This window comes from Callionymus lyra, chromosome 5 (assembly GCF_982586985.1).
Source record: "Callionymus lyra chromosome 5, fCalLyr1.hap1.1, whole genome shotgun sequence".
Taxonomy (NCBI): Eukaryota; Metazoa; Chordata; class Actinopteri; order Syngnathiformes; family Callionymidae; genus Callionymus; species Callionymus lyra.
Genome location: NC_141822.1, coordinates 28233579 through 28377757, shown reverse-complemented (window position 1 = coordinate 28377757; position 144179 = coordinate 28233579). Strand labels below are relative to the sequence as shown.

The window sequence follows — 144179 nt, the reverse complement described above, 5'->3', positions numbered from 1 at the left end:
GACAGCGAATGCCGATGTTGCTGCATCATGGTTGATAACTGACCCAGAGTCTCCACCCGTCTAGTTTCACATGCTCTCCATTGTTACTCCTCCTGTGCGCTCCTGTCATGTGCAGCTACATATGTGGAGCAGTGAGCGGGTCAGGGTGACTCTGGGTAGGCTTTGTTATTGCATGAAGGTGAGCATGTCACAACAGGATTGAATACTTCCCCTGGTCCTTGACACTTCAGAGGGCCCCCCTGTTTCCCTCCAGCGCTCTGTTTAGATAAGGGGCCCCCTGCTCCCAAGCATTGAGATGCAGACTGGAGTGATTATTTGGATGGGGAGACGTGCACGTGCAGAACTTTCTCTCCCCTTCACCTCCCAAGTTTTTATGCCTTCAAACCCAACGGCTCAGCAGCGAGAAGCCTTGGCCGTCCTGTAGCGAACCTTTTAGGAGTTTATACCCTACAAACAAGTTGTCGTTTATTTACCGCAAGATTTATTGCTACGTATAGAACTAATGAAGCTGTTTGTGAACTTGCAGATGTTTGTGAGTTCACCTAAATGGGTTGTAAAACTCATGTAATCCTACAACTCACTTCATTATCAAGTTTATCTTACAATGCCCCAGAGCTGTGGATGGTTTTATATCCCAGGTGTAAACGTTAAGACCCTTTAACAATAAAAACATTATGAAAATCCTTTTTAAATCCCAATCTTTTTGATCATACATATTTTGGCAGATTGGTGAAGCAGGTTTTTGGTTCTATGGACCCAGCATGTCTGGTAGTGTTTTTTTGGGGGGGATGAGGTTGTATGAAAGTTGCAGGGCCCTTTTTTATTCAGGTCACTGCCATTTTTGATATTGAAAATACATTTTAAATCCTCTCCTGCATAAGAGGAGAGGGACTTCTTCATTTACATGGTATGTATGGTGGCCTCAATACTGATCTTTTTTGATATCTATCTTGTATTAAACCCTTAACATGAGGAATTGTTCCGAAAAAAGTATATATTTGAAGTTTGTTTGTAACAGAAATTTAAAGAACAACAAGCGATATTGATAGGAAGTACTAAACATCGCGAGTGATTCCAGAGCGCATACAGTCTGATGTCTACACTGGAGGCACTTGTTGTACTTCCTGTCTGTATCACTTTAAATACATTAAAACACTGAAATAAATCTATAATTTTTCTCGTCCTTTTCATGTAGTTATTTTAAATACTGGTAAATGTCTTTTACATTTTCCAGCCAATATAGTAAAGACTAAAATTTACATTTTCTTAAATGTTATGGATTCAAATGTGTTTTTAAACTCTTAAAAATATACTGTTATATATATATATACTAATTTAAATCAAACACTTTTTTTTTTTTTGTGAATTAGCTTGACTGTTAATAAACCTTTTCTCCCCTGATTGATGAGACACTCGTCATTGCTAACCTACATTTTTATGAGATTAAAAAATAAAAGTTTGATTGTTTTAACTTTTTTACCCCATGTTTTGATACCACAGAATGTTTCCTAATTTGATTTCTACTTTTGTGCTACCTGTGTTGTATATGCATTTTCCAAATAACAACTGTTGCTTTTTAGTCAAAGAATTCTACCAGCTAAAAAACAAAGTTTTAGTTTTTCCAGGTGATCCTAATTCTGCTCTGTCACATGATCAACTTTGTGTAACCAGTTAAAGAGTTAAACAATAGTGATGATGTTTAGCAAACCTTTCTTAATCGCTCATTACCAATGTTGACGATTTATGTGATTAAAAAGAACCACAAAGCCAAACTATGTGTTTATTTACTTTGAACGCACACGTGGGAATCTTGACACGTGGACCCAATAAGAGAAACTAATCAGCCGCTGACTTTTCCAATCGTGCGAAATAAAAAGAGAACACCAGTGCTTTTATTATAAACCTCTCTGTTGTCCAATACTTACCTCCGTCCAGGTGCAGGCAAGTCTTTGGTATTTAGAGTAAAAAGTCTTCACAGGTCTACTGGAGAGAAGTCAAATTTAAAAAGGGTTAAAATATATTAGCTATAGATTAAATATAATTATATTGCAATATTGAAATCTGTTTGCCTTTTCATTTTCATCCGAGGGGACCAGTGTAAAAGTCTGATTGTAAAAGCAATATTAGCATAGCAAGATGACCTTGAGAAGAGATTTGGTTATGAACTGTCAAACGTCCCAATTTCTACCAGGAACGACCCTCTTCCCGGCAGAGCGAAGACTTTCAAAGGAACTCATAGATCTGCCGGTGTTCCCAGCTATGGCCCATTTACATGTCGTCGAGAAAGGCATTCATCCATCGAAGCCTCTTTCATAACTCAACTGTCACTCCCGACTCACTGCTCGTTTTTGTTTCATTCACTTCCTTTTCTTCGGTTCCACATTCCTTCAAATACTGACCTAAATATCACTATTCTACATTTGTATTCTTCCCTTACGTTCACCTCAGTGTCCATTTGTCATTAACTTTAATTAAAGTTTGAAGTTTACTCAACGCCAAGAAAACATTCTTCTGGAATATATTTCCTGAAAAGAGATTCTACAGCAATGATGAGCTGTTGGTGGAGATGCAATAAGTGCAATAATGTACCATTACTCATGTATTGTGAGTAAATCAACCGTTGATAAGCCAACATCAATAAGTTACTTCAATGACGGTTGAATGTGTTGAAAAAGTATCTTGATGTCCATATCCATAACTGCCTCTTGATTCATATGAACCTGTCATGACACTGTTTTACACAGAGCTCTTCTTGTTCCAGTAAATTCAGGCATCAGCTCTTTTTTTTTCAAACTCATATTACTGTCAGGGGCCTCCCCTATGTGCTGTGCAATGTGTACGTTGTCAAGGAGAAGAAGGGGGAAAAAAAGGAAGGTTCAATCTCTCTCTCTTTCTCCTTTCACTCCACCACCTCCTGTTTTGCTGACGGTGGAATATTTGCCTCTGCTGATGAGAGAAGACAGACGCCCAGAGCTGAGTTATCAGTGACAGACTAGAACATGTTCGGGTTTTCTCCAGGAGGCTAGACAAAATAGAGACAAGTGTATCAATGGGACAGTTCAAGTTTGGAGGCAAATTCAGGGAGGCCAGTCTCAGTGGAGAGAAGATACAGACGACATGTTAGGAATGAAAATACAGGGGAGAAGATTAAGATGACAACTAATAAAGTTCATGGCTGAGGGAAATCAAGACAGCAGTATATGACCATGCCCTGGCAACCCTTAATGGGAAATGACTACATATACGTATATATAAAACAAACTGAAATATTTAGCTGCTCTTTGTATTTCATATGGTATGAAGATTCACGACCAACGAAGAAGCGTCCAAGATGGCAAGTGTCCATATCTCAGTCCAAAAGGTAAACTCAAAACACACCACTGGCGGGTGAAGAACAAACTCAGTTCGACTTTAAAATAAAGAAAGAGACCGTTGGTCAGAAAACAATCACAAACCAAACGGCTAAAAGGTAATCCACAATAGATCAGGAGATTAAAGCATGACGAACCGTACAATGAAGGTTAACCTCTAGCGCCTGTTGCTGGGGAAGTGGTGGCCTGTTGCTTTGCATCAACACATCAGCTTTAAGCCAACACTTCCCCAGCAACAGGCGCAAGAGGGTAACCTTCATTGTATGGTACGTCATGCTTTAATTTGTCTCCTGTTCTATTGTGGATTACCTTTTAGCAGTTTGGTTTGTGATTGTTTTCTGACCACCGCTCTTTTTCTTTATTTTGAAGTCGAACTGAAGCTGATGTGTTGATGCAAAGCAACAGGCGCAGTGGTCCTTATCAAACTCAAAGGAAAGTTGGACAAACAGGAAGTGACCGCAAGTAAAACAAGACATAACCCATTGGGTGGATATTCCTCGCGCTGCATATCCTCACAAATTGATGAAAGTATGTAAATATTCATTACTGGAGCGTGGCATATGTTTCTATGGCAGCTTCCACTTGAAGCTGCATTCCATCAGTGAGCGATATAAGCTTTTCCTTATTGTCTGGACAGTCGATCCCTTTTAAAGCAACACAGATCAATTTTGGTGTCAATCCAGTAAATAGTGGCAGCAACGCTGTGATGCACAAAATAATAAAAAAGAATATCTTCTTGATCTGTGATGCTGAACTTTTTGAGTTTTCTTTTGTTAAATGGACCAGAGACGTTTTTATTCCATCAGGGTCAGAGGAACATCGGTGAATATGAGTTTGGGCGTTTCTTGGCAGGTCAGCCTCCGGAAAGTGTGAAACAATGAGTGGAAGAGGAGGACCGCCAACGTTTGGTGGACAGGGAGCTGATTCACAGAATGAGCCCTCGTTGCCTCATCTTTTGTTTCCTTCACTCATGCATCCTTGTTAACAAGCCACAGGTGGTAGCAGCTCCGCGCTGTCGTCACCGGTCACACGTAGGAGGAAGTTGCGGTCGGATGGTCATGCCACTTCCCCTGGAGGCCTCCCACTGAGGTGCCAGGCTATGAAATCATTGTGACATTTATGGACACAAGAGGCGTATTGAGGGATTCCCATATTTTTGCCTATTATAGGGGATTTTTACTAATTTCTCTCGGTTCCTTCTCCCTTAAAGTTTAGCTGATGAGTCATGGAATGGCTTAAATCCTGTATGGAAAGAGTCGTATAATAGAAATCAATGATGTGAAAACGTATAATTAGGCTTTTGCAGTGACATAAAGTTAAGTAAATCTCAAATATAAGGTGAGTTGGACCAGCCCATGAAACTGTTTATCTTTGCACGTTCTTAAAAATTAAAACCCAGAATCTTTAAACTTAAGAAAAACCTATAATTTCTAATTGAACAGAGGACATTTTCAGGACAATAATAATACATTCTCTGCTCAAATGAAGCACATTTTGTCTGTACTGGTATACAATATAAAAAGTGAATATAAATGGTGATTTATGAGATGGAAAAAAACTTGCATATGTTCTTACATAATATGAATATGGGTGTCAAACCTGCGCCGCTATCCCTAGCTGACCATTAAACACCACCTAGCTTACTTACTTAGCCTTGTGTACATATAAGGCCTTTGTCTCGCTTTTGGTCATCACATACTTACTCCAACAGCTGAAGACACAAGTCTTTTTGGAGGTGTATCAGGCATGTACTGTTAAGAGCAATGCCTTTTTTTTTCGCTGGCATTCCAGCGCCTACACACACCTGCAGCGTAGAAAAGCCAAAGTTCTGCTACTCACCAGCCTGCATCTGTGACGCAGGTGGACCGGAAGCACATGGAATACAGACAACCTCACAAGAACCTTGGTATGTCCATAGTCTGTCCGTCTGATGGAATTTAAACCTTGTTTTGTGGAAATTCTGCAAGACTAAAGAGTGTTTTACAAACAGCAGAGCATCAAAAAAATGAATAACTATGGTATAACTGTACACATCCAAATTCATGTTAAAGATGTTCAGAAACTAATCTGAAAAGACGTTTTATAATAATAAAGTCCCTTTAAAAACCTCTGCCACAGCAGATAAGCTCAACACTTTGGGGCAGATACCGGCGTAAATGTCTAAAACACTCATTTTACCACAAAACAACACAACAACAATATTAAAAACAATTAAACACAACTTAACAACTTGTTTCAATTGGCGAAAATCGCTGTCAAGTGTCAAGTGATAGAGTTCCAACTTCCGGTTGCGATCCTGTTAAAAAGTAGTAGAAGAAGAAGCTGTCGAATCATTTCTGGTAAGTGTAGCGACATTGTTTGATGTGAAACAGTACTATCAGTCGGAACAAAAGCAGAATAAATCAAAAAGATTTAATACAAATAAATTCATTAAAAAAAAAATCTTAAGTGTCCATTTCACTTTCCAAAGGAAAGTCAAAGTGCACGATAAGTCAGGACTCTGCCAAAAGTCAAACAAACAGGAACTCAAGGAGAATGAAAAGAACAAAAAGAACTCACATACCAGGGAGTGACGACTATAATCTGGCGCCTGTTGCTGCAGGAAGGGCAGCTTTAAAATCTGCTGCTGCTGTGTTGATTGTTGGACCAGCTTAATTGCTGTCAGAGCTTCATTCCCAATGACTGTTCATTTGCAACGCTCGCTTTTTATTTCATTGAATCATCATTTTTGTGGGTTTGAGTCAAACTCTGAGGTTGTCCGAGGCCACACTAACAGTGTCATTAACCGCAAGACAACAGAATCTGACGAATCTAATCCCTTGCTTCACATGCCATCACAAGCCATTAACTTTTCACTGTCTCACACAACAATACACCCACGTCACAACCATTCCAGAAAATAACCAGGTCACCAATTTGCTACCATTACTGGTGGTTTATTACAAAGCACCCAGAGGTGCACAGCGGGACCATCAACCCCGCTTAGCTCAACCTGGCGTTGTTGGATCTGGCTGCTTCTGAATCACAAAGAAAGAGAAACCCACCGGGACAGTTCCCCTGTGGATCGCCCGCATCACCACACAATAAAGTTGTCATTAAACTGTTTAACTGTTCTCTGCCAAGATGCAGGAAAATACTTGTTAGGAACATGGAAAGTTGTTCAAGGGGTCGAGTGAAAAACACTGTGACTGAGAAAGTGTCATAAAGGTCACGTTTGATGATGAATTTCATTGGCATTTCTGCTTTTCCTCTTCCTTGTGGTTTAAGTGATGAGGTGTTAACTAGCACTTTTCAGTACTTCATTCACACACGTCTCTCTTGTACAAACTTATTCAATATCAAATATCAGGAGGCTTCCCTTTAGTTACATCATGAGATTATATCTTTGATGAATTACATGTGCAACAACAAACTTCACCATCTAGAATCAAACTCCAGTCAGAAATCACTAAATTTGGTTAAAAAATATAACTGAAAAGTAAAAACCCAACCTATTATGCAGAGGGAGTAAATTCAGGCGGATAATGAGCCTTACCAAAAGGTTACATTTGTAATACATATGGTTTTACTTTCATCCAAATTAGACATAGTTACAATTTGATGGGGGTCTTCTGTCAGCCTCTGGTCTTCCCTGTGTGCCCCATTTCCCTTGACCTGAGTTGCCTTATTGAGGAGTTACATCCACCTGATGAAATCAGAAAAGGGTCAGATTTTATGATATTGACACAAAAATGAGGCATGAATTACTTTAGTGGCAACTCTGCCAACAGTTTCTTGTAAAGTGTATTTCACTCAGGTATAACTTTTGTCTTTCAATATCTTGAAATAAGACATGTTGCTGGACTTGTGCGGTGACTGTGACTCACATTAAATCAAATCAGACATTTTTAACTTGAAACACGACTTAAACGCCTGCTTAGATTTCAGTTTTTGGAACGTAAATTATCTAGTTTCCACTCACAAACACAGATGTCGTCTGTGTGTGTGTTTTTGTGTGTGTGAGTCTTTCTACCAGCATCTAGAACAAGCAATAGAAAATCAATCTATTTTATATTAAAATACCATCACTTTAATCACTTCTTTAATCGAAATGAAACAGAACCCTAGAACCTTCTTTAACTTCAAGCAAATTCAATGGTCCATGCTTCAGTCGTGTGATTTGACCTCAGTTCACTGCAGGTGTTTAACAGGGATCACTTAAACAAACATCAAGCGTATAATTTGGTAATGACCAGTTAATATTTGATATCATGTTTCCTTAATGGCAGGAGAAGTGCACAAATTGGGGTTGGACGGATATTAAATCCCTAAAAAAAAAGGCAAGCGATCATCCAAACAATGATTTCGTGAATGTAGGTGGACGTGGTGACAGCTCTCCCCCGGACTTGGCCTCTTTGCAATACGACTTCTTTTTTTTCTGCCAGGTTAAACAGCAAACACTCCTGCTGGCCAGATGATACACGGGTCTCGTTGCGTAACAGGCTGTTTTCAAGGAAGCGACTCCTGTTTAGCCAAATGGCATGAAGACAGCAGATCTTCCCTCTGATTAAATAAAAATGAGGAAAAGGATGACTTTGTAGAGCTACCTCAGATTATATAATCCAACCGGTCAACAGTGAAGAGTCTGTTTCATGGTGTCACTGATGGATGATACGCTTACTGTGTTTGAATTTACAAAACTGGACGGAACTGACTAAGCCATTGTGAGAAGTTACCTTACAATGCACCAATTTATCAATACATATAATGCTTTCATTTATTGATACATATAATTAAGAATAAAGTATTATTGTTTTTAAAAAAAACAATATATATATATAATATATGTATATATATATATAAATACGAGGTATTTATCAAATATGTTTTAATAAGATTTTCATAGTAATTGTGTGGTAGCAGAAAAAATGTGCAAACTCAAAGTATATCAGTTTGACCAACGGTGGCGGTTTGTCAGTACAGTATCTAAGTCAATCATGCCACTGATATTGCAAATTCAGTGAAAAACAGTAATATAATCAAGTGGTAAGGAATAAAAAGATATTCATCCCTGTACAGTGTGTGCCAAAAGTGACATTACAAAGCCATTCTTTAAACCAGGCTGTTGTAAAAGTATGTTTTTAGCCTGGTGTGAGCATGACTTCAGGCCTTTCCGCTGCCAGCCTCAAGTGGACACTCAATGAACTGCAGCTTCTTTCGTGTCCTCATTGGCTTCATATTTTAAAACCAGCTGTTGCAAGTTGGTACCCCCTACCTCTACTTGACAAACAGGCAAGCATGTGTCCTATTTTGTTGGTGTTGCTTAAAGTTTGTTTCATAAGTAAGTTATTCTCATTGGCAGAAAAAACCTTTTGAATAAAACAGATTTGATAAATATTCACAAGCCAAACATTTTTGGGCTTGTTGACCTGGGCCACTCACCAAATTTGAAGCCATTTTAAAGCCAAATCTCTGTCCAGATGATCATTTTTACATATTACCTCACATTTATTAACATATTTATACATTTGCTTTATGCAGACTTCGTCAATTGAACGCTAGACAAGACACATGAGAGTTCCTTGGCTCAACTTCTGACACGTGAAGATTCAATTTTCAAATGTCTGATGGTCTCAGTGCACGCTTCGAATTCCTCTCTTTCTCTCCCTCCCTAAAGTGGCTGTTGCCTCGAGGGCAGAGCCCAGTTTGGTTACATAACCAGTGTTCAAGCTGTTTATCGCTAACATATTTACCTGAACAGCCTGACCTCAGCCTTAGCTGACGTCTGGCTTTTCTATTCTATTCTATTCTATAACTATCTTAACGTCTGTGCCTACTGCTCTTATCCAATTGACGAACCGAAACTTGCTTTTTCACAGTATTCTTTGACTCATAAGTGTCATGGAAATCTCTTACCGTTTTTATTTTCCCAAGCAAAATGTTCAAGAGAGTCTGGGATAGTTAGGATTTGGATTTTTACCAATTAATAATATCAAATTTAACCATCTCAGAGAGATGTTTTTCATACTGTTTTGGGTAAATAAGTTTGAGAAGTGATCCGAGAGAGATGTGAAGTCCTAAATAATTGAATATTAATGCAACATCTAAGATTGACAATTCAACTTTTAAAAGGAAGCGGACGGTGATTTATCAGAGATCATTCAAAGTTATTCCAACAGGTTAAAATCACACGTGTTCCTCCAATTTCCCAGCTAATGGACGTCTTCTACCGTCAGCAGTCCTCACTGTCGTCAGCGAACCACACATTAGTGTCAGACAAGGCGTGCTCGGATAATTACTGAGTAAATCATCCCAATCAATTACCTCGAAAAAAAAAAAGCGTGGTAATGAAAACATTCTGGAAAAAGTCTTCTGAGGCTCCTGGGGGAAAAAAACAAGTCTGGGGGCACGAGCACAGAGATTTCATCCTGGCACACACATGTAAAAATACGACGTGAGGAGCCGCTCGTCGAGACGCATGTGTTAGCTTACCAGAGTCCACGTGAAGACGCGAGACTCAAACATTGATCGTCAGCAGAGTTTGTCAAGAGATGTTCCTGCACATTAAAACGTCTGATTTTACAGCTTAATTAATGGAGGTTAAACCTCACAGTCACAGGCACATGGTGTCAGCTGTGTTTCCAATCCTTTGAGGAGCATTTTTTGTGATTCATATGCTTTTCAAGTCCTATGATCACTCTGTGTTCAGCCTACGTTAGTGTGTGAGAACATGACGTCACTGCGTCCCCGAATTTTCGCTCTCGGTGTTCCAGACCGATACTTTGGAGTGGGTCTGGTCCCTGCTGGGTAAACAGTGTTACGCAATTGTCTCACAGCAGATGATAAATGTGGTATCAACAGATATCTTGAAGATTTTGACGTCATCGAAGGCTGCTGAGAGAAAAAGAGGGAACAGTCAGTAGTGAATCAGAAAGGACAATAAAACATATCAACCCCAGACGTGGGAGAACAACAGTAATGAAGCAAAGAAAAGGGTTGACGCTCGACTGACCCGGTACTTGACGTCAGCAACCAAAAGGTCTCTGAAGAAGACAGATTTTCCACCTTTCAACAGTCAGTGATTAATATTCCTCCCTTTTTCCAGTTGTAGTTGTGGTGTACCTTGCTCGTCTGTAAATTCTGGAGTGACCACAGACACTTGGCTTTAATTTTGACAATTTAACACACAAGCATAGCACATCCTCGAACAGCCATCCAAGTCTGTTCATGGATGAAACTGACAATTTTAAGTGGACATCTGTGGATTCATCTGGATCTAAGAAGGTTAACTTCAATGGCCTCTAACTGACGCTGCTCGTGCCCAAGCTCAGTCTAGAAAACATGACTTGATAAAACTAACGTACAACCAATCAATAACATAAATGACAAAATACAATGGTTTTTTTTTCCTTTGATATTTTTGTATTTCTAGTGTTTTAATTCCCTTGTCCAGATCAGTCTTGAAATCTCTTTTCATGGTTCCGATCTTGTTCTCAATGGTCTATGGTATTGGTCTATGGTCTTGCTTTTTGGTTCTTTCTATCATGGCCAACCTCGGCTCATAACAGTGGTATAATGGGCCGTGATCATGTTTTCGCTCTTTTGATCAATTGACCCTGAAGAATGTCGTCAGAAATCTCTAATATGTTGCTCAATTTCATTAACTCAAGCAAGCTACTGTCTATTTTATGTGTGTCCTATTTATTGCGTTGTTTTGTTTCTGTACCTTGGCCTTAATCTGCAAATGTCATATTCTTTACTTGACCTGTTTTACTCTTGCTCTAGTCTTGAGTACTACTACTGATTGCGACCAGCCGTTGGAACCATATGGCCGACACTTGACAGCACTTTTGCAGCAATTGAAACAAGTTATTAAGTTGTTTTTCATGGTGTTATTACTGTTGTATTGCTTTGTGGTAAAATAAGTGCTTTCTTGCGACATTTACGCAGGTATCTGCTCGAAGATGCGTTGTCAGTGACGTCTCTTCCGTTTAGCGTCCGCTACGTCACTAAGATGGCGGCCGTTAAGGGAAGGGAGTGTCCATCGATCCACACTCAATTTCCTGGCCATTTGAGTGCTCATTGCGCACTACATATTCGCACATTGCTCATCAGGATGCACTTGTGCACTATAATAGCAATGTTAAGTGTAAGTGCAGAATTACACGATTTGGGACACACCCTTGGTCCCAACACTCTTAAATCTTGGAAGTCTCTGTAGTGTTGACTGCAACCTAAGTGTCAAGTATTGTAGAGTCAAGTGTAACAAGTGTTTAAAAGAGGTCCAGACTTATGTACTGTTTTATCTACAACAAACAACACTAGACTACACGATAAATGATACTTCAAAACAGGAGGCATTTGTCCTTATCATGGTTGTCATTGAATAAATACCTTCACCAAGTTTATCTGTCTTCGTTAATAATGTCTGATTCCTATAAGACTAAAGAACATTTGAATAATATAACAAGAAACAGATGATTGAATATTGGGGGTTATCTGGATTACCAGTCTTTTGAAGATTCATAATTTTTTGCAAATCACATTTAAGTCATTGCAATAAAGAATATTTTAAATGCCAAAAAAGGTTTGAGATTCTTTAACATACAGTATATTAAAAATGTCCAGATATTTAGATCAATTCTGGGAAGCCGTAGACTCATGGCCTCCATATATCCACCAGAATAAATAGTCGTTTTTTTAACCACACTTCAGTACCGGGAATAAGGCAGGAGTTGATGATATCTAGAGGTCAAAGTACAGTTATACTTCAGTATGTTGTGCAGTTGAAGCATGGACAGTAACAGGAATGAACATTTTAACTGTCCCGTTTTGATAGAAAAAACACACGATTGATTCTTGAAGCTACAATTCTCGGATTTCAACAACTTCCCACATTTCTGGAGCGAAATCCTCAATCGACTAAATCCTTCTTCCAGTTAGATGATTTTTCACTTATCCCATTTTAGCCCACTGACTTTGCACCGAAGGATTCTCTTCTTACAGAATAATACATCCCATACCTGGCAGCCGGGCCGGCTTAAGATGTAAGTGCGGTGTCAAGAAATTGAACATCCAGTGCAGGTATGTAAGGTGCAAGAGCAGCAATTATGCTCAGCCACAGCTGTCTTAACACGCCACACATGGAGGCCATCATTATGGCAGCACATTCTTTAGGTAGAGGACTTCAAGTTCCAGGTATGGGGGCAGAATGTAGAGGGGAAAGTGGAAATCAAAATATTTGGTGGGGGGATCGCCTAATCGAATTTGTATTGTGCAAAAGAAAAACTTGCAAAAAAAAACACTCTGGAATGTATTTCCTATGATTTAGGTCCCTCCTTGTTGTGTTTGTCCAGGTGTTTAGCAGCAGTCCGCTCGGCTTTAGATGGAAGTTGAAATAGTTTATGTGGAGTTCAGTTTCTAAGATAACACCAAAATACAATTAACCCCCTGCGACACATGAGAAGAACTTCCTGAGCGTCTACAGCAGCAGTCGACCCTGCCGGCCTGTAAGTGAGTCTATTGTAAAAATGTGTGTTTGCTTTGGCCTCTGATCACTTCTTTACTTTGACTGAGACTTCTCCCTGAATGCACATATGTGAGAAATTACCAGCTAACACCGGGTGGTACATTAAATTGAATTATTCCAAATAAACTTGTTTTACAGCAAAAAAAAAAACAAATACATCAAGTACAGCTTTCTTTACCAGCTTCTCTCTTAGTGCAGAAGAATGCACATGAACATTTGTTAACAACTAACTAAAAATGTATATTTAACTTTCATAACTGTAAAAGAAAGAAGGATCAGATTTGTTGTCAAGCCCTGATGCCTCCTAAAGAGATGATGATACAGAGTAAAAATAAAAAAAAATAAAAAAAATAAAAAAATAAATAAAATAATAATAATAATCAAACAGGGACTGCTAAAATAGGATAGAGCTGAGCAGGAATATATAAATGTATCTGGACAATTGACTGAATAAAACAGTATTTGCAAATGTTAAATCACTTTGAAGTGATAACATTACTTAGTAACTGGCCAAATAAAAGACAAAGAAAGTTTCATGTTGGTTTATTTTCTCTAACTAGTAGACCTCATTTCCAGACACACATGAAGTTATTATGACCACACATGAGTCATCTGCACACACTTCAAGGATTGTGTAGGGTCAATAAGGTTTTAAATGTACTTATATTGACATAATATGAATGTTTCAAGTGAAACAGCCACTATAATTGGATTAACTGAACGTACCAGCCTCATCACTCTCTGGACAGAAAAGCATTTTTGGTGTGACGTGTCATAATTCACACAGAGATCCATCACTGCAGCAAAGTGATTCCTGAGATTGAGGGCAGATTAAGTGAGTAACTTGTCAATGGCAAATCGAGTCTAAACTGACACTAGCAATTTATAAAGATGGTAAGAAATTGTATTGCTTTTTTGCTGCTCTGGATATAGAACCTTAAAGTAATTGATCAAAAACCTTAAAACTAGCACATCTTAATGTGTAATTGTGAATAAATGGCTGCAGATATTGGATCAGTGATTCCCTTTGTTACGACAAATCATCTTTCCTGAAACGTCATTTAAAAATCATTTTGGTTGAATCCCTTTTTTTAACATCTGTCAAGAGATGCTGAAGAGGAAACAGTTTGCTCTCCTTCCTGTCATCTGAACAAGATTGTTGTGACGGGCGGCACGCATCAAGGCGTGAGTTTCAAAAGCGGGACCCTGCAAGTTTACCTTGAAGAAAGTGATGATCCATTCAATTCCTGCACTGTCATTACATGCGGTTGAACCTTGTCTTTTACTCCCAACCAAGGTTTAAATACAATAATGATAATATTTTGTGGTCTTGCTGACACACAAAAACCCTCAATTTGTGTAGTTCAGTCTGTAATCAAACATTTGTACCGAGGAAGTCATAAATGTTCACAAGCGTTCATTTATGCACGTGTGTATCAATCCAGAGTGAGTCTACACATGTGTATGTTTGTCTATCCACATCTGTGTTTATGGATCCAAAAGGGAGGACCGGTAACAGCTGGACCTTCACACTCGCCGACAGCGGCATCAGTGTTCCACTGCAGCATCTCAGCAAAAACAGCTGCGATCTAACAGTTGAGAGAAGTATCAGAGGAGGAGTGGAACTGCAGATACGAACAGTATTTGGAGGAAAAATATGTTTTAATAACAAAAGATGAGAGGTGGAGAGGGGGGGAAGGAAAAAAGGTTCAGGAAATCCTCAGGTTTCAGGAAAAAAAGGGGGGGGGGGGGTGTTGGCAGAGGGGTCCAGGCAGACAGAGCATCAGAAGGCAAGAGACGTTTTTAGAAGGAAGCAGGTCAAAGGGAGACTACAGTGACAAGATACATATGATCAAGTGAGGGAACCCATCAGGCTTCAAACGCCGACGTAGACTCGAAGGTATGCTGGGTCAAGGATGTCTGTCTTGAGCAAGATGTTATGGCCGATATAGGTCAAGAAATGTTCTTGATATCCAGATGGAAATTGATGTAGCTTAGTAGCTGTCAGAAAATAATAAGTAAGGATGTACTCCAGGTAACTTGATGTGGCTTCACACAATCCTTCTGACAACTGGTCTGAAGTTGGCAATTTCACAAAGTCTGGACTTTTAAGTCACACTTCCATAGGTTTGACCAGATATAAATGTTTGCAGAGTACATTGAAAATGCTCAGGCCGTCATTGTGGAAATACATTTGCTATCTTGGCACAGAATGTAATGGAAACAATTTGATGCGAATTGGACGCGCTAGGAAAGAGGAGTTGGGGTATTGATAGGGTTCCACCACACAGGAAATTGCGGATAAAGCTTTTGCAAGATTCGTCAAATCTAGAATATCTTTCTGATGCTTTTGTGGTTGAGGCCTTGTCAAAACGACATCAAGAATGCAGAGTGGTGTAGAGGAATGCAAATGCTATCTTCCATGAATCTGCTTCACGTGTCAAATGATACCACTACTTCACAAATGAAATAATAAAATGAACGAAAACAGCTATTTGCTTTTTGGGTAAATTGTTGGGGCATGTAGGGGCACAAACGTCGAGTGTATACCTAATGCAAGGAGTCATTGAACCGTACAAGCAGGTCAATAAAGATAGATAGATAGAACTTTATTATATTAATATATTAATATACCATATATGCAGAGCATGGGAGGTGGAGAAGAGATTCCTGGTGGTTCACAGGTCAAACAGTTTAAAGCAAGGCTGAGTATAATTAACAGGTCATAATTTACTTTGGGATGAGAACTAGAAAGTAAAGCTGTGGTATATATCCCCACCATGCCACATACTGGAAGATCAGGAAAAATATTGAAGAGAAACTGGTGCAGACGTCATAAGGAAGATGCTAGCTGGACCTCCAAGAGTCCATAACCAGTGTCTTATGTTGTGGTCACAGAAGATGACTCACTGAGTCCGTGGAGGGATTTAGACACATGCCACCGAAAGTGTCATCTTGCAGACTTTCCTAAAAAGTCTTGGTAAAGTATTAAATGGGTGGGTAGTGCTTTACCAATTTCTCTCCATGTACATCTTTTTTAAGGTGAGGTCATGTCAATGACATTTTTCTAAGCAGGATCCATGAATTCTATAACAAATTAAGAAGCATTTTCAGAAAGAAAAACTTGTCTAAGTACAGAACTAGATTAGCCATTGGTCTCAGGATTGTAGGGTTCAGATAACAACCATGGGTCGCACGGCTCAGGCCAGCCAAGGTGAGTCCTAATTTGGTGATGTGATTTCTGGTCCTTTCAAGGGAAAAAAGTGAGGGAGCTTAAGCTCCTCTTTGTCTTCTTCTTACTCTGTGGTTGCAATTTATCCGTCTTTACAGTAACTGAAGTCCAGATGGCTCGTATGAAAACACACTATCTGTGGGCTTGAAACCGACTCTGACGTCAAAAGAGTTTTCCCATGAGGCCACGGGAACCCTTCTAAACAGTCCCTGCCCACGTCAGCAGAGGTTTGATTGCCAAACTGCTCTTTTCCAGTTACTGGATTGGTCTTCACCACTGCAGCCTTCTTCAAGTAACCCCTCAGAATGTGAGATACGCTCGACTGAGATGAAGTTATTACGACCACACGTGAGTCATCTGCTCTCGTCGTTTGTTCATGTTGCTTCAGATTAAACCCAACTCTGTTTTGGTCAAAACACCAGAGTTAACAGTTTCAGGTTAACTTCTATTTATCAACTTTAAATACATTATCTGGTTGAATTTTTCTACTGGGCAGATGTGCCAGAACTTTTCTCAAGCAAGGAAGGAAGACCTTTTCAGTACTGGCATTGCTAGAAGAGCTGAGAGTAATGTAAAAGACACTTTCCATCCCATTCACTCCTTGTTTGAACTGTTGCCATCACGCAGACGATACAGGACAATTAAATCAAGAATAAACAGACTTCAAAACGGTTTCTATCCGACATCAATAATCATCCAAATGCCATAAAACAAAACCTGACGTTGACCTTGTGATGGGTTGATGAAGCCTCAAGCTGCTGATGCTGTATCATGAGGCCTCTTCAACCAAAGTTCTTTTTCCATAATAATAAGTGGATTTTATATCCCTCGGTCAAATAATACATTTTAGGAGACCATGGACAACAAGAAATCTACTCCAGGGCTCCAAATGGTTCCCAAGGCTAATCTTTGGGCATGCCACAGGTTCATGTGGTTATTACCCCTTAAAAATATAGTGTTCCAGAAAATGTAATAATAATGTATTTTTGGACAATTTTCTTACAATAATAGAGATTTTGCCAAGATTATGAACAGATTAACCATTTCAAACTGTACAATAATAAACGAGAACATGCAAAGTTGTTCCTCCAAGAACAACATCTTGTTTTCAGTCAACTTATTTTGACCCGACTGCGCTTTGACCTCAGCAATGTTCTAGTTTTGAAATTACCTGAAGAACGAAAGGTCAAGTGATGCCGGCGTTTTAGGGAATCGACTGCGAACTTGAGAGGAGCAACATGCCCAGACAGCATCTGATGAAACACCTGAGGTTCAAGTGCAGCACTGATTGATAACGCCGAGGCCTTCAGACTCGTAACACCTGTTGACCAAGAAGTCACATCAGCAATGCAAACAACAACAACTGAGGCGAGGTGGACCCTCTCATTGGAACTTCATTCAGCCTCTATGAATAGCATGTTGCCCCACGCAAGCGTAGGTTTCAGGGGGGTTGCGGCGGCGAGGGTCTGCTCTGTGATCATGTCCGCTGCCTCCTCACTGACAGCTGTGTAACCAGGTGAGTCGTCCAGCTTTCATCCTAATGACAACCTCTGGCTGGCTGCTGTCAACGAGGCTAGAAGGGCTTAAGGCCGACTGCAGGGGGGGATTAGAACACGACTGGAGACATCAATACATTTTCCATCCATTTCTTGAATTACATAACAAAAATCAGGACGATTGCTGAAGCCGCTGCGGCTAGAACAAACATAAATGGATCGGAATAATAATATTTTTGCTAGTGTTTGGCTGGAGAAACAGATAAAAGTGCCACATGTGCGTCGTGAAAACAGAACATCAACAAATTATCCATAATGTGATAAATGCGCTTGACATTTCTTGGCATCCAGGATGAGTTCTCCCATCTGTCCAAACCAGTTTTCTGCTGATACAATCCACTTCTTAATGTGACATCAAGTAAAAGTGTATTTACGCTGCCGCTGAACCATGTTGTCGTTCCTCTCCCTGATTTCTGTTTCTAGCATATAAAAGACTTTCCAGCTATTTCTTATTTGTCTTGGGCTGGAGAACTTGTAATTTGAAAAACATTTTTGTGACTGCCGAACATAGTTTAGTTTTATTTCGTAATGGACACTTTGCTTGTTGAAAAGAACTGTGTCCATGTGGAACTTCAGGCAAGCATGTCACCTGTGGCTTCTCTCTCTTTGGTTTCTTCCAGTTTTTTTCTATCCAGTCTGATTTTTTTTTCCTAACATTTTGATTATATAAATGAGAGAATTGGCCATCTTCTATTTGTCTGTGCATATCAGTCTTTAGAAAAGTAATTTGAATTCAGGACGAGGTCATGGACTTTAATTTAATCATTTATACTGGATTTATTAATTTATTTTTAACTGATTTAACCCCAACTAAACAGCTCTCTCACTTAATTAAAAATAAGCTTGACATGGAGAGAAAAGTGATTGTTTCGATGGATTACATGTGAGTGACATTTCAGCCAAAATACACCGTGGCTTCCATTCTTGTGCCCAAGGGGAAAGACAGAAACGACTGGAAGTGTGCAAGTATCTAATCCACTCTGGCTCGCTCTCACAAACATGAGATGAAAACAGGAAAGGATGGTTTGGTGGCGATGATTGGTTGTTTTTCTTTTGGGGGGGGGGGATTTTTTTTCAACCACTTGGGCTGATACTCAAAAATAAAATCTGAATTGTGATCTAGAAGTGAGAAGCCTAATACTTGCATTTGGAATTGAGTGACTGTAATTTGAGAGGCGTTGGAAGCGGGAAAGATGGGCCCACACTGCCCCCTAGAGGTAGACAGTAAATCTGAATTCATATAAGAGTATTTAAAATGTGTATTCTTAAAAAAATGATAGGAAAATATGGCTCACTTTAAAAATGCCTCGTTGATGCAACATATATTGATTGATTACGCTCCAGAGTTTTTCTCCAAAAGTATTTTTACATTCATCACCTCACTGGGAATGAAGCGTGATTGTGCTCATTTTTCATTTATTTTCTGTTGAAACAGATGTTTGCCATTAGATTTTAGCTGGACTGGATTATTTAAGGTATTTATAGAGTATCTTTTTTTCTTCATCTCTCGAGGATGTGGTGGCTTTTCCAGTTTCAAGTTGTCGACAAAGCAACCACCAGACCAAGTTTATGATGCTCGGAATTGGTAATTAAATACGTGTTTTGCACAAACATCTCGGTATCAGCTGAGTGTGGTTCTGAATCCATATGTTTATTACAGTTTTTTCAACTTTCAGCAGGATATTGGAATTGTAAATGCTACAACTGTTAAAAACTTATTTACATTTGAAAAAACAACTACAGGAGCCTCAGCGAACAAAACAAAAGTTTACTCTTCCAATAAACGCTTATACAAGCACGAAATTAGCTACATAAAATGCTCTCGATGCAACATTTGACGCCAAAAGACAATAAAAACACAAAGCTGGATTATAACTTGAAAAGGTTTTACTGCTGGTCATTAGCCAGACATGAGCTGATGCTAGAACAGTGTATTAAAGGATTTCGACTCGACTTTGTATGGTTGGGCTCCATTGTTTCGAGACGCTCGTGTTCGCTTTGTTTTTCCACTCAAATAAATCTGTTGTGCTGGAATTTACTGTGCAGTGTTCGTGTTGTGCGAGAGTGTCACTGAAGCCACCCTTTAATTAAGGGACAAACAACTTGAATACGCTGGTCATAACAAAGATGTTACATCTGACTTACACATGTTTCCATGTCTCATCTCAACTCATTTGAAGTGACCCTGGAAGAGCTTTCAAATGTATAACATATATTCACTGTTATCTAGCTTGTCTTAAATTAAACAATCAATAGAAACATAGATAATGGAAATTGGACGTCATTTGGTGCAATAGAACTGTAAGAATTATAAAATAATGGCAAAGTTTGACTGATATCTTTTCAGTTTCATTAACAGTCATGAGGGTAACACATATATTTTGTTTGGCCTGTGACCAAGATTTTGATCAATATTTTCAAATTCCAATTTTTGAACAAAACATTCGGGACACAGTTTGGAGAAACAATCAAAAGACTCGAGCGTGATCCAAACAGCTGAGAGGGGAATGAAAACATTCTGTGTCTTGAAAATAAACAATAAACTTTGTAAGAAGTAGAATCATTATGAATTAGGAATCATGACGTCTCACACCACTGCACTTAATGCAATGTGACGATGAACAGAAATTAAATTGTGGGTAAGCACTACAAATTGTTGCTTAAGACATTTCTGTTCTAACTTGAAGGCTCAGCAACAGGTTCTGAGTTAGCTGGAAGAAAAAAAAAATGGTTATCAAGAACTAAAATGACTGTCAAGAATAATTTTAACCATGCATATGCATACATCCTTGTATTTTTCCGTCTCCTTGCTTATGCACATCTTTCCTCGTGGGACAGGTGGGTCGGAAGCAACTGTTAGAGTCATAACAAGTCAGTGGAAACCAGTCAGACACGGGAGCCGCTCGAGGAGCCCTGCTGGTTCGCCTCCCACTCTGATGACTTTACAATGTGATCGCAACACTTGTACGGGCGTTACTGCAGCCGACGTTTCTGCTGACATGCTGAGTGTGAGGGAGCTAATAATTGCGCAGGAAGCTTGAAGAATAGTTTTTAGTTAAGATCTGATGAGCCTCCGTAATGGTCAGCATATTGAGCTTCCTCCCTTCGGGGGAACCTTAAAGACTCGCTGATGAGCTCAACAGCCGACAGGAACCTTCTGATTTACTCTCCAGCAATTCTGTTTATTAGGGTGTTTTCAACGTCTCTCCTACAGCTTTGTGGTCAATTTTTAATGAAACTTTTTTTTTTATTTTTTACATGTGAAGTTATTGTGCTCGACGATAGTCAAGTTAGTGAAGACATGTAGTGAGGACTATAATGTCATTTCCCGACAGCTAGGTTTGGCCTGGAAACATTCAGAAAACACTCACCTAAAGTTGTTTATTTCTTAAAATGGTATTCGTTTTTTATCGCTTATTCCTTTATCTGCGTCGCAGGGGTCAGATCCTGTCCCAGCTGCTCAGGGGAAGAGGCGAGGGACACCCAACCCACAGCCAATCATAAAGCCCACAACAAAGACCTACAGACCATTTGTTTCCGATTGACGTCTGTTGGTGTTTTGGCCTGTGAGAGTAAACCAGAGTTCTCGGGGTAAATTTTCTTGTTCTGAGTAGCACTAACCACTGTGCGACCCTTCTCATTATACACATAATTACATATTTATCTTATATCCCAAGTGTATTTGTGATGTGATTCTTGCATTTATCTGTGAAGCGCAATTACTGTTGTTACGAAAATAATAATGGAGAATTGTTTTGGCTTATTAATGCAAACTAAAGATAATCATGCTGTCCTTACCTTCAACCTAATTATCTGTCATTACAATGAATAATAAATGAATTAGCCGCCCACACACATAGACGTTTAACACAGTCAGGATTAGAAAACCTGTTTTTTTTTTACATGTCCTTAAAAAAGGTTTATGATAAACATAATGTGACTGCCTCATGAAAAACTGTCTAAAGTTGACATTTCAAAACAGTGCCATAAATCTGTGTGCTATTTTTACTTGACCCAATATTATGGAAGAAGAACTAACAGATGTTAAGATGTTGTTTTGGTCGTGTTTATGTAGTTACATCTGGATCTGTGTCAATCCGTCAAAGAGATTGACACACCGAGACACCGCTGTCTCATTTCATATACGGATCGCCAGCTCGGGATTTATTTTCCACGCAGATGAAGATCGATACGTTGTTTGATAAATGAGTCTTATTAGTCGTAGATCAAGGCCCGGTTCAGGGAAGCGTGTGAGGAGTTTTAGGAAAGTAGACTAAGATTTTCCTTCTCCTGTGTGCGTATTGAGGCCCGGAAATTGTAGTCGGGGATGAGAATAAGAAAGTGTTCTTTGTAAGCGAAGGCAAAGAGGAGCATTTGTTTGCAGGTTCAAAAAAACTTCCTTCCTTCGAACTCCCCTCAACTTTCTTTTATTCTGTTCCATCTCACATCTTGCTTCTTTCCCTGAGAACTTCTTTGTCAGAAGATTTCTTTCGTCAAGAGACCCTGATTCCTTCTTTGACTCTGATAGCAAACTCTCATATTGCTGATGCTCATTACTGGCTAAAGTAGAACCGACGAGATCAAGGGAGTTCCACAGCAGGTTAATTTCCTCCACCAACTAAATCTCCCTCATCAAATGGATCATCTTTCACCCTGCATAAGCTCTGGAGCTCTAATACTCTTGAGTGAAACTACTTTGAAGTAGGGGACTATATTCAGGAGAGCAACAATATCTTTAAAAATGTCACACAAGAACGGTAAGCTTATCAAACCGCAATTTCCAGCACTTTAATTCCTCGTGCCCCACTTTGCCAAGTCATAGTTCAGTGACCTTGTTTCCTTTCAAAAGCTATTGTGATGGGCTTCCTGGCCCACTTTGATTTTACGCAAAATGTGACTTCCCAGGTCCTCACGCACGCACGACCACTGACCGGAACACTCGTAATAATCAACCTCATCATCCCATCTGGTAACCTTTTTAATGGCGGTCACTGCCCCACCTGTGGGTGCCGGTACAACCCCACATCCTGTGCTTAAAGAACCTTTAGTCATGGATGCATTGTCAGGAACCCTGGGTGTGGGCACAGGATGTGTTACGTACAACTGCCTCATACAGTAAGGAAGCAAGTGGGAACCTTAAGCTAAAGAAGTTTCATCTCTTTTTCCAGAAAAGTGTGTAAAAATTCAACAGTTAAATTATTTAATCTAGACTTTGCATCACTAAAATAATCAAATAAACAGGATGAATTGCTTTGTAGTGATTTGAGTGTTAAGTTAAAAAAGAGAGCATAGCAAATTAACATAAAAATGATTATTTTAGTAATAAAAAATATGACGTGTTTTCTACAATAATTGATAAACGAGGTTGTCTCGTCACCAGGCTACTTCAAATATCATATTATGGACCGAAGGAGAAATTCTGCTCACTCAGTGAATAAGCATTCCACTGTAAAACCCGCAGAGAGCCAAATAATAAATGTGCAATGAAAACCAAACTTGTGCCCGTACTTCTGTTCAACGCCGAAGGCAAACTGTCAAGACCTTGGACCACAACTTTTCTAGCACTTAAGCAGCTTGGCTGGAGTGCAAGTGCAAGTCAAGAGTCAAAGACAGCCAATGTTTTTTTGTTTTTTTTTGCGCAGGAGAATGACTATTTAATGAGAACCGGTTAGACATTTTTGTCCTCTAGAAGTTTTCTATACTTCAAGTTAGTGGTTCTCCTTTTGATTCTAATGATCAAATCAAATCACTGAATCCAAAATTCAAGATTTAAGTTTATTTGCCTTGAAAAAGCTCTCTAAACAATTTATTAATTCCCACATCTTTGTTCTGATGTTATCTTTCAACTGATATTTTCATAGTCCATATAACATAGGGAAGCTTTATTAGCATTTTAGTGTTATCTATAACTCCACTCTTTCCACTTGTATCAACTAATCTTTGGGAGTTATTTTTAAGCATGTGAGATTTCCATTTTTATCCAGTCAGAGGTATTTTTACTCAGTTCTTGAAAGTTGAAATAAACAAAAGCACATTAGCTCTACACAGGGAGGACAAAGATAAATATAAAAGATTAAATACCATCATTTCTGTACAGAGTACACCTAGATACAATTCCCACCCCAAAAAGATCTACAAGCCGAAATACAGCCACTGGGTCAGGGGTCAGAGCATAAACATCATGGCATAATAAGGCAATTATAAGGCAAGCTTCATCAAAACTTTTCCTAACTTTGCGCAAAAAAATACCTCACAGTGGCTGTTGTGGATAAAAAGTAGTTTCTGCCTCAATGTGTCCCAAACAAACTCATGTTTGACAAATGTGTTTAAGACTAGTGACGCTTAAATACGCCACGCCATCAAGATGGAGGAATCATGATTGTACAGAAAATAGTTTCCACATGCTCTTATCTGAACAAGAACAACACTCACTCCATTAGATAGAGATCACAGCTGAGAATAACAAAATACGCTAGCTAGGGTATTGACGTAGAACCAAGTCGCAGATACAACTTTGATATCGTCATACTTCCAAGTAACTAAGCAATCATCAATTTGCTAATTGGGTCTTTGCTCTAAGATAGCGTGTCCAGTCCATATGTCTTGTTATTGTCTACCTAACTGGGCCTCTGGTGTGCTGCAAACTGGAATTCCACCTCATCTACAGTTATTTGCCCACCCCTGCTCGTAACAGCAGCCTCCTCGAACTGGGTGCCCGGTCCGGTAAATGATGTCAGAGAAAATGGCACAGCAGCTCTGTAACAACCAGTAAAACCAAGAGGAGTCACCTGTTGCTTTACTGACGGTAGCAACCGCAGTGACTTCAAATCAGATATTAGGCATTTAGGCTGACGTGGATGGCATTGCACAAGAAAAACCGTCTACACTGCTCTATTGAAAATGACTTTTTCCGGAGGCGGAACTGTACTTTAAAGTGATCTTCCATTCATTGTAACTTTAGACTTAAATCTGTACGAGGAATTACAGCTAAAACTCCACCAATACACTCATGCTTGTTGTAGCCCAGTCTTGTGCAAAACACAAAAACCCGGCTGGAATTGTCTAGTTCCCATCAGCTACAAAGGACTCCTTCTTGGACCGGATCACTGACCCGTCAGCTTTATGTTCATACGCAGCAGTGACACATGGGGGAAGATGGGAGACGAGAAAAAGCGATCAAGACCAGAAGATTAGAGTGGGGGTGCGCCTCTTCGTCCGTCAACAGTGATGTGATGAACATCTGTCTGAAGCTCTCTTTTGGCTTCTGTTTGCTACCCACACACACCGTTTCAACTCCTCTTTCCCCATAGGGGAAGGCGGAAAAACTAGAAGCTCCTGAATCCTCCCCAGGATCATAGGCACCTTCCAATCCCAGCGGTTCGGGGGAATTGTCTGACCTTATCCATGACCCTGGGTAGGTGCAGTGGGTGGATGCCGTAAAATCGCAGACTAAAGGGAAGGGAAAGTGGAAGCACGTTGGCAATGGAAGCCTAGCCCTTCCTCTTTATTCCACTCCTTCCTGTGGTTTTATGGCCTACTTACCAGTTTCAGACACACCAGGCACTGAGGCTCTCTGTGGAAGTTCTCGAACAAAAAGTAGGGCTCAAGTACGAAAGCGACCTCCTATTCAGAAGTGGATGCCCCCGGCCAGTCCTGGACTGATTTACTGTAGCTCTCCCGGGTGGCCTCTTTTCAGGATGGGGTACCGGGTCACCTGGTTTTGCACAACACCTGTTGAGACTTAAATATTTTAAAGCTTGTTTCAAGGAAAAATAATAAGATGCATGAACAGGAACATGACAATTTTTAGAAATCAAAATTTAAGCATCTTTTAATTCCTGGATATATATATAAACAATGAGCACAAATGTCTTACTTATGATTTTACAGCAGATTTATTTGTATTTTCTCAAGGACACAGTAAAATAACTGCAGGGAAAAATATATATATAGGATTCCTAGCTTCATGTGTTTCAAGCAGCAATATGGAAGAACAGGCACCAGCTACTTCTGTGTTTGTTGACTAGCTGATACTAGCTAGGGCTGTTTCTGTTACCTTAATATCATATTTAAATTATGTAAGATTTTAGTTAGCGCAAAGATATTTGGATGAATTAACTAAAACCCAATTGTCTGGTAAAATACACACACATACTGATTCAATCCTGGTAAAATAACAAATGTCAGAAAGGCTTTATAAATGCTTACTTAAACGATGCCACAACAAATGTTTGCTAGTTTGTTTTTCCTATGTTGTTTTTCTTGTGGCAACTATTCTTCAATGTTTGTTTTCTAAAATCATTACTTCTCTCTGGTAAACTGGTTCATGGTCATATTTTTCTACTTTGGTTAAAGCGATTCTATGCGAAGAATTCTATTGAAGTAGGAGACGAGAGACCACATTTCCCATGAGCACTCGCTAAACATCGCATAAGTTGCCATGTCCTGGTTTGCAGCAGTTGGACGAATCTTCTGCATTTTTGGGAGTTTCCAGACTTCCATTGGCTGAATGAAGGATGATACCGATGAGGTAATGAATCAGATTGTGGATAATGAAATATGATATGTGTTATGACAGCTTTGTAAATAACATAACTTTAAAATACTTTTTATACCATAATTCGCTCCTCCCCCCACCACAACCTGTGCGATATGTAGCATGCTCACACCATCCCCATGAACTTTTACAGTGAAAATAAAAATCACACAAAACACCTCAAGTCATGCTATATGAGTCATTCAACTAATTTTAAGTTTATGTGTCTTCAGAAGTTATTTTTGTACTATTAAGTATTGTAACTATTAAGGTACCCAAACTACCCAGTGCTAATTTAAGTAATGAACATGAGACAAGTTGTGGTTTTTCCTTTCAAACCAGAAGAAGTGAAGATATCACCTGGGGATTTTGTTTGCTATTTACGGAACCTTTGAGATTACATACTAATCCACCATATTGGTCGGGAACACCAAATAATCTTAATAATTGGCTCTAGTTCTTCTGAAGGCTTCGGGTTGGTTATACTGTAAGCAAAATTTTTAACAATTATTAAAAACATGAAACATTGTTGAAAACTAAAATGTAAAATTTAGATAATAATTGTTTTATAAAACATAATTCCTAGGGTTTTTCTGTGTGGAGTTTGTAAGTTTTCCATGTGCTTGTGCGGGTTTACTCCAGGCTCTCCAGTTTCCTCCCACAGTCAAGAAACTTACAGAGGTTGATCAAGAACATTTGTCATAGATATGTGTGTTTCTTTTTGTCTCTGTGTGCTCTGAGGCAAGACCTGTCTTTTCGGTAAAATATAAAGAGATTCTGTATATATACAGATTTGAAAAACAGCTTTATAAAGTACTATAATAGTACACTACTCATAATACTAATAATAGTAGAAAAATATGAATATAATGTGTTACTGTTTGCTGGGGAGGTACTGACATTTTTATTGTGCTTTTCATTTAACAGGTTTAGCACTGTGGTATAGGAAACCCTCTAGATCTTGTTGTAGCTTGAGGCAAAAGTCTTGACATTAAGTACCTTGATCTGGGTCACCTGAGAGCGAGGCTGAGCGGAACGCAGGGCACTGAGACAGAAACTAATAATAATGATAAAAAAAGACAAATCTGAAAAAGAGAACAGGTTGGATCTGTATTGTAAATATCATGCTGGGGCTGTTGTCAAAACATAACCGGGCTTGGGTTTATTTCAAAGGGTTTATGAGTGTGCATGCATGCAGGCGTTCACGTGTTTGAGGATTCTGACTGGGCTTGTGGGTCACTGTGTGGGTGGGCGAGACTCTACCGTGCAACCTCATTTTTTTGTTTCTCCCTTTACAGTCCTCGTATGTGAAAGAGTCAGCTGACTGCTCCGGGGAGAGAATATCACCAGCATTTACCTTTCCTTATCCTAATCGCTGAGGAAATAAATCAGCATTTATGGATGCAGAGCGACTCATCCAAGAACAGCCATGGAAAAATAGGGCTTAGTATCGAAACAGAAAACCAAAAGGGATTTGTTTTTACGGAGTGTAAAGGAGAGTAATTATGAGTGTTTTTATACGTGCTGGAGCTCATTATTTGGCAAGGCCGACTGGAGACCTCCAGTACGAGGTAGATACAAAGAGAAGTTTATTTTGTCAAATAATAGCCTAGCTAATATGCAACGCAAAGATAGCTGGTTCTATTTATTTTGAATTATCTCAAGACATTTAATAACAAAAGCATAATTAGAAACAGTTGTGGGGATCTATTGCCTTTAACTTGCAGAAACCTCAAGCAGAACCAGACTCACGCCATGGAGAGGATCCTGGATCCAGCAGGATGCTCCATAAGCGTTGAGAGAAAAAAGGTGGAGGACATGGGCTCCAGGAGAGAGGGCGAGTTAGAATGTATTCATTTTCCATCGCTTTATTCAGGTTGGATGGAGAAACTAAAGTTTTGTAAAGCAGTGTCCTGACTTACAGAGCACTTTCTGATCTATTGGATAGCTAGTCTTTTGAAACATCATCATTTTTAAACTCAGGACACCATCTTTTGGGCTCTGAAAAATAAGACACTGCATCACGAAACTTCATCAGCCCATCAATACGAAGAAAAATCTTTCTCTGGGGTAATAAGGATATCCAGAGTGTCTTAGGTCTGACCCTTGTTCTCCCCCCAGTTGAAAAGCCAGTTAAAAAAAAAAAAAAAAAACACACTACAAATGATATATGTATATATTTCTTTTAAAACAAACTTGATTATCTAATTATTACGGTAAGATGAAGAAATAGGAAAAGAAATCCGAATGTTCTTGTGCCCCCAAGACACCGGTATACTGGGAATATATATCAAAAAACATTTTTTAAAGTACATTGGACTTTGCTTTACATACTTATATATTTTCTTACACCTGTTTTATATTGTTCTACTGGCACTTCACTTAATATTTTTCCTATCAATTATTGAGCATTTGTTCAAATTCAGCTTTCTAAGAATTTCAACATTATTCCTCTCAAAATAAAAGCTTTTGATTATGCGTCTGCACATCTTCTTCTAGATCTGTTTATAAATTACCTCTTTGGATTCCCTGGACAATAACCAGAGATTATATTTCACTTCTTCTAATTCTTCACTTCATTTTCTCCAAGTTGCTCCACTTGCAGTTGGATTCATCCCCTGAGTTTGGGGGCAGGACTGTTTTTATGATGAGAGGGTAATTGGCTTCGCAGAAGGCCTTTCCCCAGAGTGACCCGGGCTGCTAACCCACTCATACACTGTCAACTTTACTCCGCTTAACCTGGGAAAGTCGCCTGGCCGGAAGACTGTGAGGCCGTGCACGTCAGTAAGTGTGTTGGTGTGTGTGTGTGTGGTTGTGAGTAATGCGTGTCAATGAGGAGGCAGGTAGGCGAGGAGCGTCTCAGATGAGTCACTGAATCCAAAACTTTGCAACTCTGGAAAGTGTGGGCTCACGTTCTGATGGGATGTGTTTCCAAATGAAAGCTGAAGTGGGATAAGTCAGACCAGGCGATACAACCACAATCCTCTGACATAGATTCCCCTTCTTTCATGAGTTAACCGGTTTAGCGAGGTCCACACTGCAGTTTACTTTGAAGACAGATCTGAAGGATACTCTTGTTTGTGAAGTGGTTGATTCTGACAAACAGGGTGAACCTCAACAACTTAAACACAGCAGATGTATCTTGGGTATTACTAAATCTAAGTTCACTAAGTAGCGAAGAAAACTTCAGATTTAACCGTTGTAAGGAATTTTATTTTATTTTACAAATATATTTAACCGTGACTTTTTATAGCCTGACATTGGAAAGGAAGGAAAGCATTGTGTTGGGAAAAATTCCTATGGAGTCCAGGAGTTCCTGAGTGTGAAAAGGAACTTGAACATCCACAATGGTGTCTGCTAACAAGACTTGCGAAATTAAATCTTAATCACGTTAAAAATGATGTGCCAGTCCATGCATGAGGGTTAAGGGGAAACATGTGATCAACCAACCAAAACAGTGCAAGAGGGAAAACCTGCAAAACAACTATGGTCTCTTCAAATGAGCTGTGACCTGAGACCACAGTGAGATTGGACTCCCATGGGCTGGTGTGGGCCAAATAAGAGCTGTGTGAGGGAATCTGAGAGGTTTAATTAGACTTGTGTGAGTGTGCGTCTACATGCATGTGACTTCATTCATCATTCGTCTGTCTGGAGACTCGCACGTCTTCATGATGAATCGGTGTAATAGGGGGAAAGTCTATTTACAAATGCGTGTAAATTCCTAATGATGGCTTCTCTCAAACTGTACCTCTGGTTCTTGAAATGTAGGTCACGGTTTTTGCTCCTTTAAAGAATGATTTATTAAACCCGGAGGGTTTTGATTACTTTGGGAAGATCTTGTGAATACTTGGCCTGGACTCCTCGAGCACATAGCCACAAAATTGGGATAAACAAAAATAATTGAGTGGATCGGAACTTGCAACATGTGCAACTGAAACCGCTGGCCTTGCTCTCGTGAATAAATACGACACACACTTTTTGTTCTTCTCTTTATTCATTTCCTCATGTACAAAGAGGTCTATCTGGCCACCGACATTCATATCCTTAAGCCATGAACAGAAAAAGGAAACATATAGATATGACCTTTTAAGATACCCAACGTTTTGGTTCACCCCCAAATTAAAATGTCGCTCATTTTCAACTCACTTCCCTGTCAACCAAGGTTTGGGATTATTTTAAGAGTAATCCATTACTCTTTGGAGTTATAGGACGGCTCCACTTTCTTCGCCCAAAAAGAAACACCATCCAATACCTCTATACTGCTCATTTGAAATGTCCATCTTGTTCAGAAAATGTTTTGAAAATAATTAAATAAATCTATATTTGAGCTTGTTATAGCAGAAGCTAAAAGGCTAACACGCTACACAGACAAGAAACACTGCACTGGTAAATATTGCGAAGACAGTAGAATAGAATCCCTGGCAAGGGATATTATAGACGGGCAGTATGAAGGTATTTTTTAGTGGGGGGTTTTTATAAAGAAATTTGCACCCCATTTTGCAACTTTCAAATGGACATACATTTTGCCCTATAACTTGAAAAAGAGACTTTCTCTGAAAATGAATCCCAACCCTTAGTCGACATGATTGTGAGTAGAAAATTAGTGGAATTGGAATTTTGGGTGAACTATCCCTTTAAGTACCCCAAGACCCCTTTCAATTCCCATTATCAGATATTCAGAAACTGAACGTGCACCAAACTCCACACCAATATTCCCAAAGAGGGGTTCTCTAGAGGAGGAATACTATCTATTTACATCTATACAAGTTAAATGCCGTTACAGCATCTGGTTGTATTGGCAGGTCAGAACTGTGTAACCCTACTAACCCAATGTCTAAGGATCCCACTTAAAGTGCTTGTATCTTAAAGCCATCACACAATGGTTAATAAAAACAAAAAAAAAGGGTTCATAGGGTTCAATCTGGAATCTCTATTTATTAACGAAGAAACCGTTTTCATCCGCCTCCAGGCTCACAAATCGCCTTCATTTTTTAAATGTATAAAACAACTCAGTTGACCACATGTTGACTACATTCACACCATAGATAGTGTTTTAAGCTCGAGCCAAACAAAGTATTGTCCTCTGCGATCACAAACAATATATACAGCTGTTTAGTGTTCCGATAAATGCGATCCCGCCAAAGAAGGAGCTTATTTTTTCCCTATTACCACCTTTTTCTATTGGCTTCGGTGTCCGTGTTTGACATCAGATTAGTGACTGGAAGACATCTGCTTTCCAAAATATCCCAGTTGTGTATTTTATCAGCAGATTGCTTCAATTACTTCTCTCTCTGATGGATGCGTCGTGGTTTTCGGACCTTGTTTTTACTCAAGCTACAAAAGAAACAGAACACGTAAGCAGCCAAAGGTCAATTTAAACGTGAGAACAAAGAGAGAAGTCGCCTTTTACATACAAATATTTTACTTTGAAGCGAAAACATACATCTCAGATAATTCCCAGGTTACATTTCATAACTGATTTTTCGCTTTTGTTTAATTCTGCAAAAGCTTCACAACTGAGCTTTGTCTCTGAGAAAGCTCAATGAGCCGCCACCTGGCTGTCCACTCGGCCGTGTAGCCGTCCATCCATTTAGGCTGAACCCGAAAGCTCAACAGCTGGGTGACATAGTGGGCTTCACACTATTTGCAGAACCCTGTTAGGCGATGGGTAACCTGGGGATTCTACATCATAACTGTGCTTTGTTAATGCGAAAAACCAAGGATGGACTGAAAATCTGTCCAGGTAACTCCCCCACACCCTACACCCACACCAAGTAGCTAAAGTAGGATAAGCTCTAGCCAACTCCACAAAGAACATTTATTTAATTTTCCCACGATAATCCCAAAGAAACAAACAAAGGAACCTTTGTTGTTCATATATACTGTCTTGAGGATGCTAGAATTCCATTAAAATTCATCGGCATGAGTTGCCATCATGCTTTCCTTGATCAATGGATTAGGTTCTGCAATTCCTTCTTTGGTTTCCTTCTGTACTTTCTGGTTTCCCCGAACAGTTTATCTAGAAAAATATTAACAAGAACGCAGATTAAATCCAATAATCCGACCCTCAGCGGTGAACATAGACCTCCAGTTCGATTGCCTTCTGAACTTGCCAGTTGGAGAAGATGATTATGTCATGAAAAGATATGAAGCGTTTTACTGCCGTCCTCTCATTCGTCCTGAGACCAGCTGGAAGACTCGGTTCCCTACTTATCAAGTTTCTCCTCCGTTTGAATGATTCCGACAGTTGAAGAATTTAAATCCTGACGATTTATTTTAGGCTCCCCTCGAACCAGAGGCGCTTCTGTAGATTGCATTTGACTTCACTGATGCTATCAGTCTGACACAATTGGCTGTCGATCCGCAAGTTTGAGATTCCGAACCACAGACCGGCCTTACAGGCAACTGGTGAAATCTGGAAGATTGAGCAACTGATGTGTATGTGTTTGGCTTGAGAGTCCGATAAAGCCTCAGTGTCGATCCGTATCAGGTTTGCTCGCTGCACGACTGGATCGAATCAAACAATGCTTTTGTTATTAAACACGTCCCTGTTAATGAAAAACATTAGCCAAAAAAATTAGGTCATGTTCATTTTCCAGAGATTAGTTACATTTTTTATCCCCAACTCAGTTGACACCAGCAGCGGCGCTCGAGCAGATTTTTTGTGAAATCGAGCAGGGTACACTTTTATTTATCCTTTAAATCAATCACACTTGACATTCTAAGCCGATTAATGTGGCAATCATCCACTCCGGCTGTGTTGATCCCTCGCTCTTTGACTCACACAATCCCAAAATATGTTAATGAACCACCTGAGAATGTTCACAATGCAGCAACTAAGAGAAGATATACTTTTCATGATTCAATCTGATTCAGCTCTTTTCTACTGGTCGCTATGGTAACCCAGGACCACATCATAAACTGCATTTTATCTTAGCAGGGCATGTTAAAATGTATTGTCAGGCTTAAGACATAGACCTATACTTTATATACTGATGCTTATATCGTATATCTTAACAGGCTCAAAGTTACTCTGATTAGCTGGTTGGAAATCCACATTTCACTACTAACTACAATAATGTGAGTGGTCTAAACCTGCTCATGTTTTTCGTTATAAAAAATATAAGCTTTACGTTAAAAATATTGTTGAATTAATTTTAAATTGTGTTGTTTTTTTTCCTTGAAATTTGATTTTCTAAGACAGCTAGATCATTGAACAAAAAATATTTTTATATTAATATTCTCTTTAAACAAAGTTTGGATGTTCATGAAGTATTATCCAAGATAAACAATTAAAAAAAACAAAAAATAGGTTTACTATTAAAGAATATTGTTGAAATAAGTTAGTTTCCTCCTTTTTTTTCTTGAAATAAAATTTTCTTAGACAGATAATTAAATAAAATGTATTTTTATAAGGCATGTTAGTGTTATATTTAATATTATCTTTAAAGAAAGCCCTACTGTTATTATCCAAGGAAATATTTTTAATACATTTTAACATAAATATGAAATCATAAGGAACACAACATGTTTACAAATATTAAAAATGGGAAAACCATGACTAATGCACTTTTATTAATTTACTTGGATATCTAATATGTCTGGGGCAATAAAACTCCTTTTTAAAGTTAAAAAATGATACGGAAAATAAGAATAAATACATTTTAAAAATTAAAGGGGTCCTTAAAAGGTACGTTAGCATAAGAATTCAAATTAAACAGAAATCCTTTAAAGAATACTGTCAAAAAAAGGAAAACACAATCAGTGAAGAGAACTTTATCTTTTATTCGGAAATATTATTGTTTACTGTCTGTTTCCACAGTGACTTCTGAGCTCAGGTCCACATGCTGCTGCGATGACTGAGGATTAGAATTATCATCATCATATATTTCCACTCACGTGCATTTCAGATGCTCTGGGGATTTTGTTTGTGCAGACGTGGCCCTGACCGCTTCTGAATCCCCCCAAAAACTGTCCAGCTGCTTCACACTGATCCCCATCTGGAAAGAGTCTGGCAGCGTATAACACAGGCATGTGCAGTCGCACACGTGCGGCAGTATGCACACACCCACACACACACCCACACACTCAGGGACGTATATACGCACAGAATAAATCCACTTACACATCAATACATACTGGAGACATTTCCAGTTCACAGAGAACTGCCTACCTCAGCGATTACTATTGTTTTTGTTCCGTGGCCTTGTTGTGGCCCGTGACCTCCTTTCTCAAATCTGTGAAACGTGAAGTGATTTTTCTTTCTTTTTTTTTTTGTTGGAGGAAAAGTTGGGGAATGCTCCCAGTGGAACGAGGGTGAATAAACACATCTGAAACACTCACCAGCCTCTCCTCTTCTTCCATCTGTTTTTTCCCCTTCTCCTCCTTACCCTCCTACCCTCCTACCCTCCTACCCTCCTACCCTCCTACCCTCCTACCCTCCTACTTCCTCGACAACCCTGGCCTGCTCCGGAGACACTGACCCACTTGGCTGTGAGTCAACAGTGTGGTCTTGGTAGGATAAACACCGTCCCACACACTTCACCAGCCAGCCGGAGCCACTTTTGATTGACTTCAGCATTGTTTCCTGCACAGGTCCCTTTAAAGTGGAGGGTAAATAGAAATAATGTCGACCACATGGAGACGTCCATCCTTAATATTGAGACGGTGCAGCTGCTAATAATTTCACTTCATATTTGATACTATGCCATGTTTTCGATGTATTTTTATCGTTTTTATTGTTTTAAAGGTAAAAATGTGAGGTAGAGATCAGAACTTTATAAGTTATAAATAAAAACACATATATATAATATGTTTTAGCAGCAGATTATCCAGTTATTAATTATAATGTACTGCTTTATTAAACACCCTGATTACCGATTAATATATGATCTCAAAAAAATAATATTTTTTATTGATGTTCTGTTTATTCTCAAAACAACTTTATTACACAATTCTTACTGAAAATAAATATTGCATTGGTGTACCTTATACCCACTTTTACACGGGAAAATATTACCTTATGAATTTGAGCAGATGAAACAGTTCAATAGTTTAAACTTTAAAAAAATGTAAGACGCTGTATAATGATACAGTTATTTACTAACGTCCACTAGATGTTGCAAGTTTGAAAATTAAGCCATTGCATGGAATTAGTTAGAGACTAAATTATAAAGCAGAGAGTGCCATCTTGAAGACACTGTATCATGATACAATGTTTTTACAGAACAGCTGTTTCATGAGGCTTCATAAACCCATCAATATTGTCATGTATCAGAAAATATTGTTTATTTGTAATCTAATTTAAAAGCCAACAACAGAAAAGAAAATTGCTTATAATAATCTTCCTTTTACACTAATTATTTCCCCTCATGCTAGGGATGTGTCAATGAAGCTTCATGAAACATTGTCCTTCTCTTCATAGGCCACTAGGTGGCACTCTTTATAATCAACTGCTTTGAACAGATGTTCTATTGAAACCTCATGTCATGTTCAAACTGACGCCCCTACTTGATGGCAGCGCTTCATGAAGCTTCATCACTAGTCAAACCACTTTACTCCTCCACCTTAACCTGATCATCCTCCCATCTGTCATCTTCATTTACTGCATCCCTGAAACTCGTCGTTAGTCTCTTCCTCCGCCTTCATCATCCTCGCCCGACGTGCCCACAGTCTCCCTCCTGTTTATCACTCCCTCACTGTCCAAGCGTGATTCATGGGACACCTGGCTGCACCTCTACTGTTTCAAGACATCTGCGTCAGATTTTCTCTCCACACTTACACGAGCCGCTCAACCGGCTTAAAAGTGGGTCATCGCTGCAAGCTCACGTTGTTAAATGAAGAATTTCATTATTTTTAAAAACCAATCAATTCAGGGTTTTGTCGTTCATTTGTCATGGAAATTTGTTTCAGGGTTCCATGAGACCTAGATCGTGAACCCCTTGTATGTTCTCTCAACTGTGGCACGTAAAGAACAATCACTCTTCACACAGTAAATCCTCAAAGCCAGTCTAGTCTCAGTCCTTTGTGCCACTTCAAGTGGTTTTAAAAAAAAAACCACAATGCAGACAACGTCCTCATTTACACGGTCACATCATTACGTCTAGACACACACACACGCTTGAAAAAATGCTTGTTTATGCAGACAGAGAAGTTTTAGGGTTTTTTTTAAATTTCATCCTTGATGGACAAACTCATCAGGACTGGCGTCTGTGGAGTGTCTGAAATCATTAGAAAAAAAAAGAGAAATAGTTGAATCCGTCAACATTATCCCGAGAGATCTGTCTAATCGCTGCTCAGTGACCACAGAGTGAGCTCGCCTGGCAGGAATGCCAACTTGTCAGGATTTACGAGCATAGGCACGCGTGGGCAAACTCACAGACATGAAAAATGATTCACAGCTTTTTCATCCTTGACCTCTTTTTAATTCCAGACCATTGAAGTTCACGATACACTTGTTTTTACATGATTTGAATCATGTCAATGCATTTATTATGTTAATACATTATTGAATTACTAACATCGAATGGTGTTTTTTTTCAGCATTTGTATCAAAAAGTAAAAAAAAGAATAGGGTCAACAATTCTAAAAGTAAATTAATAATAGACTCTTAATTTCTTAATTTCAGATTTATGATCATTAAAAAAATGTATCAAATTCATAACTTTCGCACAGTGTCACAGTGGTTAGCGCGAGCCTCACAACAAGAAGGTTGCCGGTCGTTCAAGGTCGGGAGGAAGCCAACTTCTTTGAGGAGTTGTATGTTCTCCCCGTGTTGCGTGGGTTTACTCCGAGCACTCCGGTTTCCTCCCACAGTCTAAAAACATACAGAGGTTGATTGAGTTTTGGGGAAATTTTCCGTTGGTATGAGTGTGTGTAAATTGTTGTGTGTCTTTGTGTGCCCTGTCCAGGGTGTCCTGTCCAGGGTGTCCCCCCGCCTCACGCCCTATGAAACAGGGATAAACTCCAGACCCCATGTGACACCTGTAAGGCAACAAGCGGTAGAAGATGACGAGTGATTGATTGAAATCCATAACATGGTCCCAGCAGTGATGCTCAAATTAAATCAGCAAAAACTTCCTTATGGTGTTGCACATACATGTTGATCAGGTGTCTCCAACTCAACTGTCCAGGGGGCACCAGAGGTCAATTCCTGTTGAAATTGGAAGGGGGGGGGGGGTCTTTAAGCTGTTTTATATATTGTTGAGTCATGTTTTGTGGATTTTGCTGTGAATTAAGGCCATTTTTCAAATCTTTTTTTTAAACTAAAAATCTGTTTGATCTCATAATCTTCTTTCACACTTGTAAACACAGGGAATATGATCTCACTGGCAAAAAAAAAAAAACCCCACAAGTTGGACTTCCTGGTGTAGGAACCTTAAATGCAGCACAGGGCAACTGGTTCTTGCATTGCTGGTTTCTATATCATATTTTAAAGCACAGTTTTCTATTATTAATGAAGTGTAAAACGTCCACCATACGTCTCCTGCACCGTTACATTTATTTTCTTTCTCGACCCGAAGCCAACTCCGTATATCACCGAGGGCCACAGAAACCCGAGGAAACATGTCTCGGTACTTTTTATATCAGGCCCTTTTTTGCCGAGTCATCAAGCTCGGCCGCTGATCCATCCTATGGTTAAAGTCAATTGACATTGAATCTCTGGAACATCAACAGTCAGAAATTCCTGAAAACAGTTAGCGAGTCTAATGTTATGCTTGAATATCGCGACGCAGGAAAGTCAAGCTGGATTTAGCTCAAAACGGACCTAAGGCATGTGAGCGTGTGTGCGAGCGAATCAATGCGGCTATTATTCGGATGATACTCTACTCGAGGAGTCGCACTCGTCCAGCTCTGTGCCCCCAACACTACTTGTGTTACACTCACACAGCAGGCCTTATTGACTTTGGTCGGGCTGACGTTGTCGCACCGCAGGAGTTCCGTGGCCCGGCTTGAGCTCTTTTTGGGTTGGAAAGTCACGGGCGGGTTCTTCTCCGAAGAGAGAGGGAAATAGAAATTGGTGACCCCGGCTTGAGTTCCCTGAGGACACTCCAGCTGGACAGTTGGACGCATTGTGTTATTTTTACCTGCTGAACATCAGATCAATTATGTTGAGCCAATGTAGGAAGAATAAATACAGGAATGATTCCAATCATTGAGAATGAGAATCTCTGTTTAACAGATTTTACTCTTTAGATCGAAAAACAGTTAGCTTCACCGACTTGCTCATGTTCTTCCATATCATCATGTCTCTTCAACATTACTGCCCTACATTACATTTGTATATTTAAGTAGAAACTTTTAAGCAATGGTTGTTTCTTATCATGCATTGAAACCATCCATTTATTTTCCTGTTCCATTGATACATGATTATATATATTTTATGTTATTTGAGGGAGATATAAATAAAATATGGCACATTATTCATTTGATAGGGAAACCTTTAACCTTAAAAGGTCAATTAAAGGCAACGTAGCGATTAATTTCGTGTTGGCAGTGAGATTTTCCGGAACAAGTTGAATCTCTAAAGACTCTAAATGATATACAAGTTCATGAATACTTTTGAAGTAATTGTCTATATATAAATGATCATCTCTATTTACTGTATATACACCATTTCTGTCGTTACGTGTTTGTCGTATAAAATAAATAAACTATGTGTGACTCTATTTAATTGTTTATATTTTGTGGGTTTAACCACAAGACATCTTGTGAATGCAAAGCAGTCCTAGTTGCTCCTCAACAGAACATGAAATTGTAAAGTATTTTCTGAGATGTATGTTAAAATGACAAGATGAAAAAAACATCTTGAAAAAATAAGACACTAAAGTGAAGGCCTGTGATATGATTTTGGTCTGTAAGTGAACTTCAATCAATCTTGGATTCCAATGTTTTATTACAGAACGCCAGAAACATTGTTTTGTTACTTTAGATTTCAGAATCAGAACCTTATCTTGCCAGTGTTGCCAATGTAATTGGAATTAAATTAAATTGAATTGTGTTTCTGGGTTGACTTTCATTCCAATGTGTAAATACATGTTGTCAAAATAAACTGTATATTGTCACAGTTGAAGTTCTGCAGAAAAAAAATGTATCAAAAAAGGTAAGAAAGTTTTTTTTTCAGAGATAACAATGGTTAAATCAAAATAGAAACAGACACCTTGTCCAGAGACTTTATATTGAATTCGAAGAGGTGCTAGTGACACTCTAAAGACGCTTCATGAACCATTGTCTCTATTTTGAGTCCACTAATGGCACTATATGCTCTAAAAACATTTGAGGTAAACAGTTTTTCTATTAAAACCTCACATCAATTGTAAAGTGATGGCGCCACCTACTGAAATCTTAAAAATACAACACTGTTTTATGAAGCTTCATCAGCCCTTAATAAATATAGAGGACACCATGAACAGATCATAATCACTCTTGCACAGAATGACCTACAGAATGGTCATGAATTCGCCTCTGTATGTTTCTAGAGGAGGGAGTATAAGCGCTCATAGAATCAACAGATGTATTATATGTTGTCCACATAACGTCACAAGAGATGGTACTCACCGATATCGTGAAACGAACCAGCTGTCAATCAAAGTAAAAGATCTGTTATATATTTCCTTCCGCATTTCCATCCCTCTCAGTGGTCACGTTAACCACGCACCTAAATTTCACACACGTTTGTAGGTCAGCTTCATGGGCATCACCGCGGTTTGAAAAAAGAAAAGAAGGGGAAACATACAGCGAGGCCACGTGCCAAGTTTTATTTGAGCTGCTTTGTCCTCATTGGAAACTCCAAAGGTTCCACACTGCAAGTGTGATTCACGTTTTTCAAGTGGAATGGGGTCACGTTTGTTGCTAGCAATAGTAGAAATGTCCAGAAATAGGTTTAATTGTAGGTAAAATGTATTTTTTAAATGAAGAAAACAATGTTTTATACTTGATTTCAACATATTATTGTTGATAATAATTAGGGATTTTATTACATTTTCTGAAAGTGATATATTCTTAAAAGCGTTGATTCAAACTGTTGCAGTGCATTATGGGATCACTGACAGAAAAGATGCTGAATCTAAAAACTGAATCATCTTCTCTGTACGGACAAGAACCGAGGGAGGAGGATGTAACGTTCTGATCGACCTCCCGTAGATGCTCTTGATCCACGTAACTACAGTATGTTGAGCCTCAGACTCCTGACATTACCTGGTCTTCTTCATGGTCAGGAAAATGTGGATTCATCAGAGTCACCTTGTAACCAGCATCTAATCGTTCCTCAGCATCAGGCTAAAGAGGCTAATCTGCTCTCGCAAAATTGCACTTGATGATGGAGGTATTTTGTTGCTGAGAACGGAACAGGACATGATGATCCGACCCACGTTTAGCTCTCCAGAACAGAACATCCTGAAGAACACCCACTGGACCTGCATTCGTTTCCATTAATGTCCATTAATCTGTTTTTAAAGTTTTTATACAATTTTACACTTCGAATCATACACGATTTATTTATACATCATACACATAAAACATTGTTATGTATGTCATGGGATCGTTATGTATGTCATGTGATTATTGTAAATGCAATGGTATTATTATTATACATCTCATCTGATTTTTATGTATGTCATGTGATCATGACGTATGCCATGTGGTTGGTATGTATGTAATGTGATTGTTATGTATCTCATGTGATTGTTATGTATGTCATGGGATTGTTATGTATGTAATGGGATTGTTATGTATGTAATGTGATTGTGATGTATGTCATTTGGTTGGTATGTATGGCATGTGATTTTTATTTATCTAATGTGATTGTTATGTATGTCACGTGATTGTTCTGTATGTCATGTGATTGTATGTATGGCGTGATTGTTATGTATGTCATGTGATTGTTCTGTATGTCATGTGATTGTTACGTATGTCATGTGGTTGTTATCTATGTCATGTGGTTGATATGTATGTCATGTGGTTGATATGTATGTCATGTGGTTGTTTGGTATGTCATGGGATTGTTATGTATGTCATGGGATTGTTATTTATCTCATGTGGTTGTTATGTATGCCATGGGATTGTTATGTATGTCATGTGGTTGGTATGTATCTCATGGGATTGTTATGTATGTCATGTGGTTGATATGTATGTCATGTGGTTGTTATGTATGTCATGGGATTGTTATGTATGTCATGGGATTGTTATTTATCTCATGTGGTTGTTATGTATGTCATGGGATTGTTATGTATGTCATGTGGTTGGTATGTATCTCATGGGATTGTTATGTATGCCATGTGGTTGATATGTATGTCATGTGATTGTTATGTATGTCCTGGATTGTTATGTATGTCATGTGGTTGTTATGAATGTCATGTGGTTGGGTGTGTATGTCATGTCTTGAAAGTAGATGCTAGCTCTGAAGAAGAGAATGTTTGGACGAGCGATTGACGCAAGAGAACATCTGAAAGAAATGGACCAAATCCGTTGTTGGCCAAAATTCCTTGAGAGTCATTTATTAGGTGAGTTGTGATCTCGGGGAGAAGACACATCAGACACGAGAGTAGCCCGACGGGGGCCGGTGTTAGCAAAGCAGAGCAGAGCCCATGTTTTCATTGGTGCCCTGTTGAATGTAGGCCACATTTTCAGGCGGTGAGACACAGGCAGTCGACCCCTCACCTCCCGACTCTCTCCTCCCACAGAGCATCTTTAAAGCAAGACTGACCCTAATAATCTACAGCTGTTTGAGCCCTGGAGCTCAACCATGTGCTCACATGACCCGTGCCTCAGTGGAAGACAGACCATAGTGGGATTCACAGACACACCGTACAGGTCGTCAACACAGTAGATCAGCATAAAACGTGACTTTTGTTTTGACATATCAACCGTTGTGAAAAAGATACTTTTGTAGCCATGCATTTGTCTTTTTTTCTTTTACGAGTGTTTTATCTATGAAGTCACTTGCAAGTATATAAAATACTGACCCTTTTTTGGATTACCACCTTGTATTATAATCACACAAACCAGATGACACCGATTTAAAATCTAAATATCTTGAGACTAATAAAGTTAACTCATCTGTCCATACTAATAAAATACAAGAAATAAACACATACCTTGTGTGTTTCCTCTTCATTTCCATATTTATTTATTTCATAATTAGTGTTATTCAGAATGGCAAGCATTAGAAAAACATCTGTGGATGTGGCCGTCTTGTTTTTTTGTAACTTGCGCAACTGGAACGCTCCAAACTCAGATGTGATGTTATTCTTATCTCTGACTTTTGACTCCTGAGGGGACCTAGAATGCACCTACGGAGCTCTTTAAATATTTGTCTTTCCTAAAGATTGATCACCTACACTGAGTAGAAGAGAGAAGCTGCACAAACGCTACTGAGAGAAACCAGAGTCAGAAAGTGGCAGAAAGAACACACTGGAAAGGTGGAGAACCAAAGGTAACATGGACTTTTTGGGGGTCATAGACTGTTCAAAGAGACAGTGAAAATTAGGGGAAAAAAATACTGAGCATATAGGAGACATGAGACTATGGTATAAAGATTACTGTGTTTAAGAAAGAATATGCTTTCTTATAAAATAGTATACATTTAAGAAAGTTATGAAAACAACTGATTGTCTTACAGTATTGTCAGTCAGTAACACTGCAATTTATCTGAATATGCGGAACTGTAAAGACACAAAAATCTGTGAAAAAAACGACAGCTGATATCAACTTGATATTAAAAGGGATCACTATATTGTTCACCCAAAAACATATTAAATAAATCTATATAAAAAGGTTTATAGGGCTCTAACTGTGAAAACTATTTTTAAAAAGATGTTAACTATTGGACATTTGTGAAGTTAATGACGTTTATGAGTTTAATCTTGCGTTGTATCAAATGAAAAAGTCAATATAAATGAAATCCCTCTGAAACAATTAACATTAAATACGTATCGCTCACTGAAATTGAAACTTGCGAAGACATTTTCAAGTTGATTTCCACACTAACAAAAGCAACGACTTGAAGTCATGTCTATATTCATCTTTAACACACATGAAGCCAGGAGGACATCATCACTGCTAGTTTATACTTTCCAAACCAAGGGTTAAAGAGCTCATCACAAGCTCATATCTGTTCAGTTCGTCCACTGATTTCCTCCCAGACCTCTTGATTAAAAGAACAAATTGCTGCGTATGAGATTGAAGGACCAAACCAGACGAACAGAGGCCTCATATCTCAGACCACATACAGAGTGAAGGGTGCAGATGAACCCGCATCAGACGTGACACTGGAGCGCAGCAGTAACAGAGAGCACGAGACTCGACATCCCTGCACCATCAGACTGCATTAACTTCAAGACTGGAGAAAAGGTCCTGGCCGGAATCCAAATAACTCCGAGTGTGAAACAATCCACACGTGAGAGCCGAGTCTGGGCCTTCAATCATCATAAAACTATAGGTGGCTTTTGTGCGTTTTATTCTTGTTTGGCTATTCACTCGTTGAAAATGTAAAAAAAAAAAAGAAAAAAAAAAAGGTATATAAGATCATATATTTAACCATAAAGTCGATGCAGGGTGAAGTTAGGAAGATGTTTACTGCCCTCCAGTGGCTGAAAAACGAGACAGCCATATATTGAGGCATGTAAAGAAACTGTGGGATCCAAAGATTGTAGTTTAAATATAAAGCAGCTGCAAATGATAGGAAAAAGAAACTGCGTTGAGTTGATTTTACTATTCTTGAATTTACTATAAGGCACCCTATAGTAACAAACATTTTTTACAAAGTAAAATGTGTTTTGTTGTTGATTAAAAAAAACTATATACGGATAATTTGATGTGCCGACATGTTTATTGACAACATCTTTAAGAAAATAAGAAACAGAAAAAAATGTAACTATATTGAGAGTTTAAACGCGCTTCGCCTTTTAACCAGTAGGGGGCGACAAACCTCCAGGTTGTAGAACATACATGAGAATCTGCTGATGATGATGATGATGTGTCCAATAAAAAGCACTTTTTATTTAAATGAAACAAACATATTTTCCAGTGGCTGCTGTTTGTGACGATTGTTACGGTAACGCAATTATAGGTGAGAATATCAGCAATTTTTATTTTTATTTTTATTTATTACAATTAAACACAAAATAAAAAGTGTCATATTCGACTATTTTAGTTTGTATTCCTTATTTCAGTCTCATCTTGAGGTTTAAATGAGTTTTAAGTGTATGTGTCTATTGTTATACACTCCTACCCTTCGATGAACACATATTTAACGTTTTGTATACAATATGCATGTACAATCCTAGATTTTTAAATGACAGTCAAACAGTTTCAGCGGGTGAGATACAATTTTCATCTGTATCTAAACATTTATTAACTTTATTAAACAATCTGTAGATACATTCAAACAATTGTCCGCTTAATTCAAACTAATTTTAACTTTATTCAAAAGTTTTTTATCTATATTCAAGTAATTTTGAACTGTTCGTGTGAGATTGTTTTTAAAGAACGGAAAGAAAACAGTATGTTTATTATTTCTGCCCGTTTAATACTTTTCTATTTACTTAATTATTGACTTTATGTTTCACTGACATGATTGTTTTTGCTTTCATCAGTGGGTTTTTTAGTACCTTTTTCTGTTCAGATTGACCAGAAAGAAAAACGTTTCAGACAATTTTCTGTCCATTTTTCAATGGTCCAGGTTAAATTCCTATGAAATATAAGTAAGTAAGTAACTTTTATTAGCAGAATATTCTGGTGCCCGAGTCCTTAACATACATATCAAAAAAATCTTACATCCTTTATTGTCTTACAACCGTCCTTTACTGTTTTTGTTGACAAATGAAATAATGTTTTCCATTTCTATTTAAAAGTAACAACCACAAATAAAAATGCTTCTTTTTTTTTTTACAAGAAAATGTACAAATTATGGCCTAACGGATACTGTACCAGGACAATGTTGCACTGTGAGAAGACCCTGCTTCACCAAACACTTGTTATGATGATCAGAGCACGCTAGATGGCACTATAGCATCTTTTACTCACGCAACACGTGGCTCTCATTATTTACTGAATACAATACTTTGTATTCTTTTTTAAAAAACGAGTGACACAAGAAACACAAGAAACGAAAACGAAAGTGGTTTTCGTAATAAATCATGGAATATGAAAGACTGCCTGAGGACCAGTGACCTTGGTACAACTGCTGTCGGGGACAAAAGTGGCCAGTAGTGGGCAGTAGAGGACCACCGCGCAGCATGGGTTAACTTCTCTTATATTGATTTTTTTTTTTCTTTTTCTTTTTTCAAAATATGATTTCGTTTATGTTTGACTATCAGTATTCATCTCAACAGCGGATACATTCACGGTCTGCACTCCATGACCACATGGGTGCGTGTGCCCGTGCTGGGATCCTTTCAATTATATGACAAATGGAATCGTTTGCTCCATAAAAGCAGCTGCTTGATTTAAATATAAATGTTACTCATTATTTAAAAAAAATATATATATATTGGGTCTAAAAGCTTAATTCTTTCTATGAAGCAATTGTTGCAGCAAAACACTTATGAGAGAGATTATAGGGATTAAGAAAGATAATGGGTTTTTGAGTGTTTTTTTTTTATTGCCTGTTGAAATTGTAAGTTGTTTTTTAGTTAAAATCAATGGATGTTCATCTTGATAAATAGTATTTACTTGCATTGCTCTCCTCCAGAGTCCTTCATCCTGGAGATGTCAGAGTGCTCAGTATCTCTGCTGATGAACACGATGATCCCCTTTCTCCACTTGTTTTGAGGTGTAAGGGGGGGGGGGGGCGTTCAACCCTTCTCTATTTGCTTTTCCCCTCAAAGGGACTATGTGAGGAATGCCAGGAATCTGACTGATCCTGGAGTGTCCCGGTTTGGCTCCCAGCTCTCCTGCCCGCTCACGTTTTGGAACCAACTGAGCTACCTGCAACTGGACACTGCTTGACCACCCCGCCGTGGGAAGCTGTGCAGAACCAAATTCCAGTTTAAAAAAAAGAAAGAAATGGTCTCAGGCGTGTGGAATGTCTGCGATGACCACCCGGAGTCATCTGATCAAATGCATATTCAATTAAAGATTTGTGTTTATTAGGAATAAATGTAATGCAGTTCGAGGTTGCATATGGAGTTTGAAACAAACCGAACCGAAAAAAAACATTTTTTATTAACAGTGACTACTTGAACCTTTGATTTGTGTGTAAACCTTTTTTTAACTACATTTTTAACAGTATCTATATTTACCACCACTGCATCAATTTTAAATTAACAATGACTTGCAAATATTGACTTGATTTCGCTTGTTATTCTTCTCTTGTGAAGTTGAAATATAGATCTCTCTGTTTTGATACCGCAAGATGATGTTAAGCATTTAACAGCCTTTTGTTTATGCTTTGGCAGTTTTTTCAGGCTATTAAACCCAATATTTCCTTGTATTGAAATATATATATATTGAACTATATCGTATCTTTTTATCTAATTGTTACTTATTGTTACTTATCATATGTCCAGATTCTTCACACTCCTTGTGACAAACCTAATGTTGTATAAAAACATATAATAAAGAAAATAGAAAACTGTAGTAACATAAATGAGTCAATTCTTGACGGGACTTACTTCTTACTTTCAATTCTTTCTGTGTAAATTTTAAGATTTTATTAATCATATTGAAACATGCAGTATTTAAAACAATTCAGTAGCATTTGAACCAAACTATTATACTAGTTAATAGATAATATAAAGGCAGTATTTTAGATAATCTTGCACACATGGATTTTAAATGATTGTTTAACAATTTACTGTAATTTCCAGACTATAAAATGCACCTTAAATTTTGAAAAGAATATGTAATGTTGCATGAATAGGCTGAAAATACAGATATAACCACATAAAGATGGAAAATAGGAACATTTTAAACATTTTAAATGAAATAAATGCTTTTTCAGAACAGTGTTTGTAACACGGCAGTAAAACGGCTAGATTAAAGACTTTTCTTTGCCTGGCAGAACAGTCATTTTCAAGTTATGTTAAAGATTTTGTTGTCTTTTTCATTCATTCATGTCTTTCCGCTGCCGTCTCCAAAGTCTCAACATTGATTAATTGACGCCAAACTTATGTGCAGCACAGTTTGATCAAATTTAATTGAAAATCTCTAGCAGATGCGTTTTCCATTATAAGAGTTTGTCCTTGATGCACAAACTGACTGTCCAAACCAAATGAAACTAAGTTTCATCCTCAGCACATTAAAACCATAAAAACCCTTACATTAGCCGTATCGTTGTTTAAGAAGCAGCAGTTAAATGCATGTCAATATGTCTGGAAGTTGTGGTATATATATTTTCTCCTGAGGTGCTGTTGGTATATAACTTGATTAACAGTAACACAAAATATTCAACAGTTCTTTGACGACTCTGTCAATCATCCATCATGTGAATGTGGATAGTTGACAGTATAAATGTGTCAGTGGATAGCCTGCAACCCTGTTAAAGTATATATTTTTTAAAAAAAGTCAATGAATACATTAATCGACCATCTTGAAATTATAGAATTTACCTTCTATATGATCTTATATTCGGAACTTGAGTTAGTTGCTTTATTTCCTTGTTTAAGAACTTTATTGTTGATTTTTTTTTTTTTTCAATTATTGGAAATAGTTTAATGATATAAAATATAATTAATTGTTCAGTGAAAATAAGACGGTGGATTGTTAAGATAAAAAGTTAGCGGTTAAAACACAGATGAATGTTCTGGTATCATCTGAGAGATTATTTTTGGTATTAAGAAAGTTGAATCCATCTGCTGACACAAAAACTCAAACGCCTCCGTTTCCCCCGACCTCCTCTTCCAGGTCACATTCTGGAATAGATGGACTGGGTGATAGAGGCAAGCCTTGCAAAGCATTGTGGGATACCATGGAGAGGCCAATGAGAGCCCTCCAGTTGCCTTGCTGCCGGGCATGTGCATCCACCTACAGCTGATCTTCAGCCGTTGCTGTGGCAACAGCGGCACTTGACAGGAGAAGAGTGAACTCTTCCGAAGTGTTGTGTGTTTTGTTTTTGAAATCTCTGAGGTCAGAGTCTGATCTCTTGACCTTGACAGAAGAATAGAATGTCTTTACTGTATTCAGCCTTAGAATCATCAAACTGTCCATCAAATAGATTTTTTAGAGATAATATTCTTTGAAAATGATGTTTGGGAGAGAACTCTTGAACTGTTTTTTTATATTTTATCTTCCTCTGATTTAGTAGACAAGCAGGTTTTTTACCATTTATGTGTTGCTTTGTCTCACAATTGTGACCTCATGGTTAATGACAACTGGTGTGTTTTCTTTGTTACCTTCAAACATTTTAATAACTGACAAATGTACGAAAAAATAACAGGTCAATTAGTTTAAATAATTATTGAGTTTTAGCTCATTATTATGCCGACAAAACCTGTCACCAAAAGATACAGAGATACTTCAGTTTTGACAATAAATAAATGGATGGATGGATGGATGGATGGATGGATGGATGGATGGATGGATGGATGGATGGATGGATGGATGGATGGATGGATGGATGGATGGATGGATGGATGGACGGATGGACGGATAGACGGATAGACGGCTAGATAGATAGATAATAGATAGATAGTAATAATCAAGCACTGTAATAGAGGGTAAAGCGAGTGTTCACCTTGACAAACTGACAAAGTTTTTTTTTGGCCTTTCGGGTCACCTTGACCCTAAAATAACACAAAGGTTAAGGCAGGCTTGGTGCTTGGCAGGATGTTGAGGGCCAGGGTGGAACCTTACATTTATGGACAAGCAAAATTGTACTGAAAGAAAACCTTAAATAACAAAAAAAAAACATTTTTTAACTAGAGCTAATTTGCAGTCACTCTACTACAGGTCTCTTAAGAATCACTGAGCTCCAGATGTAAATAAATGGATGATTGTTAACCACTGGACTAGAGGGACGCGTGAGGGTCCCAAGTGAAAAAAGCTTTGGGAGGATTTTCTTTTTTCTTCTTCTCCGTAATACGGTAATTACTTTATTAGATTAGTTAGAAAAGTATCTTTTCTAAATAGTGAAGCTCTTGGAATAAAATGTTAAAGAATTTATCTGGTTTGCTCAGATGCACAATAGAAATAAAAAAGGAACAATATGAGGCTTAAAAATAAGGTCTTAAGATTGGCTTAAGATAAGATATGAAGGGGATAGTACGTCAACGAAGGTGGTTATGGTTCTTACACTAACCTTGGGTCTAGTCCCAGACTTTACTCTCCCATCTATGTCATCCAGCTCTTCGTAGGGGACCCGTTCTGAGGCCATAGTCTCTCCAGGAGGTCCTGCGTTTCCCCTGTGGTCCCCGGTGTGACATGAACACCTCACCAGCGAGGTATCCAGGACCTCCTAGTTCTTCTCAACATGGAGCAGCAGCGGCTCTACTACGAGCCTCTCACGGACGACTGTGTTTCTTATTCTATTTCTGACTGACAGCCTTGACACCATCCAGAGAAAACGTATTAGTCACTGTGTGTTTGGAGGGTGTCTCAAACTTACACTTAATATTTTGAGTGCACAAGTGCGAAAATATAAGCATATATATAAGCACTCAATTGGCGCACTCAAACGGCAAGAAAATCGAGTGTGGACACTTTCCACTCTTGATGTAGATGACGCTAAGCGGAAGTGCGCGATTTGGAACACAGCCCTAGTTTCCGTTTAGCGTCAATTACGTCACTAAGATGGCGTCGTTGAGGGTGGAAAGTGTCCATCGAAAATCATTTAATTTTCTGGCCATTTGAGTGCGCCAAGTGTAAGTGCATTGCGTACTCAATTTTCGCACACTGCTAATTGGGAAGCACAAATGTAGTGCAAGTGTTTGATTGAGGACACAGGACCTGATTTCCCTGATTCATGTCACCTGCTCTCTGCCTTCCTTGATTGTGTTGTGTTTAAAAACCATCCTTTGTCTTCTCTGTTCAGTTAACTAATGTTTTTGTGCCTTTTTTATGCCCTGTGTCTGCTCTTTTTGTTGCCCTTTTTCTGTTAATAAAGTCGTTTTTTAATCTGGTTTCCTGCCCCACGTCCTGACACAACTAATATACCGAGATCTACCCCTCCATTCTCCCCTCACTCATGAACAAGACCCTGACGTAGTTATTGTGCAGCATTCGAACAGAAAACAAGATTATGTTCTATTGGAATGACATCAATGTTGCGATAAAAGCGACATATCTCGATTTAAATGAATTTGATTCATAAGAGGTTCAGGTTCATCAAGAATATTAATCTAATGAATTAAAATATTCATTAAAATGTTATTAAATTAATAATAATATCTAATGTTTACAGTTAAAAAGGACAATATATGGAATAAAGGAAAAAATGTATCAGAAAAGCCATCATATTTACTAAGCGAATAAATACAGTTATTATTCCTTTTTTTTATATAATTCTTTTGACATTACACTACACTTTCCTTCTTGTACTATCCTTGAGAAAACTTTCTATTCTGATTCTGTCCAAAATATAAAACAGGATCTGATAATAGACCATAATCTTACCAGCAGAGCAGTTGAAAAAGGCTTTAAAACAATTCAACATTTCTACATTGGTCACTTTGACAGCGTCGAGCTGCACTCGGGTCCGTCCTTAAGTAATTACCTGCTGCGAGCCATGTCTCCAGACTTAATATATACTCTCCTCAAAAATCTGTCAGGCACGAACGACGGACGGACGACACAACCACTTTTCTTTTTCCTCCCGCAGCCTTGACTTAAAAAAGCCTTTTTCCTCTTCCCATCTTCTAATTGTCCAGAGTTTCTTTGCTTTCTCGCTTTCCTTCTCGGGCAAAAACACGACCATAAGCAAAGGTGCATGTGTGTGATTCTTAGGACTCGTGAATCTCGTAAATTAGATGCAGGCGAGTGGGCGTACGTCTTCTCACCCTGTCTGACAGCAACAGGATTATCGGTTGGCACCGTTAAACTGTACAAAATTGAATGTTGAAACCAAAGATTCATTTAGAAGAAACCACAGTCTTGCTTCTATCTCACACCTCTGCGGCATCAAAGCTTCTCCAAATACCTTCACGGCGTTGATTCGAGTTGGAGAGAAAATTCAACAGTTGACGAAGTTCCTACTGAAGCACATTTGTAATTCCTGGCATACGCCGCTGTGCAGCAAATAAGCAACAAATATCTGTAAAGCGCGAACGCGCTCCTGATAAGTGAGATCCACACTTGACTGTTGCCATGGCTCTGCGAATCTGCCGATGTCTTGCCGTCAAGGCCGCAATGTTTGAAAAAGATATTGTCTACGCCGGTGATTCAGCCTCGATGGAAAGTCTCGCTCGTGAGAGCGTGCGCCGGAACCTCTGTGATTGTGTTTGCCTGAACCGTCGCGGGAAACAAACATATTAAAGCTCAACAAAATATCCTTCTGAACAAGCACCAATAAAGGTTGGAAACACTCGCCGAGTCTAGCTGATGCCGGGAAGTTCCTAACATACATCCCGACACATACAAACACTGTTCGACGGCGTATCTGTTGGACTTTCTGACAAGACTCATGAATATCTCAGCTTCATGTTGGCAGATATTACATTTCTTTGTTGTAAAGGAGGCAGTGTGGCTGCTCCCTTGCCAGAATACACCCACGCGCCCCATGTGTTCTTCTCTCGTACATGAGCTGCCGACACAAAAAAAAATGGACCAAATTCATTCTCAACACTTCTTCTGTGTGAGTTTGTGTTGACCGTAAATGTGCAGAAATAATACATTTATGTCGACTCCTGACGTTCCCTTTCACAGTCACATGACACGGCAGTTAAGAGACGGTCCAGACTTAAAGATCCAATCTGTGTAGTTGTTTATAAGTAGAGCAGCTTCAGGTGACGTGAAGTTAGTTTATCACTAAGAAATGTATCATTTAAAAATATAAAAGTAAAAACTTTGAAAAGTGCAGGGTATGCAATTACTAGTTCTGTCTCTCCTTTTTTCCTTGTTGGACCCTTATGTTGTTTTGGGGTCTTTCGTAGAAATTAGTGTTTTTTAAGTCTGGTCGGTTACAAAAACATCGAAACACATCTCTTTCACCACATGTCACATAAACCAAAAACTAGCTTTGGTTTGTCAAATTCAATTTGCCTGTTTTAATTTCATCGTTAATATACTTCATTGTAAATATACTGTATTTCAAAATCGAGGAAACAGTGAGGAAGGCAAGGTCAGCTTCCGCTCCAGGACCTAATGGAGTTCCAAACCAGTTGTCTAAAAACTCCCCAAATGTATTATATTTCTCTGGAGACAGGGACCAAGCAAACCATTTCATTAGCATGTTGAAGATCAGGAGGACTGGTCTGGTAACCTCCTGGTACTCACCTGGAGTTGCCTGTCTTTAGCCTCAGAGAGAAGTTTAAAATCACCAAAGTGAGGCTAAACATCACCCAGAGTCTCAAGATGAAAATACCAAAGTAGCTGCTCCAAGACTGACCACTGGGATTCGACCTGAGGTCGTACAACAGGCAAAAGCTGCTCTTAGGACAAGTGGATCCACAAGGCAGACAGATGTGCAAAGGCGGTCTCAGTCCAAACAGGGACAATGTATAGGTCAGGGAAAACGTGGAGAATCGATAGCCCACTTGAAAGAATCTTCTGGAGATAGAAGGAAGCCAAATCAACTTCATCATCAGCCACATATGATGTTCTTCACACATCCAATAACCTACACCAATGATTTGAGGAAGATCCTTCTTGTGTGCTTTGACAATCCACCACACCACTGAAGAACTACTACTTGACTGCAACACCAGTTTATCATAAGACAACTATACCTGGAGACACAACCAGGTCCTTGTTACAAAAAAAGAGACAATTTAGGCTCAGAAAACAAAAATAGCTTGACTCTAGGAGAGGGGAAATAAATGTCATTATGAGTGGTAACACATATATTTTAGGTGAAAAGCATAAACATTAACAAAGACAATATTTACCAATAGCATTAAAAAATAAGGATGGTTATTCATAAGGAAAGTCAAAAAAGCATTGTGTTTGCTTATCAAAAAAGAAAAGATGAAGTCTCTTCTTTTATGTAGTCCAGTTTAGCTGGTCACTTATGTGGGTTTAGAACTGTGTTCCAGACTGGCCTATAAATGTAGAAGTGAGCAGTGAACTGTTGGAGGGAAACAATCGGTCTCTGGACACAGGAGCCGAATTGATCTCGCCATCACCCGGCCATTTCTCTAGCATTAAACGATTCTTCTTTGATTTGGACAGTCGGCCCATCAACAGTCGGCTCCTACAAATAGTAACTTTTCCCTTTGCTGATGACATTCATCTCTACTGCTCTTTTGATCCAACTGGGCCCCAGAGACTGAACAGCTTAGTCAATTGTTTGCTAGAAATCAAACAATGGCTGAGTGAAAACACTCTACAGATAAATGTGGATAAAAACTGAAACTCTGGTGATTGCTCCTGATGATAAGGTTCCAGGGTTGAGTCAGTACTTCGGTGACTTAGGTCAGTCTGTCAAACTGAGCCTGAGAAACCAGGGTGTTGGGTTTGACAAATACATGTCTCTAGTTCAACGCTGCAGAAAACTGACCAAAAACTGTTTCCTTCAACTGAGAAAAATCTCTAAATTTAGGAAAATGATGTCATAACACGATCTGGAGCTTGTAATCCATGCATTTGTGTTTTCTTGTTTATTTTCGTGTCTAAACAAGAAGGAGCTGTCTCGCCTGCAGTTGATACAAATCTCTGCAGCGAGAATTCTGACCCGCTCAAGTAGAAGAACTCACATTTCCCCGATCCTTAAAACTCTTCACTGGCTTCCAGTTTCTTTCAGGATCAATTTTAAAATTCTGTTTCTTACTTTCAGATCTATTCATGGTCAGACTCCTCCTTACATCACTGATCTGATCCAGCCTTACACCCCAGCTCGGGCTCTGATGTCTGTGGATCAGAATCTACTGATGGTTCCTCGCACACGGTTCAGGACCAGAGGAGAGAAATCCTTTCAGACTGTTGCTCCTAAGCTTTGGAACGATCTTCCTCTCTCTCTCTGTTTGATGGAGTCTACTGACTCCTTTAAGAAACATCTTAAGACATTTTTATTTGTTCAGACTTTCCCCTGATTTTCTGTAACTCCTATGTTTGTTTTATGTCTTGGCCTTTTTAGAGTTTTTAAATTTGTATTTTGTATTTTTTTTGTGTGTATTGTTTTTGATTGTTCAGCGACCCTGGTGTAGAAAGGCGCTTAACAAATAACTGTTACAAACAATTTCCTGAAGGAGACCTCCTGAGGGATCCATAAAGTTTTACCTTACCTTACCTTAGTTACTTACTCTTAGAAGACCGTATTCATTGTGAAGCTAACTGTACCGTGTGAGGCAGCAGTTGGTAAAGGATATGAACAGAAGCGATTGAAGTACTCTGACATATTGAGGCGGAACAACATGGTTTGGGTGCCCAGGTACCTCCAGTTAAAGTCGGGTGCGAAGCTTATTCCCTCAACCTTACCCCATTCATAACCAAGAACTGATTATCCGAGGGATTGCACTATCTAGTCAATCATCCTAATTTTAGTTACTTTTACAGAGAACATGGACAACTTTGTGTCAGTAATATTTTGGTATGACTTACCATTTTGGTCCAGGACCTTCCTAAGGGACAACGTCACACACTTTAGTTTCAGGGCTACATGTGATGATGGCACTGATTGAACCTTGTCCCATGCCAGTATTTTGAACTTATAAGTAATAAAAAAAAAACTTTCAGAATGTATTTATTTGGTAATCCTTGTTTGTCACCTGAAGGTTGGATTGCATTGTTTAGTTAAAATTATTTTAACTAAAACACATTTTGCCAATCAGTAGCATAGTATTTGAGTAAAATTCCTGTGTGTTGTTAGACCAGGAAATAACAAAATAGATAGAAGCTTGCCAATCGTTCAGTTGAAGTTTTGTTCACTCATGAAATGCATTTGCAGCATGTTGCATCATCACGTAGGAAGTGCCCAGATGGAAATGATAAGGCTAAAGTCAGCAGCTAACATTTTGTTGTTTTGTTTGTTTTTTAACAAAAGGCTGTTTACGATGCTGTTCTATAAATATTATGTTTACTTTGCTATTACAAAGACCCTGTTTCTCTAGAGGACAACACTAAAAGCAGATGACATTAGACAATGTTGCAGGCGCATAGCGTACACAAACTGTATTGTATGAAGTTAAATTAAAGTATTTTTAAGTGTGAACAGAATAAATGTATTCAAGTTCTAATTTCAGCTAAGCAGATGCAGTAGCCTCTTGAATGTTCCGAGTTTGCCTTCCATAGCTTTAAGATACCACCTGTGTCAGGAGAATGACGAATCAGAGGGAAGACTGACAGGTGTCTTTCTAAAAATGCTGAATAGATTCAGATTTCCTGATTTATTACCTGAACCACTGCTAGCTAGTTAAGAAAAATAAATAATGTAACTTGTGAATACTGATCAATTGAAATTGAAAATGACTATTCACTTGGAAAACTGTTATATTAGAGATATTTTGTTCGTCAATTAATACATTTAAGATATTGTATAATTGCATGTCTTATTGTATTCGGTTAAATTTTTCTATATCTTAGATTTCTTTGCCTTTTTTTTCTATAAAAAAATTAATTGAGGTTTGGCTCTCACAGATTTGGGGTTCTATGACCTTTAGATCTTGGTCTAGTTGAGAATTTATTCTCTGGGAATCAAATTAGAACTGCTTCCAGTCAATTATCCACCACAGATCAAATGTTATTTCAGAAGTCTTTGAGCTAGATTTTTGTGAAATATTACGACTTTGGAAGTTTAGAAAGAATTTTCAACCCATCACTAATTTCAAAATGCGTCAAAGCTTTCTCTGACCAATGTTGACATGTGATTATGATCCTTCTATTTGCTCAAAATATGATTTCAACAACAACAAGAGGCTTCAAGCTCCCTCTCACAGTCCAAGACATACCTGAAATGAATTATTCCTCTAAATTGACGCACACAGATGGTTGTTCAGACACGTGTGTGGCTGCGATATGCTGGTCACCCCTACCTGCCTTCCGCCCTTAATAGCTGGGATCGGCTACAGCATCCAACAATTGATGAACGGAATAAAAGGGAAAAACTGAGGGAGCGAATATTCTCATCAGAACCTACGACCCCTTCAAATGTTATCCCTCAGAGCTAATTTTCCAGCTGTTTCTGTCAGAAAAATGTTACTGCATTGTCATAAAGAATTTGAAGATTCCTAGTGACTGATCCAAATAAAATCAATCATTCCAGAAAATATTAAAAATAAATTCACAATGTGAAACCATCACTGATTCTCTGGGCCCTTTTTTTCTTTTCTCTTTTACAGTATTTAAAGTGTCTTGAGATCATGATATGACACTTTGAATAAAATAAAATGGAATTAAATTGTGTTTTATTTTAGATAATAAGTGTGGGAATCATCCCATATTTGGCATGTGCTTCTCTTCCTACTTGTGTTATTAGCTACTTTGAATTGTCGATATAAAAATCACTTATGATTATAATTTAACTTACCAAACTTAATCTTAGTTGTTGTGGGACTAAACGATTGCAAAGATTCTTTAAGGAACTTCCATCTGGAATGGGACTAAGTAAGAGTTCCAAGGACCCGCTGAGCCGTCGTCATACTTCCTACAAGGAACACCTGTTGAAGTAAATGTTTTGGCTTCATCTTCGTCACGTACAGAAACTCTGGCTGTGACGTGACCTGGATCTCGGTTCCAGATGAATTTGTCTGATGAATAAAATTGGAGATAGATGAAAAGATCCAAATGCTCTGAGGCATCATTAGACACCATCTTCTGCACAAAAAAAGAGGGGGGGGGAATCAATCCATTGATTTCTTTTGTTTTGCTTGCATGCTCCGGTGTCATTTTGTTGCCTTCCATCTCATGACTCATTTGCCTAAAGCATAAATTCCATGGAAGTATGAACTCATGTTGGAATGGATGTTAGCGCTCCCGCACCCCCGCAATCCTACTGCTCACGCTTTTTTTTTTTTCGCCCAACACCTACACAACACACACATGCAGACGGTGTGTGGAAGCAAACGCTGTTCATGCATGTCTACCGGAGTGCAGCTATGTGGAGAGGATCTTTGATCTCCGCCAGGCAGCCAACCAGCTTCTCCACTATTTGCATTTAGTCTCCTGGGTCTGTTGGCTTCTTGGCCCCTCACCAGCTTCAGATGCAGGTTACAGAGGTAGCCAGAGGGAGATTCCCACACATTCCTGTTTGTGAGCGTGTGTGTTTAAGGGTTGTGTGTTTTTGAGCGTACACAAGCTGCCGAGGGAACATGTCTATGTGGGTGTGTGTGTGTGTGTGTGTGTGTGTGTGTGTGTGAGAGGGACGGAGGGGGGTTCGGGGGGGCGGATGGGGGGCATAAAAGAAGGGGCCAAGCGAGAGTACCTGGACCAGCACCACATCAAAGCCGACCAAGAATAGAGAGTGGGAGAGCAAGGAAAGTGAAGAGGAAAAACAAACTTGTAATGTAAAGAGAGAAAAGGAGAGAGTGAGAGAGGCCTCTCCAGGAGGTCACTGAGTTTCTGGATCTCTGCTCCTTTTGTGCCGCAGCACATTCCATAGCAACAATCTGACCAGTCGCCCAAGGAGCCGCCAACATGAAAAGAAATATAGAGGCACCAAAACAAGGCCACCTCGGACAGAAACACTGGCAGCCTCCACTTCCCACAGGACAAATTATTCTGACCGTGTCTGCCTGTTTTGAAGGAACTTGGGGACAAGCATGTTTTTTTCATGCACAAAAAAAGAAAGAAATACAAGAATTCATAGTAAGACATGACTTAAAAACAGTTCACATCGGATCCAACATCACAATACCAGTGAAGGCAGATTTCAAATACACTTGCACATTTTTCAAACTGAAATTTTGGTTTCCAGGGTAGAGTAAGTACTTGGGTGACTTAGGTCAGTCTGTCAAACTGAGCCTGAGAAACCTGGGTGTTGTATTTGATAAAGACATGTCTCTAGTTCAACACTGCGGAAAACTGACCAGAAACTGTTTCCTTCAACTGAGAAAAATCTCTAAATTTAGGGAAATTATGTCACAATACGATCTGGAGCTTGTAATCCATGCGTTTGTTTCTTCTCGTCTGGACTATTGTAACAGTTTATTTTCATGTCTTAACAAGAAGGAGCTGTCTCGCCTGCAGTTGATACAAAACTCTGCAGCGAGAATTCTGACTCGCTCTAGTAGAAGAACTCACATTTCTCCGATCCGTAAAACTCTTCACTGGCTTCCAGTTTCTTTCAGGATCAACTTTAAAATTCTAGTCCTTACTTTCAGATCTATTCATGGTCAGGCTCCTCCTTACATCACTGATCTGATCCAGCCTTACACCCCAGCTCGGGCTCTGAGGTCTGTGGATCAGAATCTACTGATAGTTCCTGAACTTCAGGACCAGAGGAGAGAAATCCTTCCAGGCTGTTGCTCCTAAGCTTTGGAACGATCTTCATCTCTCTCTGTGTTTGATGATCTACTGACTCCTTCAAGAAACATCTTATGTCATTTTTATTCGTGCAGGCTTTTCCCTGATTTTCTGAGACTCCTGTGTTTGTCTCTATGTTGTTTTGAAAAGCGCTCTATAAATACTAATTACTTACTAACTTACTCTTGACTATTCTCCTAAATATTGTATCCTTAATATAATCTAGACAATATCATGATTTCAATTTTGTTGAAGTTCTGAAAATCACACAGACAAGAAAGCCATGGAGACGATAAAGGGATGGAGAGTAATGAATAAGGTGTTTAATGAGGGTGTACTTGGAATAGGTGAATGAAAGGATCTTGAGATCTTCTTTGACGGAAAAAAGTTTTGGTGACATTAATCATTGTTCTACATTGGTGTCTTTGTAAATTCTGTATCCATGGATCACCTTTTTGGTCCCCTCTGAACTTTAGCTTATTAGAATTGTTGCCTTTTCCGTGAGAGCAAGAGTCGTCGAATCGTGTGGTATATCCGAACCGACTGGTAAGTCTGTCTGTTTGTTGCACTACCTGTGTCACCATACGAGACGAGTCTGTGCAATGCTAATGTAATTCATCCATATATGTTGACACAGAACAATTAAGTTCCATGATGTATTTATTCAATCTTGTTTTCCAGTGTGATTAAATACATTAACATAAATGCACTGCATTGGGAAATGACAACCTTTACAGCTGTCATTGTGATTAGAATGAATTGTTTGTCCACACATGGTTGAGTTAACATCGTCAGAAATTAATTTAAATGACTATTGTGACTAGCTAGTAATCTTACATTCTGATCTTGATGTCGACCTTATTATACAGGCCATGTTCCCCCGGTCCCCTGATGGCGAGCTAATACACTGGCCTTGGAGGTGAACAACCTCCGTCTTCTTCTGATCTGGTAGGAGGCTGTTTCGGCCTTGACCTCCACCTTATTGCGTGAACATACTCACACACCTATTTGAACTGTGCAAATAAGTGTGTGTGTGAGTGTGTGTGATCCGGAATTCATAGGTATCCTAAACTTGGATTTTTGGTTATTTTTGTTTGTTTGTTTTCTTGTAAATATTAACATCTTGAGTGAACTTTAAAATCTGCAGATTGGTACAATTTGTTTCTTTTGTTATTTGGTATTGTAAGTGACACTTTAATAAATTTCACAAAACACCAAACAGGTGTGTTGCTGCACCCACACCTCCGAGAGACGAACCTTCTTATACAGGCCCAGTAGTATATACTGTACTTCAATGTAATTGGCCCTACTAACATATTACACAAAGAAAATGCAAAATCACACCAAAAAACATGCTTTTTGTGAACAATGCGAGGAGCCGCTCGCATCCGCCCAAAAACGTAATTGCTATTTGTGTCCTGTATATAAATCAAGTGACAGTATTACGTCAATTTGTTTTCTGGTCACGCAATCTACCATCATTACATTTGCGTAAAACTGGTAGTTTTGCAATGGACACTGGGAAAAAAATCCCCAAAACGGATTAGCCGAACAGAGAAAAGGTTTCATTTCTTCTCTGATGTCAAATTAAAGGTGAACTGACACTGCTTCATGAAGCTTCACCAACACATAACTACTAAAGGGTGACAAGGAAACCTTCAATAAAAGTCCAAATCATCCCATCAGAATGCTGACCTCATCGTTAACCCCTTTCTATTGCACTTATGTGTGATTTTATGGTCATGGGTTTTAGATGACAACTGATGATAGAAAGAACATTTGATTAAAAACTCTCATCTAAGACTTGATGAATGCAAACCCTCTACACTTCCTGGTGCTGCATATTGCAATCAAGGCCACTCACGACCAGATTCTGAATATCAAAGACGTTGATGCTAAACCCTGCGATTCCATACTGAAGGAAAATGGTCTAAGAGACTTATTATCTGCAAAAAGCAGTGATGAAATATTTAGGTTTATCCAAACTAAAGGCATCTGTTTATTCTAAAGTCTGCAAAGGGAATGGAAAGTTTCAAGAATCAATTTTGGTATTAAAAAAACTACTTTTACTTTAAGGTCTGGAAAGAACCCCTTAAAACAGAAAGCGATGGGCTGATGAAGCTTCATGAAACAGTCTTCATATTTCTGGACCCCACCAGATGGCGCTTTCTGATAAATTAACAAAATCTTCAAAACTGCTATTGTAATGAAACCTTACTTTTACTTTTACTATTTTTAAACCTTAAAGCACCACCAGATGAGCCCCCCCCAAAGAAATATGACACTGCTTCATGAAGCTTCATCAGACCATCACTCAAAACAAAAACATACCGTATTATTTGGACTATAACACGCAGCAGATTATAAGGCAGATTGTTTCGTACTCTACTTCCACCACATTCATTCATTCATTTCTAATTCTCTCGCAGCTGCTCTATTTCCATGTTCTACTTCATCTTGAGATTCAAATCTTATTCTTAAGCAGGTCTCTTAACAGGTGCTATTTAGGGGTTCTTATACACACACCATAATAATATGTTGAAGTACAGTACCTATTATATATTACTCTATATTATTCATGACTATGGAGCCGCACAGAGTTATACTACGGAGCGTCTCAGTGAGGCATCATATCTTATTCAAGCCGTACACACATATTTTAAGGGCTGCGTACCACATTAAACCGGTTCAACTTCAGTAGGAACAACCCGAATTTATACACAAGATAAACCCGATTATAAGGAGCACTGTTGATTTTTGAGATAATCAGCCTGAATAATACGGTAAATTTTTTAAGAAGGTATGTCAATGAAGCATGCTGGTCAAAAATTTAAGAAGCGAGAGCTGGTGTTGGACTTGGTTGGCGCCCCCTAGGGAAGTACATGACTAAGCAATGTCACACTTGTAGCGTAGAATCGTATCCATAAACTATATTTTAACACCACTAGCTTCCTGAATGGATCTCATCAATTTCTTGCAGCAACCTATTCTCAAAAATGTTGTTTTACATCCAAGAGCCATCAGCTAAAAGGTGAGTGACAGATCTGCCCCGGGGGGTGTAGGGGGGTCGCCCGAGGAAGTGGATTAATCTAAAGAAAACGCTTTCAGCCGACCTAAAGTGATATGCGTTGCCGCCTGTGTCACTAATGTGACGTGGCCCCTTTAAGCTGTTATTTCCAGGTATCCAAATGGAAGCTGCCAGTTCACAGGAAACGTAGAAACCGTAACAATCCCCCCCCCCCCCTCGCTCTTAACGCATCCTCCTGTGCACCCAAGTCAGGCAGTTTGCCGTCATTCCCATCGGTAATTTGATAGGTAATTACCCGTCATTTTGGAGTGCTTCAGGAGCCCAACACCTACATGTCCCTCTCCATCTTCCTTCTCTCTCACTCCACTTATTATTGCACGCTGGAGCAGTGTTGAATGTTTTCCTCCCCCACGCCTTTTTCAGCTCCATCCCTTCCATAACCAATGGAAATGACTGGAGCTCATCAGACATGAAAAACAGCTCGGCTACAGCGGACCGAATGCTTTTATGCATCAGCAGGGAAATGGATCATGTCCGATCCGATCTTCTCGTTCTTACTGGAAAGAATGAGGTGCTGGTGATGGTCACCCCCCCCTCATGTTGCCCAACACACAAGTGGGACTGTTCTGAATTTGGTGTGGGGTCTTTAGAACGGCACATCCCCGGGCATCGTGGGTTCAGGTCAAAAAGGCTAACGCCAAGGTCCTCGTCACCCAAGTAATATCCAAAAAATGTCTCATATCTCTCTTTGAAAACATTTTCAAATGATTCTATTAGCGTATTTACGTAGTTATGGGTCAAGGTGCAACATCTGGTGTTGGAAAGTGTCAACTTGAGACTGGCTGAAAAAAAAAAAAAAGTTTAATTTAATAGACTTATTTTCACTATTTTTAAACATAGTCCATTTTCAAAATATAAATTAAATTTGATTATATTCTAGTTAATCAGTATTTTAGAATTTCAATTATAACGGGTTTTGTTGACTTGAAAGTAATAGTTCTCCGAAAATTCAAACGTCACTCATTTTCTACTCACCCTCATTTTAAAAGGGTTGGAATTTTTTCAGATTAATCTGTTCCTTTTAAGAGTCATAGACAACAATGTATGTTCATTTTAACGAAGCAAATGAGCGCCGAACTTCCTCCGAAAAGACGCTTAAAAACATCCATATACCTCCATACTGCACCTCATGCTGTGTTTTATATGCCTGGTGTATCCAGCGGAGACTCATACAAAAATCTATCAAAGTGATAGATAGATAGTAAGTAAATAAAGCGAGGGAACGCTTTTGAACACAAGACAAACCTAAAATCAAAGTAGATGAATGTTTACGATGATAATGGGACCTACAAGGATGTCAGTGTTCAAACAAAAGATTTTAGAAAATTCCAATTAGTTCGATCCGCTGACTATCTCAACTAAATTTCGGCCTCTTGCTTGATTGAGTTTGAAACCAATATGGTTTAGTTTCTCTCCTTGCTAGTCCGATGTCACATGAGTTTCCTGAAGGATTCCTTTTAAACTATTTTTTGAAGAAGAAACCTCATTTTGACTTAAAAGTCCTGCTGAGTAAAATGCAGACAGTTTCGCCAAAAGTTGAGTCACTTTTTCTGTCATGCCAGAATCTTGGGGTCGAGACCCGCCCTACGACTTCTGTACTTTGTGTTTTCGAGGAGCATGAAGGAAGCTTCACAGGACAGGAGGTGCCATGTCGTACGCTTTCAAGACGATCAGAGTTTCAAGAGTTGAAGATGCTCAGGTTTTTACTGGGATTGACCAGAACTATGTTGGAGATACCATTAAAGAGGGAAGAAGGAAAGGGTGTGGCTGATGAAGGTGGTCAAGATAGGTTAGGATGGAGGACCTCCTGTGGCTATGATGGTTAAAGCTGGAAAAAGAATAAAGAATAAAGATGTTCAGGAGAACACAAGTCGCCAAGGATGAGTCAGAGATTTTACCTTTTATAAAACATGCTAAACCTATGAACCCACTGAAATGAACACACCTGAACTGTCAATTATTTATTCATTTATTATCTATTTATAAACCTTTACCTGAATAGTTGGATTTCCAGAGTCATTTTTGCACGACCTGTTGCCATCCTTTTTTTTTTTAATATATACTGTATATATATAGTTTTATATTCGAAACGAGAGTGAGACACGCATCTGTTTGCGGATAAGATTGCAGCGTCCGTCAAGAGAATAAAAATCAGGTGAAATTAAATTGTGGGCTTTTGTTTTAATGGCCCGTGAGCGTGGGCGCGCACAATTGGTGCGTAGGGGTGTGGAGTGGTCAACTGATGAGGCAATGTGGAGGCTGAGAGCTCTGAAGAGTGGTGTGTGGGTTGGAAGCCTCCTCTCCTCACACACACACACACAAAAAAAAAGCAAGGGGAGGTGGAGGGAACAACTCTGCTGCCCGTTCATTGATCAGTGGAGAGGTTGGTGGACTTAAAAGATGAGTTTAGAGAGTGCTGGAGAGCAGAGAGAGGAATGGACTCAGTGGAGGGAAGTGGGAGCCGAGGCACATCAGTCTGGATCCTGGTAAGCTTGTTCCGCTTGTTTGTTCCATGTGCTGCATGTATTTGTATGCCTGTGTCGAGCCTCTGCAGAGAGACAGTCTGCACGGTGCAGCAGGAGTCTTCACTGCAGACCAGACACTCGGTCTGTTAGCTCCTCCATTCAACACCTCGCCGTCCACCCGCTGCTGCAGGATCCAGCCCCACGTCTGCCTGCGCTATCAAAGATTGATGCAGGAGGAGCTCCGGGGCAAGTGTCCTTTTAAACATCTGGTGTATTGAACCAGATTCACCGGTGGACACAGATAAAGAGAATTAATCGAGGGATTAATAATCAATTACTGCGTTACCATGGTTTCTCAAAAGGCTCCGTGGTAGTAAACAGGTTGTTACCCTTTAGTTCACTTGTAATAATAGTAGTATTTGATGGGAGTTTTCTTTTTTTGTTTTCTTAATAGATGCTTAAACAGAGATGAGAGAGGAGACAGTATTTGGAAATCATTTAAGAGACATGTTACATCAACATGTTACTGATTAAACATTTCTGTTAAAGGATTGTTTTTTTTTTTAAATACAACAAATATTTACCTTTAATTATATTATTCTATCTAATTCTAAATAAAATTAGCCCTCATAACATATATATATATATATATATATATATATATACTTTTATTATTATTTTTATCAATATATCATGAGCCGAACATTTGATAATTTTGCAAATCAAAATGAAAATGTGGAAAAAGTAGATTTATTCATCTTTATTTATTCTTTTTTACTTATTTTTCTAACGTTTAATTATTTATTTAAGAGCTTCAATGCCATTCTTTTTCATCCATACTCTTACCTACAAAGAATGTAATGATCATTTTAATATTGAAAAAACACCAACATGTTTGTTAATTTAAGTATTTATGAGTATTTTTAGGATGATATTTTTACTTTTACATCTATTTTGTTATATGTAGAGATTGAACAGAACCAAAACGCAATTTTGAAGGTCCAGATTTAAGGGTCTCATGAGGTCCACCCAGTTGGTGCACAGAGGCTCTGAGGGGAGGCAGCAGCTGAAAAATCTTATGATATGGAGGCAACACGCGTTGACGTGTTGACCAGTGCTCTCGGAATGCGTCTCTCTCTCTCTCCCTCTCTCTCTCTCTCTCTCTCACACACACACACACTCACACACACAGACAGACACACACTCTCTTTCTCTCACACACACTCTCTCCGGGACATGCGGCCAGCACACACGGTGAGTGGATCTACTTTCTCTCCCTGTTAGTTTCTCCACCAAAAACTTTTTCTGCGGCTCCAGGTCCACGTTGTGTCGCCGAACAAGAGCGGAACAGGCTCGCTGTTGTTCCCGCGGCACCGTGGCGCACATCCACGCGGATTGCGCAACGCGACGCGTGATCGGACTGGAGAAAAGCAGCGTGAAAAAAAAACAAAACAACTTTTTCTCGTTTGTTATCTCCTTTAAACACGTAGATCTGTTTAAAAAAAAACAAAAAAACACGCGTCACATCGTGGTGGTCTGTGGCTCGAGGCCCCCCTCGAGCCGCGCGTCTCGCTGCGGTGACTTTACGCAGACTTTTTAAAATATCAAACTAACATAAAAATATAATGTTTGTTTCTTTGACGTTGACTGTTTGTCCCACTTATATTTGTGTCTATGTTTGTGGTGGCTGGTGAAGGGAGGGGGGGTGGTGGGGTGGTAGTGGGGGGGGCATGCGCAAAGTGTGTGGTCTCTCCAGGCTCGCCACCCCCGAAGAGACGCGCCGGTCGCACGCTCTCGTGCACGCTCATCGTGCGCCCAGATTTTCGTGCGAGTGTCCACAGAATCTCAGGACAGTTTCTGTCACAATACCACGAATTGACATGTAGGAGTTTAAATACACATTTGCAAAGCAGCGTCAGATTGAAGGTGGAAAACAACCCAACTTCCGGTGGTGTTTTCCAAAGTAAGAGGAGACTATGGTACACAGGTCAGGACACCTGCAATATTTAATAATTTAAACAACACAAAGGTAATCAGTGTGTATTTATTGAATATATTGTTTCATATTCAATCAGTTTCTTCTTGATTTTCGACAAAAAGATACCAGGGAAAAAGTACGGCCCGGGGGCCACATGCAGCCCTTTTGCTGTATTTTTTGGCCCAAATAAAGTGAAATGGAAATCGTCAGACAAATCATGCGAGTTTTAAGAGTTTTATTTGTTATTCTAGTTCATCCTGAATTTTATTTGTAAGTAAGTAAGTCATTTCCATTTTTATAGCATTTTTCCAGACCAGGGTCACAAAGCGCTCAAACAATCAATAAAGTATATACTTTAAAGGGCAAGATAAAACTGATAACACAAAAGTGTTACTCATTCATAATAAACTCTAAATATGAATTTATGCAACAGATACTCATTTTGGTTTAATAACAGACACTGTGGCCCCACAGATATGTGGTTTATTGATGTCCACGAAACAATCCGATGACCCTTTTCTTTTACGTCTTTAAATCTTACATCTGAGTATTTCCTGTTTACATCTACTGTCCTCGGTGCAATTTGACGATCTAAACTAAAAGGGGGGAGCTAAGGGGTGTTATCCATTTGCCCGGGGAGGCGGTATTGGGGGGCTCTTGTGTTTTTGGTATGCAATTACCCGGCAGAGAACCCATGACTGAAGCAGAGGAAGGAGCGGGGTTGAGTTAAGGATACATTCCTGGCCTTCCTATTTAAGTTGTCCACTGCTGACAGGACGTCCACTCACATGACAGACGTTGAGCTCACAGCTGATGGGGAATTTCTGGACAGCAGTCAGATGACCAGAGACAAACATGGAATCAGCAAACACACGATTGAGTTCATAGCCAAGTCATAGATTCAAATTAATTCAAAGTCCAGGCTAAAGAATGTTTGTCCTGCACAGATGTACTTCAGCTCATCCTGTATCAACACTTTAAGCTGAGGGTCCATCACGTTAAAAGTGGTCGACTAGAGACTCTCTCTCCGATACCTGAATCGTTGCATCCAAAAATCAGACGCCCGGCTGTGGGATTTGCATAAAACCAGCCTGTTCCTCCACACCTCTGTCAGCGGCGTAATCGCCCACTCCACAATTATAATAATGGACTGATTGTTGGATTATAGCAAAGTGGTTTTAGTCGGCATCTGCATAATTGTTCTTAGCATATACGCCGCCGCCGGCTCCCGCCGCCATTAACTGTAGCCGGGATGATTGAGGAGTCTGTCAGCGTTTGGGGAACGCGGTGCCAATGGCGTAGGCGTCTGTCGTGTCTGTCAGAGTGTCGTGGAAACGTCGCATTGTTTGATTTAGATTCAAAGTAGATGGAGGCTAAGATGTTTTTATGGAATGGTTATTTATTACTTGACAGAAATTCTACATCAACAACCTCCTGAACTCACTGTTTCTTCTATTCCTCTAGCACAACAGTTACGTACTCTAATTATTAAACCTACTTTGGTTCACTAGCTACGTTAGCAACTTAGCTATGTTAGCATCAAGGCCAATTCAGCAATTTGCTATTGACCTCACTTTTACAAGAATAAATGTAATTTTTATTTGTATTTAACTGGATTTTAGCAGCAATGTTGTAGCTTTTAAAAGAATGTTACCACTTGAAAATATTATTTGGCTCCCCTACTGTTAGTACGATGGAATTACAAACCGATCCCTGCTGCCCACATGTGCAGTTATTGCCAAAATAAGATCTTGTTCAGATGAATTCTGTTTTTTTATTTTTTGGTACTGGAATTTTTCTGAACATACTCTTAGTGTTAGTTTAAGCACACCGCTGCAAATAAGTGTATTTTTTTATTTATTTTCCTTTACATGTTAGTCATCACGCTAAGTTAGCATCGTGGTAACTCCAGCAGCTTTTAGGCGCTAGTTCAACTTTATATTTTTCTAATTTAGAAATAGTCACCTACATTGGTGGTCTTGCTGCAGCAACACATTAGCATTTATCCAATACTGAAACTGAAATTACACGTATATTTAGAATTTAGATGAAATGATATGAAACATGTCTTCGGGCGCCATTTTCATAATGAAGGCGCACTGGTTTCAAAAATAAATCTATAGAGTAGTAACGCTAAAGATTTGACAGTGACTCCAGCAGAGTCGGAAATCGTTGGGAATGAAGCTTCACCTGCCCGTCGCCGCACGAGTCACATGACCACCACGGACCGATCCACGTTGACAGTTTGTGAAACGGTTTTGTCAGAACCAGAATCCCATTGCTCATCTCTTGAACAAATGCCAACAGCCCACATGCGCTAAATCACTCACTCTCCCCCGTCTCTCCTGACAACACGCTGTGATAATTACTCCTCGTCGCCATGGCAACTGGTCGCACTTATTTTTTTTGTCGGCTACACTTTAAATCTCATGATACGAATGTTCGGTGCTGAACTTGTACATCGAAAAAAAAAAACGTGTTTTGAAGACACTTTGGTGAAAACGTGAGTTATATTAACCAATGATGCGCTGATGAAGCTTCATGAAGCAGTGTCATACTGTTTATAGGTCAGTAGGTGGCGCCATCAGTTTTAGAATAATGTGACGTTTCATTGGAACAGTTGTTAAAATAGTGCAGAGCTCGCCATCCAGAGGGCTTTTAGGCAACACAAAGGATATCTCAAACACATTTGGTTAAGGACGTCTGGCCGCACAGGCAGGGGTTAAGTCCTCCTGCCTGGACTGAGAAAGGTCTCAGATATCTGAACATGACGTGAGAAGCTGAAACAAAGCAGGTACTCCAGCTAAACGCCATGAACAACGGTGACCATTCGGTTTTGTGAATGAAACTCAGGAGATCCCCGTGATTGGCCGAGAGCGGGCGGCCAATCAGGAAGCGCCATTTACCAGGGGGGATGAATGAACCAGTCAGACACGTCGCAGAGGTCAGTGGCCGTCTATTTACCGCAGGGCCACCGTACATCCGCGGACAATGGCGTGGTGTAAAATTAGCAGGCTGGTCCAGGCGGAAACCGAGCAAAGATGGACGGAGCAGAAAGGAAAGAGAAGCGGAAGGGATGGAGTGAAAAGAGGGGCGAGGAGAGGGGGGTCCGGGTGGAGGGCATTAATTACTCCGTTAGTTCCTTCCCTTGTGGGCCTTTTTTCTCTGCGCTGCGACACAAGCGGACATTGTTAAGCAGCGGGAATTTAAGGGGGGGGGGGGCAGGTCGGTGGTCCGGGCCAGGCAGAGTTCACATACCACTCCTCTGGATCATTGCCAGACTTCACAAAGAATAAAGGTGGACCATGTTGGACCAGGAAACCACTGAGCTCATAAACACCTGAAATGAGTTTTGAGGGGGAAATAGTTGAGAAATTACCAGCACCCCTTTTCTTTTGGTGCACACACGTGAGGGAAGGGGGGGGGGGGTCAGCAGTGCAGAGTGATGGTGCGTTCATGTGCCGTCCAAATAATCAGTCATTAATACACCTGAATCTATGAAGTATGTGCATTCTTTTTTTGAGGGTGTGCGAGAAGATCAACAGTGTATATATACTGTAAATATTTATTTATTTTTATTTTAAATCATTATATATCATAGTTCAATGTTTAAATTAAAATTGCTTAAACTACAATATGATTTTTCATTTACAATTAAAAAATATTCAAAGCATTTGTTTTTCTTTTTTGTGTTGAATAAACTTCCGGTTGCTAGATGACATTCATCTGTCATTAAATCCTGGCGTTAGCTGAGGACGAGAGGATACAGTCGAATCTTAAGTCGATTTTAAAGCTATGTTTGGGGAAATTTTGAGTCAAGAACACGCGCAATACTACAAACATATTGTCGTTCCTACAGTATAACAATATATTGTATCGTTGCCCCCTGTATCATGATATGTATCGTAACGCCAGCTTGTTGCCAGTACTACTACTTTATTAGGAGGAAATTATATTTGAATCCATTAAATGCAGGATAAAATGTTGTACACAACACAAAATAAAATGTTTCCTAATTCCTAATAAACTGTGTTTTCAGTTTGTCTGATACTTTGTGCTCCACGCCATACTTCCTACATGCAACGCAAATTTTAAACTAAATTTCTTTTGTCAGGAGTTGCCGCCACTAGAAGACGTCGGAAAGATGGCGACGTCACACCGACTTGAGACCTGGAGCAGCAATCTCCGACTTGAGGGAAGAATGTTGGAGTAAAAGCGTTTCCACGTTCCAGTATTGCAGAAGAAATATGGAAAAGATGTCGAAGCTCACCGACGGCTGATGTCGACCAGTCTGGCCTCACGGCTGTGGGACGTCCAGCGTGTGCTCAGTAGTCAGTGTAGATCCTGTGGGGCTGGCAGCAGCTACATCTGGCTACTGGGTCTCTGCTGGACGGCGTCTTCGTCGGGACATCTGATACATCCCAGAATGATTTTTAAGAGGTGTCCACGGACGCTCGTCTTGAAACCATCTAGACCACAGGTGTCAAACTGGTCCAGAGAAGGGCCGAGCCGGTGCAGGTTTTGGATCCAACCAGTCAAGCACATTATAGTTGAACCAATCAGGCGTCTGAAGACAGTAATCAATTAACAGTCAGGTGTTGCTTGTTTAAGCCGACGCCTGATTCGTTCATGTGTGCTTGACTGGTTGGAACAAAAACCTGCACCGTCTCGGCCCTTTTCTGGACCAGTTTGACACCTGTGATCTAGACGGACACTATGACCACACTTCCCAAACTCTAACCCTAACCACACGAATACAGTCAAAATCTTTGTAGAAATTTGGAAAGAAACCAGGTAATAAAACATCCTATACGTTGCCACAACATCCACTTTAAAGCAACGACAATCATCTTTAAAAGGTCATTTCAAAAATCACATTAAAGCCTTTTCATTTCATGTCATAAATGTCTGACGACAATATTCAGAACCGGTGTGACACTTCTGGACCTTGCATACAGTGTAGAATCCTGTGTGTCAGTCTACAGCTACATTGTCTGCTGGGTTTCAGATGTCACTCAAAAACCCCCCCCGACGGATGATCGAATGAAGCAAAAAAAGAAAAAATGTTTTGACTTGATTTTTGTGTTTATTGACTCATAAAACATTCTTCAAACAATAAAACACTTTTTAAATGTCCGTTTCTGTACAATGCTTGCTAAGCAATTTTTATTTATATATAGAAAATGTACGAGGAGTCGTGTTAAAATGACAAAACTCCTTCAAATTTAATGGCAGGTACTCTGGAAAAAAATAACAGCATTCCATCCACAAATATTTTCCAAGCAATAAATATGTATTTATAAATAGTGTAAATTTACATCAAGATTAGAAACATAACAAAAAAATCACAAATGAAACCTTATTCCGTAAGTCTATGTGCAACCCATTTTCTTTGTGACTTGGCTAGGTTTTTCTTTTTACTCATACGTTTTCCATTTTTTTCCTAGTAAAATAAAGATTTTGAAAAAAAAGAGAAAAGCTGTAAGAAGAAAAAAAAAATAAATCAAAGAAAAGGAATTCACCTAAACTCTTCACATTACAAATTTTTTTGGGATATTTTCTTGTCCAAACGGTACTTAAATGACTACCTACTATAGAAAAGGACCAGTTAGTGCTCTTTAATAGGAGAATACTGGGAATTCTAGAAATCAAAGATGAAGCAAACGTCCTGTGACCAGGAGAGGAGGATGAGGAGGAGGAGGAAGGTCATCGAGTCAGTAGTCTTTACGGTTGTAGCCGGCTGTGACGAGTATCTACAAAATAACAATTTAAAAAAAAAAGAAACATTCCCGACCACTTTTGATTAAGTCCCTCCATCAGAACCAAACCATTGTCTTTAGTGGACAGTCAGGAGGTGGGAGAGACGGTCCCGCTTGTGAGCTCAGTAGCGCCTCCCTTTGGAAGGGCCAAGCACTCAAAAAACAGGTTGCATAGACAGACGCACTCGGCCGGCCAAGCATCCAGCCGTCGCTATGGAGACCAGCCATAAGAGGAGACGGCCTCAGCTTTCCTGAATATCAGAAATAGTCCGTGTGTGAGCACACAGGAGGGCTCTGCGGATGGCGTTCATTATTCCGTGGTGTGACGAGGAGGCGTCGCCTAATGTCAAGATGAAGATGAATTAATGGGCGGAACCTAGACAGAGAAAATAGAATTTAAGGAGCTTCATCCGAAACAGTTCAAGTACAAGAGCCTATATTATTGAAAATGAAGGAAAAAAAGCCTGATGCAGTAAAATATGTCACATACAGCAAATTACATTAATGTTTTTTCTTCAATATGCTGTAATCTGTGAAGATTAACAGCTGCATTTTTACTTTAAAATAAAGGAAATTAAGACAATTCTGATACTGATTGGTACATCTTTTAACTATATAACATTTTATTTGTACATTTTTTTAATTAAAGTGGCCACTTTGAACTCAGTAAAAGCTACCAATTTATAATATGTGCACAAAGTCTTAATTGATACCAACAAATACACAAAAAAGTAATACATAATGAAAAAATTGAGTTTTTAAACGTAAATTTGACACCTACATAACTAAAAATATTTTGATACGCATTTTGAGTCAATTGGATAACGATAAATATTAAACTATGATTCTACAAAATGTGGAAAAATGTCTTTGGCTCAGGTCAAATAAAAATAAATTGCAAAAAACTAATTAAATTCACCAACATCACAATTTGATTGTTGGGTCAAAACTGCTGGTTCACTCGACACGAGCAATATAATCTCTTCACACAACAATTCTGCTTTTATTATTTCTCAATAACGTTTGATTTAAACAAAACGTCCTCAATGTCGTATCAAGGCCGCCTCTGTTTGCTAGCACTCTCAAAAGGCCTTATTTTCTTCATGGCTTCACATGGCTCTGGCACGCATGTTGAGCGACTATACTGGGCTCGGACATCAATGTGGTCATTTTTGTATCGTGTATAAGCAGCTACATCCTCCTGTATTTATCTCGACAACAAATAACTACTTTTCTTAAAGCATAAAGGCAGAGACAAATCTTGGGTAACACCAAGTACTGAGTATGAATAATATATTTTATTCTTAGAGACTAAATATATCTCCATGTTTGGACCAAGCTATTTCCTTCCACATAATTTATCTACTTTGACTTGAGTCAAGTATCTGAAGACATAAAAATGACTTGAAGGGCCAGGAGTTTGAAATTCTCACACTTAAATTGACTCATTCAATACTATACATTTATTTTTTCATGATAATAAACTTGTCATTTTTGCATGAATCAAGCCAATCAGTGAAGCCACCATGCATTATGAACCAATCAGAAGCAACATAAGATAGTGGTCGAGTCATCGTTACATCAAACTGCTGTCAATCCATCAGTTGTTCAGGTTTCTCCTGTCATGTCCCGCACTTTAATTTGGAAAGTTAGCGCTAAACTGTGCTGTAAATTCCCCAAACGCCGTTCACGAGGAGAGGAATATCCCAGGTTTCAAATTAAGAGCGTCAGCGCAACTGCAGTCATTATCGGGTGTGTTGTGTTTTAAATGCATCTTTTTTTTCACTTCATTTCTTTCATTCACTTTGGCATATCTATGGATTCATTAAAATGAATTTAGATTTTAAACCAATAAATAGGTTTTGAATAATGGAATATTTAAATAATAATCTAATAATACAATTTTTTTATTATTTAAATGTAGAATATCAGAGAAATTCAAATAATATTTTAGCTGTGACTCGTACACGTCATTGTCAAAGATGACAGGATTATGATGCTACAAATCAATAACTATCCCATAGATGTCTTCTAGAAAATGTAGACTTTTAACCCATAGTTTAGGGATTTTATTTTTTCACACCAGAACCAAGAACACCTGAATTCTTCCACTACACACATACATGACTGCAAATACTAGACGTCCAGTGCAACAGTTAGTCGTGGTCACTTACTAATGTGAACTGGTCGTAAATGTGCATGAGGTCCTCCATCCGGTGCTGCTCCAGCACCACGAAGTCATCCAGTGCTGCGCTGCCTTTCCTGGCACAGTCCTGGCAGTGAACTACGTACTGCTTTTTGGACAGAAGCTCACGGCGCACGAAGAGCAGGTTGAACACCTCCACCTGCAACACAATTGGAAATCTTACCAAGATGTTTTCAACGGTTTTGAACATTAACCTGGAGAGTTTGGAACGAGCAGCATCATTATTTGAAACATTTGAAAGTAGATGAGTAGAAGCATGTTTTTATCAAAACACTATAGAGTTAGAGAATAAAGATGAGTTGCACTCGCTGACCTCACAGATGGAGCAGTAATGGGCGGATTCATCTCGTGTCCTCGGACGCAACGTTGTTTCCTTACCGGCTGCTACTAGAGACTCTTTAACGGTCTGACACTGTTTCAACGTGCGGAGCAGGCAGTACCTGAACACAACATCCCAGTCAGAACACGTTTAAACACTCAACGGGATCAGGTTTTGGATGTAAAAAAAAAAACTCACTTGATCATCTCAAACAGCTTGTGATCCGACACTTTGAGGTTGCGCGCCATATTCCAGGACAGGTGTACCATGGGAACCATGGATTTGACGCTCTGGAGCTTGTTCCACTCGTAGCGTTCCACGGCAAGTTTGTACTGGTGGGCTGAATGAAAAGAGACAAATTATTCCTTTGGGGGCACAAGGGAAATATGCCTGCTTAACAAAGACACATAATTACATCGCGCTGACAAAACATACATTCGTCTTGATGCCAGTGAAGCGCGTCTATATTTAGAGGCGTGTCTGGAGCTTAATGACTCATACCTGTGAGCGGTCCAACATTCCACGCGATGTTGTTGCACCATCCGATGGCCTGAACCCAGTGGACGGTGCCGGTGTTGAGCCAGACCAGGTCACCGGGTCGTTGAATGAACCGATAAACAGGCACGTCAGCCTCATACAAATCTTCCAGGTTTGGCCACCACGAGCCCATGAGGAAGTTGATGTTGTTCCTGAGGGGGACGGGAAATCGGTTTAAGAACAACATCGGCACATTTCACGTTTATTTGTTCCGCCATGATGAGAAGAGGAAACAAGACAGCTTTCTGGATAAGGTCGGCAGGTTCAGTTCAGTTTGTGACGTTCACGTTTTTTAAAACCATAGTATTTTTGTAAAGTGTTTGTAAACTCCTTATACTATGTATTGATATTTCAGTGGACTATTATAGTTTTATAAGTATATTATTATTTTGTTAATCTCTTAATAATTTTCTTAATTAAATTTTATATGCATTTATGTACAATTTTTTTCTATTTATCCTACAGTATAATAACTAAAATTTCCCAACTGTGGGACGAGTAAAGGAATATCACATATTACCAAAAATGGTTGCTGCTGGAATAAGAATTTCTATAATTAATAACTACCTTTTTTGAAACACTTTACTTTACGAGGACAAAAAAAAATAAGTGACTTAGTGTAATAAAACTTGTTTTTGTTATTAAGCAACTTCAATTTTGCAATATGACCGACTAATTAAAGTAATTTCATGTATTTTTTTGCTTAACTAGAAGTCTACATAAATCTACCATTAAAAAAAACAATGGATTATAAACATTTACTGTTTGAAACAAAACTGGTTGATACTACAATTTTTTTTTGAAGTTCCTGTGTCTTCATTTCAAGAGCCCTGTAGATGGCGCTGTCTATTAAGAAATCCTAGCATCGTTGAAAATAATAAATACGTTTGTTCAAACACAGAGGGCTGTTGGCTGCTTCTTACTTCTCACAGAAGTTGCTCATCACGCCCCAGTAATGCTCCGGAACAGCGAACCATTCACAGTCTCCAGGTCCGATGTTGATGTTGACGGCACAGAAGTTGTTGTGCTCCTGGTGTCCTGTTTACACGACAGACAAAATAATCTCAGGATGAAGGCCAAGTCTTTTTGGAGAGGAGTCTAATTTGCATGTTCTTACCAGGTATTCTGCTCCCGGGGACCTTCATATAAAGTTGGACTGTGTTCATGCCCAGGATGGTGTGGCCCACATGGCTGAGCAGGTTTCCTGCAGAGACAACGCGAGCGAACGCAGGAAGCTTGCTGAGCTCCTGGAGTTGCTGCTTCCACCTGATCAAATACAACAAACGTGATTTTAGCAACAAAACCAATTGTTTTGGTGATGGACATACGCAACCAATACTCACTTCCTTTCATCAGACACGTCAATGTTGGTGCCAAACTTGATGTGCTTAAGGGGTCCTCGTCTCCGACATGCAACACTGCACATAGGAATCCAATGCAATTACAATGTTGCTCTACTTCTTTAGGGAGTCAGACATTTTAGACAGAAATACTGATACATAAACTAGGTTGAATTACCCTGTAGTAGGCTTTATAATTAACTTGATTAAATTAGATGTCTGATGTGTAAAATTAACAGTTCTCCCTTTACATAATAAATATTTTATTAAAAAATAAAAAAGTAGAAGTAAATAGTTAAAGAAAAGAAGAGATAAGATGCAAGTGTTTTTTTCCTAGATAATAATAAAATCATACATGAATAATTATATATACACATTTTAAAAACAACAATTTTAACTGTGTTGGCCGAGAAATATTACAAACAACATGGAGTTCATGAATTCATTTCAATATTCTACAATGATTAAGTGTACGAGTGTGGTTTAAAACTGACAGCATCGGGCACTAATGACAGGGAACTGCTGATAAAGACGAACGCACTAAAAGGGTTCGCTAATGACTCCGAACATGATTTAATAAAGGATTTAAGATCAGGATTGTGTACCTCTCAGCTGAAGCCTGCTCTGTGTCTGCAGGCTCCTTGAGTGCTTTCTTCTCATTTTCTTCCTGAACACCAGAGAGAAAAATACAGTTTGATAATGCTGCAGTCATAGATGGCGACTCTGAACGGTTAAAGACCTACCCTTAGCGATTCCTGGAAGGACGCTGCTTGGTACTGGGCGTACTTGGCGATGGTTGTGTGGGCCCTGGTGCTCTCACAGCGCCACATTTTCTTCGTGCCAGCCGGGTCCCAGTTCTCGTCAGCAGGCTGAGAAAGCTGCGTCCACACTTCCACCAGGTGTTCTGGGTTTGCCTCCACTAATGTTTTTGTAGAGAACAGGCCCAAGTCTGGAAAATAAACAGAGCAAGGCACAGACAAATCAGCTGGACAGGTAGTGGGAGGGGCGGAGGCATTGCTTGCATAGAAAAGTGTTTTCGTCATACGTTCCATCCCAAAGAACTAATTACAGCTCCCTCCCCCCTTCTGAGAAAACAAAGACACACATGTGGAAAGAAAAGTAAGAACGTTTTATTTGTAAAGCGCCTTTGACAGACCAGGCTCATATGGTGTCTTGAACGATTCAATAGAATGTACAGTAGGTGGCAGTATTCACCTATAAAGTCATGCTCACAACACGCCAACAAAGAGTGACACCAACGTGACACTTGACAGAAGAGTGAGAGGGTTTAGGAGGAGACGTTCAGCAAGTTTGGTTTTGCGGTTGACACTGTAGGAATGAACTCGGAAGAACCAAAAGAGGACACTGACAAAGCATCTTTGGGGTCAAAGAAAAAACTATTCTTTGAAATAAAAGATGCAGAAGAAGCCATTCTGCAGATGAACTGCCTCGAAATGACTGCCATCTACATGTTCTTGTATTTAAGAGGTAGAGCCAAAGACATTATTTTTCCACTCTAGTGTATGAGATTATTGTTCATACCAGGCCCGTTATACAGTGTGTTGTAAATTATTCATAATGATAGTTTAAAGGGCAATTCATTTGAAAATCCAACTCTCCCTCTTCATGAAAATGCACCTTGTAAAGGTTTACTTTTATAAAGTTCTCCCCCGAATAAAGACTCGCAAAACGAGTGGTTACAAGAGTGAAGGTCATTATGTCATAATAAAGGGCTTCGCTCCTCCTGCAGCAGTAAAGAACGCCCAGCTTCTTTCTTTGTACACGTTGCTTGGGCGCGAGACTCTATGGATTGATCATGCGCTGTGATAAAACACAGTCCACATTTGACCAATCACAGCAGAGTGGGTTTGGTTATGGAAAAGAAGATTTAATCTCCAGAAAAAACAACTTTTTCAGTGGGCAGGGCTTATATACTTTCTTTTAATGTAAATAATTAAATGAAAACAGTTTTGTTCAAAGCACAATAGAGGTCAGAGATCAATTTAAGAAACACTTAAATCAACACATTAGTTCACCTATAATGTTTACAAGACAGCAGGCTACTCTACAATGATTGAAGGTTTTTCTTCGTTAAATGCAATAGTTAAAAAAAGATATGTTACTAATATTAACAGGGCTGCCAACTTTTAGAAAATGGAAAAAGTGACATTTGAGTGTCGTTATCATGATGAAATTGGACATTCAGATGTTGTGGCATTTTATTAATAGCATCTTAAGACTTGCGATTTTAAATAAACTATTAAACTTGGTGAAAATCTAGATTTAAATAAGTTTTAAACATATATAGCACAAAATTAATGACTAATAACAATAATAAATAAATCAATAACAAACATGCATTTTGAATGGTACACGAGTAGCACATGAGAATTACTGCGATAATCAAGGATTAAAAGGCAGATGCAGCCCATAATCTGAAAGCCACAATTTTATTCTTACTTCTCAATGTGTGTTTAGGGAAATTATTAAATTTTTAAGCAAGAATTAGGATGTTCCTCAATTAAAGTGCGTCTCATAAGTATGATGTTAGAGCTGTTGTCTTATGATTAGTTGATTTTGCGTGGTTGGATAGATTCACGCAAAAGGATTACATTTTATTAGCATGACAATATGAAAATATATATATCAATTTGAACGGGTGCGTGCTGTGAGAATTGGTCAAATTGCGCGACTTTTAAACTCAAAGCATGACATTTGGCTGCTGTAATCATTTATGCAATAATTCAATCTTGTGTCTACTTCTATTCCAACATGTATGAGTTCAATTATTTCTAATAATATAAAGCAAAACATTAAAAAATAAATAAAAAGGTTCCTTTACCAAGTTTCAGTGCTCCAGCCAGTCCTCGGATGACAGTGACTGGGTTGGAAGGGTTCGTGCAGAACTGATGCAGGGGTGGGAAGAAGGCATCCCTCTTGTTCTCCAGCTGAAGATGGACAAAAAAGGAAAGTTGTGCATATAGATCACTGCCACTGATTTATCTGACCGAAATACTGTAGAAGTTTTGAGCACTCACATAGATGCTGGGTGTGGGAGGGTTGAGTTTGTCTTTGGGCAAGGCTGGTGAAGGCGGAGGGGGTAACCTTGGTGGGGGGCACTTATCGAGAAGGATACTACTGTTTGAGAGACCATTCTTCCCCAAGTTTCTACACAAAAAAAGAATGTTCTGTGTTAACGAGAGCCAGACTCAAAGACTTCAATGATTTCTGCATCGCAACAAGACCAGCCAGTAGCCATTGGTGTCGTTAACAATTACATAACCGTATTGCTGGAAGTGCATTTGTAATAAAACGCCACTAGAGGGCGACAACACATCAAAAATCGTCCGCAGCAACTCTATGATTTTAACACCATTCCCAGAGCGTCACAAGAACAGGTCGATCTTACCTGCAGGCCTTCAGGACGTCAGTGGAGCTGGGGTAGATGGAAACTGAAGATGACGACGATGAAGACGAAGAACAATGTGCGTGTGGTGGTGTAGCTTTTAAGCTGCAGACTGTGGGTGGGTCTGACTTCAGAGGGCTTTGGGAGTCTTCCGAGATGCCACCCTTGCCATTACCATTCACAGTTGGTGCTGCAGATGTGGTTGGAGCAGGACTCTGGGCGCCTGCCTGGGTGTGTTCAGAGGATTTGGGCGAGGGGGTGGCGGTGGACATGGCTGAAATGGGCGATGATGCTGTAGAGCTACCCTGTGCGTGTGGGGTGGAGGGCAAAGCAGCAGGATGGATGTTGTTAATTTTCTTATGGGAGTCCGTTGCTGTCGCTGCAGATGCAGTAGTGGGAGCTTCCGTCTTCTCCTCCCCACGCTCAGGACCCTTCTGCCCTGCCAGCAGGGCTGATAGTCTAGGATTGTCAGCGCTAAGGCTTGGCTTCTCACTGCCCTCGTCCAACTTGCCGCCATCACCTGAGTTCACGTGATTGGCCAGGCCGTCTCCCTGTGCCGGTTTGTCGTCAACCAACGGAGGGGGCGACGGCGTTTTTCCTTCTAGACCCCCGTTACCAAGAGACGAGGATGCCATGACGAGGGGGGCAGCAGCGTTGCCGTCTTTGGTAGTGGATGCACCAGGTGCTGCTCCACCTGAGGTAGAGGCGTGGGGGAGCGACGGGGGAGATGGGAGGTGGTTGTGAGCTGGCAGCTGCTGTGGCGACGGCGCTTTTAAGGAATGTCCAACCTGATTGTTGGCATGCAAGGGAGCGAGGGAGTTGGTGAGCTGGGATTGTGAGGTCGCTCCCTCACTGCTGGAGTCTGAAACTTGGGGAACAGACCCTTTCTGGAGCCCCTGGGAAAGAACATAAAGGTGAGCCAGAAGACATTTTGATGCAAACAAAGTTAAAAATCTTGGTAGTTGGTCTTTCAGTAACTTAATCATTTCCATTAGATACACAAACATATTTTACAATTTTGCACACAATAATGCATATTTAAATATATTCTATCAAGCTGCACATATGAACGATAAAGCCAAAAATACAAAAAAGTGATTAATTTGAACAGTAGACAAACTTCAACAGCACCGACCTTAAACAGTAAACTTCCATAAAGCCTACACACTGCTCTAAGTGATGACAGGTTTCTAAAATACTGTATTCACATCTACATTGCTATTTTAGAATAAATAAACAGCTGCCACTGGAAGGCTGGGCGGCAAAGCAGTATGGGAGCTGTTCAGGTCAAACTATCGAGAGGGATTTTAAAAGAGATGGCACCTCATATACAATAATGCATTTACTCAACTTCAAATAAATGTTGTTTAATAAATGTTAATAAGTGTTACTATTTTGCTGCAGGGCAGTTTTCAGAACACAAACCAGCTATAAACCGGGGACAATGAATAGGAAAATATGTGTATATGGGTTTAATCACAGTCTTTAGCTCTCATAAAGCATAAAGAAACACTTGTTAACCTGCTGGACATCAAATCCTTACCTGAGAGGAGTTTTGGTCCAGGGCCTGGCGTGGCATGGCATCCTGTGTTTGCGAGCTTGTGCATGTGTGAGGTAGCAGTGCTGCATCGCCGCTGCCAGCGGGTTGCAGGTAAGGCACATCACTGTTGGGCCCTGTGGCTGTGGACCCTGGCTGATTATTACTACTGTTACTCTCACCCACATGGTGTGTCTCTGAGTGTCCGTGTGTCCCAGGGCCCACTGGGCCATTAGACAGAGTTTGAGATGGACAGGGAAGCCTGTGAGGTCCAAGAAAGGGCCTTATGGGGTTAAGGCTAGGATTAGGTGAAGGAAGGGAGTTGGTGGTAGGACCGTTGGGAAGAGAAGGTCGCATCTGAGCTCCAGGTGGATTCTGACGCATCTGAAAATGAGAAAAAAAGTCATGCATAATTTACCAAACTAGATGAGCCAATCGTTTAATGTTGTGCATCCGAGTTGTAAGACTAACCTGCTGCTGGTGCTGCTGCATCATAGCGAGCTGGGCCTCCAGCTGCTCTAACATCTGGAGTTGTGGAGGCTTCAAACTGGCCCGGTTACCCCTCAACTGTTCCAGCAGCTTAACCCAGAAAAACAGAGTTTATGTGACAGATTCTGGAGTGAAAAATGATAACTACCGTTCTGTTAAAACTATGAAACAAATGTTGACCAGACTTCTCAGTATTATGCCCATTCTCAGAAGAAACGTGTGGAAAGTACGGTTGGAGTTATAATTATTCCATAAGATTTGGTTTATAAATAAACAACAAAAAAAACGACTTGAAAATAGAGGGGGTTATGAGTGCTGAAGTTTAGAGAGCCATCATATTGACTTCCATTGCAAATGTAAGTCATTTATTCATCCTTAGAGGTCATCACTAAAGACAAGCTGAATAGATGAAGAAAGAATATGATAAAGAAGGAAACGAAGGACTTGCATCACAGCCGACTTGAAAATTAGGCAGCAACGCAGCAAGAAAATCTTCTTAAAAATCATTATTGATTATTATTAAGTCATAATTGTGACAGGATAAATAAAAACTCAATTGGTTTCTGGTACATTTTTTTTTTAACTTTCATTGAAAGGTTCCACTGCTCACTGAGAGTTATGTCAGACTCAGTTCAACTTGAAAAGTATGAAAATGAGCTTCACTTATGCGACTCATGATGAGATGGACATGATTGCATATTTGAATCACTTGAAATAAAATACTCACACATGTTCAAACAATTTTAGAAAAAAAAAAATAATAATTTGCCACACTTTCAATAATAACAAAATAAGAAAATCTGAGTGCCATCTTCCTTCCTTTAACTCTCCTGTGATACAAGAGAGGAGAGCGTGTACTCAAGAGTGCCGACTCCACTTATCTTGAGGTGTACAGCATGTCAGCACAAAACACAATTGCAGCTTTTGGGAAGAGTTTATCGAGGACACTTGATAAAATACAATAACCTTTTTTAAAACAAACCAATTATTCATGTTACACATGGTACTGTGACCATTTACTTTTCATGCTATTCTGCTTCTTTCTCCATTAAACAAATAACCATAGCTCTCAATAATGATGTGTTCCGCTTCAACTAACAAGTTAAATAAGCACTTTAAAATTTAAAAAAGGGGTTAATGGTCCAAAATATCTTCTATTAAGCATCTGCAATTAGAATTACCAAGAAAGACTATCGTTTATTCATATGCAACCCATCCTTACGATTAATGAACCTTCTTTCGGTGACGACTGACCCAAACCAAAAAACGGATGAGTGGTAAGAACTTTAAAAATCTGGTGCAAACCTGTAATTTCTGTGGAGACAAGTACCAGGTGGGCACAGGCTGCGGGACAGGAGTATTGGCCCAAGAATCCCCCTGGAGAAACACAGAACAAAGTATAAAAACAGGCAGTCAAATAACCGCCTAAGTTCCCTAGTGGGATTACCTTAGCAGGACCTGAAGCTCGCCTCCTTTTGGCGGGGCAAGACTGGTCTTCTGCCTGGCCCAGTGACGCCACGTGGGGTGGCAAGGTCTGACCCGAAGTGCCACCCTCTGCATTGTGGTTGGGCTTGGACGCCTGAGGAGAATGGCGAGGGTGAAGGATGGAGGGGGCAAAGAGTTGCAAATAGGGATCAAGAAATAGGCGGAAAGGATAATCATTGGAGAGAAAGAGTGGGGGGTCGGGTAGAAACAGGGCAGCGTGAGACAGAAATTAAAAATAATGCACAGCAGAAAAGTAATTCCATCACGAATAATGATAAGAAGCAGTGTAAGAGAAAGATAGAGCAATGGATGGAAAACAAAAACCAGGGGAAAAAAAACATTGGTCATATTTGTCCCAGTGCTAAATGTTTTGAACATACTTTCATCAAATCTTTGAGACTTCACAAAAGGCATTAGACGTACACCTATGCTGAATTTAATCCCCCCAAAACCTACTTAAAACTGATGCGTCATTGTGTTCATTTAGCACTAAACATGGCAAACACACAAACAATCACAGTTTGTTTAAAACTACAACTGCTACTACTTGAGGTGAAGATAAATAATGGACAGACACTAGAGGGCGTTACAGAGATATAGAAGATTGACAGGTCAACTAAGGTCAACTACAGGAGAGGGGAGGAAAACAGACAAAGCCAATAGGAAGCCTGTATGGCAGAACTTCACCGTTCACACTGGAGCACACTCACAGCCTCGAACTAACTTTAGAATTGATATACATTTTGTCATACTAATGTTTTAATTTTTTAAAACAAAGCCGATGTGAGAGCAGCCAAATACTAGATGCATTTTCTTTTTTTTTTAATAAAAAAAAGAAAAGGGTTAAAGGAGCTGGCTACATCCACTTTACTGCTGCACAGTCGGATTTGTGTCAAGTTACACACCCAAAACACTGCATGGTAAACTCATGCACTAGGTTGAAATTGAAACATAATTTGCATTGAGGCCAAACGGGAATCAATCAGGTGCCAAATTTTGAGTTAGTGATGAAGTTCATTATAGCAGTTTATATTATAATGTGACCTTAAGTTAATTCAATGTTAGAAATACTTTCAAATGACAAATAAACAAGACGGATGTAATATGTCCGCGTGGATGTATCCAGACTCTTAGTACGTGCAAAAAACATGAGCTCCACAAAGAAAAGTAACCACATACTCATTAGCCCCAAGTGTGAAAGGTGAAGGAGTTTGACACCACAAAATGAGTAACACTTGTTTGGAACCCTTCTCAATCAAGAAAAAAGCCAAAGAGCAGACATGCACTTAAACTGTAATTTACCTATACTAGAATAAATTATTTACTTTTCATTATTGCAATCGCTTTTCTAACAGATTCATTTGAGGGGCCTTTTTCCGTTCCATATCCTGAGGAAAGCAGCAGTCAAGTGTTGCTCATTTTGTACATGCGTTGACCTGTAGGTATGTCTGTGTGTAAGTTAGGATTAAATGTTTGAGTGTCTGTACTTAGTCGGGGGGGGGAGGGGGGGGGAAGGTGTGGGTTGCTCTATCTGGTCTCTCACCTGCTGAGGTGCACCGCTCAGGCCTCCCTGCCTGGAGGTTAGCTCGGCTGGGATTGGTAGACTCCATGCTTCCTCAATTAAGGGGAGCATTTTACTTTTACTCTGAAGGCTACTGAGCTGGGGGTTACTCAACTGAGCCTAGGGGAATGGAAAATGGCGTGAAAAAAAAAACAAAAAATAAAACACAAGGATTTTGATTTAAAAAAGAAAAGTGATGACCTCAAAACAAAAGTGATCAGCAATGGTTAAACGGCAGGTTATATTACAAATGAAGTGGACTTTGTGGTTGTATGGTCTATATCCAAGACGCATCACATCACAACAACTAAATGACACTCAGCCACAATAATCCTAAACACAGGCAGTCAAGCACAGTCCATTAAAACAAGCCGCCCACTTGTCTTAATGTGATGAGTGTGTGCGGACCAGGGGAAATGCCCTCCATGCACATGAACATGAGATTGGATTTAGGAAATTTGTGCACTATAAATAAAAACAAATGACGTGAAGCTTTAAGTCAAACAAGTATCCTCAAAGGCAAAGCACCTTTTGCTGAACTAAATAATAAAAACTCATCCCTTTATATCGTCAGTTCAAAAACATTTTTTCTAGGATACAAATCTGATATCCATGGTGGACTTTAGTGCGTGTATAGTTAAAATGTCTGGCCTGCAAATCCCAAGATAACCCTGACAAAACACCAGGTGGAAATACCCAGAAAATAGAAAGAAGGGCAGCACAACATTTAAGATATAGACCATTATAGAAGGAACAAAAGAAACAATGGACACGCGACAAAGGACGATAATTAAATTTAAGACTGCAATACAAGTGACCAAGATCATGATCATTTCAATAAAATGTTTAGTATAGAGTAATACCAGAGATAATTAGTTTGTAAACATTGTGCTGCCCAACTCCTGTGTTGCCCTGCAGCAGTGGCCCTCGTGCAGTTTGGTAGGAAAACGGGGAAAGTGGCAGTTGTGTTCAGAAAGAAAATAGACGGCGGCTGTCTCGGTTTAACTTACTATAGTGATCTCATAAAAACTGTCCATTATTCTCACAGACAAGCGTTACTTCTAGTAGTGCTTGATAGCATTACAAAACAAATTCAAGGTTGATTGAAAGGATTAATGAAGAATTTGAAGTGAGGGAAGCGAACTGTTTCAAATCCTTAACGAACACAACTGGTTATTCTCGTTTAGCAATTCATTAATTCAGAAGATTAGCGTTGAAAAACCTCACCGTCAAACTTCTCCCAGCACTCACCTGCAGACATTTGATGCGGTGTGTGAGTGCCGTTGTGTTTGTGCAGCCCTTGCTGCGCGTGGCATTAATGTAGCACTTGATGGCGTCGTGCGGTTGGTTGCAAGACTCGTACAGCGTGCCCAGGTCCATCCAGGCCGCTGCGTGACTATGGTCTAGCTGCACTGCACAGATATAGGCTTGCAATGCATCCATGGGCTGGTTTTGCTGCTGGTACAACACCCTGGGTGGAAATGATAACACAAGTTAGAAATAATTGAATGATTTGAGCGTCGGTGACTTGTGATGAGCTTCTTACCCTATCGAGCACCAAGTGTCAGCACTAGCTTCTGATTTGTCGATAGATTGCCGATAAGAGATGAAAGCGTCTTGGACTTTCCCGATACTCGAGTAGCACCTGCATAAACAATTGCACAAACAACAACTTTGACAAACTGCTGATGCCAGAGAAGAGTATTCATGAGGGAATATAATAACATTCATTTATAACACAAAATTATTACTTATATCTTACGAAAATGAATATAGTGTGTAGTGTGTTCATGAGGAAAAGAATTTCTTTAAAACGCATTCAGTATGCATTAAACGACGAGGACTTATATAGGATCTAACCGGTTCCAATAGTTAAAAACAAATATAAAATGTGTTGATAAACTAACAAGTATTTTCAAATGTAATGACTAGTAATACACTGCCCGAGAGATGTTCTGTTAGCATCATCTTTGGACTCAAGTTTTTTCCACAATCATACCAGACTCTTTGTTCTGTTCATGTTGGGGCTCAACTGTGTTCAAGAAAGCACACAGGGCTTGCCAGGGAGTGAGTGCATGCTATATCTTCAAAAACAGGTTTAATTTTTATATATTAGACAAAACATTTAACAGGGAAAATGACACCACATAAGTGCTGAGTAGGTTGGTCAGCTGGAGGTGGCCCTTGCGCTCATGGTTTATATAGATTTATATAAAAAAAATGCATGATAAAAATTGAGAGGGGTGTATATTCTTTTTTTTAATTCTAGTTTGTTAATTCAATCTCGAATGTAGACGATTACATAAATCAATTATTTTTCACAGACCCCTACTTTCACCAATCGAAAATATTTTATCAAAGAAAATACAATATAAAAGGCAATAAAAATGAGAGCCACAATTTTAAAATAGTGGAAACTGTCCCCAAACAATGTACGATAGGATCAGCTGCGATCATACCTGCCGAGGTAGTACCAGGACTGTCCAGAGTTGGGATCAGCCTCCAGAGACTTCTGCAAACACTGGATGGCATAGCTGTCCCTGCCGGCTCTTTCTCCCAGCTGCTCCACTGTGTGATGCATCCAGCCTGCAACACGACGCAAGGTCAGGTCATGTTCTCAGCAGTGCCACACACACACACACGACCTCATCTAGCAGCGGAAAAACTCACCGAGCTGCTGCAGGGTTGTGGCCTTCACCTGCGCAGGAAGGTCTTCGGCCTGTAATAGACTCTCATACGCCTCCTTGGCAGCTCGGTATCTCTTCTGTATCATGAATAAAAGAAAACCAATTACGATCCAAGTCAAAAACAAACAAAAAAACTTCCTAAGAGCACTTTAATAAGTAACATTTGGGGAATTTCTGTGCAGCTAAGAAACCCTGGATTTCACTTAGAATTCCTGCTGCATATTTAAGTAAATGAACAATGTTTTAAGAAAAAAAATATGAAAATATTAGGAATTGGATTGAATGTTTGATTTGTATAACAAAAAATATATTATTCCTGAGTTAACTTAGTAGACTACAAGTCAATAGAAGTTGACTTCAAAGTCACTGCAAATAAAAGCATCGACAAACAAGAGAAATCTTCCAGCGTCACGAAGAAAGGCTGACCAGAGTAGCAGCACAACAAAAATTAATATTATTGTTGTTACCAAATAAGCCATTTAATATGACTTTAAATTAAATTGGAAGACACATTAACTTTAGAGATTAAACAATGCATAAAGTAAATAAGTCATTTATATTTAGAGCGCTTTTCTAGACCAGGGTCACAAGTAACTTAAATAATATTATTCATTAAAAGAAATGATTAATTTTTTCGAGTTGATTTCAGTTTGTGGAAATAACTAATAATTTTACATAAGAATGGTGTATTTGAGAAAACAGACAGATATAGAAGTCGGCAAAAATAATCAATTAATTATTTTAATTTCATGGAGCATTTGTTAAATTAATCAAATGTGCAGTTCAGCTTACTCACAATATCAATTATAATCATTTGCAACAATTCTGTAGCTTTGAAGCAAAACTGCGATTTTATTTTATTCATTAAGCCAATTGTTACTCACTGTATTCTCAAAGATGCATCTTTTATTCAATTTCCATTTTATACCTTCAGTCAAAAACTACAAAGTATCCCAACAGCTGCGTTCAGGGGATTCCAACAAGCCGAATAAAAAAACAGGCTGAGCTACTGTACCTCAATAACAAATCTGACAAAAAGCAGGGAGATCACAAGCATACAAAAGAGAGGGAGGCTGTTTCCGTGGCAACCTATTCTATGGGGTGTGGGGATTCATCTCCTCCTGTGAGCCACCCACTCTACTCAAATGTGTTTTGTACAAAATGAATTAAAAAAGGTCTTTCCCTTATTCAGAGGCATGCAATAAAAACTGATGTATGACTGGCAGAATTGCTAGAAGCATGCAGCACTTGACACAAACAACAAATCCATTAAAGGTCATCAGTACTAGCACTTACCTGAATCTCATACAAATGAGCAATGTGAAACTGAACTGTGAAGAGAAAGAAGAGAAAGTCAGATTATTTTCCAGCTACACAAAAACGAGATCTGGTCACAACATTGATAAGATCCACAACCCCGAGCGAGATGCATGCATTACAGGTTCTACGGCAGATAAGTAGCAGCAGGATTGGAGTACCTTCCTCTGTCTGGAGCGCTGCAGTGTCTGATCTAAGCTGCCTGAGTGACTCTTGGCAGATGAAGGGAGGGGGAGCAAAAAGAGAGCGAGAGAAGAAAGACAAGGGCTGCCCTTGCAGAGTGTATTGGTGAGAGGAGGAATGAGTGGGGACACACTGAGGCAAATATCCATTATTACTCATCCTCTCACTGTCTCCAAGGTAACAGGTACTAGGCGGGGGAGTGGAGATGGTCGTGGTGCATCAAACAATCGTGCATTCTTTGCTGACCAAATCTGACTTTTTATAGCAGGTGATGCAGACAAACAATAAAAAAGACCAGCGTGCCCAGAGGCAGCAAATTAAGTTACTCAATGATAACCACAAATAAGTGCGTTTAAAAACGAAAGGCAATTGTTTTTTTATAATTATGCACTTCACATGAGTGAGAGAAAAAAAAATAGAACTTACTTTCAGCTTTGGACAAAGTGCAGGGATTGGAGTCAATCAAAGCCAGCTGAAAATGCTGCAAGATAATTGCAAAAATAAATGCACTGTGGACTTAAAAGACTGATATGTCTAATGCAACTATGTCAGTACACGTCTATATTGACTCCAGTCAGTTTGTATTTTATATTTTACTGATGTCACAGCATTAAAACTTGTATCCTATTTAATCCACTTAAGAACTTTTGCTGTCTGAGTGCTGAAGAGTTCTTGTGGCGAGGGATACACCGATACTGGTGAGTTGTGAGGCTCCCAAACTAAATACAACAATCCAACTACTTCACAGAAGTACTCCGTTTTCTTCTGTTAGTTGTGGATTTAAACTATACATTTTATTTTCTTCTGTTAGCTGTGGATTTAAAATGTATATTTTATTTTCTTCTGGTAGCTGTGGCTTTAAACTATACATCTTATTTTCTTCTGTTAGTTGTGGCTTTAAAATATACAATTTATTTTCTTCACTTAGTTGTGGATTTAAAATATACAATTTATTTTCTTCTGTTGGCTGTGGATTTAAAATATACATTTTATTTTCTACTGCAAGTTGTGGATTTAAACTATACTTTTTTTTTTCTTCTGTTGGCTGTGGATTTAAAATATACATTTTATTTTCTTCTGCAAGTTGTGGATTTAAACTATACATTTTATTTTCTTCTGTTAGTTTTGGATTTAAACTATATATTTTATTCTGTAAATTGTTACAATTGAACATTTGCCTCTGTAGTCACAGGAGGAGTGCTCTCACAGTCTAAAATATCACCTGCTGACAAGAACGTCACTTGCATTATTGAGAAAACCTTCTCCGTCAGGATATAAACCTTAAGGCCAGTTACAGATGTTATTTTAGCCTATATTATAATGTTTCATTCTTATCATCTTTAAAAACACTCTTGTAGAAACAGAGAAACCATGAAAATAATCTGGATTTTAAATCCGATAGTGTCAAACAATTTAGCTTAATCCAATGCATTTTATTTTTTGTTATGTTTTAAATCATGTTTCTCAAGGACATCTGTGTATTGCTTACATTACAAAGTACGACACGAATTTAAATGTGCATTTCCAAAAGTGACAAACATTATTTTCGTGAATTCAAACACACCAAGTTTGTCCGTTGATCAGATCAGAGCTACTAAAATATTGATGAATAACAAATCCCAAGATTTTCCCACTGTTCACATTTACACACACATTTGTTCTGCTCAGGCTTAATGAACGAGACCCACTGTGTTTTTGTACAATAAGTTGAAAATATAATTGAACATTCAAGAATCATTGCATGTTGACTAAACAAGTTTACAACTTGAGTCTTTCAATCACAGCAGGAGAATATTGGCTGTCCCTCATAAACTTACTTGTCTAAGCTGGCATGCTACCGAGCCCATTTCCATCAGTTGCAAATTATCATTTTCATCATCTCAATGAAATGCAGTTCCACAAAAAAAAGCTTTAAATTGATATGCTGCAGAGATGTTGGCACTTATGCAGGAGCACTTAAGTGGCGGTTTTGACTGCAACATTAAAAACTAAACGTACCATCATGTTAACTGACTGTAACAAAACCCAACAATTATATCTTGAATTAAGGTTTGTGAAACACTTTACTCATACAATCATACGCAGGTCACCTGTAGTTATTTTGATTATATGGTTTGAAACTTGATTAAAATGTGGTACAAGTGCATGCTATTGTTTCAGTGTAAGACACATTGCTATCATCTGGCAAATATAATTATTCAACACAACAAGATTATAAAATCTTTTATTTGGTGTTTGCGTGTGTGCTGAACGATTAATCGCATTTGCGATATAACTTGCATAATTTATTTCCAGTTTTAAAGATTATGCAAAAGATTATTTGACTCAATACTTGAAGTCATTGAAACAATTTACTAAATGAGGACGGCGTTCAGACTTAAGTTTCAATGGCACCAATGGTGTACTAATGGTGTACAGAAGTTGACAAATCATGGCGATATCATCAAGCAATCCCATGTTTTTTTCTCATTCTAATACTTGGCACGCAAGCAGCATTTCCTCAATAAAAAAAACAAGACAACTTCAGAACACTACCACAACTGTGTCCATTCTTCAACTATCAATATTTTGATTTTGCGGACAGACAGACGGACATGACAATCACATTCATGGCTTACCTTCAAGCTTGACTCATAGTCTGTGTTGACCTTACACATGAGACCCAAACGAAGGTGGATTTCCTTGGCCCGAGAGAACCCTGGGTCTATGTACAACACCTCTTGGAATGCTTTAATCGCCCTGCAACCACAATTGAAGTGGGTAAGTTTCAAAAAGGAAATCAAATGTTATTTTCTTCTTTTTCCAAACAAACACCAGAAATCTGTTGAGTCTGTAAAATGACTACTCCAAGTGAATAATAAAATAAACACTGAAATAATATTTGTGGGCGGTTTGCCAATTTTACAAACTAAATAAAGACTATCGAAGAGTAGATAAGAATAGTGAGTCGTTACCATAGAAACTGCATCAAAAAAAGCTTCACTCAAATCCAGCATGTAAAAATGAGCCACAGGTGGGATCCTCAAAAACGCTTAATCAGCATTACTAAATTTGTCACAGGTTATCCCCCAGGTCCACTGAAAAAATAACAATGCAGTTGTACTGCAGCAAGAATAAGGAGCCATTACTCACCACTGAAAGGCATTATAGTGGAAGTAAACCATTCCCAGGCCGTACAGAAAGGCAGCATTCTAAAAGGATAGAAGAAAAAATAGAACATTTTTTATAAATATTAATGATAAATTGAAGAAAAAGAGGTTTCAAACATGTGGGTTAACTTGATGGCTAACTGTTATATATCATTTTATTTCAGGCAACCGATAATACTTTACCGACAACAATATTTTAACTGTAAATCAGTCTGCTCTGAAATGCACTCATGTTGATTATCCAGTAAGATTTATTGATTCATTAATTTAAGTGAATGCAAATCTTACCTTCCAGTAGTCCGACTGTAAACTGTAGTACCTCTGGTATGCTGATAATGCTGAAAACGGAGCACAATGAATCGGTCAACATCTACCAAAGATATAATATAATAATAAATCAACATTTTTTCTGCAAGAATGACAAGAATGAAGTAAATCCACATTGATATAGATATATACCCAGGAAACACGTGATTGTTTTAACTGGTACTGTGTAACACAAATAATGGGTTTATAACAACTTAAGCTTGTATAATTTAGGAAATTAATAATTAAAATTTGGTGAAACTTTTTTGTATGCTTTCTAGCACGCCAAAACTAAATCGCGATTCTCAAATTACAAAATTGGAAATATATTAATTATTTAAAAAATGTCATCATTATATGCAACCAATTTATGTACAGGAAAGTTGATTTAATTTTCAACCATTTGATGTCAATATTTTAACAATTCACTTTTTGAATTCATTTGAACATCATCCTCCAGAAATAAAGTCAGGTTAAACGATACATGACCAAATCGTCTGCTTCATTTAAATAATAAAAATCAGAATATAATTGTCGATAACTATTAAATATCACATACAAGTGCAAAGTTTTATTCTCAAAAAATAATCCATGTCATCGTGTCCTCATTGCTCCCTATACTTTGAACATTTTATACACAGCTGATGCAACAGTTCAATGTAAGGTAAGGTAAGGTAAGGTAAAACTTTATTCACTCCTCCCAAGGTTTTAGAAAACGCAGAAAGAATCACAGCTGGGTTGTAGAAGTAGGACACGTGTCACCATGATATCCATTTGCTAGACACACTTGTCTGAACCGTTAATTACCAGAAAACAACCCAGAGCACTCGGGCACGCCGTCTGTGACAGACACACGCCCTCACATCATCACAAAATTACAGTAGGCAGTTAAATTCAAAGCACAGCAATGTTTTATAATAAGCGCAACCTCCAGAACGTGCTAAGAGTTGTTACTCAAGCAGGAGGCAAGTCATTCAGCAAATTACCGTTTATTACCTAAAGTAAGAATTGTTAACAATCATTAACTGGTTGGTATCCAAATTGCCATTGCCATTTATTTTGAGGAATACATTGTGCTTATTCATGTGAAGAGAGGTTTTGTAAAATACACCTACACATTATAAAGATAATAGCTTTAGATTAAAACTGTTTTTTGACTGTCCTTGTATTCAAGGCAACCAACCGATTTACATGTTTAAGTTCACCTAGATGTTATAGGAATTAATCTATCATAGCATTTTAACTAATAATTTACTCACCTTTTGGGTAATCCTCCAACAAGAGGTTGAAATGACCTAACTGGCAGAATACCTCCGGCTCCACCTTGCCCTCCGCCTTGAGAATGAGAGAGTCGTAGCAGCGAACAGCCTGAGAAGGACACAACAAGAAACCAGTGGGTTAAAGCCTGCATGTGCTTCAATCAATGATTTGTTTTGTAATTTATGGTAGAAGAATAAGATACTACTTGGGAGACATTCTTGAGAAAAAGACTAGTAAATGGATATCTTGTTTTGTAAACAAATGAACATGATATATGTGGCAACTGCGCAACAGAGGTTCCACAACATTGCCGTTTTTTTTCTTCTGTTTTTTAACTGGTTAAGACAAACTAATTCTATACATTTTACATAATGCTGATTTATTGGATCGTATCTCTACAGCAATAGACGAAAAGCCAACGCATCATAAATCAATTTCTGTTGGAAATCAAAGAAGCATTTTTTAAGGTTTATAAAATGTAAGGACAACAAAGCAGCCTTTTTTTTATAGAAACAAATTAAAATGTGGGTTACAGAGATGCTAGGTCCAGTAATAAACAACCTAAACCAAGTCAAATACAGTTTTTTTGACTCTGGCTCTATATTCAATTTGTGATATACCTAACCAGGAATAAGATTTTCTGGAAAAAGGGAAGTGATTTTACAGTGATCGTATTTGTTGATGGTTTAAAGTTACTGGAACAACGAAACAATTGCATACATTAGTTTCGACTCACTCAATCAAGCTTTCATGACCCAAAACAGAGCAATTTCACAATAAAAGAACACTTGGTGTAAAGAGTGAAAATTATTAACATTTGAAGGAGTTTGCTCTTTTAATTTAACCCATCATAACTTTTTAGGTAAAAAACTGGCAAACAGTTTTAACAATAGAGTTATTATATTATAATGGTTAACAAAAAAAAAAAAGAAAAAAAAAAAAGAGTATATTGTTTTCATTCCAGCAAAAAAAACATGTTTTCTTTTCATTAAGTTGGTCTTAATGTAAAAAAAAAAAAAAATGTTTTTCCCTTCACCTTCATTTGTCCTTAAAGTATTGAATGCACCATAACTGTTCCTTGGACATTAAAGAGCAACTCATGTCCTTATGTAATAACAGGCTTCACTCCTCCACCAGACAGTTACAATCAAACAACGAGTCCCTTGGTAGAAGCGACTTCCAGGTTGGATGACTTGCGGTGACAAACCTCGATGTTTGACCAATCACAGCCGAGTGGGTGTGGTTGGAATAAACAAAATTTACTCTCCAGAAAAACTATGCTTTTTCAGTTGGTGGGGCCTAAACACGATTTCTAATGTAAGTATTTCAATTAAGAGGGTTTTGTACAAACAGAAACACACTGATGAGTACAATAGAGGTCCAAGATCTATTTAAATTAACACAACGGTCGGCTGCCATGTTCTCATCAATTTATGAGTACCGTATTTTCCGCACGGGATTATAAGGCGCACTTTCAATGAATGGCCTATTTTAGAACCGTTTTCATAAATAGGGCACAACCCCAGTCAAAAATTTGACAAGGTTGTCAAAAATTTGACTGGGGTTGTGTTATGCATCCACTAGATAAAGCTGTGCTAAAGGGAATGTCAACAAAACATTTAAATAAAGTCAAACTTTATTAAGCCTTCTGACAACTCCATTGTCAGCGCGTGAGACTGGTGTTGTGAGCAGACAAATGTTGAGCGAGCAGCAGAGAAGTTGAGCGTGTGTAAGACAGCGCATGTATGAAGAAAAAAGGTTTTGCGTGTACCACAACCAAGACACACTCGCTCAAAACGGTGGCAGTAATATCACTCCATAGACGTCCGCCATGATGTGACGTGCGTCGTTAATCCCACCCCATGATGACGCAATTTCATTTCTTATTGATTCTGCTTTTTTCGAAGTCTCCTAAATATGGTTTATTCAAAAATGAGTGCATACAAGTTTAAATATTGTGATTAGACCAAGAATAGATTGAAATGTGTTAATGAAGCCCAACCCGTGACCCCCATAAGGCAACAAGCAGCACAGAGAATGAATGAATGAAAATGTAGAGGTTTTTTTCTCGAAGCAGGTAGTGGCTTGTGACGTTGATTCAGAAGAACTGTCCTGAAAGGTCACAGTTTCACAGACCATCCATGATGGAAAGAAGCACTACACCCACAAACACGAGTGAATCAGAGCTGGGGCATGATGTGTCTCTAGGCAAGCTCCAAGACTCCAGGGCAAAAGACTGACGCTTGTGCACATCATCCATGACGTACAATCGGGAATTATATCAATGCTAGAATCTTAATTTGGTGCAGAACAAAATGGAAGATGTTATATAGTATAATGTAACTGTAAAATCTAAGTCACTGTACGGAAACACTGAAAAACACAACCACCAGGTTGTTTGTTTCAACTTAATTTATTTCGCGGAGAGAGATATTTGTCTACATCAGCAGTGGTAGAAACACTTTTTTTCAGTTTTCTACAATATTTCAGAATTTCAAAGATTTGTTCTGCAATTTCTGTAACTCTTTATTCTCTCATTCTTTTGATTTCAGTGTTCACAGATCCTCCTCTGCAGCAAAGTTCAAATTACCCGATACCTCCACTGGTCTTTCCACCCCCATCTTCCTTGTGTTACTACAACTTCTTTCACACAACTTACTAATAGAGGTATCACCACAATAAAAAAATAATTGCTTATCCTTTAGGAAAAAAAAACATGTATTTTTATGTTACTGATTGAACAAAAATTAAAGCAATGTATACAATCATACATATACAATTTGAGAACTAAAACTAATGCTAGGGCTGAACGATTATTGAAAGTAATCCAATTGCAATTATTCCCTAAATATTGCGATTAAATATGTGATTATATTATCAATTTTATATTAATTATTTTATCAATTTTATCTCTTTTGTGCATTTTTTCTCTTAAAATACAATAAATAATTCACCTTAGATTAAAATGTATTTCTTTGTGATTGTTAAACTAAGGTTAAAGCCATTTTTAAGATAAAGGCAAATTAACCATACAGTGAAATAAATGGAGGCTTGTTAAGTTACTTTAATTGCAATTGTAAAAAGACATAATATATTCACTGCAAATACTTAAAAGGTTTGGTGTAAACATTTATTTTATAAGTCAATAATAAATCACAAAAACGTAAGTGCAGAGAAAAGTGCAAACACTGTTCAGTCAATCTACCTTTTTCATCCAGTTCATTTTTGCACAGTTGCCCTTATCATTATGTCATCTTTAAAAATAATCTACTGTGATACAAAATAATAAATTGTAATCCATCAGTTTGGATTGTGTTATTGTACAAGGTAATAAACTTTAAGGTTCACACGAACACGCCAGCAGCACACATCTCTATGGACATTTAAAACTGATGTCAGGATGTAAACGTGTTAAAAACACTTTAGTCTGGTTCTTTAATTCATCCGAGCTGCCATCATCATATTAGATGAGTTGTTCATGTCATCAACTCACTACTCTACGCATTGTTTCAAGTTGCAGTCATACTGAGGTTTGAAGAGTTCAGACTTATGACGGCTGATACCAGGGGAGTTAGAATATATCGATAATATCGATATTTTTTTTTCCCAGATACTGTATTGATATTCAACCGCACTGTATTGATTTAAAAAAACAAACTATATTTGCACTTAAGTCACACTACGCGCCAGTGAAGCAGCTGCTGCTAACAACAGAGCTAACAGCAGCTGCTGCAGTGTTGCCGTGTGAGGATGTTTGGCGGAGAAACCCCTCCACAGGATTCAACACCACTAACTTTAATAAGTATGTAGAGATGCATCACAACAAAGAATAGGAGTAGATTGAAGAAACAAAGACGAAACAAAACAAAGCAGTTAACTTTGCTTTTCTGTAGAGATGAAAGAAACTTTCAGTTGATGCATGAAAGTTAACAATAACAAATGTACTTGTTAGTGTTAATGTTGACTTCATCATTGGACTCTGTATCAATCCAATAAAGAGTGTGTTTAGTACTAGTTGAATAAAGGCTGACAGCGTTCCGTGTGTGACGTCAAACGCACGCGCCGCTAAATTCAACTTTCCCAAACTTCAGGACTATCAATGATGATAGAAAAATACATTAAACTAGTTTGGTTTAGTCCCAACACCATTAAACGCCCCACTACGGTTGTCTGCAATCTTGAATAATCGATCTGAAATTTCAGACTGCAGATGGGTATTTCGAAGACTGATCAGGGATGTCCAACCTTTAAATCAAGATCTACTCAACAATTTTATAGACTGTTGGATCTACTAGTTCAGCCATCCATAGTGCCTAAATCAAGTAGGAGGATGCTTTAATTACATGCAAACGATAAACACCCATTATGATGCAATAGTGGGCTTCACTCATCCCCCAACCAACTGTAATCACGCCACTACTTTGTTTATACAAGGAGTCCCTTGGAGGAGAAGTCTTCTGGGATTGAGGACATGCTGTAATTAACCTCGATGCTTGATATATCATTGAAGAGTGGGCGAGGTTATGGTAAACAAGATTTAATCTCCGGAAAAAACAAGCGTTTATAAATATATCAATTAAAAGGGAGTTTTGTACAAACAGACACATACTGATGAGTACAGTAGAGGTCCATGATCAATTTAAGAGCGACTCATCAATCAACACCTTAGTTGCCCTTTAACGTTGCTGCTTCAAACAAGAAGTAAACCCATGGCCTTTTTAAAGGTTATGTTACAGAAAAAAAAAAAGAAATCGTATAAAACATTATTGTCGCTGCTTTTTGCTAAAAGGTGTCAATTGTTACGGCTCACTTGGTCAGCCTACCTGTACTTAATTTACAATTCCGGAACGTTCCTGTCCGACCAGTGCGTGTTTTGGTAACTTTATTGGAAGGTTGATCCACAGGCTGCTAGAGGCTACAGACAACAGCAAACATGCTTCACTTTTCCAACACCGTTCAACAACAACTGCCTCTCTCTTTACCCTTTACACCACAGAAACAAAACTTCCTTTACCACAGCCGATCAGAGGTGAATGATGCCATCAACTACCCAAACCACCTAAACAGAGCTAAAATTCATACGATTACAAAAGGCATGAGGCATAATGTTAAAACTCTCTTAACGCCAGAATTTGATCATAAAATGTACATTTAAACAATACCTTTTTTTGTGATTTATTACACTGCGAATGCGAGATTCATTCAACAGTCCGACTTGTTTGCTCTACAAAATGTTTGTGCATCACAGATGTTCTGCAATTATATTCAAGGTCCGATTGGTCCCTTTTATCCAACATTAAAATGCTCCCGAACTTTCAAAGTTCAAAGTTTTGCGAGGGTAGCTGCTTGATGTGGGCTCCGACACATTTGTATACTCTGCAGAGACTGCAAAGAAGAGAGATGCCTCACGCCACAGGAAAAACACGCCCGTCGACAACTTCGACTAATCTTGATCAACTGAGAATAAGTAAGCGATCCTGCGCCCCAGGTCTATATACTGTACTTAATGTGCATTAGCCTAGCGATCTGTTCCATGGTGTCCCTCGCCTCACGCCGAAAGAAGCCGAGATAGAACCCAGCCCCCGGGATCGCCTTGAAGAATAGGATTAAGTAAATAAATGGACAGGGGCTGGATGAATTTGTTGACATTTCACCACATCCAAAATATTAATATTAATTATAAACGCAAGTTTCCCAGCTAGGTTATTGGAGTCATAACAAGCAGATTAGAAAGTCGGAAGAACCAGGATCAGTTTTGCTACATCAGTTATCAGTGCAAACATAATTGTGAGAGAGTGCTTTGGAAATTCCCGGCAAAACCAGGAACAGACATGCTTGATTATTTGTTACTGTAATGTGAAGAGCCTTTTTTAACCAGCAGATTAATTCTGGTATGTCGTCATTCCTGCACATCTGTGTCAATCACTGATCTGATTTATATATACAGTTTACATGCCAGGATGAACAGTAATATTTAAGCAGTAATCCATGATACACCTGCACTACGGATGATGGTGTGACAACATGTTTTTTTTGGTATTCGACTCCACCTAGCGAGCAGATTCATAGATGTACCACAGACAGACGTCAAAACGCACCACAAACGCAAACGTTTACCATACACTTTGAATGAAGCGTTGGAGACACCGGTCAAATTTTTTGGGACATAAAACCACGTGCCTTATGGAAAAGAGAGGTAGTGAAAAATGTAAACAAAGACATGTGAGACGTTAGACCTTCAGTAGCACGCAAAACAACCCAGATTCACGCACAAACACACACAATTTGAGATATATGGAATTAAGAACAACTGTTTAAAGCGATCTATCTCGCCATGCCCCGCCATCTTGGACCTCCAAAGCCAGCCATTAAATATTTGTCAAGTTACGAGAAAAAAAAAAAAGGTATATCATTCATGTTCAATGTCGCTCACACACACACACACATATTAAGGCGGATAAACGCAATTGACCCGAATTAACCTTGCGACTGACCACATATGCTCGATGTAGTCACCGGCTTCTCGTACACGTTAGGTTGAGCTAAAATGCATGCACGGGACCATTTTTGTGCGACATGTACGGTTTGCACAACCAACAAACTTTAAGAATCATTTCCAAAAAACACTTGCTGCAGTCAAATAAGCGTTACAAAAGCCGTGACGACGTTTGTTGTGATGCTAAAAAGCAGGGGGGATATCGGTGCTTACGCCGTTGGATTTGTACCCATAAAAGTAACGATCGGCCGTGAAAATAACAATGGAAGAAGGGGTGACATTATGGGGTTTAATCTGACTTAACGCCATCGAGTGCCTGCAGGTGCAAGGGGTCGCTGTTCATGGGAGTTAGCCGCGATGCTAACGCGGTGCTAGCTGGCCTCGGTGTCCGCTGCAAGGCTGCAGCCTAAGAAGGAGGTGGAAATGAAAATGTAGCGGTCGTGGGGTGTCGACTCGGGAGTCCGCTCGCCGATACAGTTGCAAAAAACACATGCGGGTTTTATTCGCTAACCTTTATCAACAGGGCCTTCGTTCTGGCGCCATCTTCATGAAGCTTCTGAAATCCAAACAGTGAGCTGTAAAGACAACACAGGCCACTTAGGAATCACTCACAGAACGCTCGGGATTCATTTTACATGTGCAAATTCACGGTGTGTGGTGACATAAGTGAGTGGGCTCGCCGTCCCGACCTGTCAATTCCGCCTAAATTGTCCCTCTCCTGTGCTGTCAGTGTCGGAAAGTCCTCCTCTGTTTCACTCGCTTTTCCCGCCGCCATTTTCTCTTCCTCATCACCACCAGCAGCCGAGCCGAGACTCCGAGCAGCAGCGCAAGCAGCGACGGCCACCGACACTCCGCACGATTGCATGGACAACGTGAAAAATCGCAGAGACAATCGCCGCCGAATCGGGAGAAAACCGACGTAAACAAAACGATCAAAAACTTTTTCCCAGCATGAAAAAAGATGCGGTTCGATGTAGTAAATCCTTGCAGGGGGACAGTGGCGCTCTCCGGGCTGGCTCCTCAAACGTCACATCTTCCTCCTCACGAAGGAAACCATGCGAGTAAAAATGTCAGGTCGTGGATTGCAAAACCATCCAATAATTCAGAATTGCACAACGTAAATTGTTGGTGAAGATAAAGTTGTTTTAATAGTGTCAACCCAAGCGAACCCACGCGCCGCTCTGGCCACGCCCTACTTCCTTCTTAAACCAATACAAGCTGTTTCATTGCGTCACGTGACTCCATAATTCATCCCCCACCCCTCGATATGTATTCACTAGCTTTTTTATTTATATTAAAAAATAAATATAACATTTTAAACTATCCGAATAGTACGATTTTTAATTCAATTATAATTAACGTAATATAATAATCGAACTGTATTTTCATGACCTAATGTATAATGCAGATTATAACATATCTGGAACACATTAAATGCGTTTTGTTATATTTCATATTTAAAATAATATTTTATACGACAACGTCTTACATACTCACTGAAATAAGTACTCAACATAAAATGTTTCAATCATCATTATTTTTAATAGCAAAACTAAAAAAACACTATAATAAGTCAAAACACAAATAATAGTAATTTATTACTTACGTTTTGCATGTAATGTGATATTTCTTATCAAATAAAAAAGTATACGGACGGACGTGGCAGAGCGTCATGGTGTGGGCGTGGTTTATTTTGTCAACATCCTTATGACATAACCTTTTTTTTTTCAAAATGGCGACCACTGGGCACAAGGGAGGTGAGTCGCCCCTTTTAGCTGCAAATATCGCATCATACAGCATTTAATCATTGCATATAAATGCCTATTTTAAGGAAGGACCAGACGACATCATATTTCTTTCATCTCTGAGATCAACAACCGTGTTATACGTTTGTGTTTGCCAGTAAACTACTGCTTTCAAATGAAAACATCACCCTGTGAACGTCGCATTTGCCAGTTTTCAGTGAAAACTGGTACAATAATGTATCTTCGATTAGTCTCTCACTCAGTAGTGGTGTTTTTGCATTAAAATAACTTCCGATTAAATCAGTTACTTTTAGTAAGTATCCCCTTTATTGTGCCTGAACTCGAAAGCTAAAAAAATATGCCTATAAATCGTTAAACACCATAAAGGACGTTTAACCATTAGATTACACTTATTCCAATAGTGCCCCATTCATATCGAATGAAATGACAATAAACACACCTTGAATCCCTCTAACAACAGGTCAGGATGACCCTGAGAGCGAGGAGGAGGTTTATGAGGTGATGGATTTGACAGAGTACGCCCGGAGACATCAGTGGTGGAGCAGAGTATTTGGAAACCATTCCGGCCCCATTGCAGAGAAATATTCTGTTGCAACACAATTGATGATGGGAGGAGTGACCGGATGGTATGATTATCTGCTTCTCAAACTCAAATGTTGACTAAAACAAGGGGATGGAAGACCTAAAATAACTTGTTTTAAACTATCTAGGTGCACTGGATACCTCTTCCAGAGAGTTGGGAAGATTGCTGCAACTGCTGTTGGAGGAGGTTTCTTACTTTTGCAGGCAAGTCAATACAAATTAGGGCGTCAGTGTGTCAGAAAAAGATTAGATTTTCAGTTTTAGAATAAAAGTAATACATTTAATTTAGTATTATTTTATTTAAAGTCCTGCAAGAACCTTTTTAAACACTTTAATTTGTTACGATATTGTAAGAGGCCCTACTTGTAATTCTGTCATAATTGTCAACACTATTGTAAAAATTATCAATTTTTTTTAGAATTTTCTGATTGCTCTCTAATGTGCCTTTAAAACAATTATAAAGATCGATTCACATAAAGGATGAACTCAGCCATTTATTTATATATTTATTTTATTTGCGTAAATGAAACTCAAGGACACATTTTATGTTTCCGCAGATTGCCAATCACAGTGGCTATGTGCAAGTAGACTGGAAGAAGGTGGAGAAAGATGTGAATAAAGCCAAGAAGCACCTTAAGAAGAAGGCCAACAAAGCAGCTCCAGAGATAAACTCATTCATTGAGGAGGTAAAGGTATCTGTGACAGCTTCTACTTTTGCATGCATTGATCGCCACTCTGCAGATCTAAGATATCAGAAAGGTTGATAAGGCAAATGATACAACATCAGCTGTTTGATGCCGTATCATGAAGCCTCATCAACCCATCACTACCAGAAACTATGATTTGAAACATTGTCTTATTGTGTCTTGTTTTGTGTCAATTTATAGGAAGAAAGATAATTTTGACATTTACCTTAATTGTCTTATTTAAAGGAAAAGCAAAATAAAAATAAAAAGTCTTGGCCAAAACACTAGAAGAAGCATTTGACAGAGAAATATCAAGCTCAAATAAATCACTAGGGATGTTGGATTTCCATCATAGTAGTATTAGATATTCAGCATGTAATTAAAGTGGAACAATCAAAGTGGATTCATCCTCCATAGGCAAACACGTGAGAGTATCCAGTGGTCACATAATGAAAATCCAAGCCTTACAAGAAAACATCAACAAAGAAAAGGATTTTGATTTGGTAAACTGGGAAATCGTATACAGGTTACTGTCAAAAACTCATTAGAATTTGTCATTACTTGTATGATAAACCAACTGAACAAATGATTGATTTTATTGAGAAAATGTTTGAATATTTTTCAATATATTTAATAATCGTCGGAATAAAAAAGGAATTCGTAATATAAAGATGTACTGCTAATACGAATGATTTTCTTAAATTATACACATATTCAAAACACAAATGATTTATGAACATTAATAAGTCTTTACAGTAGTAGCATTGAATAATGAAATTGTAGTTATGATGACGTTGTTTTAAGAATAATATATATATTATTTCGATGAGATGTTATGGGTAGAAGATGCCGAAATGATGGAGCATTTTTCACAAACCAAAAGCAAAGCAAAACTAGTAAACTATAAGACAAGGGGCATTATGACTTCTCGTCTTAAGTCAGATAACGTCCTCTAGTGTTCATATGGTTACTCTGCACCCTGTTTCATGATTCACTTCTCGTTCTTCCTGCAGGCGACTGACTTCATCAAGAGAAACATCTGCGTGTCCAGTGGGTTTGTTGGGGGATTCTTTCTGGGTTTAGCCTCCTAAAAACTTCATATATTCCTATATTCAGTCTGTTATTCATCTCAGTATTGACATCTCATTCCAACTTTTCAGTGCATTATTCTTAAGTATGTGCTGTGTTACTGTACAGTGAGTGAAGCTTGTTGATCCCTTCATGCATCTCATGGTCTACTAAGAGGCAAGTTTTTTATTTCATTTCTTAAACAAACTGAGGAATCTTTTGATATTTTGTTTTCGACTCTTTCTACCCTTGGCGAGAGCAAGGCTTTACTTAATAAGAGGTGCCAAATTTAAGAATAAAAGCTGATAACTTTTATACAAATAGTCTTGAGAAACTAGTGAGGTGTTAAGTGCTTGACTGTTGCTATGGTGATGGCAATGAAGTTGAAAATGTCTTAATTCAAACATAATGAAGTAGTTGGTGAAGCTTCATATGGAAGATCAAAACCTGGGGACCATTCCTTCCTTACAAAGGGGAAATCATGACAGTGGTATTGTTTTGGACATGTTCTGTGTATTATTATTATTATAATGTAAATATATTGTTTCACTGAAAGCTTTCAATATACAAATGCAAAAACAGTAAGTGGAAGTCATCAGTGTTATAGTAAATTACTTTATTTCAGTGGCGGCCATATCAGCCCTAGGTCAGCAACAACGTCATACTTAGTCCAACCCAAATGAATACACCTCATAATAAATGGCATGAATATGACACTATGGCTGGAGAATCATACTGAATCACACAAATATCACTACTGGCAAATATTTCTTATCCTTTTAAGCTCAAGTATCATGAAATAGTGCTTCAAAATAACACTAGATGTCACTTTGATGAGATACAAGTATCTCGAGATAAAAAAAAGGAATCCATGTCACCGTTGGGTCTGTTTATAATGAAATGCGCACCATTGCCATTAAAAATGAATATTTTTGTCTTTTTGGGATGAAAATGCAATAGCGAAATTTGTTGAAGCTGTGCCCCCCAATTCAGGGCAGCGATCTTGATTCTGCCGTCATACTATGTGGCATGTTATATCCACCAGGTAGATATAATATGAAATACAACATGCAACTTTTGGGAGTATATACACTGTAAAGGCCAGCAGAAAATCCACTGGAGGCTCTCACGGTCCATCACTGCTTTATTTAGGTTAGAACTTTATTGATCCCTCAGGAGGTCTCCTTCGGGAAATTGTTTTTTTTTTTCAATTATCCACAGCAAATACAGCAATTTTTCATTAAAAAATAATCAAAATAAAATAAGAACAAGAGTTCTTTATATGATTTGTTATTTGTATGAGGTCTCATCAAAGTGTTAAGTATCACCATTGTTGGTTTTCTTCTATTGAGACATTGATAGCTGCTTACTGTGACAACGCTGTAGTGAACTTGGGGTTGTTTATTCTTGTGCATTATTTTGTAACGCTTTTTCTTTGACTATTTTTTTTTTTTTACATTGTTAAGGTCAAATGTTTGTTGAAATTAAAAGTTTAAAATATATCCTGTTTCCTTCATTTTATCAATGTCTCAACACTTTTCATAGGTTTTTTTGCTGTACGAGAACTGTTGTAAACAACCAATAAAATGAGTTGGGATTTATTAAAGATATAAATGGAAATGCATATACATTTACACACACACGGTAAAATATTTACAAAGAGAAAAAAAAAGAAAAAGAAAGATTTACAAAGATGTTACAAATCAACAAATCTGGATGTAGCATAATAGAAATTTCAGTTACTTTAAAATATTACACTTAAATGGGCATTTTCGAGAGCGCACAATCCGTCAAAAGGGTCAATGTTGTCATCAGGTGTTTGCAGTTGTTGATCTGAAATGGAAAAAGACAATCTAATTAATTGTAGAGAATTGGATGTCATCATTTTCCTCGCTAAATACACTTATCATAAATGTTTTTATCCATTTTCGGTTTTAAAGAAATCAAAAATTGGTTCTGCTACTTCTTAATTATCCCCAACACCACCAAATAATCTGCAACATGGGATTTAGATTTGTAATTTAAATCATCAAGTGCATCCTGATCAATAATTCATGCATGTACCCCTAATTTAGAACAATACCATTTTCAGTCAAAATAACTCAACTTCATATCCACACAACTGTGAGATGTACCTTTATCCTTCCGTGGTGCTTTGCAGATCCCAGAGCTGTGGAAACTTGACTGAGGTTGCCTGCTGTGAGGTCTAACCTGAAGTGTCTGAAAAAGTGAGTCTGCAGCCCCTGAATGAACCCCAAAACCTCCTCCAAGTGAATAGTATCCTCATCTGCACACCCGTCTTCCTCTGGGCTCTTTCTCATGCTGCACCATAGATCCCACACCTCCTTGGAGTAAACGCAATACGAAACTTGCAGCAGTGGATCCACTGGAAGAGTCCAGACCATTTCCAGCTTTTGAATATCCGACTCGTTGTGACAGTTGGTCCAGAGAGCTGCAAGCCACTGCAGATTGGTATGATTGATTTCCAATTGGCCAATGCAGCAGTCAAAGTTCAACTGGAACCAGTTCTTGACAAGAGAGCTGATGGCCTCCGAACCAATGTAACCAAACAGTGGCAGCAACATTAGGTCTTTAGGTAAGGAGCCCAGGTATTCTGGCTTGCCATTGTTGCAAGACAGCCAGCCTTTCCACACCACCTTCTGTGGCTTACCCTCGGTACCGAACAAAGACTTGGAATTGATCTGAAGGTTGAAAAAAGAACATTGGTCAGAAACCAGTTTTCTAATGATAAAAAGAGCCCTCAACACTAAATACCTGTTGACAACCTACAGGTAGTCATGGGCTGATGAAGCTTTATTAAACAGTGTCTTCTTTTAAAGATCAGTAGGCGGTTACATGAGTTAGAAAATGACGTATGGGTTTAATATTAAAGCTCAAATAAATAGATATGTAAAGAGCACAAAAGTGCTAATGGGATAACGGTTCAATCCCAACTTCATAGAACAAGTGGGTCACGTTAACCTTATTTTGGAAAACAATTTTTATCAAAAAAACTAATTTTAAAATATATTTTTGTCACACGCTGTTAAAACGCAAAATATAGTAAAGGTTTCTTCAAAAAAACAATCAAATGTATTTTTATTTGCAAACTGAAATTTATTGAAAAAAATATATAAATCAGCTTGGCAAGACTTTTTAAATACCATTTGAAATTAAATTTAAGGTCCACTAGACAAAATGTAAAACAAATTACATGTTTAGGGACAGATTTACCCAAATGTTAATTTTAACATGAAAAAAAAAGCCTTCTCATTGCCTGGTACCACTTTGAACAAAACAGCCAATTCAACTTGGATTTCCTAAGGGGCCCCAAGCATACAAATATATCCGAAGTTGCTAAATTAACTTTGTTGAAGAAGAACCTCGACGTGCATCTGCTGTGAGAGTAAACTGCTGCAATCAAACTAACCAATACTATTTTGTGAGCTATACTATTGTGATTGTCAATCTGTAAATTAAAAAAAAAAGTTAATGAATAGTTGGAGCTTTAAAAATAACATAATATCTTACTACTTAGGTGTTCACATTTTTAAATTTTGAGAGGTTTTTAATAATTTATGTAAAATACACAAATAGGAAAACAGAATAAAAAATGCAAACGATTACCTGAATAAAAACGGTCTCTGCACTATCCTCGGTGTCAGCCATCCAATCGACCATCGAGAAGGTGACTTTGAAGCTGCTCTGTATCTCTATATCCACAGCAACACCCTTTTGCTTCTCAGCCACAATGAATGCTGCAAGCTGCCGGGAGTAGTTCTTTAGCTGGGCGTATCTAAACTTGTGGAGAGGAGTCACGTACATCAGGTGCCACTCCTGCGTGGCCAGTTGCATCGGGTTCACCTTATCCTGAAGGACAAGTCATGTCAGCTACTGTTATACGACAACACACACGACAATAGGTATTATTGCAAATACTTACAGCGTCATCAATTAATCTTAAAGGATTTTCAGTTGGCCCCGAGCGCCTGGTCCTGAAACGATAACGTGATGTGGTACCAATGCTGCTGCGGTATGAAAGACGGCAGCTCTGGTTTCTGCTTCTCCTCTGAAGTACTATACGAGATATAGGAGTCTTCAATCCACTAGGGGGGAAAAGATAGATTATTATACAGTTTTATGCATTCAATGCATGCAATCGATCAAACATAACATTCAAAATTAAACCACATTTTCAGGAATCAAGGAATTCTACAGTAAACCAACAATGGTATATTATCCTGCTTTAAAGAACACAGATCGAGTAAGCTCTTTGCATGTCAGACAGGAATTCATAGTTACTTACAATAAAAGCAAAGACAAACAGGAACAACATATAGCTTCAAGGCTCTAGCAGGCCACACAAGTAATGCTAGCACTGTAAGTAAGTAATTTACATTTTTAGAGCGCTTTTTAAACAAGGAAGGGGCGTTTATTTTATTAAGATAAAACGCAGTTTGTGGCGTAGTGTTGTACTGAGTGAGTAAAAAGGCAAAAACCTCACTGCAGTTGCTAAACCAACATGGCTACAACATGTAAATAAATCACAAGTCATCAGAAAAAGATGCGTCTATCTGATCGGTTACAAATATTTGCAAATTCTTCGGAAAAAACTTCCAATGTCCAATCGTATAAGGCACCATTCAAAGTACAAATTCTGTAATCAGAGCAAGTGATTTCGAGACAAAGAATACATTTGAAAAAATAACCTGCTTTCGTGGAGCTCCATGTTTACGGCGACAAAAAGAAACGAGCACAACCGGAAGTGTATTTGAACATCGCGGGTTCCAAAACTCACGTGGACAAAATCAACCAATCCAAGTAGAGCAAACAGGAAGTGGTGACTACCGAGTTGAATTTCAGAATATAACATTCTTCTCTAAATTGTAAACGTGATTTGTTAATAAGAAGTTCACAAGTTATTGTTGAACGTACATATATATTTTTTTAACAAGTATCTGTGACGCAGTGATGCTACTGTAAATTCAAACAGCAATTTTATTCGCGAAGCCCATTCGCTGCTGAATGACAGCATATGAGATATTCGATTAGTAGCTTGTAATACAACAATATGCAAGTCTATATTTAGTTAAATGTGGGTACACGGCTCAATAAAAATAACAATCCATTTTTCTAATTATTCGTTGCGATCATAATTATACTGTGTAAGAGTGTGCGCGTGTGTCTGTTCGGTCTGTTACCATGGAAACTGCCTCTTCTCTCTTTCTCTATGCCACATCTCCATTTTTTGGTTTGTTTAAATATCTTTCTTTCAACACATCCAATGACTCCTGGTCTCATGCCCCTGCTATCCGCGTGCATGATCGGCACTCAGTAGCACAGACAACTAAACACTGGGTGAGATGACCACATCAACAGCCAATCGGATCCACGGAAGCTGCTGCTGGGTTTCAACCAATTGCGGTTGTTCCCGAATGATGCGCGAAGGGATGCAGCACCATGGAAACTGCTTTAAGAGGAAAATGCGCAGCCCTGTGGTTCTTTTGGACGATTTTCTCGAGGTGTTTTGCAATGATAGTGATGATGTTGCAATTTTTTTATTGTCTTTTTTTTCTCCCCACGTTTAATTGACATCCTATTTTGCTTTGGGTTGATAATGACTGTATCGAGGAATGATTCGTATCACCACTAGGTAGCGCTTTCACATTTAAGTTCGATTATAATTGAACCAAGTAAATTATATTATATATATAATAATAATATAATATTCTAAGACCAAGTAAAAAATAAGTATTTTAGAAACTCAGTGGCTGTGGGTAATTTGCGCAGATATATTCAATTTTATTTAAAGTGTCTTATCATAACAAAGTAATCTCAAGACACTTTACAGTTAAAGTAAGACTATAATGGAGAAAAGAAAAACAGATCCCAGCAACTCAACAATGAGTGAATAAAGGTTATGATGCGTTTTAAATGTCCACCTTAATCCATAACAATTGAAACGCTTTCCTATGTTTCTGTTTTGTTGTTTCCAAATTTAAAAGTAATAATTTTCTGTTTGCTGCACAGATGTTTGGTCAAACAACTGAATTTGAAACTCTATATTAGTTATCAAACAAAGAGTTTAGAATGTAAAACAAACTGACAAGTCTACTCGAGGTGGTCCTCAAACAGCCCCACCCTAATGGTCACTCAAATTAAAACGTTATAAATACTTGGTATAACCACAACACCCTCATTCAAATGGCATGGGAACAAATTATGTCAGTTATAGTAAGTAAGTAAGTCATTTTTATTTATATAGCGCTTTTCCAGACCAGGGTCACAAAGCGCTTAAACAATCAAAACAATATTAAATAAAATATATACTTTAAAGGTCAAGATAACACTGAGAACAACACAGGAGTTCAAGAAAATCAAGGAAAAGCCTTCACGAATAAAAAGTGATGTAAAAATGACTGTGAGCACAACTGTAAATTGACTACTAGTGACAGGTTGATGAGGCCTCATGATACAGCATCAGCTGCTTAATGCTATTAATATATTGGATGATAATGCTGAGAGTGCCATCTAGTGGAATTTTAGGATACAAAATACTGCATTATACTACAGCATCACACAGTTGATTCTGTATCATGAGGCCTCGTCAACCCATCACTATTGACTACCCACATCCACCCACTTAATAAATGACCAGGTAGGATAAAATGACAAAAGGATGTTTACCAAGTCTTGCATCTCATTTAATATTTTCACAACAGTAAGTTCAACAATTTATTATGGTCTTTATTATAATTTAACTAACGTCCCAGATCAACCAAACTATCTTCATAAGGTTTAAAGTTAACTTCTTGACAGGAATATATAATAACCAATCCCATCATATACAAATATTAATAATATATAATACATATTCTTATGTCAGTGTGTCGAAGTTTTTATTTATCAGCATACATAACTAAGAGTACTTTATTATCCAGAGACCCCCTGACCAGTAAACCAAAGTCCACAGGAATGTGAGGACCAATATAATCCCTAAAAAAATAATCCATGTCTGTGTTGTATTAGTTTGAATCTAACACTTAATATTTGGTCAGGGGAGCAGAGAGTGGTGTAGACTGCATGTTAAACGGAGGAGCAGAGAAGGGCTGACGTAAGGTGATGGCCGTGGATGGCCGACGCTTGCGCGGGAGAGTCTGGATGCTGCTGTTGGGGGAAGATTAGGAAACTGCGCTTAAATCGGCCCCGCGCCGTCGCCATCTTGGCTCTAACTACACTGGGCTGCAAGCGGGCTCCCTTCCACCGGACCACACCATTTCGGCTCCAGTTTCTTGCCCGACAGAGGGAGGAGTCGGGGCATTTCTGGAAGTCGGAGCAGCAGCATCAGAGCAGGCGGGCGTCGGGACGAGAGCGAAGGAAAAGGCTGAGGATGAGCTGGATTTTTAATGCAATTTTTCAACACCCCAAAAAGGCATTTGAAGGCGTCACCATGAGCGTCTTCCACTCAGACGGAGGGAGCCGGAGTGCACCCCGCTCTCTCTAGATCCTACTGGGATAAGCCAGATACTGGGTGTAATAACGGTGGAACCAACCGGTTTTTTTTCCCTGGGAAAAGCAGCATCTTTTTGTCTGGGGAGGGAGACATCTATGTGGGGATCCCAGTCCGCCCGGAGGATGCAAAGAGTGACCCGTTTGTGCATGTGAAGCGAGGAGATCTCCACACCCCGCAGTCTGGTCAGTGGCTGCTATCCAGCTAGCCTTAGCTCCCGAGCTATCCACTGGGAGAGGCAGCAGAAGGTGGGGCCGCGGACTGACAGCTAATGTGGCTCTAGACCGGCTAACCCTGGACCTCCTCGCCATCGTTGACCAACCAAGAGGGATTTTTGCACCTTTTAACGGCCTGTCACCCGACTTGAGGCGAGCCTCGTGTGGGTGGGATATATCTGAGGCGAGCATCCCCCCCTCGTTTTACCTGTAGACCATGGCGGACGACGACGTGCTCTTTGAGGATGTCTACGAGCTGTGTGAAGTCATTGGCAAGTAAGTACCGCCATTAAAACACACTGTTGTTAGTCCTTCTCTGTTACACATTAATGATTACACTAAAGATGATTTAAGAGGGATCCCCTTTTACATAATGGACACTGACATGGATCATATGTCTGGTGTATATAAGCAGACACCCTGGAGAACATCTACCAAAAGATGCTTTGAAACATCTTTATTTTTCACCTTCATGTTGACAAGGTGATGCAGAAAAAAAATGGTTGAACAAGATGTATATGCTCTTTGAAAAGCATGTGTTTAGGTTTAAAATACAGCTTGAATATGAATCAATCACTGTTAACTTTACTCACAATTTTAAAGTATTGATGATTAATTTTCATATCTGTATTAATAGATACAACTATATCTCACTATGAGGTACATTTATGAGAGAGATCAAGTACCTTGTTTTATCTTGACCTTTAAAGTATATACTTTATTGAATATTGTTTTGATTGTTTAAGCGCTTTGTGACCCTGGTCTGGGAAAGTGCTATATAAATAAAAATTACTTACTTACTTACTTGTGCTGGTTGTTTCACTGGATTGAGGTTTCAATTTTGATTTATAGTCTTGGATTTAATTTAAAATAGTATTAAAAGTCTGAAAATTGAATTCAACTTCATTCAATTGATAAAAACCCTGTTAATGTTTACATAAATTTTAGACATGGCGAGTAAAAAGAAAAATATCCTAGATTGACAGTTGATACTGATCAATCATGTCGACAGTTGAGGGACAAACAAAACAAGAGTTGAGCAGGGTAGAGGGCTGATGGTTTTGTTGACATTGCCAGCTCTTTCATTCTAGCCCCCCCATGATGACGTAAACCTCACTTTACTTCCCCTCCCACATGAACACCCCCTTGTCTCTTTGATATGCAACATATTGGTGGTCTGAGGGTCCATTTAGTTTGTTTATCAGCCGTAGACTTCTGCTACTGTTGTTCTAATCAGCGCAAGAAGTAGGCAATGGACTTAAACTATTAGTATTTTTGTATATTAAAGTTCAATTCTAATTAACTTGGTGAATATAAAACATTATCAAGTTGTCTAAATGACGCTACAGTATTTGATAAAAGTATTTACCAGCACGTTTAGTTATGGTTAGAATAGACTTCTCAATTAATACGCAGATTGAAGTGTTCAGGTGTTAACTCAAAATAATTCAAATATTTAAATTATATACAAAGTGATGCTAAAATCTCATGATTAATAGTATCAACAGGACAATAAAACATTGTCAAATAAATATTTATATTATGTTTTCAGCTCTATCACCTTGTAGAACACTTGTGTCTCTAGTTTAACTTTACACCTTCAGTTCGTTCAAACCTGATGCACGGACCGTATTATCTTCTTTTATTGTTGCTCTGACCGTTTGTCTATTATTACCCCTGATTAATATCGCACTCAAAGATGTCTCCATTCATCACGTTTTATTAGTGAGTACGAGGATACAAGTGTGTGGTTATCTTTATTTAGTGACGCTTAATCGCACACATGCTTTTTAATCGGTAGTCATCGACGGATAAATGTCGCATGATACCATAAGTCATACCATACGTGTGACTCAGCCACTATAATGGTGTTGTGCAATGACAGAACTCAGTCTAAGGTGAGCGTGGGACTCCAGACAGATCAGACTTGTGACTACATTAACTGTCCTGAAAGAGGTCATGTGTTATTGATCAGAACTGGTTGTTTATCAATGAGGTTCATGTAGCAAATATACTGTCTGGTAAACAATGGGCAAATATGGCCGCCTTCAATAGCTTTAACCATTCTTTGTAATTGTATTACTGAGAATATGAAACATGTTGTATGCAATTTATCAGTCACTTAAAAGAGAACTAAAAACCCTTATATCTTGAAGTGAACTGATTTAAAGCTGTCACACAATTCTTTCATTACATTTTCTTTTTCTGAATGGAAACCTGTGTTCTCAAGAAGCTCAGGTATAGGGTTGTCAAAATACCAACTTTTCAGTAGTCGATACTAATACCACTACATTTTCTACAAGTACATAGCTTTGTCAAATAACAAAACCAACAATACATCATTTCACACACAAAGAATAGTGATGTTAGAATTTTTCCTTATAGATGCACAATGAAAAAAAAAGTAAAACTATTCAAACATTCAAACAGTGTTGAGACACATTAAAGTAATGAAAACTGAAACATTTGTCTTATACATTTCCAAATAATTAAACAAAACTTACAACTATTATACATTTAAACATTGCCAATAAGCAGAGAAAAAAAATGGAGAATACATTTTTCTCACTGAAATTCCCTCACCTTTAACTCTTTAAACAAATGCCTTGCAAGTGTTTGGCAATGTTTAAAAGTGTTTCCTCCTGTAGTTCAATAAATTTCACTTATTGACATGGATTCAACTTATATTTTACTGAAACTTGGAAGGTGCTGCTCTGTGGAGTGATGTGAATCAATCCAATTACAAAAACCTACTTTTGCTCGGTGCCTATTGATTTGGCTGTTCATGACGCATTATTATGATTTATGTGTGTGTGCTCCACTGATGGTTACAAGCACGGTCTAATGTATTTAGAAATATCAATGTTCTTTTGGATGAATTGTTGTTGATAGTAAATAGCTGTCATTATCTACAGGATAAAGTTCTTAAAAGAGCTTCAACTTTGCAACCGTCAAAGTGCATATGAGAATAAAATGTGCTAAACGACTTGCCCTCTTTAATGCTTACATAGAATATGCAACAAAAAACAAATAATATAAATCATCTGACATCTTCTGGGGTGGCCCACATGGTTCCTAGAATAGAACTTAAACTCTGCTTTGTTGAGTCTAACATCCTGTGGGCATCTCTGCTCTACATTTTTATGTCATGCAAGACAAATGCTAATTTCCACTATGCTATTCAAAGAGTTTGTTCATTTGCATCACAGACGCACTCTGGATCATTGTGGTCGGCGCCTCAACAGTTCTGAACCGTACAAACTTGTTCAATTAACACGTTGAAATTTGAGTAATGCTTTTTCGTACACGAGTGTTAATTCGGTCGACACTTTACTCCAATGTGCGACACAATAGGATCTTATCCTGCTGTGAACCTCAACATTTGCCATTCTCCTTAAATGACTCAAAGTTTAATTCTTCATGCTACTTTAACCTTCAGTTAAAATACATTCTCAAAACATACATACAGTATTCATAAAACTTTCTTTCTGGGCGTCGATGCACACACTTTTCCAGACTTCCCTGACAACACTCAACACTGGTTTGGGATCAGACTTTAAGGATTGCTGTTTTACTGGCATAAAAGGGTCACTTAATCCAGAAATAAGGCTTGTTGTGTGTGATCCAACCCCTGTCCTCGCACATTCTTTTCACAAGGCTGCTGTGACCAAACATGAGCCAGGCTGAAGATTGCAACTCTGGGGTGATGTTTGAAGACCGCCGCCATCGAATGTATGCCATGTGTGGGCGTTTTAATGCGAGCCCACTCTGCACAGCTGTGGTGATGTCAGCATGGCCTTTCAGACAATAACATGCTCTCTTCGTCCCAGAGTAATTCCTCATAATCCCTGGATAGTTGTTAAATATTTGTTTCAAACTATATTTTGCAGCCATCTATTATTGTATCTGCTTTGAAGAGAACCAACTTAGTACTTGATTTCCTCTACATCAACATTAAAAATGGTGTTGATGTGTTAAATGTGGCAGGTTCGTCCAACCACATCTTATTGCCTAATGGAAGTTATAACATTCATTGCTGCACATTAGATCAGTGCAAGTACAACTCATTGTTGAAGCCACACGATAAAATATGTGTCTAAAGTTACATTTTTTACATTTGTTTTTAATGTAATTTAAATTGTTTTTTAATTGAAAAATGTATAATTAATGTACATAAAAATAATTGAAAGTTTTATTTTCAACTTTGGTGATTGATTGATTTAAAAGAGTTCCCTTCAAACATTTTGTTTTCGTAGCAATGCATTGACATTCATTTATTTCTCTTTTTACCCTGACTTGTTGAAACGGAAGTTTGAATCAACACATAGGGATATAGTTAGATCTATTTAAAGTTTAGTTTACCTAAAATCCCTCTCATGTCGACTAAGAGTTGGAATTATTTTCAGAATAATCCGTTCGTTTTTAGAATTATAGGCAAAAGTATGTCCATTTTATTAGAGCAACTGGCGCCTCGAAGAAAATAATTGTTCCTGAGAAAATATCTTATCTTATCTATATTTTACGCTCGTTTGTGGCATGTGTTGAAAGTCTAACAGTAGTATTCGGAAAGTATTCCCGTTAAATATCGACAGTAGACTTTATGTAATCTGGGAGTGCTCGCAATAAGTAAATAATAGAGTACTTTCGGAGTACTTCCGGTCTACATTGCTATTATTCTTTAAACGCTTTAATGAATAGTAAAACATTTCTGATGCTGACTCAATCCACTCTGATAAAAAGATAAATATTCACATGTTTTTGTTTAATTGACAAATGGTATTTGGCTTTTATTTTGGAGAGCACTGAGAAAAGTTAGGTAAAAGTAAAGTGTCCACTAGCGATCAGATAGACAGATAGTCAGAAAACATACGTCTTAAAGGGCTGTTTTGCTTTTATTCAGCCTGTGGAGACAGCAACAATAGAAATGACAGCATCATCATGAAACTGAAATAATCTTTTTCGTAAAAGTCTGAATGAATAATGATTTCTCTTCAAGATTTCCTCACAAGACGACCATTGTACCTGTTTATCTTAATTGAGTTGTTACTTGAAAGTCGTGCTACAATGTGAAGTAGAAAGTGGAGTGATAGTTTTTTCTTTGAAGAATGGATGGACCATACTGCCGACAAGCTTGTTGATGTCAGCACAAAGACGGAACACACTTCTAGTCGTCACTGTCTGAGACAAAACGCTTGTAGTAAATGAGCGGTCAAGTCTTCATCAGTCTTGTGTGACTTACTCCATTAGTGTGAGTTGGTGTTGGGTGATAAAATCTGGCCATCGCCACAGAGAAAAATGACGGACACAGGCCTGCTCACCAATAACCGTTAAAAGCTGAAACTTTATGATTTCTTTATTTTCTTGACCTCACTCTGGAGGCCACGTTTTATGTGAACTGCAGCTGCTGTAACTCATCACCACACAGGTTAAGAGGTCAGTGTGGTAGCAGAACTCCAGCGGGTTCCGATGGTGAAAGTGTCATGTTTTACAATGTGGTTCACACATACTTCGGCTTTTGTTTTTCTGGGTTAATTGTCGACCCAGATGTTTCTGATGAGTGTTAAGATCATCGCTTTCATGCCACAAACCCAAGAACTGATTCAACCATACTCTGTAGACATCTAAAATGCAGCTGTTAGTATAATGTTTTTTGCTATAAACTTTGAAAAAACTTTCTGCATGTTGAGTGCAATTTGTGTTTGTGACATCTTGCTACTTATTGGATTTAACGCTTTGTGCTCTTATAACCATATGTGGAAATCTGAAAAAAACAATAATAACCTGTATGTAATGTAAACATTATTATCTAGTTGCTGTCAATATATTTTTTTTAGTATTTGGTTTAAAACATATGTTTGTTACAATAAAAAGGTTTTTTTCTTAGAAGTTTATAAAGTATAAATGATAGCTAGATGGAGCATGTGCCCTTTTAATTGGCTGTTAGATGTCTGTTTGATAAATTGAAAACAAATTAAGAAATTAAGGTAATTGAATAGAAAGGACCATATATAGGACACAAACAGGTAATTTCCATGCAAGTTAAGTACCTCAGTATACTTTTTTTTTTACTTTAAGGTAAGGTAAGGTAAAACTTTATTGATCCCTCAGGAGGTCTCCTTCGGGAAATTGTTTTTTTCCAGTAGCCAGCAATTTTTCATAAACAATAAAAAATAATAGAAAGAAAAGAACATAAGCGGAAGAAGAAGATGACACAATCTAAGTATAAAGATAAAGACAAAGAACATAGAGTCAAAGAAAAACAACAAAGACAAAGGATACAAAGACTAACATGGAACAGAACATCCAGATACTCTCACTCCACTCCTGCCCCCAAACTCAGAATTGTACAACTTAATAGCCCGAGGGATGAATGAGTCCCTGAGTCTATTTGTCTTGCACCTGGGTAGGAGCATTCGTGCACTCATTCTGCTTCTCTGCTCACTGATGACAGTGCTGAGAGGATGACTGTCATCATCCATGATGGACAGTAGTTTGTTCAATGATCTCCTCTCAGCAACTGTCACCAGTGAGTCCAGCTTCATTCCAACCACAGAACCAGCCTTTCTGATCAACCTGTCCAACCTGTTGACACTCCTCTTGGACACATTTCCACCCCAACACACCACAGCATAGAACATGACACTGGCCACCACAGACTGGTAGAACATGCAGAGGAGCTTCTTGCAGATGTTAAATGATCGAATCCTCCTCAGAAAGTACAGTCTACTCTGAACTTTCTTATATACATGGTCTGTATTGAAGGACCAGTCCAGTTTACTGTCCATCCACACACCGAGGTACTTATAGTTGTCCACTATCTCCACCTCGTCGCCTCTGATGGACACTGGACGTGGCTTTGTCCTGGACCTCCTGAAGTCCAAGACCAGCTCCTTGGTCTTTGAGGTGTTCAGCTGCAAGTGGTTCCTCTCACTCCAGTCCACAAAGTCACTTATCAGACTCCTATACTCGTCTTCGCTGTTGTCCCTGATGCATCCAATAATGGCAGTGTCGTCAGCATACTTCTGGACGAGACTCAGCTCTGAGTTGTAGCAGAAGTCTGAAGTGTAGATGGTGAAGATACTACTAATTACTACTTACTATTTACTACTAATAATGCACGTTATCCTGTGTAATTTGAAAAATGAAAAATATATATTTTAAGTGCAGAAAGCAGGAACTAAATAAAGAGTTAGATTGAGTTTTTTAATGCAAAATGGATGGATACAGTTTAGAATTCATGAATCTGGGTCTGAACATTCGACTATTGCAAGTTAATTGTTGTGGTGGTCGTGCATGTTTTTCTTTTTCAAAAGACAAGTTTTCATACCTCGCTGACTTATTTAAGCTGTATTAAGAAACCTTTTTTAATTATCTCTCCAGAGTTTACCCATTAAATAAGACTACTAGCTAGAACTTTAGAACTTCTTTTGGCTTCAGAGCTGCTTGAAATCCAATGACCTCCTGTACCAAAAGAGTTTTCTAGAAGTTAAATTAAAGCCTCTTGTCACAGTTCCTTGCTCGTCATTGTGCTCGTGGCTCAACATGCTTTTGTTATTTCCACAGGGGTCCCTTCAGTGTGGTGAGGCGATGCATCAACAGGGACACGGGCCAGCAGTTTGCTGTGAAGATAGTGGATGTGGCGAGCTTCACATCCAGCCCCGGCCTCAGCACAGAAGGTAAATAATGTTTAATTATGAATATAAAGGAACTGAAAGAGCATGAAAATGCAACTTAACGTTAGGATTACAATGAAGCCTTTCAAGCTGTTCTATTCAGACTCAATGATCCTTTTGTCACACCCGCACAAACACACTGCTGTCTCTAGTCCAGTTCTGTATTTGGCATTTAGAAGTAGCTTCACTGAAGATTTGAATCAGTCCGTTTCCTCTTTAAGTGGCACTTTAGTTCCACAGTCCATTGAGGAATAAGAGCTGTCTTAATGTCAGAAAAGGCTGGCATGACTAATAGCCCGACTCACACAAATTCATTAGGAAGGAATTTGCTTTGCACTTTTTGTCGAATCCTACAGAATATAAAAGATTTAAAAATAAATGTAGATGTATTTTTTACTCTAATCAAACAGTGAAGAGTATATCTGTTGCGAGATGCTCATACAGCAGGTTCTTGAAGAGATTTGCCACCTGTTTGAGTGGTGGTTTTATATGCGTGTCCTAAAGGGACACTGACAGCTTTGTCCACTTCAGACTAGATGCAAGTCAAGGCGAGAAGGATGAAGAGAGTAAGGAAGCGATGACGACAGAGGGTTTTTGGAGAACAGACTCTCTGTTGAGATAAATACAGAGTCATTATCTTCGGTTGCATAATGATACTGGTGGGTCACGACAGAAAGACGCAGATGCTATGCAGAAAAAGAGTGAGTTCTGTAAATGAAGCTCTTGACAGCAGCACTAGCTTCAGCGGTCTAACCGCCCTCTCTGCCAATCATGCTCTGTAATGAGCTCCTTTCTTTCTCTCTGTTCACGTCGACAGATTGGGCTAAAACCCAGACATGTTCATGCGGTTATACAGTACAAAACTCTTCAGATGTGATCTAGTTTTCGACCAAACTAGCAATAGACTCAGTCAGAAAATCTAGTCTAGTCTCATTGCTGTGAATATTCAAAATGTATGTATAAATTCAAGTGTTTATTTTGAATCTGACGAAAAGGTTCTTTCCTGATTCACTTCTTATCAAATATTTGCCATATTTGATATGTATAATTCCATCAATCCATTAGTGTATAGTTTTGTGTTCATAATGTGAAGGCATTAATGAACTTAAATGCCATTTATTTCTGTGACTTTACTGACAAAACTGTGTGTTGCAGATCTCAAGCGAGAGGCCAGTATCTGTCACATGCTGAAACACCCCCACATTGTGGAGCTTTTGGAGACCTACAGCTCTGATGGAATGCTATATATGGTTTTTGAATTGTGAGTTATCCATCGCTTTTTTTCACATGGTTTTTATTATCTGGAAAAATAGCTTAACACACTCTCAGTCATTATAAATGAAAATGATATCTTCCAAACTAAGGAAAACAACGTTGTTGTTTAGTATTCGATCTAATTGTATCTGTCTTTTCTCTAAAGTATGGACGGAGCAGACCTGTGTTTTGAAATTGTAAAACGTGCTGATGCTGGGTTCGTGTACAGTGAAGCAGTGGCCAGGTAAGATTGAATGACATATATATCAGATGTATAACAATATTGACTTATTGTTTTGTTCAGAAGCTTTTTTTTCCCTTAATTGCAAATTTCAATATAAAGCTTTGACATTTTTCTCACCAGTCAATTCGTCTTGTTTTCCTTTATGTCATTGTTTTCATGTTTCTGAACGATCAGTAACTTAAAGACTACTTTGAATTTCTTTGTCAGAAACTTTATTTTGAGTATTTAACGTTACATTTTTAATGTATTTTTCACATTTCGCACAACTTGTGTTTTGTAAATATAACATTTCTAACATTAAATATTCAGATATATTTTAAAATTTCCCTATTAATCATGGACCAGCTTAACTATTTTATTCTGCTTTCTCTCATAAATAATTTGGAAAGCAACTTCACACACTCCTGACTGTTCTTTCAAAATCCATGTCCCATGTGAACTTGACCAATAAATAAGACTTTATATTTACTTTTTATATTTTATGATGAAACTATACGAAAATACATTCTTAAATTACATTAAGATAATGTAAGACATGGGTTTTTTGTGGTAACACTTTTCTGATATTTTCAACACATGCTCATCTTATGTTTATATTTAGTGTGACTATTCATTTGAAAAAAACTTTTTTTTTCCTTCATGTTTTTAGAGCACTGCTGTGATATAATGTAATTTAATCTTTGATAAATGTATTTTCTCTTCTCTTCTCTGCAGTCATTACATGAGGCAGATTTTGGAAGCTCTTCGATACTGCCATGACAACAATGTGATTCACCGTGATGTAAAGGTAAAACCACAACCTTAATCTCATGAAACCCACGTACCACGTCACAAATTCCCCATCAAATGTCAAAATTCTGATGTATAACAGGTAGATTGATATTTAACCTCAGATGGGAATCCCCTGCCAGTTCTAAACTCCTCTGTGGGTCAGTAATTAAAACGTGTGTTTGTTTGAAGTCAGATTATCATCAAACAGTGATAGCAATTGGATTAACCTAACACAGATGCCAAATACCACCAGGCCAGATGGAGCAGCCCCCCCAGACAAATCCTAAAACACAGGCTTCATTTGAAGAATGGTTTTTATTATTCAACCTTTAAAAACAGTTTAATACCCAAAGTGGTGGGTCTGACAGATAATCAAAATCTACAACTTTGCTAAATGACATCACAATGACACAAAATTTAATTCTGCTGACCATCAACAGAAAGACACATAACCCATGCAGCCCATAAACAGCCCACATAACAATTCCTCAGACGGAAGTTATCTTGAAATTCATTGAATCATTTTAACATGGTTGTTTGCAATTATTAAATTGGGAAAAAGAAGAAAAAACTAAAATAAATAATTACATTTTAATGAGTTTATGTATTATTTATTTGTGATGAGTACAATTATATTTGTCTTATATTTTAGAAAATAATAAAAGTCCTATATATATTTAACAAGTCTGATATTTACATGCTCATTGTTTTTTTGTTTTGTTGCATTTATGTTACATTTGCTTTACATTTGAGTTAGAGTGAAAGTCTTGTACTTTCTATTGAAGAAGGAAGCCGCGGTGACCACATAGATTGGTTTTTAATGCAATCCGTGTTGTATTTACAACGATTATCAGTACCAAAGACCTTAAACACATGAACCATTTGAGAGCGAAAAAAACCCCGACTGTGTCCATAATAACATGCTATAAAGTCTCTCACTTGCGTAGCCTCAACGGAAGAGAGGCAGGTTCCATCTATTTCCCTGGGCATTGTCACTTTGTAAGTACAGTTGATCTGAAGCAAGGACGTTTGTGACATGAACAAAATGAAAGTCTCGATCCGTTTCACTTGCTATCTTTGTTGCGCAGCAATGTCTCCACGTCTTTTGGCTCGATGGCATTGACTTTGTAAAAGCTGGCTCTGGGAATGGAAGAGTTATTGATCCAGTTGTTGGGCAAACCGGCTGGTATACTTGAACGCCGGAACTCTACCGTCGAGCTGTTGTACGTCATCTCCGTTTGGGAGGAGAACAAGCTACCAAATCTCTGGCCGAGAGCCCGCATGGCAGTTTTGCGCACCGATCCAGACAGAAGAAAGTACATGACGGGATCCAAACAGCTGTTGAAGGCCGACAGTAGGAGCATGATCTCGTTGGTTCGATCCACCAGCTGCAGGTATTCACAGGGCAGTGATTCGCTGAGCTGGGAGAGGATGTAGACCGGGCGGAAACTGTGGTATGGCATGAAGCAGACGGTGAAGACGAACAGGACGAAGAAGGACTTTTTAGCCGTCCGCTGGTAGCGATTGGCATTAGGGAGGTCTGGTTTGTCCCGAGACACTTTGAGCAAACGCAGTGCAATTTTGCTGTAGGACACAATTAACATAAGGAAGATGAGCCAGAATACGACCACTAGCAATCCGTTGAAATACGCTTTACCCTTGGCTTTATTGCTGCGCTGCTTGTACTGGAAACACTGGCCCGTATTCTCTTGGTCTTCTGCGGTTACAATCATGACCACGAGCCCCAAGAGGGACACACCCCACAGAGCCCCGCATATTGCCCAACTCTGGCCCCACAGCTTTATCCCCATACACTTTCTCGACCTCCTACTCATGTTCAACCGGAGGTACCTGTCCAGGCTAATGAGTCCCAGCAACAAAATGCTGATGTACATGTTCATGTAGAAGAGATTTCCCACCAGCCTGCAGGCCGTTGGCCCGAGCATCCAATTGTTCCCATTGATGTGGTAGAGGATCCGGAAGGGCAGGCATGCGAGGAGGACCAGATCAGCCACGGCACAGTTTATGAGGAACACCCTGACAGAGTTGTGGCTCACTTGTAGAAAAAGGAAGACCCACAGGGCGAAGAGGTTACCGACCAGACCAAAGAGGAAAAAAAGGGAATAGAGGACTGAGAGGGGTAGACGGAGTGCTGAGTCATCAAACGAGCAGTTGCCGGAGACTTGAGCTGAGGCTGGACTTGATAACGAAGACGTTGAGAAGGTCGATGCAAGGGTGGATGTATTTAAGGAGAGTGGCGCTGAAGAGGTGAAGACCGTTGAGTTGGCCATTTAGTATGATGATGAGTGATGTCCCTTTCTGTGATCTTTAAACTCTGCAAATATAAAAGTCATTATTAAAGGTACTCTTGTACTATCATAGTTAATTACAAAATATTTGGAAATGTCAAAAATACTTTCCTCAATAAACCATTTATATTTTCAGTAGGGGTGTGTATTGGCATTAATCTGACGATACAATGCTTCTCGCAGGAGTAGTGATACTATATACTGCGAAACAACCAGATATTTGTAGTATTTCCCGAGTACTTGACTCTGGTGGTGCAGAATTTACAGTCTCTTGAAAAAGTCATTTATCATTTAATTTTTTTTTTAAACCAATATATGACATCAGCTTTAAAAGCTGGATTCGATTGTATCCTCTCATTCTCAGCAAGAATCTTGCCCTTCGCCATCGCTGGGATCTCGCAGGATTTATTCCATAAGTTCATTTGAAGCAAAAAAATATTTATTACTGTGCTGTTGAATAATGATACAGAAAAAAAAATCAGCATACCATGCATATTGATATTTAATTACACCCCTAATAATTGTACCACAGTTAAGTAGTCAAAATTCCATTCATTCATGTCGTTTTAATAATATTTCATTAGTTAAAAATAAAATAGTCTTTAATTATGGAAATTACTAATCAGCTAAACCTGGATGAAGAAAAATCAACCATATTAAGCAACAGTTGTATTGAGTTTCATTTTTTGTGTATAATCTTGAAACGTGTTTCTCTCTATCACTGTTCGCTGTATATTTTCAGTTCCCAGTTCTCTATTTGCTGAGGGAGGTGCGGTGTTTTGTCTTCTACCAATATCATTTAAACATCAGATAAACATGGTACAATTCATTTGTTGTATCTTGGATATACAAGTTTTTCAAATTATACATTTTTCCTTATGAAATCTCATTTAACATTACATTTATTTCTGCTTTTTATCTCGCATTTTAAGACACATTAAACCCAGCAGCAGACAATAATTAAACTGTTAATTTTTTTTATTTCTTTTTAAGAAAAAAAAGCAAATTGAAAAGACAAATCAGCCAATTGTTTTGGATCCACTTACCGTGATCTTTAAATGTAACCTCTTTTTTTCATGCTTTCAGAGTGTCTTCCTACTCTGTGTGCGATTCGCTGTACACTCACGTACACACGTCTTTGATGAAACTTTACCAGTCTCTCTCCTTTAAGTCTGTTTCCTGCTTCTTTCTGCTTGTCTTTGTACCTCCCCTATTGCTTTTCAGCGACAAATACAGAGACAGGAAATGTGACGACAGGTTTTCCAAGCAGAGAAAAAATACTTTAACAGAGGTTTTTCGTTGAAAGTTAACCAAAAGTTCAGAAAGACAACAATCTTTTTTTCAAGTGACGTAAATACAGACCCTTTCATGTCAGCCGTGTGGTGAAGCTCCTGCAAGCTACAATTTAAAGAAATTGTGACAAATAATTACTTCATTTTATTGTTCTTTTTTTGTTGCATATTCCTCTGACCAGTCTTTTCTCTAAATCTCTGCAGCCTCACTGTGTGCTACTGGCCTCGAAGGAGAACTCTGCACCCGTCAAGCTTGGAGGTTTTGGAGTTGCGATTCAACTCGGGGAGTCCGGTCTAGTAGCTGGAGGTACAGCATCACAGTTTTGGACAGTGAAGCCTGGAAAACCAATCAATACACACTGATACAAACCAAAGAAGCTGACGAAGGCAGAGTTTTTAGAAATCTAGGACTCCTAAGACATAAACAAGTCCGACATCCTGCTGAGGAGACACATAGTTAGACTCTGAGCAGACAGATATGTCCTCATTATAGACTCTCAAGAGGCCGGTTAGACACAAACAAAGTTTCCAACAAGGTTTTAATAATAATAATAAGACATCTCCAACCAATCAAGAGACAGTGGGCAGAAAAACTTCAGCACTGATCTGTTTTATATCGTCTGCAGAGCGTGTAGTTATGGTCCATTTACACCTCAATCCTTTACTTTGTTATGCTCTGTAGTTAGGTGGCAAATTGGCAAAGTGTAACTGTTAAAAAAATCTTTATTACTTACATTTTATCTTATTTATGTTAAAATAGTATTCAAGCTAGTGTAGACATTTGCTCGTTTCAAGACTGCAAAAATTACTTTTTTACGTATGGTTTCCTAATGTTTTAATTAGTGTTTATAACTCCCTCCCCACACGTCTGTATTTGAATACGTGTATGTGTTCAAATTTTTATTGCTTTTTATATATTGATCATTATTTTATTTATTATTGTACTTACTTGATTTTTTTCTTGTTATTGTGACTGTGAATATCCCAATTATTGTCATTATTTTTGTGTTCCGTCTTAATATAGTACATTTTTATCGTTAATCTTTGTGCTAACATCGTAAAGCTTTGCTTAAAAAAATACCTTTTTACTGAAACAACAGTTTGGACTGTGATACAATATTGAGTTTAATGCATTCAAAATTAGATTGTTTTTATTCTCTTCTGCTGATGAACCAATATCAAGCTCTGATATTATTTTTTTCTCTGAAATCTTCTAGGCAGAGTCGGAACTCCTCACTTTATGGCACCAGAGGTTGTCAAGAGAGAGCCGTATGGCAAACCTGTAGATGTGTGGGGATGTGGAGTCATCCTCTTCATCCTTCTGTCAGGCTGCCTACCTTTCTATGGCACCAAGGAGCGACTCTTTGAGGCCATCATTAAAGGAAAGTACAAGGTCAGAAAAAGTTTATACACCGTCATGAAACTGTGGTTTATTATGTCACACTTTTGAAAACCCAGAAATATTTGATGGTCGCCGAAAAAAAAAAACGACCTCAAAGGGAGGTGTGAATGTGTTAACAAAACAATGTTACTGCTGATCAGTTTACGTAATTCCCCTGAACTAACTTATTTTTGCGGGTCTTTAGATGAATCCCCGTCAGTGGGCCCACATTTCTGAGAGTGCCAAAGACCTGGTGAGGCGCATGCTGATGCTTGACCCGGCTGAGAGAATCACAGTGTACGAGGCCCTGAACCACCCCTGGCTGAAGGCAAGACAATACTGTTGTACTGTAATAATGGTTTTATTTAGATAATATGAAAACTTCCTCATGGTCATGTAAAAAAAAGGAACCAAATACACAGTGAAAAAAGTGTGTCGGTACCACAAATATTGTTGCTGTTACATTACCACTACCAGAACTAAAGAAAATCTCACATAAATTAACATTTCATTTAAATATTCAAAAATAAACAATAAACAACATCATTTTTTAATTTGATTTGAATGTTTTATTTCATTAGTCCAACAATAATAACGATAGTCAAAACAATAAAATTAACCCAACATGTCCGAAAAGGAGTAGGATGAAGCATAAGCTTAAACACGTAATACATAAAGTCAATTAATGTTAAAAAAAACATACTGAGAAAGCAACTGTGCATTACAATACTTCTTAATAGTATTTAATAAACATGTTTTATAAATATCAACATCACAGTTATCGTTATTACAAGTTGAAATAGTGAGGTCATGCGCGTCTGGTGCACCTAAAATACCCGTATATATATATATATATAAATATATTTAAACAATGCCTTTGAGTGAGGACAACGTCCAGACGTTTGACCCTCTACCCACAGTTGCCTTATGAGGGGCTGAGAGGAAGTGAAGAAACTACCTCTTGTGGGTCCAGACGGGAAGCTTAATTTCTCTCTGTTGTGAGGCTTAACAATATACAGTATATTTATTTTGATTTAATTTAATACATCCTGACTAAAATATTTCATGTATGTATTCAATTATTTATAATGATTTGTTTTCCATTTTGCTTTATTTACTTTATTTACTGAATTTCTCTGTAAAATATGATGGCTTGGCAAATTAAAATGATGTAAAGAAAGTGGATGAGGTAGAGAAACTAAAACTTGAATTAAAAAAAAAATCCTGCAATTGCAGCAAGTCAGTCTCGTCAATCTAAACATGAAATGCACATCCTTTTGCCATTCTTTGTTTTGGCTCACAATATGCAGATTTACATTGTCATTAACTAACTAAAGAGTCTATAAAAAAAAAATTGGTAGTAAATATAGAGATATATAGATGGTAAAGTCATGACAAGCTTTTGTTCCGGAACTTATTGCATAGTTTTCATACTTTTTCTCAGTGATTGTGTTTTTTTTGTGGTTATATAGCATATATCCCTGATGAATTTCAATGCTTTTTTTGTTGTTTAATAACATGACTTACTCTTCCCAAATGTCATGTTAGATATATAAAAAATGTGTGTACTTTCTGCCGTCACAGGAGAGGGACAGGTATGCCTACAAGATCCACCTCCCTGAAACCGTTGAACAGCTAAGGAAGTTCAATGCAAGGAGAAAGCTGAAGGTCAGCGACAATCCATATAAACTGTACATGTAGATATGTTCTCACTGTTTATAAAGATAAAATAACAAAGTAAACATTTAGTGAATTTAAGTTGTTCATTCTGTATAATTGCTGCTTAGGGTGCGGTTCTGGCTGCTGTGTCGAGCCACAAGTTCAATTCCTACTATGGCGACCCTCCAGAAGAGATGCATGATTTCTCTGATGACCCCACGTCCTCAGGTAAACTTTTAATGTTCTCAAACAAGACATGTTGCTGCACTGTAGGGTCAGTGGTTCAAAGATTCAGCCTGCAACCAGATAACGAATTAATGAAAGATGTTAATTTGTTATTTTTCCTACTATTTTTGCAATTAACTTAGAGCATAGCTCTTCTTAACTGTTAGAAAAAATAAGAATTAAAAATGACATTAAACTCATTACTTTATTGCATTTGTTATATATTAAACTATTTTATTTTTAATTATGAACAACAATAGGTTTAAATCTAACAAGTCTTTTTTCAGTCTCACATCCTTGTCCTCCGAGTGACTTTCGCTTCCTCTCTTAAATATATAACTTTTAATGTGAAATAGAACTTAAATAAAAGGTAGAATGTGAATCAATGGTCTTCACGGTGACACCAGAATTCAGTACACAATTGTAGTTCTTCGTCCTACGTTGAATATCACTGGATTTCAACTTATTCGTTTTTGCTGAGGTCTACAGAACCGGGGGCTTCAGACACTTCCTGCCTGTATTTTCGCTGGTGTTCCAGACACAAGTTTTCTTACTTGACTTTAAGTTCAAACGGAGCTCATCTCGCTGATGTGCACTTTTCATGGTTTCTCTTTCTCTGTAATTTCCTACACAACACTACACCTGTTTCCTTTTTTTCATTCACAGCTGTCATAGTAGAAATGACATGTGGGCACACCTGTTCTTCTTGTACTCTTACATAGAGAGTGTTGGATTAAACATCTTGGTGTCAGTTTTCCCCCCATGTTTTTTATATTTATTTTAATAAAACAATTCTGTTTTTTCTGAAGACAGATCTAAGTGTAAACTTTTTTTAAATGCCTGACATATGTCCTTTTTCCTCACATACATTTCTCTTCCAATGTGTTGCTATAAAGACAGTGTACCGTCATGAAGAAATGTCTATTTTTTAGGTTTTAAGGGTTAGGGTTAGGGTTAGATGTAACCATATTAGACACAGTTAAACGTCAGTTAAACTCAAATTTAGACTGCTCTGCTACATTTTATTTTGATGAGGACACAGATATTTTTTGCCGTGTTAAATTCTCCCAGTTTCTGCTTTCAAGTGTAACTTAATTGAGAATTGTACATTGTGTAAATGAGTGCTAACCCTGGCCTGTCTTCCTACTGCTGTGCTGTCTGTAGGACTGCTAGCTGCAGAAAGTACGTATCCCACTTCCTGCCGTGTGAAACCACCACTGCCTCCTTTCATCAAACCTCACTCGTGTGCTGTGCATCTGACTATTTTTAAATTCCTGTCTGTTTCTGTTTAAAGTCTCTGTTAAAACACATTTTCAAGTAATCCGACCACATTCTCACCCAACATGTACTTCTCTGAAGCTTTACCACATCCTCATTCCCTTCGTGTGAATTATTGTTCTCGCATTTTATCAGCAAGCTGTCTTCCCTGACACTCCTCATTGACTTACATATACGTGTCTGTAATTTTCCTGCCTTTTAATACCGTGTCTTCAATGTTCTGCTCCTAATGATCCTCCTCTTTTTCTGACTCTATTGCTTCTGCCACTGTCTCTCTGGTTATGCTGCATGTGTGGGCAATGCAGCAGGTACTTGAGGTCTAATTCGTTTTGGTGGTCTGGGTGTTTTATATGTCATGTGTCTTTAATTATCGTTTATATTTCTAAATGTTCGTCTATTGCGTCTTTTTTTTATTTGGTCTGTTTATGTGTGTGTTGTTGTGCTGTAATTGTTGCATGGACTTGAGCTCACCTTACAAGTCTAATCCATGAATGATCCGTGCAGGGGCAGTCTCGCAGGTTTTGGATAGTCTAGAGGAGATCCACGCATTGACAGACTGCAGTGAGAAAGACATGGACTTCCTTCACAGTGTCTTTCAGGATCAGCACCTTCACACGCTCTTAGACGTGAGTTCTTTTTTTAAGTCCACCAGGGAGCGTAAGAATTAAATGAATTTGTTTTTGTCGTTTGAACAAAAATAATCTAAGGGTAACCTTTATTTTCTTTTTCACATTTTCAGCTTTATGATAAAATCAACACCAGGTCATCTCCTCAGATTAGGAATCCTCCAAGTGATGGGGTGCAGCGAGCCAAAGAGGTGAGAACGCTCGGGTCCATAATAGATTTTTTAACACAGTTCAAAAACATTCATCAGATTTAGTTCCCCTGCAGAGTTTCCCAGACCTAAAAAAAGTTGCCACATGCGACCCCTTGACTGTTATAATTCAGCCCTTGTGAGGTCAGACTGATCTTGCACAATCAATTCAATGTTTTTGAATTGTTCTTCATTACTAGTTCAATAATATTATAACTTCACAGCAGCAAGAAAATATGATTAGAAAATATTTCTAATGCTGTCATAAAGGTTTTCTGATTCTGATTATTTTTTTCTGATTGATTTTTCATTCCCTTTGATCCCTCAATTTATCTTTCTGCCTTTTCCTCTTTTTAAGTGTAATTTTTCCTTAATTTTTCCGAACATATATTAATTATGAATATGATCAAAACCCTTTTTATTAGAATTTGAATTTTTCACTGTCATTTTTATGAAACCAGTAAAATTTCCACTTACATATTTAATCTAAACCTCATCAAACATTAAACAAGTGATGATACAATACATTATTATATAGTTTAATGAGCTATCGTTCCAAATGTCTGTAGTTTATAACCCTTGTGTCCTCTCATTAGGTGCTGGAAACCATCTCCTGTTACCCAGAGAACCTGGAAGCCAAGGAGCTGAGAAGGATCCTGACCCAGCCTCACTTCATGGTGAGGAAATGCCCTGAATTGCCGTTCCTGTTTGTTAGCTCATGAGAGTTCACATCACAATCCAAGTAACACCTTTGGCCACAAAGCTGCTTATTAGCGGAGCCGGCCAGCTTGTCGGCAGAGACGAGCAGAGGCTCGAGTGTCAACATGAGAGCAAGAGCTAAAGGGTATATTTGCCGAGGAGCTTTTCACTGACAACTCTATAGAGCTTTATTTCATTCTGGTATCTAATGGCTGACACCGAGGAATACTTGAAGAAAGGACTTTTGGCTGAACTGGAATCTCAACGTGAGGGAAGAAGGAATCCAATTTAAGGTTCACTGCTTAGAGATATATACCTGATTGTCTTCCTCTTGGCTTGTTTACAAATATTATTTCTGTAGTTTATTTGCTGACATGATATACATTGTTTGAGTTACTAGTAAGTTCCGTAGTTTCATGAATATAGAGGCGAGTTATCCACTGATAGCAAATAATCCTGGTCTAATTTTCAGTTCAGTCATTGATGGATGAATTATTGTTTATGAAACAATCCTTCAGACGATGTCATGAGTGCTATTGTACACTCTTCTAAAAGTGGAATAGTGTTTTCCTCATCTCATTGAGTCTGTCCCAATCATTGTTATTGCAACACTTTGTGAGGATTAAATCCAATTACCTCCTCCTGGCCTAACCAGCTTGTAGCTGAATCACATAAACGCTGCACCACGGTTCAGGAAGAGTTTGAATGTTAACATTTGTACTGCGCTTATAACACAAACTCATTCTGAGGGGATTCTTGAATGTTGAATCAGCTTTATTAGATATTTTTGCTCTTGTTACCAGTGAGTTTGTGATACTGTTGGACTTTAGTTGCTGCTTGCTTTTGGTTTCCCTCAATTTCTCAAAAAGTCTTAACAGGCATTTCATTCATGAATCTGAAAACAAAGCCTTAAATGGCAAAAAAATGGAATAGATTTTTCAAAAGTCTTAAAAATGTGAAGACACTGTAATACATTTTTTTTTTAATAATTTGACTCTCGTGGCAACAACGCACAATTACAATAGCAGATCTAACAAAACAGTGGTTGAAAATTGAGTGCAATTTTTTTTTCAAATTTAGTTTTATGTTCAAATAAACATTTGGGTATAAATGTCCCTAAGTTGGTCTAAAATGTCATTTTAAAAGGACAATAAACATTTGTAAAAGTCTGTAACTTGCCTTAACCCATAGGAACCCTGTCTAAGGACTTTTCTCCTCCTAAATGTCTTGTCATCATCAGAAGCACGGTAGTGATCTCTATTAGAGATGGCAGCAGTGTGATAAAGTATTTTGGGCAAAATAGACAATAAGTCAATGATATAGACTTTGTCCGGTTAGGATCACCCAAGAAGTTACGAACAGCATTGGATAATGTTTTACTTGGTCCATTCAAGAGCAACTAATGTCAAACTCCAAGGTTTCCCCCTGTCTTGATTTCTCTGCGAACAAGAGGTTACGAGTCCATTATGAAGTAATAATGGTCTTAACTTCTACTCCAGCAAGCTGTAATCATGTCCGCTTTGTTTATACAATGAGTCCTTTGGAGGTGGTGACTTCCAGGATTGATGATGCACAGTGACAAACCTTGATGCTTGACCAATCACAGAAGAGTGGGCGTGGTTATGGTAAACAAGAACAGGGTTTTGAACAACACTGACACATACTGATGAGTACAATAGAGGTCCAAGATCAATTTAAGAGACACTTAAAAAAGTTTCCTTTTAAATGATGAGCATGAACGATGTAGGATGTTATGAGGAAGTCACCTTCTTAGAACAATCTGAGCTCTGAATGTATGTCTTTCCAGGCGCTGCTGCAGACTCATGATGTTGTGGCCCACGAGGTATACAGTGACGAAGCTCTGAGGGTCACTCCGCCGCCCACTTCCCCATACCTAAACGGAGACTCGCCAGACAGCACCAACGGTGAGATGGACCTGGAGAACGTCACCAGAGTCCGTCTCGTCCAGTTCCAGAAGAACACAGACGAGCCAATGGTATGTAAAACTTCTGATACCAACTGTTAAGTTACAGCTGCGTGCTCGCCATGACCTCCTAAGATTTGTCTCTTCACTAAAGGGCATCACTCTGAAAATGAACGAACTCAACCACTGCATTGTTGCTCGTATCATGCACGGTGGAATGATTCATCGACAAGGTAAAATCACTAAGACAGAATGAAGACTGAAATTGACTAATTGGGCAATAATATGGAATATGGGCTTGATTTAAAGGGACACATATAAGAAATGAAAATCTCAAAAATTAATATAACATTGGTCATCTGGAGAACACAGAGATTCCTGATACAATTGAAGTGAAGTACGATCATGAGCAGGTCTTAAAGCATTTATTTTGTATTGTATGATTTAAATACCTTTGTAGCCCCTTTCTGAAAGCTGGTCATTTCAATTATTGTGTTATACAGAAATTGCAGGGGTTACAATCTGAAATCCCCGGCAATAAAAATAAAGGAGATCTACAAAGTAGTGACCATTTAATTTTAAACTTTATAAATTAACATTTATTTAACAACCCGTATTTAAACTTACAGCTCAGAATTGCATATGAGGTTTGCCATCTCTCTCAACAACCCTCTCAGTAACGGTGACCTTCACAGCTCTAATACTGCTTTGCCGCCCAGCCAACCAATCACAATATGATTGCTTTTGCAACATAGCAACATAGAACTTAAATACAGTATTGTGGCCAATCAGCGGCGACTAAATAGAGTAGTATGAAGAAAGGTATGGGTTGTTTTTTTTATTAGCAGCATATTTATGGGGGTGTGGGAATTATTATATGAATAATAAAATAAACTTTGCTGTTCCTGGCTGCGGACTGTAGCAATATATCTAAATACCCAGTACAAAATCGGGGAAATAGCTCGATCAGTTAAGTTGAACCATGATATGCTAGTTGTATTGCAAAAACTCTTATTATTTATTAAAGTACTTAATAAAAAACACAATTAAATAAACATTAGATTTTATCAATAACTAAGTCTATGAAAGGCATTAATTCTCAGCAGTTAAATGTTAAATATTTGAATTAGATATATATCAAAATAGAATAGGAAATTCATGAAAGTAAGTAAGCTTAAACACTCAAAACGTTTTCACATCCAACCTCACAAAACACACGTAGATCTGATTCAGCATTTTTGACATTTTAATTGTTCCTCTAACAATTTTCCACTTTTTATATTTCCTCGTCTCTGCTGTTTGACACATGAGTCTAAGATCAGGTGCCTTTTTTCTTCCTCTGGTTCAGGGACTCTACATGTTGGAGATGAGATCCGAGAGATAAATGGCATCAGTGTTGCTAACCAGACAGTGGAGCAGCTCCAGAAAATGCTGGTAAGAGAATGTTTTGATCTTGTCAGAGAAATAAAGACGATCAGCGCAATAACTCTTATTTCACACACAGAGAGAGATGCGAGGCAGCATCACCTTCAAGATTGTGCCAAGTTACCGCTCTCAGTCCATGTCTTGTGAGGTCAGTTTCCATACAACACACTTCTACACACAGACAACATGTTGGTAAACTTGTTATGTTTCTTTGTGTTCATAGAAGGAGTCACCAGATGTGTCTCAGCAGTCGCCTGCAAACGGTCACGCGAGTGTCAACAGCTCCATTTTGGTGAGTCGGGTTTTATCCTTAAAGCAAACAGACTTATTTTGTGAGGCCAAAAAACTTTATTTACTCTGAGCATTGTGCAAATGATCCAGAGTCATTTAGATGACACGATTTTTTGGTAACTTCAACGAGTTTATCTTTTCGGTCCATGTTTTAATAAAGGACTAACATTATTTCTTCCTGTCAACTAGGATTTACCAGCCACTATTCAGCCAAAAGGCCGCCAGGTAATATTCCTCCATACACATTCTTGTGGATGTTTGTCTGATGCATGTTTATGTTGGATGATTCGTGGGAACAGGTGAAGATCTAGAACATTGTTGGTGAATTGGCAAGAGGTGGGGATGGGAATGTTTGAGGGATGTGACTTAAAGACCAAATGTAATTTGTTTGGAAAGTGAATTTGACTGGCAGTAGAAGTGTCAAGTCCTTTTTTTCCTTTGTCACCCCAGTAGATCTGCACATGCCTGGGAATTGTGTCAATAGCTAACCCTAATTTGACAACTCTTCTCCTTCGGGACTAAACCATTGCAACATGGTTTTAAAGTCAAGCTGCATCATTGTTATCAGTGGTTTTTTGGGGAGTCTAAGGTACATTTCTATGAGATTAAATTCCATAAATCTGTACGTCAATCAAATATTAAATCAATTTCAAGAGAATAAACTTATACGAAAAAAGTAGCTTTTCTAAAAATACATGTGAGCTTTTAATTCGATAATAAATAGTAGACTCTGTTCATGGGCCGCGCCATACATAACATCTGTTCAAGAAGGTTTCCTTATTCATCTAGTGCTTCTGTGCTGGTCATCGAAAGTATTTCCCTCATCATATAAAATAGTTTTTATTACTTTATGTTTGAATTGACAGGTGTTGGTATCATTAGCTGTTAGAAGCCTCACAGTACTGTATTTGCAGCGACTTCAGAAGTGTCTTAGCAACAATGTAAAAATTGACTGTATGGTTTGTCAAAACCACATCTTCAGAACTGTCCACAGCATGAGAGCTCATTTTGGATCTATGCCCCGGAACTAGTGCATGATCAGTGTGTAAGTGTGTGTGATGCTCTCAATCCCATAGATCTCCAGACCCGTCATCAAGGACAAATTGTCCATCAAGGTAAGATGCGTCCATGTGGACCCCCTATAGAAGTAGACTCCCAGCTGATCCTTCCCAAAAAACTCCTTCCGTGTGGCAGACCCCTGGCCCCTTGTCATAGTGATGTTGAGATCCCATGCTACCTAGCTGCTCCAGGCTATAGGCTTCATTTCTTGTTCGTCAGTGGGCATAAAAAGCAACCAAAAAATGGATGTGACGGAGACCACTGCCAGCAGAGAAGCAGAAAAGCTCATTGTTCTTTTGTTCCGTCATTTTCATTTCTGGCTCTTTAGTTCCAGCGCTGCCTTCTTACCTGTGATGAACAACCGGCTTTTCCGTTTTCTGTCAGCTTGACTATCACATCCTTTCGCAAACGTCCAATCGCTTTCTCGATGTCATCCTTTTTTGAGTAACGCCTTTTTGTTTTTTTCTGCATCTTCTCATGGTAGATCTACGTACGGGCGCAGTTTGAGTACGACCCGGCGAAGGATGACCTCATACCGTGTAAGGAAGCCGGAGTTCGCTTCAGGGTTGGTGACATCATCCAGATTATCTCAAAGGACGATCACAACTGGTGGCAAGGGAAACTGGAGAACACCAAGAACAGTACAGCAGGACTCATCCCCTCTCCGGAGCTGCAGGAGTGGTGAGACCCCGATTTATATATGACAGAAAGAAATCATTATGACTTAATTCCCTTTATAATTTACTCAGTTTTTCATTTATCAAGATGAAAAGAAAAGAACACATGTCATCATCTTTTCATTAATCATCTGTTTATCATCATGTGTTTTAGAGTCGTAATTGTCTGCTTTTTATTTATCGTCTTCCAGTGATATGCAGTAATGTGATAAGCTTCATGAAGCAGTAAACTTATTTTAGGAGCCCACAAGATGGCAGGACGTTTGCTCTATAAGCTATTGATTCAAACAGCTATTCTAATGAAACCTCACATCATTTTTAAACAAAGGGCGCCCCTTAGTGCTAACGTGCCTTGTGCTAAAAGTGACCCACCTATTATGAAGTTGTATCTATTGATGTAATTTTTACCAAGCTAGTGGACCAAAAACATACGTGTTTGTGGTATCCCAGAGACAACCACGGGATACCATAAACACATTTATTTATGGGCCTTTGGGTCACCTTGACCCTGAGTAAACACAGGGGTTAAAAATGTTGGATAGCGTAAAATTAGATGGAATAGAATGACAAAACATCCTGGGATACATAAAACATTTTGAAACGTTATCAAAAATAGAATGTGAGAATAGCTAAATAAATTCTGATAAATAATTCCAGCTAAAACGGTTACTGCCCTGTGGATCAGAATGGTAGCTTTGGTAGATTGTGAGAAGTTATATATGATGTTTTAATAACTGAAGGACACTTAGATATAACATTTTTTACATCAGATCTAAAAAGTCAACAAATAATAATAACCTATTGTACGCCTTGTACGACAGTACGCCTTATAATTCTTTGCTTCTTTTGTATTAATTCTGGTTATAGTTAATGGCCTTGGATCCGTCAAGATGTTGGTAAGCTACTTAGCTGGTCTCGATTAATGCGCTTCATAATCTGGTGCGCATTAACATCCAGTAGGGTGAATACATCACCTTAATAGTACCAGTGTCTCACATATTCATGCTTCATCCAGATTCTTTTTCTTTATTATCCTAAACAATCAAAGAAAGTTCTCAACATTTTTTAAAAATCATGATATTTATTTGACGATTAAGAATTGCTTGCTGTTCCATTATCTTCACCACCCGCTCTTAACTTACATCCAAAGAGATATTAATGCTGTCTTTGAAGAGAGATTTGATTCTACAGCAAAGACTATGTGCTCTTCTGCAGGCGCGTCGCTTGCATCGCGATGGAAAAAACGAAACAGGAGCAGCAGGCCAGCTGTACCTGGTTTGGAAAAAAGAAAAAGCAGTACAAAGACAAGTATCTGGCCAAACACAATGCAGGTGAGCGCCTCTGGATTTAAACTCAAAATACGATTCAATAATTGTAACGTGAAGTATACTGATTCAACTTCAAAATTCCAAGTTGTTTTCAAGATGAATCGCTTGAGTTTACCACAGCATGCTTCTACCCTCGGATGGTCCCTCTGTTGTCTTGAAATGACTAACCATGTTGATATAAATACCTTAATTAAAATGTGTTTCCTTATATTTGGATTTTTTTTTAACCGTGTCTCTCTAACCCTTTCACTTGCCCCTTCCTTCCTGTCCATGTCTCTCATGCCGTCTCTTTCCAAATGATATGGCTGCATGTAAGTAACTCCAGACAGCTTCTGTGTTCTGTTTCTTCCCTCTCTGCCTTAGATCCTTTATATGTTCCTGACATTTTGATTAACTTGTCAATCTCTTATGCTAGACCACTTTAGAAACTGTGTTGACATTAAATCATGTTTATTTGACTATTCAACAATTTATTGACATATATAGCATGTTTTGAGAGCACATATTCAATTTCTCGCTGAATGACAGCTGGCGGATTTAATAATGCAAATTTCTACCCTTCAGTGTTTGATCAACTAGATCTGGTCACGTACGAGGAAGTGGTCAGGGTGCCGTGTTTCAAGAGGAAAACATTGGTGTTACTTGGTAAGTAAAAAAAAGAAAAGAAAAGTTGTTTAACCTCCCAAAAGGAAACGACAATGACAACAGAATTTTTAAAAATATATGCTCATCTATCATCTCTACAATGATTCATATCAATGTCTCAAATCTGAAACATCATTTCTGACCAGGGATATTAATAAAACGAACAGCACTTTATCTCTGAAATGCCCTTCCTGGAGATTTGTTGAACAAAAAGTACATCCATTCACCTTCCTGTATCATTGTTTATTAAGTGGAATCATTTTTAGAGACTTCATTAAATAATCCTTCCTGTTCTTTCAGGTGCACATGGAGTTGGACGGAGACACATAAAGAACACGCTCATCACAAAACATCCGGACCGCTTTGCCTACCCGATTCCTCGTAAGTGAAGAGCCTTAAGTCACTATTCAAAGATCAGATGGACTTTTGTGAATCAAACCTTTTGAATATGAAACATGGATGTGGCGAGGTAATTGAGCGTCTGTGTTACCACAGCGTCACACTTTTTGAGGAACGGTTTTCCATCTGCTTAGTCATCATCTGCTGCTTTATTTTTATATCCATCACCTCGAGATGAACGTGGTGAGTTTGCTGCAGGTCATGCATTGTAGTGGGTGTCCGGGTCAAAGAGGTCAGTCATGTGTTGTGCAACCAGATGCCTTCTACAAACATCCTACAGCATCCGATACTCGATCGCTTTACAGTTAGACAGCTTTTCCTCAGTTAGATGATTCCAACAATGTTAGAAAAGTTTAAAAAATATGCCAGATGAATATTTTCTCTCTGTTAGGAGTTAGGTTATAGAATTAACTACATGACCCTGATTAAGTCGTAACTGCTTTCAGTATTTGTAAAAAAAATTGCCCATTTAAAAACAGCTGGGGTTGTCTATATCCTCTCGTCCTCAGTTATCACCGGGATCTTGCAGTTGTTAGTTTAGCTCTGTAGGAATTAATAACTGCTGACATCTAGTGGCCAGAAGTGTAATTGTAACACCATTCTGAGCAAACTGAATATTTGTGTAAACTGTAAATCAAAAATGTAAAAAATATTTTACACTCATACACAATTGTTATTTAAATATAAACCATTAAATAGCCAATACAAAATTAAAATCTAATTTGCAATCCAAAGATATATGTTGTTTAAAAAAATGAATATACAATATTTGGGGCGGAAAAATATATTGCGTTATATAGGTGTGTCGATATTACACAAACCCGTCGTAATTCCAAGGTTGTTTGGTCATCACTGAGTCGTTGTTGTTTCTGTCTGATCATGCGTCGCCGCCTCCTTCTTCAGACACAACTCGGCCCCCGAAGAAAGACGAGGAGAACGGGAAGAACTACTACTTCGTGTCACACGACCAGATGATGCAGGACATCAGCAACAACGACTACCTGGAATACGGCAGCCATGAGGACGCCATGTACGGCACCAGGCTGGAGACCATCCGGCAGATCCACGGCCAGGGAATGATTTCGATCTTGGACGTCGAGCCGCAGGTCAGAAGATTATTCTTAAGAACATCACAGCAGAAGGAAAACTTGATTTTTTGATACATAAATCAAACTGTGTTCCCAGGCTCTTAAGATCCTCAGGACGGCAGAGTTTGCTCCTTACGTAGTTTTCATCGCAGCTCCGACCATTACGCCTGGAATCACTGAGGTAACCTCTCAACCAACCTTTTCCTAACATGTGCATGTGTTTTACTTTTTCTTCCATTTGCTCCACTTTATTTCCCTTGAGCTCCACCTTCGTTTTTCATCTTTGTTTCAAGCATGTCTGTGTTTACTTTTGCATGCAACTTTTCTAACAAGCTACCAAAGTGGTGCCGAAAACTCCCTGTAAGTACTTCATAATTTGTTTAGGTCTTTACTAGAAATAATGCCAAGGCTTGTGTTGTTTAGCCTCATCCACTCGTGAGCAATTTCTGTGATTCCCTAGTTAGATTCCAGGCAGCTTGACATGTTTTTCCCTGATTTTGAATGTACACACAACTGAGAGAACTGTGCACATTTGTCATTTCTTCATCACAACAGACATCTTTCTGCTTTTCCTTACAAAAACAAGTCTTGAAATGACACTAGATTTTTGTTGAAAACTAGCCAAAGCGTTACTGATTTAAGTCTACTTCCTATGTGTGTGTTTGAGTGGAAGTGTGTCCAGAGTGATGACATAATGTCACAGCCAGGGGGCACTGTTTCTCTGCTCCCACGCTGTAACTATGGGAATTCAATCTGACAGACCATTGTCCAAACAGATGTTCACTGCAGATAAACTAGTAATGTTGCTGAATTCATGCGCCCAGGTAATGACAGCAACATAGCAGAACAAATAAAAGGTAATGTTGCTACAACTTGAAGACGAGAGACAGTGAGTCAATTTGAGGGCTTGAGCAGTGGTAGGATTCAGAAATGCTGTCAATGGGACTTGGATTGGGTTTCCAAACGTTGGTTACTTTCTTTAATTAACAATTTATTTTTAACTTATTTTAAATTGATATATGTTTGTTTTTTTATGTAAACTTGTTCCTAAAATCATATTAGCTACTCTATGAGTATTATTTAGAAATCGTTTATACTTTGTGGTAGCATAGCTCAGATGGTAGAGTGGATGGTTTGTGTCGGTTTGTCCCTGAGCACTTAAACCTGATTGCTCCTGATGGTGATGGTGCACTGCGTTACAGCCTACTCCCATCAGTGTGTGAATGGGTGACTTAGTGTGAAGCGCTTGGAGGACGGAAACGCTGAGAAAGCGCAATATAAGTAAAAACCATTTGGAGAAAGAAGAAACACACTGAGCTATGCAAAGGAAAATATCTGCATCAGTAATGGGTTATATTGCCAAAATATTATTTTTTTTGGCCAGGATGCTGCAAGAGTGTAATTTGTAGGAGTATGAGAAAATATTGATATGCCAATATATTGCAAAGGTTATTGCGTTTTAAACAGAACTGTTTCTATTATTTTTGAATAATATTTTATTTTTATCATAGGTCTATTTTCATTTCTATTTTCAACTCTAACATGCTGATGTCAACATGTCCGCAGCAGCTAGAAGAACAATGACATTTAGTGAGACGTCTGAGGATGAGAGGATACAGTAATCGACCCCATAAGATATTAAAGTTGATGTTTGGACTTATTCTGGTTTTTAAACAAATGGAAGCAGTAACACCAGACTCTTGCCAATACAAACCTTTGTAGTGATCTTTCTTCTGTCAAATGAAGCAGTTTATCTAATTTAACCTGCACACAATAGATTCATTTTAAACTTGGTGAAGAAGTTTCCAAGAAATCTTCAGTTACTAAACAGAGCCAATAGTGTAAGCACTTTGTTGAAAGTCGTGATTCATGAGCTTTTTTTCTTCTTTTTATTTGTCTGTCATCTAAATTAAAAGCAGTTAAAACTAACGTATGTCTTCATCAATAACTAAATGATCTCCTTGTCTTCTCCTGGACAGGATGATTCACTCCAGCGGCTCCAGAAGGAATCGGAGATGCTGCAGCAGACGTACGCCCACTACTTCGACCAGACCATCATCAACAACGAAATTGACGACACCCTCCGTCTGCTGGAGGAAGCTGTGGACCTGGCGTCCACCACCACTCAGTGGGTCCCGGTCTCCTGGGTCTACTGACACACAATCAACCCGGACCCCCCTCCTCCCATCCGTTCCTCCCGTGTAGATAGATTCTGGCCGAAAACTGAAGAAAGGCTGCGACACCTCAATGCCTAGCGTCATGTAAATATATACATATATATATATAAATCTATAAATGACAAGAAGTGTTCTGATCTAGTGGGGGGAGATAGGGGGGGGATGCCTGGTAGATATTTTGTACTTTTCTTTTCTAATTGATAGACGGGTGGGTGGAATTTAACAGAGTGGCAATAGTGAGCATGGCCAGTCGTACGTGAGTGTGTGTGGGTGTTTTCAGGCACTTCCCGTGGGACGTCGTCTTATCCTCTCCTGTGGCCCTGGTGAGCTCCTCAGGGGGGGGTCTTAGAAGCACATTAGAAGCTGCTACAGTGGCAACAACTCTCAGCTCCACAGGCAAAGAAAGCACAGAAAACTTGGCAGTTTCTTTCCCCACATTCCCCCCTGAAACCATTCCCTTTATTTATTTCTCCGGCCCTTCGTGCCTGCCAGTCTTATGAAGGAGCACACAGCCTCTGATCCAGACCTCTTTGTTTACATCTCAGTTTGCACAAAAAACGGACACAAACATGTTACAAGATCATGTTTCTACTTTTTCATTTTGGCTGTCTCTCAACACGAGCGGAACCCGGAACCACCAAACTTGACTGAACTGCCCGAGCAGAATCCGACGAGGACCCCCGTTTCTTCCGAGGCCGAAATACAACGTTCCCTGAAAAAGAGAGCCATGTTTGTGACAAAAAAAAAAGTATAAGGGAATGTTTCTGTGGGAAAGGGTGGGTCCTTGAGTAGGTGGGGTCAGTCTGAATCGACATTTCTGGGACTTGTAACTGTTGTCTTAAAAAAAATATAAAGAGTATTCTTGTTCCCGGGAGAGAAAATAACAAAGTTTATGTGTAAATGTTACAATGGTGCGTATGTCATATGAGTGAAAAACCAAGAGCCAGTGTATATTAACCCCGAAAAAAGAAGCTCAGTACGTGACATCATCTGTTCATGCTTTACAGGAAGTAGCACAATCAGTTAGAAAGGCACATTTGAAATGACGGGTTTGAGACTTCTGTGCCACTTCAAGTAAAGTCGTTTCATTTCAAGTCCTGTGTATATTTCTTCTGCTCAACGTCGACGACGTCTGCTCTTCTGTATGGAAATGTTGTTTTGTTTGGTCATTTCATTTTTTAAAAATATATAAATTTCCTTTTACGTGTTTAAATTAAACCGCCTCTTCTTTGACCAGCCTTCGTGGAATACTGCAGCACATTTGGTCGTCTTGACGCTCTTTACAAAACAGAAAGAACAAAAATGAAAAATCATCTTTTAGATACATTTAAAGAAAATATAAGGCAATGAGGATGGAAACCACTGCAGTAAAACTTATAAAAGCTAGTTTCAACATTAGCAGGAATCATCATATTAGCACAGTGGTGGGCAATTCCATATCCTCAGGGGCAACATTTGAGAAAGTGGCTGTTGTGAGGGGCC

At 38.6% G+C, this 144179-nt stretch overlaps 5 protein-coding genes across 15 annotated transcripts; 2 read left to right on the top strand and 3 right to left on the bottom strand.

Annotated features, from left to right (window-relative positions):
• Positions 1-71287: 71287 nt before the first annotated feature.
• On the bottom strand, positions 71288-101416 carry LOC148080129 (lysine-specific demethylase 6A-like). 2 transcript variants are annotated; one of them, XM_087791698.1, is made up of 30 exons: positions 100948-101416; positions 100770-100833; positions 93762-93870; positions 92485-92534; positions 92180-92238; positions 91666-91786; positions 89474-89528; positions 88844-88878; positions 87531-87624; positions 87320-87446; positions 86407-86505; positions 86112-86331; positions 84843-84980; positions 83262-83393; positions 83120-83191; positions 81797-81904; positions 81332-81709; positions 79792-80684; positions 79421-79550; positions 79225-79330; positions 77126-77331; positions 76988-77049; positions 76386-76460; positions 76160-76308; positions 75966-76080; positions 75007-75194; positions 74704-74845; positions 74500-74626; positions 74155-74325; positions 71288-72356 (listed from the first exon to the last, which is right to left on the bottom strand). In XM_087791698.1, exons 1-30 carry the CDS (start codon positions 101121-101123, stop codon positions 72327-72329), a joined length of 4431 nt encoding a protein of 1476 aa, XP_087647824.1. In that variant the 5' UTR covers positions 101124-101416; the 3' UTR covers positions 71288-72326. The 2 variants fall into 2 exon arrangements, with proteins under 2 accessions (XP_087647824.1, XP_087647825.1); XM_087791699.1 differs by lacking the exon at positions 84843-84980.
• A 528-nt stretch (positions 101417-101944) lies between these two features.
• On the top strand, positions 101945-105862 carry LOC148080128 (FUN14 domain-containing protein 1). 2 transcript variants are annotated; one of them, XM_087791697.1, is made up of 5 exons: positions 101945-102015; positions 102485-102650; positions 102735-102810; positions 103164-103292; positions 104306-105862. In XM_087791697.1, exons 1-5 carry the CDS (start codon positions 101991-101993, stop codon positions 104381-104383), a joined length of 474 nt encoding a protein of 157 aa, XP_087647823.1. In that variant the 5' UTR covers positions 101945-101990; the 3' UTR covers positions 104384-105862. The 2 variants fall into 2 exon arrangements, with proteins under 2 accessions (XP_087647823.1, XP_087647822.1); XM_087791696.1 differs by having other exon boundaries at positions 103164-103298.
• Positions 105555-109109, bottom strand: cenpl (centromere protein L). The gene is made up of 5 exons (XM_087791695.1): positions 109070-109109; positions 108304-108466; positions 107988-108230; positions 106496-107062; positions 105555-106193 (listed from the first exon to the last, which is right to left on the bottom strand). Exons 1-5 carry the CDS (start codon positions 109087-109089, stop codon positions 106119-106121), a joined length of 1068 nt encoding a protein of 355 aa, XP_087647821.1. The 5' UTR covers positions 109090-109109; the 3' UTR covers positions 105555-106118.
• A 2614-nt stretch (positions 109110-111723) lies between these two features.
• Positions 111724-143915, top strand: LOC148080125 (peripheral plasma membrane protein CASK-like). Of its 9 annotated transcripts, XM_087791684.1 has the most exons (29): positions 111724-112361; positions 119649-119761; positions 120914-121019; positions 121179-121256; positions 121971-122043; positions 125833-125935; positions 126846-127021; positions 127215-127337; positions 128594-128677; positions 128797-128896; positions 130058-130075; positions 130676-130797; positions 130911-130988; positions 131582-131662; positions 133492-133680; positions 133763-133841; positions 134957-135042; positions 135113-135181; positions 135257-135325; positions 135514-135549; positions 136401-136439; positions 136868-137064; positions 138276-138391; positions 138953-139033; positions 139334-139414; positions 140336-140538; positions 140618-140701; positions 140854-140880; positions 142500-143915. In XM_087791684.1, the coding sequence occupies exons 1-29, from the start codon at positions 112303-112305 to the stop codon at positions 142674-142676; spliced, it is 2847 nt and encodes a 948-aa protein (XP_087647810.1). In that variant the 5' UTR covers positions 111724-112302; the 3' UTR covers positions 142677-143915. The 9 variants fall into 9 exon arrangements, with proteins under 9 accessions (XP_087647810.1, XP_087647819.1, XP_087647812.1 ...); XM_087791693.1 differs by lacking the exon at positions 140854-140880 and having other exon boundaries at positions 111725-112361; XM_087791686.1 differs by lacking the exon at positions 140854-140880 and having other exon boundaries at positions 111725-112361; positions 130673-130797; positions 138968-139033.
• Positions 122324-125483, bottom strand: LOC148080126 (putative G protein-coupled receptor 34). The gene is made up of 2 exons (XM_087791694.1): positions 125383-125483; positions 122324-124362 (listed from the first exon to the last, which is right to left on the bottom strand). The coding sequence occupies exon 2, from the start codon at positions 124316-124318 to the stop codon at positions 123092-123094; it is 1227 nt and encodes a 408-aa protein (XP_087647820.1). The 5' UTR covers positions 124319-124362; positions 125383-125483; the 3' UTR covers positions 122324-123091.
• Positions 143916-144179: the final 264 nt, after the last annotated feature.

What these genes read in the sequence shown, in the direction of transcription:
- LOC148080129 (XM_087791698.1), bottom strand. Translation starts at nt 101,123, where the DNA reads ATGCAATCGTGCGGAGTGTCGGTGGCCGTCGCTGCTTGCGCTGCTGCT. An exon ending in TACAGTCGGACTACTGGAAG is followed by an intron (nt 92,239 to 92,484) that starts GTAAGATTTGCA and finishes CTATCCTTTTAG; the next exon opens with AATGCTGCCTTTCTGTACGG. An exon ending in CACTATAATGCCTTTCAGTG is followed by an intron (nt 91,787 to 92,179) that starts GTGAGTAATGGC and finishes TTGTGGTTGCAG; the next exon opens with GGCGATTAAAGCATTCCAAG.
- LOC148080128 (XM_087791696.1), top strand. Translation starts at nt 101,991, where the DNA reads ATGGCGACCACTGGGCACAAGGGAG. An exon ending in GAGGTTTCTTACTTTTGCAG is followed by an intron (nt 102,811 to 103,163) that starts GCAAGTCAATAC and finishes ATGTTTCCGCAG; the next exon opens with ATTGCCAATCACAGTGGCTA. An exon ending in CATTCATTGAGGAGGTAAAG is followed by an intron (nt 103,299 to 104,305) that starts GTATCTGTGACA and finishes TTCTTCCTGCAG; the next exon opens with GCGACTGACTTCATCAAGAG.
- cenpl (XM_087791695.1), bottom strand. Translation starts at nt 109,089, where the DNA reads ATGGAGCTCCACGAAAGCAG. An exon ending in TAAGATTAATTGATGACGCT is followed by an intron (nt 108,231 to 108,303) that starts GTAAGTATTTGC and finishes CTTGTCCTTCAG; the next exon opens with GATAAGGTGAACCCGATGCA. An exon ending in AGCACCACGGAAGGATAAAG is followed by an intron (nt 106,194 to 106,495) that starts GTACATCTCACA and finishes TTTCCATTTCAG; the next exon opens with ATCAACAACTGCAAACACCT.
- LOC148080125 (XM_087791684.1), top strand. Translation starts at nt 112,303, where the DNA reads ATGGCGGACGACGACGTGCTCTTTGAGGATGTCTACGAGCTGTGTGAA. An exon ending in TACAGTGAAGCAGTGGCCAG is followed by an intron (nt 121,257 to 121,970) that starts GTAAGATTGAAT and finishes TCTTCTCTGCAG; the next exon opens with TCATTACATGAGGCAGATTT. An exon ending in TCTCCGGAGCTGCAGGAGTG is followed by an intron (nt 137,065 to 138,275) that starts GTGAGACCCCGA and finishes GCTCTTCTGCAG; the next exon opens with GCGCGTCGCTTGCATCGCGA.
- LOC148080126 (XM_087791694.1), bottom strand. Translation starts at nt 124,318, where the DNA reads ATGGCCAACTCAACGGTCTTCACCTCTTCAGCGCCACTCTCCTTAAAT.